Source organism: Scyliorhinus canicula, chromosome 5, assembly GCF_902713615.1.
Source record: "Scyliorhinus canicula chromosome 5, sScyCan1.1, whole genome shotgun sequence".
NCBI classification, from domain to species: domain Eukaryota; kingdom Metazoa; phylum Chordata; class Chondrichthyes; order Carcharhiniformes; family Scyliorhinidae; genus Scyliorhinus; species Scyliorhinus canicula.
The window spans coordinates 226,615,869-226,760,047 of record NC_052150.1 but is presented as its reverse complement, the minus strand read 5'-3'; the positions used below and the strand labels follow the sequence as shown (position 1 = coordinate 226,760,047).

Sequence of the window (144,179 nt, the reverse complement as noted above, 5' to 3'; positions counted from 1 at the left end):
TAATATTAAGAGCAGTACCAATGTAATTCAGTGTTTGCTTATGTGTGTCTGACAGGTGATCCCACCACGACTATTAAACGAACCAGAGCACGGATCTTACTTTAACAGCATTCCATGATATTGTTGACTGGACAGGAAAATATCTAATTCATCACTTATAACGCTGTGCTGATGATAACACTGATTCCGGTGACTGCCTCAGCCCTCATTGGTCAGCACAGTAGCGCAGTGGTTAGCACTATGGCTTCACAGCGCCATGGTCCCAGGTTCAATTCCCCGCTGGGTCACTGTCTGTGTGGAGTCTGCACGTTCTCCCCGTGTCTGCGTGGGTTTCCTCCGGGTGCTCCGGTTTCTTCCCACAAGTCCTGAAAGGCGTGCTGTTAGGTAATTTGGACATTCTGAATTCTCCCTCTGTGTACCCGAACAGGCGCCGGGGTGTGGCGACTAGGGGATTTTCACAGTAACTTCATTGCAGTGTTAATGTCAGCCCACTTGTGACAATAAAGATTATTATTATTAACACGTTGTGCACATTACACCGCATTAACATAGACAGTAAATTCCTATTTGGGGGAAAGATTCAACACCTGCAACCCAGATAAACTGCAGAAGATCTTTTCTAATCTATATAAGAAATTGATATTCTCCTACCTGGATGGATGGGATTGTTCAATATAATTATTTCATAAAAAGGGTGTCATTGGATTCTATTTTATCAGTAACCTCACAGGGTAGAAAGATCAAATGACTCCTGAGAAACAACATAGAATGATTGAGCAACATAGGACCTCACTGTCTGTGAGAAGCGTTGGAGTCCTCAGGTGTCTTTGTTAGGTATGATTTTTAAGAGGCCAGAGGACAAAGACTGAATAGTTCACAATTGCTTCTGTGTTTTTGTGATCAGAAAGCCTGAGACTCTGCTGATTGCTGATTCTCACTACGATCTATTTACAAATGTATCACAATATTTCATTCCTCGAAAAGCTCATAAAAGGATAACAGCTAAGTGGACAAAAGTATAAGATTGAAAGTAATGGAAAAGAGTCTTGAGAATCATGTGCATTGCCACCCAGTTCTGGGCCGAAATTCTCCGACCCCCAGCAGGATCGGAGAATCGCCTGGGGGCGCCTAAAATCCCGCCCCCGCCGTGGCAGAGATTCTCCGCCACCCGGGAAGTGGCGGCGGCGGGAATCTCGCCTCTCCGATCGGAGAGGCCCCTGTGGTGATTCTCCGGCCCGGATGGGCCGAAGTCCCGCCGCTGGGAGGCCTCTCCCACCGCCGAGGTTTGAACCACCTCTGGAACGGCGGGATCAGCGGCGCGAGCGGGCCCCGGGGTCCTGGGGGGGGGGGGGGGGGCGGGGGGTGATCGAACCCCGGTGGGTGCCCCCACGGTGGCCTGGCCCGCGATCGGGGCCCCCCCCGCTCAGACTTCGGGCCAGTGCCCTGGGCGCACTATTTCTCCTCTGTGGCTGCCACGGCCTCCGCCATGGCGGAAGCGGAAGAGAACCCCACATCGCGCATGCACCGGCAGTGACGTCAGCGGCCAGCTGCCGCTGACGTCACTGCCGGCGCATGCGCCAACCGGCGAAAGCCTTTCGGACAGCCCCCCTTCTGGGGGCGCCGGTTTTTTGCGCTAGTCTTCTGGTGCCAACCGCTCCGGCGCGGGGCTGGCCCCCAAAGGTGGGGAGAATTCCCCACCTTTGGAGAGGCCCGACCCCTGAGTGGTTGGCGCCACTCCCCTACGCCGGGACCCTCCGTCACACCGGGTAGGGGAGAATCCCGCCCTGATTCATTGTCTATCTGACATCTGAGCTCTTGCCTCAACGAGAGTTTCAATTAAAACACAGTCCATGGCACCAGGAGTGACTCAGCTGTACAGGGGGAAACAAAGAAACTTGGAAGACCATTAGTTTCCAATTGGTTTTTAATTTTACTACTAATCTTTATTTTTCTCTCTGTATTTTTTCCTACCTAGCCTTCATAACTTATGAATTTATCAATGTCAAAACAAGTCAGAAAGAGAAATACTCACCTACAAATCACTTACCTGAGATATCACAGGGGTGTGTTCACTCGATGTTGCAGGAGTGCTGAGGTTTATCTCCTAGCTCTCCAGCCTTACTAGATAGTGACCAACAGCACACCTCCTTGCCAATGAAATTATAATTCTCAGGTGATGTTAAGCTCTAGGTGTTGCTGGCTATCTGTCCTGGTGTCCTCCTCTCTCACTCTCCTCTTGGTGCTGACTGCCTGACCCAGTGTCCTCCTCTCTCACTCTCCTCTGGGTGTTGCTGTCTGTCCCAGTGCCCTCCTCTCACACTCTCCTCTCGGTGCTGACTGTCTGTCCCAGTGCCCTCCTCTCACACTCTCCTCTAGATGCTGCTGACTGTCTGACCCAGTGCCCTCCTCTCACACTCTCCTCTAGGGGCTGACTGCCTGCCCCAGTGTCTCCCTCTCACACTCTCCTCTAGGTGCTGACTGTCTGTCCCAGTGTCCTCCTCTCGCTCTCTCCTCTCGGTGCTGACTGTCTGTCCCAGTGTCCTCCTCTCTCACTCTCCTCTGGGTGCTGCTGACTATCTGTCCCAGCGTCCTCCTCTCTCACTCTCCTCTGGGTGCTGCTGACTATCTGTCCCAGCGTCCTCCTCTCTCACTCTCCTCTGGGTGCTGCTGACTGTCTGTCCCAGTGCCCTCCTCTCTCACTCTCCTCTAGGTGCTGACTGCCTGTCTGTCTCAGTGTCCTCCTCTCACACTCTCCTCTAGGTGCTGACTGTCTGTCCCAGTGTCCCCCTCTCACACTCTCCTCTAGGTGCTGACTGTCCCAGTGTCCCCCTCTCACACTCTCCTCTAGGTGCTGACTGTCCCTGGGTCCTCCTCTCACACTCTCCTCTAGGTGCTGACTGTCTGTCCCAGTGCCCTCCTCTCACACTCTCCTCTAGGTGCTACTCACTGTCTGTCCCAGCGTCCTCCTCTCGCTCTCTCCTCTAGGGGCTGCTGACTGTCTGTCCCAGCATCCTCCTCTCGCTCTCTCCTCTAGGTGCTGACTGTCTGTCCCAGTGCCCTCCTCTCGCTCTCTCCTCTAGGTGCTGACTGTCTGTCCCAGTGTCCTCCTCTCTCACTCTCCTCTGGGTGCTGACTGTCCCAGTGTCCTCCTCTCTCACTCTCCTCTAGGTGCTGACTGTCTGTCCCGGTGCCCTCCTCTCGCTCTCTCCTCTCGGTGCTGACTGTCTGTCCCAGTGTCCTCCTCTCTCACTCTCCTCTGGGTGCTGACTGTCCCAGTGTCCTCCTCTCTCACTCTCCTCTAGGTGCTGACTGTCTGTCCCAGTGTCCTCCTCTCTCACTCTCCTCTGGGTGCTGACTGTCCCAGTGTCCTCCTCTCTCACTCTCCTCTAGGTGCTGACTGTCTGTCCCGGTGCCCTCCTCTCGCTCTCTCCTCTCGGTGCTGACTGTCTGTCCCAGTGTCCTCCTCTCGCTCTCTCCTCTGGGTGCTGCTCACTGTCTGTCCCAGCGTCCTCCTCTCACACTCTCCTCTAGGGGCTGACTGCCTGCCCCAGTGTCTCCCTCTCACACTCTCTTCTGGGTGCTGCTGACTATCTGTCCCAGTGTCTCCCTCTCTCACTCTCCTCTGGGTGCTGCTGACTGTCTGTCCCAGCGTCCTCCTCTCTCACTCTCCTCTAGGTGCTGCTGACTATCTGTCCCAGTGTCCTTCTCTCTCATTCTCCTCTCGGTGCTGACTGTCTGTCCCAGCGTCCTCCTCTCGCACTCCCTAGTGTCAGGCAATGACCATCCCAACAAGAGAGAATCTTACCATCACCCCTTGACATTCAATGGCATTACCACCCCTGAGTCGCCCACTACCAACATCCTGGTGCTTAGCACTGATGAGAAACTGAACTCGGATAGCCATATGTGGCGACAAGGGCAGGTAAAAGGCTGGGAATTCTGTGGCGAGTAACTCACTTCCTGATTCTCCATAGCTTGTCCACAGACATGTGTTAATCTTTTATCTGTCTGGAAAACACAAAAGGTCACCTAACCCTGAGTGCCCAGCTTGGGCATCATTTATAGCTATTTTTAAAATTACTTTCAAACAGTCCATATCTTGAAGATTATGAATATGATGTGTTTACTGCCCATAACAAATTAGAGCTCATTGAATAAAAGGAAAGCAGCAACGTGGATAAGAACGTGGCTGAGTGACAGGAAACAGGCAGCAATGGGACACTTGTTTTTGGAATGTAGTAAGGTTCATAATGTACAGAGGTTCTGGGTTCCAATGACTGGAGACCACAGATTTAGAACAATGACAGTTTATTGTGCCCTCTGAGTGGCTCTTACATGCTGTGTGTCTGCTTGTACTCCGGAGAGAACTCCCACGCTCCCAACACGTGCCCCTGTGTGCCTGCGTCATGCCAGCACTCATGTGACCACCAGGTCTACATCTACCCCCTTTTAAATTGGGACAGCCGGTAATAATGAGGTGTGACAGCGTACAAGAACCCTCGCTGAATACAAACTCTTTATAATGTACAGGCTAACGGCGCGTAACTATTAATGTTGTGCCAAACACGGATTGGGCAGCTGCAGCTGATACATAGCCCATCCCATCTCCTTCCCCGGCCCCCTTTTTAAAAAGTTGTAGACTAGTCCATACTGGAGTTTTGCATTTGGTTTAGTCATATGCCCAACTCGTGCCAGTTGGCTGGAGATGCTCTCGAGTTGATGTCCTCAGGTGCCCTTGCGGTGTACCCAGTGGCTGTAGGGCTTGCTGTGTGGACCTCTGGTGAAGCCTCCATTTCCACTGGCATTGGGGGCTGGATTGTTGGCTGGGTGCTGGGATGCTGTGAGGGTTGATGGTGCTGGTTCAGTAGGTGCTGTAGGTTTTGTACGTCATGGCCAATTTCTCCAGGCTACCACGTAGTTTTTTGGTTGTGAGGCCAAGCTATGAACCACCGCCAATTTGTGTGGTCTGGATATTGACCATTTGACCAGGTGCTAAAGGGCAGTGTCTGTGAGCATTTCAATCACTGTACCTCTTTCCCCATAGTCAGCGCTCCACGAGGACGCCAGTCACATTGGTATTGACATTCGCTGCAAAAGGGCCTTCGCAATGGGGATTGTAGTCCAGGTGTGTTTGGAGAATAGTCACTGTGCTGATAAAGTCAGACCCATCTCAGCACATTTCACAGGATGAAGAGGGCAACATATTAATCTGTGTGGTGCCGGACACACTTCTCAACTAGGTGTTTGGCTGAGTATACTGCCCATTCCTCCAGGCCGTTAGATTGTGGGTATACAGGTGACTACTCATGATGCGTTCAAAGTCCCCTGTGTGGCAAAGTGACTCTTCAGTTTGATCATGGCTGTGTTGCTCTTCACGTCTGGCAGGTGGTCAAGTTCGAACCACCTGGAGGACAGTCGACTTTACCATCCCATTTGAAGATGCCAGATGCCATGAGTGACCATGGGAGGTCTGGGACCTCGTGTAGGTGCCGTGGTTCTTTGGCTTGATGTGATGCGAGTGTGTTGCACTGTGCACACGTGGATACTTCCCTCTCCATGCCTGTATACATGAGAAATCAGTAATGGCCTTTGCCCTGTATCTGATTGCTTCCAGCCCTGGGTGGAGTCGCTGGGTATAGCACCTCTACAAAGAGGTGAGGACGAGAAAGCACTGACCAAGCAGCTTGCTGATCTGCCTGGTGAGCAGTGGGCAGGAAGACTCCAGAATGGGCATCAGCCAGGTACAGCTCCTTGCTGGTTGTAGCGTTGTAGCTCAACCATCATGTGCTGTGTAGTCGCAGTGTGGGGAGAGGATTTTTAAGAATAGATGACCAGTTTCAACACTTGCAGGACGACCATATATGAAGTGTCATGTGAGAGTACCTTTAAGAAATGGATGTTTAAACAATGTACCTATAAGAAATGGAGCAGCTCATATTACTGAAGTGATGTCAGAGGGTGGGGGGAGCTGAGCTGAGCTCACTTCTGCTTTTTGGGAGTTTTGGTTTCAGTTTTGAGAAAAAGAGCGTGGGTGTGTCTGTGTTTGCAGTGAGCTGGATCTGCTGTGATCTCTGCCAGGAAAGACTATCTCTGAATCATTTGGGTGATTTAAACTCATAATAGTAATGTCTTTAACCTGATGTGTTTCTGTTGTTAAAAGTGAAGTCCTTTGGAGGTTTGAAGGAACATTTTGAGGGATTATTTAGTGTATTATTTTTGGGGTTATCTTTGAAGTAAGGGGTGTTAAGGGATCCAATGTTTATTTAAAAAGGTTAAGTTGAATTCATGGAATAAACATTGTTTTGTGTTTAAAAATTCCTGTGTCCATAACTGTAATACCACACCTGGAGACCAAGCCGTGTGCTTCAAAAGCAACAATACATTAAAGGGAGAGGTTGGTTGAACTCCATGATACATTTTGAGGTTCTGAAAACGTCGTTCCCATAACAGAAGTCATAGAATTTTTGGGGGGAGAAGGCCAGGGCCATTGGTCTGCCATTCAGGATGCAGACAGCCAAGTCATTGCTGGGAAGCACATGCTGATAGGAGTAGAGGTGCTTGAACATTGAAATATTGTAGCATCGGAGGGGCTGGAAGTGCCTGCTTGAGTTTGTCGAACACTGCAGTATGATGCTCTTGCCAACACCATTCAACACCTAGATGGAGGAGCTGAAAAATCTGCCTTGCATTTACTCACTGTAGCAAGAAATGACCTTGTAAAGATAATTTGTTATACCTAGTGCTGGAACGTGTGTTTGACTAGTTAGTGGATATCTGTCGTCCAGCAGTTGTCCTATATGGGTCTGGCTTCACACCATCACCTGTGAGTAAGTGACCAATGTAGGGAATCTGGTTGAGCTGCCAAGGACTAAACAAAGACATGGGTCGTGTTCTTGCATTGTATGACCCCAGACTGGGGTGTCATCGATGATGATTTTGCAGAGTAGGCCAGCTAAGCGTTGCCCCATTGCAACGTTGGAAAACCTTGCTGCCAGTGGAGATCCCATAGGGGCATGCAGAGAAAGTGATATCTGCCTACCAGCGACATGAACATAGTGAGTTTCGACGATTCTTCATCCAGCGGGATTTGCCCGAACCCACATTTCACATCCAAAATGGTGAAAAGCTGAGCATTGGGCGTGTCAGCTATCACCTGTCAAACTATCCTCATTGGGGGATGAGTAGTGAGCAGTGCTGTGTTTAGGTGGACTGGGTTCATGCAAATCCTGACCATGCTAGCTGTCTTTAAGCAGCTGGAATTTTTTTTAAATTAATTTTTACGGGATGTGCGTGTAACTGGCTAGGCTCACATTTGTTGCCCATCCCTAACTGCCCTTAAACTGCTACAGTCCACATACGGAAACAGGCATACAAAACAGAAGCAGGAGGAGGCCATTCGGCCCTTCGAACCTGCTCTGCCATTCACTATGATCATGGCTGATCATCAAGTTCAATACCCTGGTCCCACCTTCCTCCCAATATCCCTTGATCCCTTTAACCACAAGAGCTAGATCTAATTGCTTCTTGAAATTACACAATGTTTTCACCTCACTACTTTCTCTTGTAGCGAATGCCACCAATTCCCAACTCTCTGGGTGAAGAACTTTCTTCTCACCTCAGTCAAAGAACAAAGAACAAAGAACCCCTTATCCTCAAACTATGACCTCTAGTTCTGGACTCCCCCACCATCGGGAACATTCTTTCTGAATCTTCCCTGTCTAATCCTGTTTGAATTTTGTGAGTTTCTATGAGATCCCCTCTCACTCTTCTAAACTCCAATTAATATAATCCTTACCGACTTGGTCTCTCCTCATATGACAATCCCGCCATCCCAGGAATCAGCCTGGTAAACCCTCGCAGCACTCCCTCCATAGCAAGATCACCCTTCCTCAGATAAGGACACCAAACCTGCCCACAATACTCCAGGTGTGGCCTAACCAATGCCCTTTACAATTTCAGTAAAACATCTCTATTCCGATACTCAAATCCTCTCGCTATGAAGGTCAACATATCATTTGCCTTCTTTACTGCCTGCTGTACCTGTGCGCTTACTTTCAGTGACTGATGCACGAGGACACCAAGAACTCACTGAATATCCACTCTCTCAATCTAATAATAATGATAATCTTTTATTGTCACAAGTATGAAGTTACTGTGAAAAGCCCTTAGTTGCCACATTCTGCCGCCTGTCCAGGTAAGCTGGGATGGGAATTAAACCCGCGCTGCTGGCCTTGTTCTGTTTTACAAACCAGCTTTCTAGCCCATTGAGCTAAACCAGCTCGACGCCCATTTAAATAATAATCGGTCTTCCTCCTTTTGCTACCATTATACTGTATCTGCCATGCATGTACGCACTCACTCAGCCTGTCTAAATCCCGTTGAAGCATCTCTGCATCCTCCTCACAGCTCACCCTCCCACCCAACTTGGTGTCATTTGCAAATTTGGAGACAATTTTAGTGCCCTCGTCCAAATCATTAATATATAATATGAACAGTTGGGGTCCGAGCACATATCCCTGCGGCATCTCACTAGTCACTGCCTGCCAATCAGAAAAAGATAAATGTATTCCAACAAATGTTGAAGGTGCCGTTGGGGAGGGCGTTCCAGGATTTTGCCCCAGTGAGAGTAAAGGAATGGCTGATAGATTTTCAAGTCAGGATGGTGAGTGACCTGAAGTCAACTATGAGGATATGAGGTGTGAGTTGGCCTTGATAGATTGGGGAGAGTTACTTAAAGGGATGACAGTGGATAGACAATGGCAAACATTCAGGAACGCATGGAGGAACTACAGCAACTGTTCATTCCTGTCTGGCACAAAAGCAAAGGGGGTAAGTGGGCCAATGCATGGCTTACAAAGGAAATTAGAAATAGTATCCAATACAAGGAAGAACTAAAACTAGAACTAGAACAGTACAGCACAGAACAGGCCCTTCAGCCCTCGATGTTGTGCCGAGCCATGATCACCCTACTCAAACCCACGTTTCCACCCTATACCCGTAACCCAACAACCCCCCCCCTTAACCTTACTTTTTAGGACACTACGGGCAATTTATCATGGCCAATCCACCTAACCCGCACATCTTTGGACTGTGGGAGGAAACCGGAGCACCCGGAGGAAACCCACGCACACACAGGGAGGACGTGCAGACTCCGCACAGACAGTGACCCAGCCGGGAATCGAACCTGGGACCCTGGAGCTGTGAAGCATTTATGCTAACCACCATGCTCCCGTGCTGCCCATCAGGCTGCCCGTGAAGCATACAGATTGGCCAAGAAATATAATAGGTCTGAGATTGGGAGCAGTTTAGAATTCAGCAAAGAAGGATGAAGGGATTGATTAAGAAGGGGGAAGTAGAGTACGAAAGGAAGCTTGCAAGGAACATAAAGACTGACACTAAGAGTTTCTACAGATATGAAGAGAAAGAGATTGGTAATGAGAAATGTAGGCCCCCTACAGACAGAAATAGGGCAATGCATAATAAGGGACAAAGAAATGGCTGAGCAATTGAATACATACTTTGGTTCTGTCTTCACAGATGAGGACACAAATCAGATCTAAGAAATGTTGGAGAATGAAAGGTTTTGTGAGAGGGAAGAACTGAGGGATATCAACATTAGTACAGAAATGGTGCTGGGAAAATTAATGGGATTGAAGGTGGATAAATCCCCAGGGCCTGAGAATCTGCATCCCAGAATGCTTAAGGAGGTGGCTCTGGAAATAGTGGATGCATTAGTGGTCATCTTCTGGGATTCTATAGACTCTGGAGCTGTCCCTACAGATTGGAGTGTAGCTCACATCACTCCGATATTCAGAAAGGGAGGTAGAGAGAAAGCAGGGAATTATAGACCAGTAAGCCTAACATCGGTGATTGGAAAAACGCTTGAATCCATTATCAAGGACTTTATAGCGGAACATTTAGAAAGCAGTGGCAGGATCAGTCAGAGTCAGCATGGATATATGAAGGGAAAATCATGCTTGACAAATCTGTTGGAATTCTTTGAAGATGTAACCAGTACAGTCGACAAGGGGGAGCCAGTCGATCTATATTTGGACTTTCAGAAGGCATTTGACAAAGTCCCTCATAAGAGATTATTGTACAAAATTAAAGCACATGGGATTGGGGGAAATGTATTGAGGTGGATAGAAAACTGGTTGGCAGAGAGGAAACAAAGAGTAGGGATTAATGGGTCCTTTTGAAATTGGCAGGCAGTAACCAGTGGGGTACCACAAGGATCTGTGCTCGTTCTGGGTGAGTGTGCTTAACACTCGATTTGGCTCTGTTTCATTACTTAGCTCTGGAGTCGCCAGGTATCGTTAAGATACCGCCACAAGTTTCAAGGTCAAGTTCAAAGCAATAAACCATACACCAATTAGTAAGTTCAAACAACTGAGTTTATTATAATACAATTATAATACTACCCATGCACACGCTAAGATGATTAAACTATTCCTACCACTAAATAAACCAATACTTATCTCGAAGGGAACTGCCGGATCAGGGGACAAGGCCTCTTGCTCTGCTCTGGTCTGCAGACTTCAGGTTGGTACGGGTTAAAAAGGGGTCAGGAGTGTCTATCTCTGGTAACGATCGTTGTGAGACATTTACTTGCTGGGGGCTGCTGTCCCAAACCTCTCCTCTCTCTCGTTCAAGGTCTTCTTTGGCAAAAGCTGGTCGAGATGCTGGTCCAGAGAGGAGGGCTGGTTAAGAAGAACAAACTAATTGTGGGACCTGTCTTTTATAGGTCCTAGGGCTTCACGCCTTTTTGGGCGGTCCATCTACGTGCTGGGAATCGATTGGGTCTCTTCCCAATCGATTTGTTTGAATCCCCCCAATACTGAGGCTGTTCCTCGGCTACTGGGCGGGCCTTCAGGTGCTTTGTTTTCGGACCCCGCTGGTGCCGGGGTGTCTGGTTTCCCATACGCTGTTGCAATCACTTCCCTATTTGTGTCCATTGTCCCTGGGATCGTTCCATTACTATGTTAACTATCCCGGAGATTGCCTCATTAGTATGCGGAATGTTCGTTTCGGTGCTGTCTGCTCTCTTAGCAGACAGAATACACATTGGCTTGGTGCAGCCTGCATGTGCTGCAAACATTGTCCATTTTAACCTGCAAGCTTTGCGTTCCTCCATTTTGTATTTAGGGAATGGCCAACTTCGGTGGCTACAGATCGGAGCTGGGACCCCAGCTATTCACAATATATATTAATGATTTGGATGAGGGAACAAAGGGTAACATCTCAAAGTTTGCAGATGATACCAAATTAGGTGGGAGGGTGAATTGTGACGAGGATGCAGGGATCCTACAGCATGATCTGGACAGGTTGGGCGAGTGGACAAATCAATGGCAGATGCAGTATAATCTGGATAAGTGTGAGGTTATTCACTTTGGAAGCAAAAACAGGAAGGCAGATTACTACCTGAATGGATGTAAATTGGGAGAGGAGAGTGTGCAGCGGGACCTAGGTGTCCTTGTGCACCAGTCGCTGAAGGTAAGCATGCAGGTGCAGCAGGCGGTAAAGAAGGCTAATGGTATGTTGGCCTTCACTGCGACAGGTTGAGTATAGAAGCAGGGATGTGTTGCTGCAATTATACAGGGCCTTGGTGAGGCCACACCTGGAGTATTGTGCGCAGTTTTGGTCTCCTTTTCTGAGGAAGGATGTTCTTGCTCTCGAGGGAGTGCAGCGAAGGTTTACCAGACTGATTCCAGGGATGACGGGACTGTCATATGAGGAGAGATTGACTAGGTTGGGATTGTTCTAGCTAGAGTTCAGAAGAATGAGGGGGGATCTCATAGAGACTTATAAAGTTCTAACAGGACTAGACAGGGTAGATGCAGGGAAGATGTTACCAATGATGGGTGTGTCCAGAACCAGGGGTCACAGTCTGAGGATTCAGGGTAAACCATTTCGGACAGAGATAAGGAGACATTTCGTCACACAAAGAGTGGTGAGCCTTTGGAATTCACTACCACAGGAAGTAGTTGATGCAAAAACTGAATATATTTAAGAGGCGGCTGGATATAGCACTTGGGGAGAATGGGATCAAAGTCTATGGGGAGAAAGCAGGATTAGGCTATTCGGCTATTTTTATACTCAACTCTAAGACATCAAAACTAATGTCCAGTTTAGTCTGTCTACCTAACCAATTCAGTTGCCCAATTAAACTTCGCAGTTGCTCTTTTTCCATCTTTGAAACCACTGCATCATTTTGTGAAACCCGACCATGACTAATTGCTCTGGGCTGATACTCTCCAAATAAGATTGCTGACATAAAGTTGCCCCTAACTTAGTCTGTCCGATTTCAAGTCCAATATATTTAAATGCACCGGAAGCCTGACTTCCAACCCTGAATTCTTTCCTCAAACCAGAGATTACAATAGCTTCAAAATCACTAGTCCCAACCCCAAAAAAAATCATCGACATGCATCATGAAGATGCCAGCAAGATTTCCTTTATAGAGCCAGTAAAACATTGCCGGCTCTGCTTTCAACTGGCAACAGCCTAACTTTAACAAGACTGACCTGACAGTAAAGTACCAGACTCTAGACGCATTATTTAATCCATATACACATTTATTCAACTTCCACAGTACCCCTTCTGTGTTAGCTGCTTCTTTAGGAGGACGGAGAAAAATGTCTCTCTGGAGCTATGCCCCTGCAAAAAGGCAGTTTTTATATCTATAGATTTGCATTCCCATGCCTTTGTGGCTAATGGAGCCAAGAAGATCTATAAAAGGGGCAGCACGGTAGCATGGTGGTTAGCATAAATGCTTCACAGCTCCAGGGTCCCAGGTTCAGTTCCCGGCTGGGTCACTGTCTGTGCGGAGTCTGCACGTCCTCCCCGTGTGTGCGTGGGTTTCCTCCGGGTGCTCCGGTTTCCTCCCACAGTCCAAAGATGTGCGGGTTAGGTGGATTGGCCATGCTAAATTGCCCGTAGTGTCCTAAAATGTAAAGTTATGGGGGGGTTGTTGGGTTACGGGTATAGGGTGGATACGTGAGTTTGAGTAGGGTGATCATTGCTCGGCACAACATCGAGGGCCGAAGGGCCTGTTCTGTGCTGTACTGTTCTATGTTCTATGTTCTAAAATAACCTTTTCTGCCGCAGGTGAATCTACCCGTAAATCCTGATCTTCTAAGTTTTCTTCAAATCCCCTTGCCACAAGCCTGGCCTTTTCCTTATAAGCTCCATCCGGAAGAACCTTTTCCGTGCAAATCCATCTGTGGGATAGAGCTCTTTATCCCCTATCTGATACTTCCGTATATAGCCTAATTTCACTCCAACTATGCAGTTCTTGCTGTTTGGCATCTTTGATAACTTTTTCATCTAATTTATTGGAAGCCACCAAAATATCACTTGCATGTTGGCTTCTACTCCTAGTAGCATTCCTAGTCCTACCCATGTTCTGAGATCTTGATAAGCTACGTCCCCTATCTCGCCTGGTATCTTGTTCTGTGCTGCTACTGCTTGATCTTTCCCTTCTGCTGTGGGATGTCCGTTCAATAGTTCTCGACCTTTTCCCGCAGACCTGTTCACTATCCAATGAACTATCTGAACTGGCACTGCGTTTGTGTGCCCTCCATTTTTGAACTTTGTGTTCCCAATCCATTATCTTGACACCCTCCCCTGAATGCTGTGTATTCAACCAGTGTTTGCATTTTCCAGTGGCCTTCCCTGCTCTACTAATAACAGTTGCATTCTTCCAATGACTAGACCCTTCAGGCAAGTATGTCACTTTTGTACCAATTTTTGGCAGTTGTCCTTTTGGAAAAATGGCCTGTTCTAATTCATCAGAAGTGTTGTGTTCCTCTACAAAAACGGTATTTGATGGCCGTACGTTATGCCTTAAAGCTCTGTGAATTCTTTCAGAGACTTCTGCTTCCAAAAAGGCTTTTCTACTGCTATGTAACACGTTTAAATGTTCAGCAAAACCTGAGCTAATTGCAGTCCCTTCCCAAGCTGGAGGCTGGTCATCCAAAATGGATGGAATTTTAGGATTTTTACCAAACACTAATTGATAGGCACTATAGCCCCCAACCATCTGCAATGAATTCTTTGCATGTACCGCCCATGCTAAAGTTGAATTTAACTTGCAATTTGGTCTTTTTGCCAAAATTTTCCGGAGCATGTCATCTATTACAGCATAGTTTCTTTCACAGACACCATTACTAAGTTTGTGTTCCGCAGCCATATTCATAACTGTGATATTCACATTTTCACACATATCCCTAAAATCATCATTAGTGAATTCTCCCCCATTGTCTGGAAGGAATTTTGCTGGTGGGCCCATTCCTGACCCTATCCATTTTTCCACGATTTGATCCAGAATTACTCTCTTTTCTTTGCTTAATACAATATTTGATTGACTAAATCTGGTTGCTAAATCTACAAAAGGCAAAATAAATATATTGTTAGATTTATCCCAGATCTTAAGGTCCATGGCCATAATGGCGTTAAAATCCCTGGCCAAAGGTAGGGTTACTATCGGTCGTGTTGGTGTCCTTCTGTACTTCCTACAAACATCACAGCGATCACTAACCTGTTCTATCAGTTTAGTATCATCTTCATCCCTTACAATTCTCCGCTCCTCGGAGAATCCGTGCCGGCGCGGGGCGGCGTGGGGCGGTTGCGGCGATTCTCCGGCCCGGCGCGGGGCTCGTAGAATCCCGCTCAAGATTTCTGCTCCTTTTCACAAACACCTTTATTTTCCTTTAACACACTCTGTACAAAACTCTATCACTACATCACATACTCCAAAGGCCACCTGAAGCCTCTTTACATATCAATGTCAATTATTGGATACTTACGATAAATGAGACATCTAATTAGAATGTCTCTTAACCCATTCCTTAACAGTCTGTAATGCCATACTCAGTCAAAGACAGTCTTTCTGTCGGGGGCAGTCACGCTCATCTCACCTTGAGTTGAGATAGTTTATTCATGTTTGGACCAAGGCGGTAATGAGGTCAGGAGCTCAACTGGCAGAACTCAAACTGAGCAACAGTGTTCCCATGCCAGGCTCCTGTTGCTCGTTCTGGTGAGTGTGCTTTACACTCAATTGGCTCTGTTTTATTCCTTAGCTCTAGAGTCGCCAGGTATCCTTATGATACCACCAGGAGGTTCAAGTTCAAGTTCAGATCAATGACTCAATACACCAATTAGTAAGGTCCAATCAAACACGTTTATTAATACACAGTTATTTACTACTCATGCATATAATACTAAGACTCAACTATTCCTACCACTACTAGGCCAGTACTTATCTGGAATAATGGAACTGCTGGATCAGGGAACAATGGCCTCTTGCTCTGTCCTGGATCCGCAGGCTTCCAGTTGTTGTGGACTAAAGCGGTCAGGAGTGTCTATTCTCGTAGCGAGCGTTGGTTGGACACTTACTTGTCGGTGTAGCTGTTGGCCAGGCCCCTTCTTCTCACGTTCAAGTTCTTAGAGAACTCCTGCAAAGGTGTTCTGCTGGGAGGGCCGGCTAAGAGAGCGAGCTGGACTTGGGACCTGACTTTTATAGGTCCCAGGGGCTTTGCGCCCTTTTGGGCAGACCCAGATCCTACTGTCAATCGATTGGGTCTCATCCCAATCGATTGGTACGAATCCCCCAATACTGAGGCTGTCCCTCGATCGCAGGGCGGTTCTTCCTAACTGGTTTGTTTCCTTTTGTTTTAGACCCCGTTGCCGCCGGGAAGTCTGACCTGCCATAGAATGTCCCAATTGTAGCTAATCGTTGTATCCATTGTTCCCGGGGATCGCTTCATTAATATGCAAACTGCTGGTTTCGGTGCTGTCTGCTTTCTTTGCAGCCAGAATACACATGAACTTCTGCAAACTCCTTGTCCCTTTATAATTGTCCAGTTTTCCCTGCAACCTTTGCGTTCTTCCATTTTGTGTGGGGAAGTGGCCAACCCAGGTGGCTACACTCACTCCTTGTGATCCTAATGCGAAAGCGTGAAGGATCACACAACTACGGTGTCTTCGTTCCCTGACCTCAGCGAGTTCCATGGCCTCTGCACTTTCCTCAAATATGCAGAAAAACTTTACCTTACAATCTCTATTTGGCGCTATGTCATAAGGGGACATGCACTACAAAACAACAAACTGGAACCTCTAACTATCTGAAATAAACTACACTCACTGAAAGCATACAAGCATATAAACTTCCTAACAGTATAAATAATGGTAACATTCACATTTCACCTTCTCTGACTTGGCAGTCGAGCTCAGAGTTGAAAACAAAAACACATATCTTTATTGACAAATGACACGGAAAATTCTTTATTGCATTTCGAGGGGTTCGGGAGACTGGTGGAAACGGAAGATAGGGGATCTCATCCTATATACTGTCGAGGTACAAGAGCGGTAGGCTCTCCTTCGCCATTTCCTCATTCGACAGGTCTGCACTATGATGCAGATTATTTCTATTGCCAAAAGTGATTCCACTACGTATGACAAGGAGTACCAAGCCATACATTTAGTACACCAGGTCGGGTTACTGCTGCTTGTTACTGGGCTTTGAGTGGTCCGTGGAAGTGAAACATTAACGGCCGGTGGAGTGGGGGTAAGGGGGTTCGCGTCCGCGCGCAAATATACAAAAGTGATGAAGAAAAATACAGTCGCGGCTGTCATTTTCCTTCTCTCTTCTCTGCCTTCTGTTCTCTTTTCTTGCTGTGATCTTGCTCTGATCCTGCTTTGGTCCCTCCTCGGAGCGTCCGAAAGCTATGGGATCAAGCATAGTGTCTGTTAGTGTTCCGCTTAATATCTTGAATTTTAGTATATTTGTCCTCTTGTGCCAAGTTTCCCTTTATGATTGGTCACTCTCTGTGACTCACTCATTTTTTTTTTGTTGAAAAACGAATTTAGGAAGAGACATATACTTAAATACTGTACCACTGCGAGCCGTCTCGCAGGCTTTGCAATTTACCATCCCAATGTTCCTGGATGTAAATAGCATGTGGAATTGGCAACCAAAGGGCTACCGAAAATAAAACAAATGAAACAAAACTTTTAGAAACAAGACTTTTGAAATGAGTTGAGTATGGGCCGCGACGGGTAAGATTTGGGTGGAATCCCCGGGTAGGGCGTGCTGTGCCGTACCCGAGCTTAGCTGACCAGAGGGGGGTCCTCAGACAGGGCGGGTCCTCAATGCCGTTACTCCACTGCCTGGGTGACCTGAAACGAACGGGCAAGAATGTAGTCATCATGGGGGTTGCCTCTTCTATCCTCCAAACAGAAGAGCAGTTACGAAACTGGAGCTAGCAAGCTCTCAGAGGTTTCGGCCGATATGCCTGTTGGTTGGGCTTCAGACATTTCAGCTGATAAGGCGACTGGCAAATTCTCCTAGGTTTCTGCGGACAAACTTGGTGTCTGGCCGCAGAGCTGCTGTTCCTGAAAAACACAAACAAACAAACATGCAACACAAAACGTACAGGTTCCATCAGAAAAGGACACCGTTTATCTCTCAAGCGGTTCCTCTTTTTACATCATCTGGACACCTCAAGCATCATCTTCTGCGAACAGGGTCGCAAAGGGGTTGCCATGTCGGGAGTCAGACGTAATTTCATCCTCTTCTCCCGGATCCCATACCCTTGTATGGATCAGGCTCGATAAGGCTGCATGGTGTGATCGGGGGTCCATCTCATCATTCCCGACGAGCCTGAATGAATTATCGCAGTGCCAATGAGTCGTGTCCAAATTCGAGTGAGTGAAAGCGGGGTCGGCATTGTGGGACGGGTGTTCTGGGTCTGGGGCCTTTATGTATTTGATCTCAAAGGGATCACTGGAGTTGGGGCCGTAGTCATTGTGTGTGTGGTCTGTGGTTTCGGGGCAGTAGAGAGGCGTGCTGTGGCTGTCGTCGGAGTCACAGTCGCTGTCTCTGCTGTGGCAGCTTGTGGGCGTTTCGGGGCGGAGTCTAAAGACAATGGGCGGGGTCGAGGTCGAGTCCGTGGAGGTGCTGGTCTGTGAGTGGGAGGGTGGAAATGCATCTCTTGGGGGCGTGGCGTGGAGGTCTGCTGCGTCAAGCATAACGTGATGAGAGTGGTTGGACTGTGAACCATATGCCTTTAGCTGGTTAATGTGGAACCAGGCAGTCTTTCCGTTGGGGTATTTTAATTTGTAGACCGAGGGGCTGACTTTATCTGCAATGGAATACGGACCTGAATACTTTGGGGACAGAAATGTGCTGGGATTGTAGACAGACAGCATCACCTGCTGTCCGACCTGAAACTCAGTCGCATGTACTGTCCGGTCAAAACAAGCCTTGCTCTGTTTCTTTTTCATTCCCAATTTAACGGCGGCTGCTAACTGAGCCGATCTTACGTTTTCTACTAATTGTTTGACCGCTGCCTCGTGGGTGAGGGCTGTCATTTCGGGGCTGGTCAAGTGAAGTCCTAAAAGGAATTCAGAACCTTTCATGGGGCGTCCGGTCATGAGTGTGTGTGGGGTGAAACCTGTTGAAGTTGAAACAGTGTTTCTCAGAAACATCAACGCGAATGGGAGCACCGAATCCCAGGTCGTGTTATTTTGCTGGACCATCTTTCTAAGGGTTGATTTTAGAGTCCGATTCATGCGCTCCACGATACCACTCGACTGAGGGTGGTATGCGATGTGGGATTTTTGTGGAATGCCGAATATGGTTAGCATGTTCTTCATGACCCGTCCTGTGAAATGAGATCCTTGGTCCAACTCAATACTTCTGGGGAGTCCCCATCTAGTAAAGATGTGGTGTGTCAGGATCTTTGCTGTCGTTTTAGCTGTATTAGTTTGAGATGGGAATGCCTCTACCCATTTTGTGAATGTATCAATTACAACCAAAACGTATTTATAGCCATTCCTGCATGGGGGCAATGGACCTATAAAATCGATCTGGAGGTTAGTCCAGGGGCCATTAACGGGGCGAGTCTGGCTGAGCTGTGCCTTCTTCGAATACCTCTCCGGGTTATTCTGTGCACAAATTAGACAATTTGCAATGTAATGCATTACATCTTCTTTTAAATTTGGCCACCAACAGAGCTGTCTCAGGTGGGCTGTGATGGGGTCAATACCTTGGTGTCCATGGCTGTCATGGAATAAGCAAATCATTTGATTCCTGTCCTTCTCAGGAACCACATAAAGGTTATCTTTAAGAACCACACCATCATGCGTGGTCAGGGCGTGTTTAAACTTGTCGTATGGGGCCGCAAACTTTCCTTTCAAAATCTCCCTGAGATTGTTGTCCTGTTTTTGGGCCTATACTAAATCCTCAATGTTGGTCTGTGAGACCTGAACTGAACTCACAGGGGCGCTAGCGGGGGGTGTCCAAAAATGTCCGTGCCTGGAACCTGCTTTTGCCAGTGCGTCAGCTTTCACATTTCCAGGGGGGGATGACCGATGGTGACTTCTAACTTTAATGATTCCAAAAATCCTATCCTTTGCCTGTTCTAGAATATGGCGGAGCAATGGGGCTGATGGAAGGGGCTTCCCATCTGCGGAAACAAAACCTATTGTCTTCCACAGGGGTAGAAAATCTGTCAAACTGTTGCAGACGTAAAGGCTATCGGAATAGATGTCTGCCGGGCTGGGGAAGGAATCTGGGTGCTCTACAATGTACACTATGGCCGCGAGCTCTGCTGCCTGCGCGCCTAAGTGTCCTGGTAATTTTAAAGCTATCTCCTCTAGTGCGCGTCCCTGCGCGTCCTCTACATAGATACCGCATCCTGTAATGCGCTCACCATTTAAAACAGTGGATGAACCATCCACATAAATCGTCAGGGGTGCGCACGTGTCTGTGTGCGGGGAGCTTTGGGATGAATTTCCTATCTTCCTGGGGGGCGTCTTTGCAATGAAGGGTCCTGTATTGTGAAGTGGGGATATGATCTCACATTCATGGGGTTTTCCTGGGTATTGGAGGTTATCTGCTAAAAAGTTGTGTGTCTTTGTCCGTTTCACTGTGATGTCCCGTCCCTGTAAAAGAAGGGTCCATCTAGATGCTCTGATGTGACTAACTGAACCGTCCTTCAGTCGTCCGTCTAATAGAAGCTGTGTGTGGGTGTGTTCGGTCAGAATCGTTATGGGGTTGAGTCCAGTAATATACGAAAAGTACTGTACTGCCCAGAATACTGCGAGTAGGTGCCTTTCGCAGGCTGAAAATCCTTGCTCAACTGGGTCTAAACGTCTGGAGGCATAAGCCACTGGTCGTAGCTGCTCGTGCCGTTCATAGAACATAGAACAGTACAGTACAGAACAGGCCCTTCGGCCCTCGATGTTGTGCAGAGCAATGATCACCCTATTCAAACCCACGTATCCACCCTATACCCGTAACCCAACAACCCCCCCCCCCTCTCCTTAACCTTACTTTTAGGACACTATGGGCAATTTAGCATGGCCAATCCACCTAACCCGCACATCTTTGGACTGTGGGAGGAAACCGGAGCACCCGGAGGAAACCCACGCACACACGGGGAGGACGTGCAGACTCCGCACAGATAGTGACCCAGCCGGGAACTGAACCTGGGACCCTGGAGCTGTGAAGCATTTATGCTAACCACTATGCTACCGTTCCTGAAGGTGCACGGCCGAGAGGGTCAGATCTGTGCTTGCTACCTCAATTGCATAGGGGGAAAGCGGGTCTGGAACTTGGAGTGCAGGGGCTGCGCTAAGGGCTCTCTTTAAATCGTTCACAGCATCTGTATGCTGCGGAAGCCATTTCCAAGGGGCTCCTTTCTTAAGGAGGTCTGAAAGTGGGGCTGCCTTTGTCGCAAAACCATCAATATGGTTCCGACAGTACCCAACCAGTCCTAAAAATGACCGGAGGGCTGAAACATTTTGGGGAAGGGGCAATTTGATGATCGAGTCAATTCTTTTGTACTCGATCTCACATTTGCCGTGCATGATGATCGTACCTAAATACATCACTTTACTCTCCAACATTTGGGCCTTTCTGGGTTCACTTTACATCCAATTGTTTGCAGTAGTTCCAGGAGTTCAGACAGAAGCGTGATGTGCTCTGCCTTGGTGTCTGTCTGCAGTAATAGGTCGTCCACATACTGGACCAGACATTCGGGTCGGGAAAATTTTGACAATCCATTTGCCTGCTGTCGGTGGAAAATGGAGGGGGAATTGTGGAATCCTTGTGGGAGGCATGTCCACGTGTACTGCTGACCTTTAAAAGTGAATGCAAATTTGTACTGGCACGCCTTCGCCAATGGGGTGGACCAGAAACCGTTGCTAATGTCCAAAACCGTAAAGTACTTGGAGTTGAGTCCCTGCTTGAGCATGGTCTCGGGACTTGTTGCTACCATGGGGGCTACTGCGGGGGTGACTTTATTGAGTTCCCGATAATCACTGGTCAGGCGCCATGATCCGTCGGGCTTCCTCACTGGCCAAATAGGGGCATTATTAGTTGAGGCTACTGATCGCAGGACGCCCTGCTCTAATAAGCTCTCTATTACTTTCTCAATTTCTACCTCTGCTTCCTGGGGAAATCTGTATTGTCGTTGTGGTCTAGGGTCAGGTCCTGTAATTTGAACCGATCCAGTCATTCTGCTGCAGTCATGCCTGTGACTGGCAAATGCTGATCTGTTGCTCTTTAAAACTGCTCTAACCTGTTTGTCTGTGGAGAGCGTGGTCGGATCAAAGCAATATTCTCCTACTGCGCTAATCCTGTTTTCATACTCACCTACTGTGAGCGTTGCGGGTGCTCTGTCTGATCTTGCCATTCGCCAGACACACTGATTGACTGGGTCAAACGACAGGCTGTGTGCATTCATAAAATCAATGCCGAGTATGTGTTCTGCTGTGTGGGGCAAATCCACTTAAACAATGGGGTGTCTGGTGGTAATGGTCCCTAGCTGAATGGGTACAGGGGCTGTAATGTGTCCCTGCTGTGAGTGGCCTGTAAAGCCGCCGAGTGTGATTGTGGCTGTAGTGGGCCACGTGTCCTTTTGGTACATAGTGGTCGTGCGGGACCCTCCTGTGTCCCAGAGTAATTCTATGAAATGAAATGAAAATCACTTATTGTCACGAGTTGGCTTCAATGAAGTTACTGTGAAAAGCCCCCAGTCGCCACATTCCGGCGCCTGTCCGGGGTGGCTGGTACGGGAATCGAACCGTGCTACTGGCCTGCTTGGTCTGCTTTCAAAGCCAGCGATTTAGCCCTGTGCTAAACAGCCCCAGTATGGGCTGTCCCCGTATCTTTGCTGTGACTACCGGTCGTCCGGACCTGTCCCAAAGGGTGTCACAGACCCAAGTGGTGGAGCCCGAACACTGTCAGTCCGTTGCGTCCACATTTATCTGTCCCGAATGAGTCCCTATACTGTGAATGGGCTTCGCTCTGTTCCTGTTCAGAGTGCCTGTCTGTTGGCCTCTCTGAGATTTCTGCGGGGCGTTGCATTCTCTTGCAAAATGTCCTAACTGTCCACAGTTAAAACGTTCCTGTGGCTTCTGGGGGGGAGGGGGGGGGGGGGGGGGGGGGGGGGGGGGGGGGGGGGGGATTGTTCTTTCCTTCATTCACCCAGGCGGCGTTTTGGTGCGCTCTCACTGCCTGAATAACTACATCAGCTTGAGCCTCCTCGGGCTTCTTAAATGTTGCTTTGCCATGAACAGATTGCTCCCAAGCGCGGGACAATCTCTTAAGTACCCACTTTTCATTATGGGCCTTTTCTGTGGGGTCATAATGAGAGCAGGCTTTCTGTCCTGCCTCTGTGGCGTGGGAGATAAGGTGCGGGTCCATTTGGCCATGTTATCTGGGGCCAAACGAACGTGTTCTAAGTCTCCGAAAACTTCAGTAAAGTGAATCCACAGCCGTTCTGCAAACGCTGTGGGGTGCTCGGTCTTTTTCTGCCTACATCGGTTCAGGCCTTCTACAGGGTCTCCTCTATTATACCCGATTGCATCCAGTATCGCTGTATGCATTTGCTCTAGGGTTCCTCCTCCAACGTTCTGTGGGTCGGGAAGGGCTGCTACCACGGACGTGTCTAAACACAAAACCGTGAGCTTAACATGCTCTCTTTCGTCCAGGCCGTACATGGTCGCCCGCTGTTTTACCTTCGCAAAGAAATGGTGGGGCTCTGAAGTAGCGAGGAACGGTGTGACTTTCTCACACGCGTCCCGTAATTGGGTCACGGTTAAGGGGGTGGTATAAGTGATCTCGGGTGGGCCGTCTACGGTTGCTTTCCTTTGGGTGGTGACTGGGTTCATTGGTGCTGGTGCTTTCTGTTCTGTGGGGGGTTGGGGAGCTTTCCTTTTCTGTGGCTTGTCCTGCGCACATGTTCCCTGAACATATCGCTGGGCTGTTGATGGAACCATCAATTCACCAGACACGTGTTTCCGATATGAATATAGGCTTTAATCGACTTACTTCAGAGCCAGCCTGTTACCCGTTGATGAACTCTCAGTGAACTGCAGGCTGACTCTGGACAAGGGTATTTATACAGCAGCACTAGGGGGAGGAGTCATGGGCGGAGCCAAGGGTGGAGCCCTGTACAAGCTACTGAGCATTCCCAGAGCTACTCCCCCTAATGGTCGGATAACGCTACTGCGCTTACAAAGACATAGTGTGAATTATCATGTTACATTCACCACTTTCACCTCCTGCAAAAAAAATCAAGTCCAGCGGGGGTGGTGGTCTAAAACGTCAGTCTGTCCGGTGGTCGAATTGTCCGCTGTGACCTGCGGAGCACCGGGGTTGCAGCCTCTTGCGGTGGCTGGATGAGTGTTGTGTGCTGGTGTACGATGGCGGACTCCAGGGAGGGTTGTATCCGAGCTTCATACTCTTCTGGTTCGACCGGGGACTGGGGGTGCTGGGGGCTGGCTGGCGCGGGTGCGCGGAACTGGTAGAGCGCGCGAGGGGGTGGCAGCATGGGGTGTAGGGTGAGGGGTCCTTCTGTGGGGGTAGAGGGGGCGCTGGATCCGGCGGGTGCCAGATCCCAGAGGGATACAGTGTCCTGACGGCCGTCAGGGAACTCGACGAATGCGTACTGGGGGTTGGAGTGGAGCAGGCGCACCTTTTCAACAAGGGGGTCGGTTTTGTGCGCCCTGACGTGTTTCCTCAGAAGTACGGGGCCCGGTGTCCTCAGCCATGCCGGAAGTTAGACCCCCGTGGTAGTGCCCCTGGAAAAAATGAAGAGCCTCTCGTGAGGGGTCTGATTGGTCGCTGTGCACAGAAGGGACCTAATAACGTGAAGCGCGTCTGGGAGGACTTCCTGCCACTGGGAGACTTGGAGCTTTCTAGACCGGAGGGTCAGTAGGACGGTCTTCCAGACCGTCGCGTTCTCCCTCTCCACCTGCCCTTTCCCCTGGGGTTGTAGCTGGTAGTCCTGCTCGAGGCAATGCCCTTTTCGAGCAGGTACTGACGCAGCTCGTCGCTCATGAAGGACGAACCCCGGTCGCTGTGTACGTAGCTGGGTGAAGATGCTATGTGGGGCACTAATGACTGTGTGGGAGGTCATGTCGGGGCACGGGATAGTGAATGGGTAACGGGAGAACTCGTCTACGACGTTTAAAAAGTAAACGTTCTTGTTAGTTGAGGAGAGTGGCCCTTTAAAATCAATTGTGAGACGTTCAAAGGGCCTAGAAGCCTTGACCAGGTGGGCCCTGTCTGGTCTATAGAAGTGCGGTTTGCACTCCGCACAGATCGGGCAGTCTCTGGTGACGGCTTTTACCTCCTCATTGGAGAAAGGCAGGTTTCGGGCTCTGATGTAGTGGGCGAGCCAGGTGACCCCCGGGTGGCAGAGGTCATTGTGGATGACTTTCAATCGGTCAACCTGCACGCAGGCGCATGTCCCGCGGGATAGGGCATCCGGAGGCTCGTTGAGCTTCCCGGGTCGATACTTAATATCGTAGCTATAGGTGGAGAGTTCGATCCTCCACCGAAGAATTTTGTCGTTTTTAATTTTGCCCCTTTGCGAGTTGTCGAACATAAAGGCGACCGATCTTTGGTCGGTGATGAGGGTGAACCTCCTACCTGCGAGGTAGTGCCTCCAGTAACGGATAGCCTCCACAATGGCTTGTGCTTCTTTCTCGACTGAGGAGTGTCGGAGTTCTGAAGCGGAGAGGGTACGGGAGAAAAATGCGACTGGTCTCCCTGCCTGATTTAGTGTGGCTGCTAGAGCTACCTCTGAGGCGTCGCTCTCAACCTGGAATGGGGTGGATTCATCCACCACCCGCATGGCCGCTTTGGCGATGTCCTCCTTGAAGGCCTGGCGTGCCTCAGCTGACAGGGGAAATCGTGTGGCCTTAAAGAGTGGGCGGGCTTTGTCCGCATATTGAGGGACCCACTGGGCGTAGTAGAAGAACCCCAAGCACCGTTTGAGGGCCTTGGGGCAATGGTGGAGGGGGAGTTCTAAGGGGCGCATACGGTCCGGGTCTGGGCCCAGGACTCCGTTTTCCACGACATAGCCGAGGATGGCTAGTCTGGTTGTGCGGAAAACGCATTTCTCCTTGTTATACTTGAGATTCAGTTTCTGTGCCGTCTGGAGAAAACGGTGGAGGTTGGCGTCGTGGTCCTGCTGGTCATAGCCACAGATGGTGACATTGCCCAAGTACGTGGCCCGCAGCCCGTACTCGTCCACCATTCGGTCCATTGCTCGTTGGAACACCGAGACCCCATTAGTGACGCCGAAAGGGACCCGGAGGAAATGGAAGAGGCGGCCATCGGCCTCGAATGCCGTGTAGTGGCGGTCCTCCGGGCGGATTGGGAGCTGGTGGTATGCAGACTTCAGATCCACCGTGGAGAAGAGCCGGTACTGGGCGATCTGGTTTACCATGTCTGCAATCCTGGGGAGGGGATACGCGTCGAGCGTAAATCTATTTTTGGTCTGACTATATTCGACAACCATGCAAAATTTTTCCCCGGTCTTAACGACCACCACCTGAGCTCTCCAGGGACTATTGCTGCCCTCTGAGAAGCCTTCGGACCTCTGCTCTGATAAATACCCTATCCTGCAGGCTATACCGCCTGCTACGAGTGGCTATGGGTTTACAGTCCTTTGTGAGATTGACGAAGAGAGGAGGGGGGGGGGATTCGCAGCGTAGCGAGGCTGCAGATAGTGAGTGGTGGCAGGGGCCCTCCGAAGCTGAGGGTGAGGCTCTTGAGGTTACATTGAAAATCTAGGCCTAATAAGAGTGGCGCGCAGAGGTCGGGGCAAAACGTGGAGTTTGAATTTCGAGTAGCTAGCGCCTCGGATTGTGAGTGTCGCAGAGGTGCGTCCCTGGATCTGGACAGAGTGGGAGCCTGAAGCGAGCGAGATAGTTTGCTGCACGGGGAAAATGGGGAGCGAACATTGTCTTACCAGGTCTGGGTGTATGAAGCTCTCAGTGCTCCGGGAGTCGAAGAGGCATGGCGTTTTGTGCCCGTTGATTTGGACCTCTGCCATCGAATTTCGCAGATGCTTCGAGCGTGATTGGTCCAGAGTGACTGCGCTGAGTTGCGGGTAGTCGGCGGCTCGATCAGCTGTGCTGGAGTGGCCCCATGATGACTGCCCTCTGAGTTCGTAGTCGTATTCTTCCGAAGAGTTGTCTGAGCGTGGAGATGCAGGTCGGGCCCGTGGATCGCACGTGGCGGGCGGCGAGGAAGATAGCGTCCAAGGTGGCAGCCCCCATGGATCGCACGTGGCTGGAGGGGGCGGAGTCGGGGCATAGGCCACCGCGTTTCGGGCCCCGCGGGCCTGCGGGTGACGGGAGCGATTACCTAGTGCCACTGGGGAGTTGGAAGCTGGGGCCCTTTTAGCGAGGCACACTCTTGCGTAATGGCCTTTCCGCCCGCAGCTGCTGCAGGTCGCGTTGCGGGCCGGGCAGTGCTGCCGCGGGTGCTGGTTCTGGCCGCAGAAATGGCAGGCTGGAGCAGCATAGTGGCTGGGGCAGCATAGTGGCTGGCTGGGGCAGCATAGTGGCTGGCTGGAGCAGCATAGTGGCTGGAGCAGCATAGTGGCTGGCTGGGGCAGCATAGTGGCTGGCTGGGGCAGCATAGTGGCTGGCTGGAGCAGCATAGTGGCTGGAGCAGCATAGTGGCTGGCTGGGGCAGCATAGTGGCTGGCTGGGGCAGCATAGTGGCTGGCTGGAGCAGCATAGTGGCTGGCTGGGGCAGCATAGTGGCTGGCTGGGGCAGCATAGTGGCTGGCTGGGGCAACATAGTGGCTGGCTGGAGCAGCATAGTGGCTGGCTGGAGCAGCATAGTGGCTGGCTGGAGCAGCATAGTGGCTGGCTGGGGCAGCATAGTGGCTGGCTGGGGCAGCATAGTGGCTGGCTGGAGCAGCATAGTGGCTGGCTGGAGCAGCATAGTGGCTGGCTGGAGCAGCATAGTGGCAGGCTGGAGCAGCATGGTGGCTGGCTGGAGCAGCATAGTGGCTGGCTGGGGCAGCATAGTGGCTGGCTGGGGCAGCATAGTGGCTGGCTGGAGCAGCATAGTGGCTGGCTGGGGCAGCATAGTGGCTGGCTGGGGCAGCATAGTGGCTGGCTGGGCAGCATGGTGGCTGGCTGGAGCAGCATAGTGGCTGGTTGGAGCAGCATAGTGGCTGGCTGGGGCAGCATAGTGGCTGGAGCAGCATAGTGGCTGGCTGGAGCAGCATTGTGGCTGGCTGGGGCAGCATAGTGGCTGGAGCAGCATAGTGGCTGGCTGGAGCAGCATTGTGGCTGGCTGGGGCAGCATAGTGGCTGGCTGGGGCAGCATAGTGGCTGGCTGGAGCAGCATGGTGGCTGGCTGGAGCAGCATAGTGGCTGGCTGGAGCAGCATGGTGGCTGGAGCAGCATAGTGGCTGGCTGGGGCAGCATAGTGGCTGGCTGGAGCAGCATGGTGGCTGGCTGGGGCAGCATAGTGGCTGGCTGGGGCAGCATGGTGGCTGGCTGGAGCAGCATACTGGCTGGCTGGAGCAGCATAGTGGCTGGCTGGGGCAGCATGGTGGCTGGCTGGGGCAGCATAGTGGCTGGCTGGGGCAGCATAGTGGCTGGCTGGGGCAGCATGGTGGCTGGCTGGGGCAGCATGGTGGCTGGCTGGAGCAGCATGGTGGCTGGCTGCAGCAGCATAGTGGCTGGAGCAGCATAGTGGCTGGCTGGAGCAGCATAGTGGCTGGCTGGAGCAGCATAGTGGCTGGAGCAGCATGGTGGCTGGCTGGAGCAGCATAGTGGCTGGCTGGGGCAGCATAGTGGCTGGCTGGAGCAGCATGGTGGCTGGCTGGAGCAGCATGGTGGCTGGCTGGAGCAGCATAGTGGCTGGAGCAGCATAGTGGCTGGCTGGAGCAGCATAGTGGCTGGAGCAGCATAGTGGCTGGCTGGAGCAGCATGGTGGCTGGCTGGAGCAGCATGGTGGCTGGCTGGAGCAGCATAGTGGCTGGCTGGAGCAGCATAGTGGCTGGCTGGGGCAGCATGGTGGCTGGCTGGAGCAGCATAGTGGCTGGCTGGAGCAGCATAGTGGCTGGCTGGGGCAGCATGGTGGCTGGCTGGGGCAGCATACTGGCTGGCTGGAGCAGCATAGTGGCTGGCTGGGGCAGCATAGTGGCTGGCTGGGGCAGCATGGTGGCTGGCTGGGGCAGCATGGTGGCTGGCTGGGGCAGCATGGTGGCAGGCTGGGGCAGCATAGTGTGTGGCTGAAGCAGCATAGTGGCTGGCTGGGGCAGCATAGTGGCTGGCTGGAACAGCATAGTGGCTGGCTGGGGCAGCATAGTGGCTGGCTGGAGCAGCATAGTGGCAGGCTGGAGCAGCATACTGGCTGGCTGGAGCAGCATAGTGTGTGGCTGGGGCAGCATAGTGGCTGGCTGGGGCAGCATAGTGGCTGGCTGGGGCAGCATGGTGGCTGGCTGGAGCAGCATGGTGGCTGGCTGGGGCAGCATAGTGGCTGGCTGGAGCAGCATAGTGGCTGGCTGGGGCAGCATGGTGGCTGGCTGGGGCAGCATAGTGGCTGGCTGGGGCAGCATGGTGGCTGGCTGGGGCAGCATAGTGTGTGGCTGGGGCAGCATGGTGGCTGGAGCAGCATAGTGGCTGGCTGAGGCAGCATAGTGGCTGGGCGGCCGCGTAGCACAGGCCTGGGGGAGTCGCTGGTCGGGGGCCCATGATTGGGTCGCGGGGTCCGCGGGGAACGAGTTAAGGCTACGGAAGGAGACCTCCATCGTGGTTGCAGCTTCCACAGTTGTTTCTAAGTCTTGGGCCCCCTTTTCCAGCAGTCGATGGCGCGCATAATTAGACCTGAGGCCCGCTACAAAAACATCGCGTACAGCAAGTTCTCTATGTTCAGCCGCGGTAACCGCTTGATAGTTACAGTCATTAGATAGATTATTGAGCTCTCTTAAAAATTCGGCGTGTGATTCAGTAGGCCGCTGGCGGAGAGTCGTGAACACATGGTGTGCGTAAACTTCATTAATAGGCCTTGCATACATCTTATCGAGTATCGCTAGCGCTGCAGTATAAGAACCGGCCGAGTTTAGTTGCGTAGAGATTCTGTGGCTCACCCTCACGTGCAGTAGACTTAACTTCTGTTCCTCTGTTGTTTTGGCTGTGCTCGCTTCTGCCAGGTAGGCCTTAAAGCACCGCAGCCAGTGGGAGAAGATTTCTTTAGCCTCTGCATCCTGCGGGTCAAGTTCCAGGCATCCAGGCTTGAGGGCTGATTCCATGATCGATCTTGACTGTTCTTAAGTCGATTAAATTGATGGAACCATCAATTCACCAGACACGTGTTTCCGATATGAATCTAGGCTTTAATCGACTTACTACAGAGCCAGCCTGTTACCCGTTGATGAACTCTCAGTGAACTGTAGGCTGACTCTGGACAAGGGTATTTATACAGCAGCACTAGGGGGAGGAGTCGTGGGCGGAGCCAAGGGTGGAGCCCTGTACAAGCTCCTGAGCATTCCCAGAGCTACTCCCCCTAGTGGTCAGATAACGCTACTGCGCTTGCAAAGATATAGTGTGAATTATCATGTTACATTCACCACAGCTGTCTCCTGCAATTCCTGCCAATCGGGGCCTTCTTCCTCATCTAGTTGCTTCCCAAAAGTATCTTGGAAGCCATTCTGCACTGAAAGCAGAGATTGCAGTTCCGCAATCTGCTTTCTACACATTGCATGGTCTACCGAGCTTTGTCTTTGCTCAGTGGTGGCAGCATGGAGTGCTCGTAAAGCTGCCTTCAGGTCGCTGCATTGCTTCTGCAATGCCTCTACCTGCTTCTTGGTTTCCTCTCTTATCAGGACTGCGCGCTGCATATCCTGATAGGCCTTTTCATACTGGGTTTGGGAGCTTCTTAAGTGCGCCAGACAAGACTGGTGTGCCCTCTTGGCATCATCCACCTCTACATCATTTGCTGCAAGCCTCCTTCTTAACTCTATATTCTCTCTTTCTATGTCACTGACATCCACTTTACTCATTCTGTTTCTCTCCTCTAAATCTGCGCGGAGCGTCCTGACGACTTCCTCTGTGCCTCGCAATTGTGCCAAGCAGGACACAATTGCCATCGGCTTACGTGCTTTACTCAAACTCTTTTTGTGAATCTCACACAGGTTCTCCCACCAAGTCCTATACTCCGGGGACCTGTTTCCTCATTCGAACAGAATTCGCTCCAAAGGGGCCATCCTTTCCCTTTGAGGTATTTTCTGATCTCCAGTCCCCAAACGGGACACTGTCCTACTCTGCTGCTGGTCACTGCGATCACGAATTCCTGGGGGTGCATGAGGCGTTCCATTGCCTGCATGGCCATCTCTCCTATCTTAATGCTCTCCCCTAAATTTAGAACAAGGGATGCTAAGGCGGTGTTATAAATACGGGTACGTCTTTCGCTAATTTCCGAAGTTTAAACTCTCGACAGTTTTTTCGCAACAAATCTCTCGGTTATACCTTATAACCCTGTTAGTTACGCATGCAAAAACACACTTCCGAATTGTGAGGATTCATGTGAACTACTTGAACACTTGTGGTTTTTCCTTTTCCCAATTGGATTTCTGATTCAAATTGCTGGGTTCTCGGAGTGGGGGGGCCACTTCTAGTCGAGTCCCGTCAGAGTTCGCCACTAAATGTTGTTCGTTCTGGGTGAGTGTTGTTGCACGTTTTGGTATGTGGGCAAAACGCGTTTATTGGGGTGTATTAACTTCCAAGTGCTTAACACCACTAGGCTCTGTTCTATGTATTTATTCAGCTTAGGAGTCGCCAGGTGCCGTATAGACACCGTCACGAGTATTCCAAGGTCAAGTTCAAAGTAATAAAGACGATACACCGATTAGTAAGGTCCAAACGATCAATATTTATTATACAATTATAATAAATACTCATGCACACACTAAGAGACTAAGCTATGACTAAACTAAAGTAATCAGAATACTTATCTAACAGGAACAGGCAAGGTCAGGGAGCGAGGCCTTCGTCCCGGTCTTGGGCTGCAACCTTCAGCAAGCGTTCTGGTCACTGGGGGGTTTAGCGGGCTTAGTTCGCGTAGCGAGCGTCGTACTGGCACTTACGGTTCGGCGGCTGGTGCTCAACGGCTGGAGTCAGGATACAGCTTCAAGGTCTTGGTCAGGGCCGGAGCACGGAACAACAGACCGGACAACACGAGGTCCCTGTCTTTTATAGGGATCCCATTGTCCTTCCCTCTTCTTGGGCGGGCTCTACCTATTGGGTCAATTCCTCATCGATACTGTTTTAATTCCCCAATGCGAGGGGGTCTCCGTGATGGGGGGGGGCGTTTCTTATGCCCTTTTGTTTGGAGGTTTCTGGTGCCTCGATGTCTGGGCCTTGATTCAAATGTGTCCATTCAGAATCAAATGTTTCTATTGTGTGGGTGTTCAGGTCTGATTGCCTCATTAGCATGCAAAGCGTTTTGCCATTTGCACCTAGCTAAGGTCTTCTCACCTGAGCCCAAACTGGTTTCTGCTACTTGCAGAATGCAAAATGCTCTCTTTGCAGACTGCTGTTTTGGCTAAACTGCCTGTTTCCCTGCAGTCTTAGCGCTTGGCTTACTTTGTAGCTCAGCGTCCATTTTAGGTGGCTACATTCCCTCCTTGTGATCCTCACAATCAAAATATTGTGAAGGATCACCTATGTACGTCGCCTTGAGTGCATCTGGGTTGCCTTCTTTGTGTCCCCTGACCTCTTGCCAGTTCCTGGGCTACTCTATCTTAAACTATGGGAGGAAAAAAATTTTTAACTGACATCTCTACTTGGCTCTATGTCAAAGGGGACATGCATTACCATAAACTGGGAACCTCTACCTATCACAATTATCCTTAACTTTACTTAAACATTTCCTCACACTCTAAAACCTTAACCATTCACACCACAACATCACACTTCCTAACTCGGCAGTCGAGTATAGGACAATACAATACAGGGTCGAATTTTTTTTATTCTTTACACAGTGCTTTATTCATCATGGGGCAAAGGGGATTGATGAAATCGGAAAATAGGAGATCGAACTCCATAGACGGAAGGGCAGGAACGGGAGGCTCTCCTCTTCCACTTCCTCAACCTGAGGGTCTGTACAAGTATAACGAGGATCGCAATCACCAGTAGTGATTCGATTACGTATGACATGGAGTACCATGTCATAAATTTTGTGCACCAGGTCTGAACCTCACTGATCAGAGCTGAGCACTGGGGAGTGGCTGTACGGGAAACATTTACGGTGGGGGTTGTGGGGGAAACGTGTCTTGCTTCCACACAAACAGATATAACAGTTAACAACAATAGGTGAGCTTCCATCATCTTCAACTTGGTTTTCCTTCTTTCTTCCTCCTGTATGGACAATCCTTGCTTCGATCCCTGTCTTGTCCTTCGAAAGCTATGGGATCAAGCACAGTATCTGTCAATACACAGTTTAAGATCTTTACCTGTTAGTGCATCTGTCTTTTAAATTCCAAATGACCCTTTAAAAATGACTGGCCAAGTCACACCCTGTGACTCCCCTCATTTTTTTTTTCAAAAGCGAATTTGAAGACCAGAATATACCTAACAATCCTTCTCCTGCGAGCCGTCTCGCAGGCTTTGCTAGTTTACCATCCGAATGTTCCTGGATGTAAATAGCATGTGGGATGGCGGCCTAAGGGCTGCCTAACGAAAAATGAAAACAACTTGGAAATGAAAGGTCGAATGGGTTGCGTATGGGCCGCTACGGGTACGAGTTGGATGGGATCCCCGGGTAGGGCGTGCTGTGCCATACCCGAGCTTGGCTGACCAAGGTTGGTTCTCAGACAGGGCGGGTCATCAGTGCCGTTTGTCCACTGCCTGAGTAACCTGGATTAAAACGGGTACGAATGTGTTAACCGTGACTTGCAGCCTCTATTCACCGAATAGAGGGGCACCTAAAAACAAGGGAGCCAAGATGCTCCCACTGAGGACTGAACTGAAGTTCTCAGAGATATCTGCGGACAAACTATTGGGTGTGTAAGGCGGTCACAAGCCTTACAACTTGAAAAGATCTCCAATCAAACTGGTTTTTTGGAACCGAAGTTCTCAAAGGTATCGGCGGACAAGCTAACGTGTGTGTGAGGTGGTCACAATCTTTTCAGCTGAAAAGAAGATGTCCATCCTCCAACTGAACCATTTACATTCCTGAAAGACAAACAAACATAAAACGATAGACAAACATACGTGCAGGTTCCATCAGAAAGGACATCGCTTCCCTCAAACGATTCCTATTTTACATCATCTGGACACCTCACTTTTCCTCTGTCTCTGTGAACAGGGTCACAAAGGGGTTGCCGTGTCGGGATTCAGACACCATGTCGTCCTGCTCTCCCGGATCCCACACCCTTGTGTGGATCAGGCATGATATTTTCGAATTGTGTGACCGGGGGTCACTTTCATCATTGCGGACAAGTCTGTAGGAATTGTCCCTGTGCCATAGTGTTGTGTCAAGTGTGTTGTCGGGGTAGTCGGGGTCGGGTGGTGGGTCTGGGTTTTTAAGGTAAGTGACTTCCATGGGGTCACTGGAGTCGGGGTCGTAGTTGGTGCAGTGTGGGCTGTATGGCTGTGTGCTGTCGCTGTCCTCAGAGTCAGTGTCTGTCCTGCTGTCTCTGCTGTGGCAGCTTGTGGGCGTTTCGGGGCGTGGTCTGTTGTGGTCTGTGGGCGGAGTCGTGGGCGAGTCCGATGATGAACTGGTCTGTGAGGGGGATGGTGGAAAGGTGTCTCTGGTGGGTGGGGTGAAGTGTTCTGCTGCGTCTAGCAGTACATGATGAGCATGGTTAGACTGTGTTCCATATGCCTTTAACTGGTTGATATGGAACCACGCGGTCTTCCCATTAGGATATTTTATCCTGTAAACTGAGGGGCTAATTTTATCCGAAATTGAGTATGGGCCGGAATATTTTGGAGCCAAAAAACTGCTGGGGTTGTAAACAGATAACATTACCTGTTGCCCAACCTGGAATTCTGTGGGGTGTACGGTCTTATTAAAACAAGCTGTGCGTTGTTGACGGCGTTTGCCTAGCTGAACTGCGGCTGCCATCTGTGCAGACCTCACAGTCTCAACCAAGTCTTTAACCGTCTTTTCGTGTGTGAGGGCTGTCACTTCGGGGCTAGTCATGTCCAGTCCTAAAAGGAATTCTGTCCCTTTCATAGGGCGTCCGGTCATGAGTGTGTGTGGTGTGTAGCCTGTGGAAGTGGAAACAGTGTTCCTTATGAACATGAGTGCAAATGGGAGCACTGAATCCCATGTGGAGTTGTTCTCCTGAACCATTTTCCTAAGGGTAGTTTTTAGAGTCCGATTCATGCGCTCCACAATCCCGCTGGACTGTAGATGATACGCAATATGAAAATTTTGTTTTATTCCAAATATTGTCAGGACGTTCCTCATGACCCGTCCTGTGAAGTGAGATCCCTGGTCCGAATCAATACTTCGGGGTAAACCCCATCTCGTGAAGATGTGGTGGGTCAGGATCTTTGCAGCTGTCTTAGCTGTATTTGTTCTAGAGGGGAATGCCTCTACCCATTTGGTAAAGGTGTCGATGACCACCAGAACGTATTTATAGCCATTCCTACAAGGGGGCAATGGTCCTATAAAATCGACCTGGAGGTTTGTCCAGGGGCCGTTAACTGGGCGAGTATGCCGAAGTTGTGCCTTCTTAGAATACCTCTCCGGGTTATTCTGAGCACAAATAAGGCAATTCTCAATATAATGCGTTACATCAGTCCTGAGATTAGGCCACCAACAGAGTTGCCTGAGGTGCCTCGTTGTTGCATCAATTCCCTGATGCCCGTGGTTATCATGGAATAAAGCAATCATTGCATTCCTGTCCTGCTGCGGGACCACATAAAGTTGTTCCTTTATGATCACACCCTCATGTGTGGTCAGTGTGTGTTTAAATCTCTCGTACTCTGGCACAAAGTTGCCTTTGAAAACCTCCCTGAGGTCCTTATCCTGCTTCTGTGCTGCTACAAGATCTTTAATATCTGTCTGTGAGATTTGGACTGCGCTCACAGGGGCGCTAGCTGGTGCGCTAGCTGGGGGGGTCCATAAGTGTCCTCGCCTGGAACCTGCCTTAGCCAGTGCGTCGGCTTTTACATTCCCAGGGGGGGATGACCTATGGTGGCTTCTTACTTTTATTATTCCGAAGGTCCTGTCCTTCGCTTTTTCTAAAATATGCTGGAGTAGAGGGGCTGATGGAAGGGGTTTCCCGTCTGCGGAGACAAAACCTCGTGTCCTCCACCAGGGGCAGAAAATCTGTTAAGCTATTACAGACATATAAGCTGTCTGAATATATGTCTGCTGGGCTGGGGAAAGAAGCGGGGTGGTCCACTATATACGCTATGGCCGCGAGCTCTGCTGCCTGCGCGCCTAAGTGGCCTGGTAACTTTAAAGCTATCTCTTCGAGAGCGCGCCCCTGCGCGTCCTCTACATAGATGCCGCATTCTGTGATACGCTCACCATTTAAAACTGTGGAGGAACCGTCCACGTAAATCCTCAGGGGTCCACACGTGTCTGTGGGTTGGGGACTTTGTTTTGGGTTCCCTATCTTCCTGGGGGGTGTTTTTGCGATAAAGGGTCCTGTGTTATGCAGGGGAGCTACAATTTCACAGTCATGGGGCTGTCCGGGGTATTGGAGGTTGTCTGCTAAATATGTGTGTGTGCGGATCCGTTTTACTGTAATGTCCCGTCCTTGTAAAAGTAGTGTCCATCTAGCTGCCCTAATCTGGCTAACTGAACCGTCCTTCAGTCGACCGTCTAGGAGTAGCTGTGTGGGTGTGTGTTCGGTCAGAATAGTAATGGGGTTGAGTCCGGTAATGTATGAGAAGTATTGTACTGCCCAGAAGACAGCAAGGAGGTGCCTCTCACAGGCAGAGAATCCTTGTTCTACCGGGTCTAACAGTCGGGAGGCATAAGCCACTGGTCTTAGCTGCTCGTGCCGTTCCTGAAGCAACACGGCCGAGAGGGTCAGATCGGTGCTCGCTACCTCTATTGCATAGGGGGAAAGTTGGTCTGGGACTAGCAGCGCGGGTGCTGCGCTAAGGGCTCGTTTTAACTCTTCCACAGCCTCTGTATGCTGCGGAAGCCATTCCCAGGGGGCTCCTTTCTTAAGGAGGTCTGAGAGTGGGGCGGCTTTTGTCGCGAATCCGTCGATGTGGTTCCGACAATAGCCAACCAGTCCTAAAAACGACCGGAGGGCCGAAACATTTTGGGGAAGGGGCAATTTGACAATCGAATCAATTCTTTTGAATTCGATCTCGCGTTTGCCGTGTGTGATGACTGTTCCCAAATACATCACTTTAGTTTCCAAAATCTGAGCCTTTCTTGGGTTAACTTTACATCCAATTGAAGTCAACAGTTCCAGGAGTTCGGCCAGAAGCGTAATGTGCTCTGCCTTTGTGTCTGTCTGCAGTAGTAGGTCGTCTACATACTGTACCAGACATTCGGGGCGGGAGAATTTCTCTAAACCACTTGCCAGCTGTCGGTGGAAAATGGAGGGGGAATTGTGGAATCCTTGTGGAAGGCATGTCCACGTATACTGCTGCGATTTGAAGGTGAAGGCAAATTTGTACTGGCACGCTTTTGCCAATGGTATTGACCAGAATCCGTTACTGATGTCCAATACCGTGAAGTATTTGGAGTTGAGACCCTGCTTGAGCATGGTCTCGGGACTAGTAGCTACCGTTGGGGCTACTGCGGGGGTTACTTTGTTGAGTTCCCGATAATCGATGGTCAGACGCCATGATCCGTCGGGCTTCCTCACTGGCCAAATAGGGGCATTATTGGTCGAGGCTACCGTTCTGAGCACACCTTGCTCCGATAAGCTTCCTATCAACTTTTCTATTTCCACCTCTGCTTCCAGGGGAAATCTATACTGTTTCTGTGGTCGGGGGTCCTGTCCGGTAACGTGAACTGGTCCAGTCATTCTGCCACAGTCATGACGGTGACTGGCAAATGCTGTCCTGTGTTTGTTCAGTAGGGCTTTTATTTGTCTGTCGGTGTGGAGTGTAGTCAGGTCAAATGAGTACTCTCCCACTGCGCTAATCCGATTAGCGTAGTCTCCTACTGTGAGGGTGGCGGGTGCTCTGTCTGATCTAGCCATTCGCCAGACACACTGGTTCACTGGGTCGAACGACAGGCTATGAGCGTTCATAAAATCTATCCCCAGGATGTGTTCTGCTGTCTGGGGAAGATTTACTAAAACTACGGGGTGTCTTGTGGAAATGTTCCCTAGCTGGATTGCTACGGGTGCTGTAATGTGTCCCTGCTGCGAGTGTCCGGTGAACCCGCTAAGTGTAATGGTGGATGTGGTCGGCCACGTGTCTGCGTGTGCCGTGGTCGTAGAGTTAATGGTGGTGCGGGAGCCTCCTGTGTCCCAGAGTAACTCTATGGGCTTCCCTTTTACTCTCGCTGTGACTACGGGTCTCCCTGATGGATCCCATAGTGTGTCACAGACCCAAGTGGGGGAGCCCAAACACCGTCAGTTCGTCTCGTCCACATTGGTGGGTCCTGACTGTACTGCTATATTGTGGATGGGTTTTGCCTTACTGCGGTTCAGAGTGCCTGTCTGCTGGCCTCTCTGAGATCGCTGGGGTGCATTGCATTCTTTTGCCCAATGCCCTAACTGTCCACAGTTATAGCATTCCTGGCCTTTCTGTTGTGGGCTGCTCTTCCCTTCATTTACCCATGCGGGTTTCTGGTGCTCTCTCACTGCCTGAATATCTGCTGCAGCCTGAGCCTCTTCTGGGGATTGAACCTTACTCTTTCCCTGAATTGATTGCTCCCATGCGCGGGACAACCTTTTCAGGACCCATTTCTCATTGTGGGCCTCTTCTGAGGGGTCATAACTGTTGCAAGCGCTCTGTCCTGCCTCTGTCGCGTGTGAGATTATAGTGCGCGTCCATTTAACCATATTTTCCCGGTTCAAATGCGCTCTATTTAACTCGCCGAAAACTGCGTTGAAATGAATCCACAGCCTTCCTGCGAATGCTGTGGGGTGTTCGGATCTTTTCTGCCGGCACTTATTAAGTCCTTCCACGGGGTCACCTCGATTATACCCTATGGCATCTAAAATGGAGGTGTGCATCTCCTCTAGGGGTCCGGCAACGTTCTGTGGGTCGGGGAGGGCTGCTACTACTGACTGGTCTAAGCTCAGCACGGTGAGCTTAACCTGCTCTCTCTCATCCAGGCCGTACATGGTAGCCTGCTGTTTTACTTTAGCAAAGAACTGGTGGGGGTCTGCGGTGGGGAGGAACGGAGTGATCTTCTCACATGCGTCCCTGAGCTGGGTTACAGTTAAGGGGGTGGTGTAGGTTATATCTGGTGCGCCTTCTGTTATAGCTTTTCTCTGCGTGGTTACGGGATTCATGGGTGCGGTTATGATCTGATCTGTGGGGGGTGGGGGTGCTTGCCTTTTCTGTTGCGCTGCTGGCGCACATGTTCCCTGAACATATCGCTGCGCTATTTCACTTAATTCTTGCCAATCTGGGGCATTTTCTCCATCTAACTGGGTTCCAAAGGTGCTTTGGAACCCATTTTGCACCGAAAGCAGCGATTGCAGCTCTGCAATCTGTTTCCTGCATTTCGCGTGGTCTACTGTACTTTGCCTTTGCTCTGTGGTTGCAGCATGGAGTGCTCTCAAAGCTGCTTTGAGATCAGAGCATTGCCTCTGCAAAGCCTCCACCTGCTTCTCTGATTCTTCTCTTATCAGAACGGCACGTTGCACGTCCTGATAAGCCTTTTCGTACTGGGTCTGGGAACTGCTGAGATGGGCTAGACAAGACTGATGTGCCCTCTTGGCATCATCCACCTCTCTACCTTTCTCTGCCAACTTCCATCTTAGATCCAGATTTTCCTTCTCAATGTCCCTGACATCGACCTTACTCATTCGGTTCCTTTCTTCTAAATCTGCCCGGAGCGTCCTGACGACCTCCTCTGTGCCTCGCAACTGTGCCAAACAGGACACAATCGCCATTGGCTTACGTGCTTTACTAAGGTTCTTTTTGTGAATTTGAGAGAGGTTCTCCCACCAAGTATGTCCTATACTTCCGGGACCTGTCTCCTCATTCAAACAAAACTCTTTCCAAAGGGGCCATCCCTTTCCCTGCAGATATTTGCGGAGTTCCAGCTCCCACGTGGGACACTGACCTACCCTGCTACTGCTGCTGGTCGCTGCGACCACAAACCTTTCTGGATCCATCAGACGTTCCATTGCCTGCATGGCCATTTTCTCTGACTCTCTTTTAGTTAATTTGGAACAGGGGGTTGCTGGGGTTGTGTTTCAAGAAACGGGTACGGCTTACACTATATTCCGTTCACAAAACTGCCGAAAGTTTGTCGCAACAAAAATGCTTTCAGTTTTACCTTACAGCCCTGTTAGTACGCATGCACTAAACACACTTCCGAATTACGCTTATTAGTTTGAACACCTTGAATACTCGTGATTTTCTTTACTTTCTTACTTTCTCTGTAATTTGGAGGTCTAATTCAAATTTCAGGGTCCTGGACGGTGTGGGGTTTCCACTTACAACCGTGTCCCGTCAGGAAGTCGCCACTAAATGTTGCACGTTTTGCTATGAGTGTAAAACGTGTTTATTGAGGTGTATTAACTTCCAAGTGCTTAACACCACTAGGCTCTGTTCTATGTATTTATTCAGCTTAGGAGTCGCCAGGTGCCGTATAGACACCGTCACGAGTATTCCAAGGTCAAGTTCAAAGTAATAAAGACGATACACCGATTAGTAAGGTCCAAACGATCAATATTTATTATACAATTATAATAAATACTCATGCACACACTAAGAGACTAAGCTATGACTAAACTAAAGTAATCAGAATACTTATCTAACAGGAACAGACAAGGTCAGGGAGCGAGGCCTTCGTCCCGGTCTTGGGCTGCAACCTTCAGCAAGCGTTCTGGTCACTGGGGGGTTTAGCGGGCTTAGTTCGCGTAGCGAGCGTCGTACTGGCACTTACGGTTCGGCGGCTGGTGCTCAACGGCTGGAGTCAGGATACAGCTTCAAGGTCTTGGTCAGGGCCGGAGCACGGAACAACAGACCGGACAACACGAGGTCCCTGTCTTTTATAGGGATCCCATTGTCCTTCCCTCTTCTTGGGCGGGCTTTAACCTTTGGATATCTATTGGGTCAATTCCTCATCGATACTGTTTTAATTCCCCAATGCGAGGGGGTCTCCGTGATGGGGGGGGCGTTTCTTATGCCCTTTTGTTTGGAGGTTTCTGGTGCCTCGATGTCTGGGCCTTGATTCAAATGTGTCCATTCAGAATCAAATGTTTCTATTGTGTGGGTGTTCAGGTCTGATTGCCTCATTAGCATGCAAAGCGTTTTGCCATTTGCACCTAGCTAAGGTCTTCTCACCTGAGCCCAAACTGGTTTCTGCTACTTGCAGAATGCAAAATGCTCTCTTTGCAGACTGCTGTTCTGGCTAAACTGCCTGTTTCCCTGCAGTCTTAGCGCTTGGCTTACTTTGTCGCTCAGCGTCCATTTTAGGTGGCTACAGTGTGCTTTACACTCAATTGGCTGTTTTATTCCTTAGCTCTAGAGTCGCCAGGTATCCTTATGATACCGCCACGAGGTTCAAGTTCAGACCAATGACTCAATACACCAGTTAGTAAGTTCAAAACAAGACACGTTTATTATTACACAGTTATTTACTACTCATGCATATAAGACTAAGACTAAACTATTCCTACCACTACTAGGCCAATATGTATCTGGAATAAGGGAACTGCCGGATCAGGGGACAATGGCCTCTTGCTCTGTACTGGATCCGCAGGCTTCCAGTTGGTGTGGACTAAAGGGGTCAGGAGTGTCTATTCTCGTAGCGTGCATTGTATGACACTTACTTGTCGGTGTAGCTGTTGGCCAGGCCTCTCCTTCTCACATTCAAGTTCTTAGAGAGCTGCTGCAAAGGTGTTCTGCTGGGAGGGCCAGCTAAGAGATTGAACTAGTCTTGGGACCTGACTTTTATAGGTCCCAGGGGCTTTGCGCCCTTTTGGGCGGACCCTGATCCTACTGTCAATCGATTGGGTCTCATCCCAATTGATTGGTACGAATCCCCCAATACTGAGGCTGTCCCTCGATCGCGGGACGGTTCTTCCTAACTGGTTTGTTTCCTTTTGTTTCAGACCCCGTTGGCGCCGGGAAGTCTGACCTTTCATAGAATGTCCCAATTGTAGCTAATCGTTGTATCCATTGTTCCCGGGGATCGCTTCATTAATATGCAAACTGCTGGTTTCGGTGCTGTCTGCTTTCTTTGCAGCCAGAATACATAGGGAGATTCTGCAAACTGCTTGTCTCTTTATAATTGTCCATTTTTCCCTATAACCTTTGCGTTCTTCCATTTTGTGTGGGGAAGTGGCCAACCCAGGTGGCTATACTCCCCGGACAGGCGCCGGAATGTGGCGACTGGGGGCTTTTCACAGTAACTTCATTTGAAGCCTACTTGTGACAATAAGCGATTTTCATTTCATTTCATTTTCAGTGAGCCAGTTATTGCGAAGCTACTGTCAACCACACCTTCCATCACTTTACTGATGATCGGGATGGGTTTTTCCTGCTTTGTGTGGCCAGGACTTCAGCGAGCAGTTTTCCACAGTCTGGATTTTACCGCCCCACCACAGCATGTCTCCAACCCCCCGTCAGGAGCAGTGGGCCATTTAAATTGCCAATGACTTTGGCTGGATTGTGGGAAGGGCCATAAAATCCTGGGTAGATGCCAACGTCTAATTGGCAAAAGAAGCAGCGATGACAGGAGAGAAGCTTTCTCATGCAGTGACTAGATAGATCTAGCATGCACTGCTTGGCAGTGTGGTGAGGGCAGGGTCAAATCAGGCTTTCAAAAGCTAATTGGGTCATTGACTGAAAAGGAAAAACATTGCAGGGCTGCATGTAAAGTTTGGAGGGGTGACACGAGACAAATTGCTCCTTTAGAGAGCTGGTACAGACTGTCAAGTGCTGGTTTAGCTCACTTGGTTAGACAGCTAGTTCACCATGTAGAGTAAGGTCAGAAGTGTGGGTTCAATTCCTGTACCAGCTGAGGTTATTGATGAAGGCCTTGCCTTCTTAACCATACCTGATATGTGGTGACCCTTACGTTAAATCGCTACCTGTCAGCTCTTCCCCTCAAAGGGGAAATCAGCCAATGATCATCTGGGCTGTTTACCTTACCTTACAGACTAGACAGGCTAACTGGCCTTTCCCTGAGTTGCAGCCATCCTATTTTCTGAATTAGCAATGGGAAATAAATGCTTACATCTCATGAATGAGCAAAAATATAGGATGTGGAGGCTTTACCAGAAGGATGTGGAGGCTTTAGAGAGGGTGCAGAAGAGATTTACCAGGATGCTGCCTGGTATGGAGGGCATTAGCTATGAGGAGAGGTTGAATAAACTCGGTTTGTTCTCACTGGAACGAAGGAGGTTGAGGGGCGACCTGATAGAGGTCTACAAAATTATGAGGGGCATAGAGAGAGTGGATAGTCAGAGACTTTTTCCCAGGGGTCAATTACTAGGGGGCATAGGTTTAAGGTACGAGGGGCAAGGTTTAGAGTAGATGTACGAGGCAAGTTTATTACACAGAGGGTAGTGGGTGCCTGGAGTGCGCTGCCGGAGGAGGTGGTGGAAGCAGGGACGATAGTGACGTTTAAGGGGCAAATACATGAATAGGATGGAAATAGAGGGATACGGACCCAGGAAGTGCAGAAGATTTTAGTTTAGACGGGCAGCATGGACGGCACGGGCTTGGAGGGCCGAAGGGCCTGTTCCTGTGCTGTACTTTTCTTTGTTCTTTGTTCTGTGTGATGCTACTTCTGAAATGTCTCATCAAGCTACATACTCAGATTGTGTCCTGTTAAGCACTTCCTGAAAGATCAAGTTCAATAGTAACTTGTTGAAAGGGAATTGGATTTTTATTCCAAAACATTGGTGGGCTGTGGAAAAAGAACTGTAGACAGGGCTTATTGAAGGAGTCCTTCTTAAAGAGTCATTGCAGCAACAATGGGCCAATTGTCACCTTCTGTGCTGTAAAAGTCCACAATAACTGCAGATGTAGTTGGGTAGGGTAAAGTCGGCATAGTCCCAGATGACCATGCACCACACCTTGATGTTACCTCAGAATGTTACCATTCTCACTCAGTACATGTGGCCTGATTATTGAAAGTCATGATTATTGAGTCATTTACAGGATTGTGCCAGGTGCTCTCTGAGGGAGGAGATCGCCTTCCAGTCGGTCTGGACGGGATTCGACCCACGCTGTGCCCTGTGGTCCCACCCATTCTCTGTCAGGATCTTGAGTGCAGCTATGTGCAGTAAAACATGTTGGCAGTGACCGAAGGCTGTCATTGTTCTATCAGACGTGGGAAAGACGATCACAGTTCAGTCACAGGCCTTGGGGCATCGGCTTGTAATCAGAACCATCGGTCAGGTTGGGCAATCCTTTTGGTGCAGCGAGTAACAGAAGATGCAGTTTAACACGTAGGATCTCTGAACATAGTCCCAACGGGGGAATTAAAAGGAAAGATGCCTTAATAACCAACAGAGTCGCAGGGAAACAATTAAAATACAGTTTAATTCTGGGACAGAGGACGGCAAAAGGTGCTAAGTTCTCACATCCTATTACAGTCTATAAACCCAGTTAACGCTGATAAACACGGCATTTTGAAGCTAACTGGTCTGCTAAAAACTCAATCCACCCAACATTCTGCATGGTTTGATTCTTAAAACAGGGAGAGCTGGGAGACAGATCACTAAGAAGGGAATTCAATCTCTTGTGATGAACACCCCTCTTATCTGCTGTCTGTCACCTGATCTGTAACCTCTGGGAGAAATGAAATGAAATGAAAATGGCTTATTGTCACAAGTAGGCTTCAAATGAAGTTACTGTGAAAAGCCCCTAGTCGCCACATTCCGGCGCCTGTTCGGGGAGGCTGTTACGGGAATCGAACCGTGCTGCTGGCCTGCTTGGTCTGCTTTCAAAGCCAGCGATTTAGCCCTGTGCTAAACAGCCCCACAAAGAGCCCTGGAAGCTTGGCTTGCGCAGCATTCTATCTACATCAGATACCATGTGCATCTTGTGCAGAAAGTGTGAGATGGTGAATCTATCACATATCCTTGACAACCCCAACCATGAACATCTGTCCCTTTTTACTCACTGCCTTCATTGTCCCTCTGCTCAACCCGATCCCTCTTCCCTATCCCTCTCTCCCACCCTTAACTCACTCTTTATTCCTTTACCCATTCACTCCTTGCGTTCCTCTCCTGTCAGAGGACTCACTCTGCCACAGGGGGCAAAATATTTTCACATTGATGCTGTAATATCAGCAATCAGATGTTAGAATTGGAGGCATCGGCTGCCAAAGGAGATTGAGCTCTTCATGATTGTGGGGTGATAGATCTAAAGGTCATAAGAAATTCTGATGGGGGTGTCATAAAGGAGAGCATGGGCGCAATTGTACTCGGTGATGCGGCAAAGCCATTAAACCGAGAGAGAAGCCTCTCGCGAGGTTAGTGACACATGAGATGCCTCGCGATATCTAACGCGATCTCCCGAGACGTCGCAATCTGGATCTCGCCCGCACTGGGTGGGATCCAGATTAGCAGATGTACGTAGGCCGTTAGCCTCACTTAAACGTGTCTGCGTCGGAGTCTCCCTGGGCCCAGGATTGACACCTCGGCCTGGGAGGCAACACCATGGTGCCGTTTAGCACTGGCCCACACAAAAGTGGACCAGGCATAATACACCTGGGGTTCTCTCCCAGGCCATCGGAGGCACCTAGGTGATCGGACTCTGGGCGGGGTGGTGTCCTGGCACTCCCACTGCCACCCGAGAAGCTTGACACTGGCACGCTGGCAGAGGTAGGGTGGCCATGCCAAGGTGCCCTGGTGTTAGGTTGCCCATGCCGGGGACCGGGCAACGGGTTGCCCTGCCCTTTTGAGGTGTGGTGAGGGTGGGCTGGCGGACCCCCCAACAAGTAAGTTGGGGCATTGAGAAGGGGTCTGCAGGCCATGGTGGAGGGTTGAGAGATCGGGGCGGCATCTAAAATTGGCAGTGCAGGAAATGAAGGTGAGTACAGTCTCGGGGCTGGGGGGCCAAGGCCAGAAAGAAAAGAGTCCCGGTTGATAGCGGGTCTTTCTCGGCACTACAGGCGTCAAGAAACAAGCCGCTACATTTGCCCAAAATGTTAAATCACGTCCGTCCTCTAGCTTTATTTGTAAAGGGAATATATTTGTAATTGAAGAGGAGAGCAATTCAGTCCGAGGAGGAAAATCTATTTCAGTGCAGCAATAGCACACAGCCTGTGTTGAGATGGGGTAAATTCAAAGCTAATTGGCCAAACTTATATTTCAGTGAGGGAGCGATCAATCAATGGAACAGGACAATGGTGAAAACAGGGAGCCATTGGTCAATTCAAATGCAAATTAGGTAGATCCTTTTCAGAAAACAACAATGTGGGATTCAGTGAATGAGTAATTTGAGACATAAAACCTGGCATCTTGCTTGGGAGGAACAGGCAGGTTTGGGCCAGTGTCTAGCAAAGCTCTCCAGCATTATTCCTCACTTTCAAATCTCTCCCTAACTCAGTAAGAAACATCCATAGAAAATACGAACATAAGAACTAGGAGCAGGAGTAGGCCATCTGGCCCCTCGAGCCTGCTCCGCCATTCAGTGAGATCATGGCTGATCTTTTGTGGACTCAGCTCCACTTTCCGGCCCGAACACCATAACCCTTAATCCCTTATTCTTCAAAAAACTATCTATCTATACCTTAAAAACATTTAATGAAGGAGCTTCAACTGCTTCGTCAGGCAACGAAGATTCACAACCCTTTGGATGAAGAAGTTCCTCCTAAACTCAGTCCTAACTCTACTTCCCCTTATTTTGAGGCTATGCCCCCTAGTTCTGCTTTCACCCGCCAGTGGAAACAACCTGCCCGCATCTATCCTATCTATTCCCTTCATAATTTTATATGTTTCTATAAGATCCCCCCCCCCCCCCCCCCCCCCCCCCCCCCCCCCCCCGGGCATCCTTCTAAATTCCAATGAGTACAGACCCAGTCTACTCAACCTCTCCTCGTAATCCAACCCCTTCAGCTCTGGGATTAACCTAGTGAATCTTCTCTGCACACCCTCCAGTGCCAGTACGTCCTTTCTCAAGTAAGGAGACCAAAACTGAACACAATACTCCAGGTGTGGCCGCACTAACACCTTATACAATTGCAACATAACCTCCCTAGTCTTAAACTCCATCCCTCTTGCAATGGAGGACAACATTCCATTTGCCTTCTTAATCACCTGTTGCACCTGGAAACCAACTTTTTGCGACTCATGCACTAGCACACCCAAGTCTCCCTGCACAGCAGCATGCTTTAATATTTTATCGTTTAAATAATAATCCCGTTTGCTGTTATTCCTACCAAAATGGATAACCTCACATTTGTCAACATTGTATTCCATCTGCCATACCCTAGCCCATTCACGTAACCTATCCAAATCCCTCTGCAGACTTCCAGTATCCTCTGCACTTTTTGCTTTACCACTCATCTTAGTGTCGTCTGCAAACTTGGACACATTGCCCTTGGTCCCCAACTCCAAATCATCTATGTAAATTGTGAACAATTGTGGGCCCATCACTGATCCCTGAGGGACATCACTAGCTACTGATTGCCAACCAGAGAAACACCCATTAATCCCCACTCTTTGCTTTCTATTAATTAACCAATCCTCTATCCATGCTGTCATAATATACACCAGTATATCATGGTGCAGACACACACTGATGGACACACACAGGGACCAATCAACATGTACAAACACCGCAGCCAATCACCAGTTAGAATACACACACTATAAAGGCAGAGGGCACCATGGTTCCCGCTCATTCTGGGTGCTGCCTCTGAGTATAACAGGAACTCATCCAGCCCAGCACAGACTCACAACACGTGCTGAGAGAATCAACTGGTTCGGACAAGGCTTAGGTCTCTAGTTTAAGTTAGCATCATTTAGACCCACAGTCATCGTGTGTTAGTTAGTTAGAAGTAGTTAATAAAATTGAGTTGAATTGAGTCAGTGTTGGTAGTGTCTGTTCATCTCTCAAGTCTACACTAGCCAACACTTCATGGTACCAGGCGTTGAGGGATTCTCGCACTTCTGAGACCTACCTTTCAGTGATCTGCCTTCCACCAGTCTCCAGCCATCCTACAGAAGGGACTCCGTTCGCCCGCCGCCGCCTCTCCGCATTGCTGGGAATCTGGGCTCCAACTGGAAACTTTTCAAACAGCGCTTCCAGCTGTACCTCGAAGCCAGGGACCTGGAAGCTGCCTCGGACACACGGAAGATTGCTCTCTTCCTCTTCACAGCCGGGGACCACACTCTGCACATTTTCAACTCGCTCACCTTCGATGAGGGGGAGGACAAATCGAAGTTCAAGACCATAATTCTGAAGTTCGACAGCCACTGCGTGGTCGAGGTCAACGAGAGCTTTGAGAGATACATGTTTCAGCAGCGAACTCAGGGTAAGGACGAGCCTTTCCAGTCCTTTATTGCCCACCTCAGCGTCCTTGCGCAGTCCTGCAACTACGGTTCCACCTCTGACTCCATGCTCCGTGACCAGATTGTTTTTGGTGTTCAATCTGAGCCCCTGGGCCAGCAGCTACTAAACGTCAAGAGGCTCACTCTCTCCACGGCCATAGAGACCTGTGTACTTCATTAGCATACCTCCATGCGCTACTCCTGAATCCAGGCTGCTGAAACGGCGCAGCAAGCCCCTTATGAGGCAGAACGGGTCCAAATTATGAAATCTTTTCAGGCTCTGGATCTGAACGATGGCGGCCATTTCGCGCGCTTTTCATGGAGTCCCGCGCTTACACGCAGCGAGCGTGGTGAAGTCACGGACCACTTCGCTCAGGTGCGCGCTACGTTGGATCACCCTGCGCATGCGCGGTGGCGCGACGAACGCCCCGACGCTCCGGCGTGCGGCAACTGCGGCTCCGCCCACTTAAAGCAGCAAAGTCCCGCGAAGTCCCGGCGCTGCCTGCAGTGTGGCAAACGAGGCCACTACGCTGCAATGTGCTGATCTTCCCTGCCTGCTGCTTTTCGAAGGTCCACCCAGCCCCACAGAGACGTCAGGGCTACCCAGCCTGCCATCAATGAAACTACTCTAGACCTTGATTCCGACTGTGCCTGCGATGACCCACAGGTCCCGTTCCAAATCGGCGTCGTTACCACGCACAGGATGACCCCCAAGCGTGGCACTGAACCCGTCCACGTCCACAGCGTCGGCCAGGATGATGAGTGGTGTGCCACCCTTACGGTCAACTGGTCCCCTGTCAGGTTCCGCCTGGACACTTGGCTTCTGCCAATCTCACTGCGTCGTCTGGTTTCCACAAGCTCTGCGAACAGCCTGCTGTCCTGCCATCCGCGTGTAAATTGCTGGACTACAATGGCAATGCCGTTGCTGCCAGCGGCTCCTGCTGCCTTGAGATGACACATCGTGCTCACACAGTCATTCTCCCGTTTGAGATTGTTGCTGCCTCAAAAGCCTCCTTGCTTGGTGCGCAGGCATGCAAGCTGCTCCACTTAGTGCAGAGAGTACATTCTCTCTCTTCAAGCAATGTGTCTGCATCCTCTGACACAGACTTCAGGGCGCAACTCGACTCCATCATCCAGCAATACCATGATGTTTTCAAAGGCATGGGCACGCTCCCGTACCCGTACAAAATCTTACTCAAGCCCAACGCCACGCCTGTCGTTCACGCACCTCGCAGAGTCCCAGCGCCCCTCAAGGACCGCCTCAAGCAACAGCTCCAGGACCAAGGAGTCATCTCTAGGTTCACGGAACCCACAGACTGGGTAAGCTCCATGGTCTGTGACAAGAAGCTGTCCGGCGAGCTGCGGATCTGTATTGATCCTAAAGATCTGAATCAGAATATCTTGCAGGAGCACTACCCGATTCTGAAACGTGAGGAGCTCACGTCCGCGATGGCCCACGCCAAACTATTCTCAAAACTGGATGCCTCGAAGGGTTTCTGGCAGATCCAACTAGATGAGTCAAGCAGGAAGCTGTGTACGTTCAACACACCCTTTGGCAGGTTCTGCTATAACCGGATGCCATTCGGCATCATTTCTGCGTCCGAGGTTTTCCATCGGATCATGGAACAGATGATGGAGGGGATCGACGGGGTCCGGGTATATGTCAACGACATTATTATCTGGTCAACCACCCCGCAGGAAGACATTGCCCGCCTTCGGCGTGTTTTCAGGCGCATCCACGAACACGGCCTCCACCTCAATAGGGCCAAATGCTCCTTCGGACAGTCAAGTATCAGGTTTCTGGGGAATCACATCTCCCACCAGGGGGTGCGTCCGGACGAGGACAAGATTGCTGCAATCACGTCCATGAAGATGCCCAAGGACAAGAAAGCGGTCCTCCGGTTCCTGGGTATGGTGAATTTCCTCGGGAAGTTCATCCCGAATCTCGCCTCACACACCACGGCCCTCAGAGATTCGCAAAACCACAGATTTCCGATGGCTCCCTGCTCACGAGCGTGAATGGCAGGAGCTGAAGGCCAAGCTTTCCACGGCCCCAGTGTTGGCCTTTTTCGACCCGACTAAAGACACCAAAATCTCTACTGATGCCAGTCAGTCGGGGATTGGTGCCATGCTCCAGCAACGAGACGAGGCCTCGTCATGGGCCCCCGTTGCGTATGCGTCGCGGGCGATGACCCCCACAGAGCAGCGCTATGCGCAAATTGAGAAAGAGTGTCTCGGCCTTCTGACTAGAGTCGTGAAGTTCCACGACTACGTCTATGGGCTTCCGCAGTTCACGGTTGAAACCGACCACCGCTCGCTTGTAAATATTATCAAAAAGGACCTGAATGACATGATATCCCGCCTCCAGTGTATCCTACTCAAACTGCGCAGGTACGACTTTCAACTGATCTATACCCCTGGCAAGGACCTTGCCGTTGCCAATGCCCTCTCAAGGTCAATCACATCTCCATGTGATCATGACGGCTTCATTTGCCAAATAGACGCTCATGTCCAGCTTGCAGCCTCCCATTTGCCAGCTACGGATGCACGACTGATGCAAATTCGCCGCGAGACAGCTGCTGATCCACTTCTGCAGCGGGTGATGCGTCTAATGTCAGACAGGTGGCTCAAGGGCCAATGCTCACAATTTTACAACGTCCGCGATGACCTGCCGGTTGTCGATGGGGTGCTCCTGAAATTGGATCACATCGTCGTCCCACAAAGCATGCGGCAGCTAGTGTTGGAGCAACTCCATGAAGGGCACTTAGGGATCGAGAAATGCCACCGCAGGGCCAGAGAAGCCATCTACTGGCCGGGCATCAATGATAACATTGCCAATGTGGTGCTCAACTGCTCTACCTGCCAGCGTTTCCAGCCTGCCCAACCACGGGAGACCCTGATGCCCCATGAGCTCGTCACATCGCCTTGGACCAAAGTGGGCATCGACTTGTTCTATGCACTGGGCAGGGACTACGTAATCATCATCGACTACTTCTCCAGTTACCCAGAGGTCATCAGGCTGCACGATCTCACATCCTCGGCTGAGATCAGGGCTGTAAGGAGACATTTGTCCAACATGGCATTCTGCTGACGGACATGTCAGACAATGGCCCCTGTTTTGCGAGCCAGGAATGGGCCGGCTTCGCCCGACACTACAACTTCGAGCACGTTACGTCCAGTCCCCTATACCCCCAATCCAATGGGAAGGCGGAAAAGGGGGTCCACATCGTAAAGCGGCTCCTCAGCAAGGCCGCCGACGCCGGCTCAGATTTCCATCTTGCTCTGCTGGCCTATCGCTCCGCCCCGCTCTCCACCAGCCTGTCGCCTGCTCAGCTGCTAATGAACCGCACCCTCAGAACGACGGTGCCATCAATTCTCGCTTCCAACCTCGACCATGTCCCCGTGCCCCACCGCATGCACATCTCTCCACTGCAGCAGTCCAACTACTCACGGGCTGCTGACCTTCCCGACATCCATCCACGCGACAAGGTTTGCATCCACCTCCCGGATGGTGGCTGGTCTGCACCTGCTGTCATTCTAAAGCAGGTGGCCCCCCCGCTCCTTCCTGGTCCGCTTACCGGATGGATCCGTTCGGCGCCGCAACAGGCGTGCTCTTCGCCTGGTCCCAGGGTCGTCACGGGATCCTCCGACCAGCTCTCCTGCTGATCCCGCCGTGGACTGTGTGGCCCTTCTGGTCATTCTGCCTGCCCCTGACAGTGCTGCAGCCCTCCCGGCTCCTGAGGCGCCAGCCATTGCCCCACCCTTACGGCCGTCAACCAGAGTTCGTGGCCCACCTCAGAGACTGAACTTATGAACTCTGCACATGTGGACTTTCTGAAATGTTCTTTTTTCCCATATTCTGTGTTGTTGCATTCGTTATCCAGTGATTTGTAAATAGATTTGTTGGTTGTTCCAGTTCATGGTAGTCATCTGCACCAGGCACCTTCCTCTGTAAATAGTCTTGTTCCCTGTATATAGCTTTGTACATATGTCTTTGCACCTCACATGTAGCTAGGTATATTCTCCACACACCCACACTATTTATTAGCACATGCCTATGTCAACATTTTTTAATAAAAGGGGGATGTCATAATATACACCAGTATATCATGGTGCAGACACACACTGATGGACACACACAGGGACCAATCAACATGTACAAACACCGCAGCCAATCACCAGTTAGAATACACACACTATAAAGGCAGAGGGCACCACGGTTCCCACTCATTCTGGGTGCTGCCTCTGAGTGTAACAGGAACTCATCCAGCCCAGCACAGACTTACACCACGTGCTGAGAGAATCAACTGGTTCGGACAAGGCTTAGGTCTCTAGTTTAAGTTAGCATCATTTAGACCGTCGTGTGTTAGTTAGTTAGAAGTAGTTAATAAAATTGAGTTGAACCTTCATCAGTGTTGGAAGTGTCTGTTCATCACTCAAGTCTACACTAGCCAACACTTCACATGCTACTGCTTTACCCTTAATGCCATGCATCTTTATCTTATGCAGCAACCTTTTGTGTGGCACCTTGTCAAAAGCTTTCTGTAAATCCAGATATACCACATCCATCGGCTCCCGTTATCTACTGCACTGGCAATGTCCTCAAAAAAATTCCACTAAATTAGTTAGGCATGACCTGCCCTTTTGAACCCATGCTGCGTCTGCCCAATGGGACAATTTCTATCCAGATGCCTCGCTATTTCTTCCTTGGTGATAGATTACAGCATCTTCCCCACAACCGAAGTTAAGCTCACTGGCCGATAATTACCCGCTTTCTGCCTACCTCCTTTTATAAACAGTAGTGTCACATTTGCTAATTTCCAATCCACCGGGAATTTCGGTAAATTATCACTAGTGCATTTGCAATTTCCCTAGCCATCTCTTTTAGCACTCTGGAATGCATTCCTTCGGGGCCAGGAGACCTGTCTACCTTTAGCCCCATTAGCTTGCCCATCACTACCTCCTTAGTGATAACAATCCTCTCAAGGTCCTCACCTGTCATAGCCTCATTTCTATCAGTCACTGGCATGTTATTTGTGTCTCCCACTGTGAAGACTGACCCAAAAAACCTGTTCAGTTCCTCAGCCATTTCCTCATCTCCCATTATTAAATCTCCCTTCACATCCTCTAAAGGACCAATATTTACCTTAGCCACTCTTTTTTGTTTTATATATTTGTAGAAAATTTTACTATCTGTTTTATATTCTGAGCAAGTTTACTCTCTGATGTGACCATCAATTCACTAGACACACGATTGGAAGTAAACTGTGGTTTTAATAGTCTTACAACTGAGCCAGCCTGCGACCAGAGGAACTGAGAGCAGGCTTACGGCTGCAGCACTTTATACTTCCGGTTAGTGGGAGGAGTCATGGGCGGAGCCAAGGGTGAAGCCCAGTACAAGCTCCTCATCTCCCCCTATGGGCAGAGCCGTGCAACGGCTCACATACAGAGCCCACAGGGACATAATACAACGCAATGCAATACAGTGTGAATTACAATGCAGTATAATTCACCACATTCACCCCCTGTAAAAAAATCAAGTCCGTCGGGCGTGACGGGTCTACAAATTGAGTCAGTCCGGTGGCCGAGTCATCCTTTGGGATCGGCGGAGAACCGGTGTTTCAGCCTCTTCGGGTGGCTGGGTGGCGACGATCGGTGTGGGTATGATGGTGGACTCCGGGGGTGTTTCGGCCCGAGCTTCATTCCTGACCGGTGCAACGGGCGACGGGGGACGCAGGAAACCTATAGGCGCAGGGCGTGGGGGGTTGGGTGGGGTATAGTGAGAGGGGTACCTCGGGGGTGGTGGTGGTGTTGGATCCTGCAGGCGCCAGGTCCCAGAGGGATGCTGTGTCCTGACGGCCGTCGGGGTATTCAATGAAGGCGTATTGGGGGTTCGAATGAAGTAGTGGCACTCTCTCTACTAGCGGGTCTGTTTTGTGTGCCCGGACGTGCTTCCGGAGGAGAACCGGGCCCGGTGTCCTCAACCAGGATGGGAGCGAAGCCCCCGTGGTAGTGCCCCAAGAGAAAACAAATAGTCGTTCGTGAGGGGTCTGGTTGGTGGCGGTGCACAGGAGGGGCCTAATTGCATGGAGCGCGTCGTGGAGGACCTCCTGCCAATGGGAGGCCGGGAGATTCCTGGACCAGAGGGTCAGTAGGACGGTCTTCCAGACCGTCACGTTCTCCCTCTCCACCTGCCCTTTTCCCCTGGGGTTGTAGCTGGTAGTCCTGCTCAAGGCGATGCCCTTTTCGAGCAGGTACTGACGCAGCTCGTCGCTCATAAAGGACGAACCCCTGTTGCTGTGTACGTAGCTGGGGAAACCGAACAGGGTGAAGACACTGTGCAGGGCTCTGATGACTGTATGGGAGGTCATATCGGGGCACGGGATAGCAAATGGGAAGCGGGAGAATTCGTCGATGACGTTCAGAAAGTACACATTTCGATTGGTCGAGGGGAGTGGCCCTTTGAAATCGATGCTCAAGCGTTCAAAGGGCCGGGAGGCCTTTACCAGGTGGGCCCTGTCTGGTCTATAGAAGTGAGGTTTGCTCTCCGCGCAGATCGGGCAGTCTCTGGTGACGGCTTTTACCTCCTCGGTGGAGAATATGCAGTGCTGGGCGATCTGATTCACCATGTCTGCAATCCTGGGAGGGGGTACGCATCGAGGAGCGTGAACCGGTTAATGGTTTGGCTATAATCCACTACCATTCGGAACTTTTCCCCGGTCTTGACGACCACTACCTGAGCTCTCCAGGGGCTGTTACTGGCCTCTATGATCCCCTCATGTAGGAGCCGCTGGACCTCGGCTCTAATAAATACCCTGTCCTGCAGGCTATACTGCCTGCTGCGAGTGGCTACGGGTTTGCAGTTCGGAGTGAGGTCACCAAAGAGTGGAGGGGGGTCGATTTTTAGCATCGCTAGACTGCAGATAGTGAGTGGCGGTTGGGGTCCGCCGAAGCTGAGTGTGAGGCTCTTGAGATTACATTGGAAGTCGAGTCCCAGTAAGAGTGGGGCGCAGAGGTCGGGGAGTACGTACAGCTGGAAATTAGCGTAGCTGCCGCCCTGAATCGTTAGGGTTGCGACGGTGTGCCCTTGTATGTGGACAGAGTGTGAGCCCGAGGCGAGGGAGATAGTTTGCCGTGCAGGGAAGACAGGGAGTGAACAGCGTCTTACCAGGTCAGGATGTATGAAGCTCTCGGTGCTCCCGGAGACAAAGAGGCACGGTGTCCTGTACCCGTTGATTTTAAAGGACATCATCGAGCTCTGGAGGTGTTTCTGACGCGACTGGTCCAACGTGACTGCGTTGAGCTGCGGGTAGTCGGCGGCTCGATCAGCTGTGCTGGAGTGGCCCCGTGATGACTGTCCGCTGAGGTCGTAGTTGTCGAGATGAGATTCGGAGTCTGGAGAAGATGGCGTCCAAGATGGCCGCCCCGTGGATCGCACGTGGCGGGCGGTGAGGAAGATGGCGGCCCCCATGAGTCGCACGTGGCCAGCCACGTGGGGGAGGGTTGCCAAGATGGCGGCCCCCATGAGTCGCACGTGGCCAGCCACGTGGAGGAGGGTTGCCAAGATGGCGGCCCCCATGAGTCGCACAGGTCGGGTGGGGACGGAATCGGCAGACACGCTGCAGTATTACGGGGCCTGCGGGCCTGTGAGTTTGGGAGACGAGTGCTCTGGACTGCGGGGGAGTTTGGAGTTTTCGACTTTGCCAGGCATACTCGGGCATAGTGTCCTTTGCGACCGCAGCTGCTGCAGGTCACGTTGCGGGCCGGGCAGTGCTGCCGTGGGTGTTGGGGCTGTCCACAAAAATGGCACGCTGGCGCTGCATAGTGGGTGGGTGGCCGCGCGGCACAGGCCTGGGGCTGTCGCTGGTCGGGGGCCCATGATGGGGTCGCATGGTCCGCGGGGAATGAGTTCAAACTGTGGAACGCGACCTCCATAGTTGTAGCTAACTCTACAATGTCCTCCAAGTTCTGGGCCCTTTTTCAAGCAATCGCTGGCGCACATAGTTGGACCTGAGCCCTGCCACGTATACATCACGGACAGCGAGTTCCATATGCTGGGCGGCTGATACAGCCTGAAAATTGCAGTCCCGAGCAAGTGCTTTTAAATCGCGCAGAAAGTCTTCCAGCGACTCCGCGGGGCGCTGTTGGCGGGTCATGAAACTGTGCCGCGCGTAGACGTGATTAATTGGCCTCACGTACAGTCGGTCGAGCATGGCCAGGGCTGGCTCACCCGTGTACGATGGCTCACCCGTGTGTGCAGTAGGCTGAGTTTCTCCTCCTCTGTAGTCTCGGAAGTGCTTGATTCAGCCAGGTAGGCCTTGAAACATCGTAGCCAGTGTAGGAAGATTTCCTTCGCCTCTGCAGCCTGTGGGTCGAGTTCTAGTCGATCAGGTTTGTGGGCTGATTCCACAGTAGTTTTCTTCAAGTTTTCTAAGACTATTAAATTGATGTGACCATCAATTCACTAGACACACGATTGGAAGTAAACTGTGGTTTTAATAGTCTTACAACTGAGCCAGCCTGCGACCAGAGGAACTGAAAGCAGGCTTACGGCTGCAGCACTTTATACTTCCGGTTAGTGGGAGGAGCCATGGGCGGAGCCATGGGCAGAGCCAAGGGTGAAGACCAGTACAAGCTCCTCATCTCCCCCTATGGGCAGAGCCGCGCAACGGCTCACATACAGAGCCCACAAGGACATGATACAACGCAATGCAATACAGTGTGAATTACAATGCAGTATAATTCACCACACTCTCATAATCTATCTTACTCTTCTTTATAGCTTTTTTAGTAGCTTTCTGTTGCCCCCGAAAGATTTCGCAGTCCTCTCATCTCCCATTAATCTTTGCCCCTTTGTATGCTTTTTCCTTTAATTTGATACTCTCCCTTATTTCCTTAGATATCCACGGTCGAGTTTCCCTCTTTCTACCGAGCTTCCTTTTTGTTGGCATAAACCTTTGCTGAGCACTGTGAAAAATCGCTTGGAAGGTTCTCCACTGTTCCTCAACTGTTCCACCATAAAGTCTTAGCTCCCAGTCTACCTTAGCTAGCTCTTCTCTCATCCCATTGCAATCTCCCTTGTTTAAGCACAAAACACTAGTGCTTGATTTTACCTTCTCACCCTCCATCTGTATTTTAAATTCCACAAAATAGAAGTGGTATGAGGCCATTCTGCCCTTCGAGTTTGCTCTGCCATTCATTATGATCATGGCTGAGAAGGGGCTGGTTTAGCACACTGGGCTAAATAGCTGGCTTTTAAAGCAGACCAAGGCAGACCAGCAGCACGGTTCAATTCCCAAACAGGCGCCGGAATGTGGCGACTAGGGGCTTTTCACAGTCACTTCATTCGAAGCCTACTTGTGACAATAAGCCATTTTCATTTCATTTCATTTCAAGTTCAATACCCTGATCCCGCCTTCCCTCCATATCCCTCGATCCCTTTAGTCCCAAGAGCTCGATCTAATTCCTTTTTGAAATCACACAACGTTTTCGCCTCAACTACTTTCTGTGGCAGCGAATTCCACAGATTCACCGCTCTCTGGGTGAAGACATTTCTCCTCACCTCAGTCCTAAAAGGTGGATCTCGAGTCACATGTACACCGTGGGCCATCGGCGGACTCCCCCTCTGGGACCCTCCCTGGCCTGATGGGTGGCCGGGTCTTCAGGATGTGAGGCAGGGGCCTGCACATGGCAGCCGCCTTAGCCTCTGTTGGTGCTGCCACTGCCTTCTCCAGCGCCTGGCCTGCCCGGCCTACCTGTAGCACCGCGATAGCAGCCTCCGTGGGGTCCATAGTATCATCCATAATGTGGTATCTGTAAGGGTTTGGAGAGGGTGAGGGACAGATAAACAGCTTCCACCTCGGACCCACAGGTCCCCCAGTCCTCCCCCACTCTTACCTGCCTATCCGGTATAGTGTCACCCAACCCAACCTGCACATACACCCCCGGCCGCAGCAGGGGCCCCTGGGCAGTGGACCTAAGATCCCAGACCCTGGACCCCAGACCCCGTTACCTGGACCCGCTCCACACACCCATCCTCTGGTCGGGGGGATGTGCCCAGTGCTGCAGCCCAGCTCCTGGGTGTTAGAATGCTGGCTGCTGCCTCTGTGGTGTTGCTGCCTTCGGGATTCGGACAGTGTGTCCAGGCCTCACGGACTGATTGGGGTGCTAGGCTCGAACAACAACCTGGCTTCATGGCACGTGTACCCACGGGAATCCACCTGGGAGCTGTGAAGTACTCACATTGTTAGAATCACCATTTCCCATTAGCAATAGCCTACAGCCACAGGGCCAGCGGCCACCACGGTCCATGGGAGTTAACGTGACCATCGTCGTCGGGGCTCTGTCACAGGGTGGGATAGACAGGCAGCGGCTGGAGCAGACCCTGCGGCCGCAGCCCCCCTAGTCAGGGAGCAGACCCCCCCCCCCCCCCCCCCAATGGTGGCGTCCCGCACCCCCGACCGACCCCACCCCACCAGGATAACAACCCCACTCCTCCCCATGCATTGGGACAGCGCCCCCGATGCCCCTGGGCTGACTGCCCCATTCTGGCTGTTCACCTCCTCGGATCCCCACAGCAGCTACTCTGCCAGCTTCACATAGGTGGACTAAACAGCACCCGTGTAGCTGCTCGCTGGGGAGGCGGTTAGATATGGGGTCCTTCCCGCTAATGGGGTGGAGATTGGTCTTAATTGGTGAATGTTTGTTTCGTGCCATGCCACAGCGGGATCCTCAGTTTGCCAACGGGAGTGGGCCGGTTAGATCGGAAACCGAATGTGGTTCCTGATTATGGCCTCCCCCGCTGTCTAACCGGCTTGCCCGCTCTCTTGACTGGTGCAAGGTGGCTGGCAGATCGCGCCCTTTGAGTGCCATTTTAGGCAGATTTGGCTGGCTGTTTCCGCTGGCTTTGTCAGTGACATCCACACCGCCATTTAACCACACTTGGTCATTTTTTGGGGCCTTGAGGAGGTTTCCCCCGGCCTAGCCCACACTTGCCTGTCTCCTCAGCGATTGGATTGCCATTTCATAGAATCATAGAATCATAGAATCACTACAGTGCAGAAGGAGGTCATTCAGCCCATTGAGTCTGCACTGACCTTCTGAAAGAGCACCCTACCTAAAGGTGACCTCACCTAACCTTTTGGACACGAAGGGTCAATTTAGCATGGCCAATCCACCTAATCTGTTGGACTGTGGGAGGAAACCGGAGCACGCGGACAAAACCCACTCAGATCGGGGGAGAACGTGCAAACGCCACACAGACAGTGACCCGAGGCTGGAATTGAATCCGGGTCCCTGGCGCAGAGAGGCAGCAGTGCTAATCACTGTGCCAACGGGCCGACCATTTTGAAATGGTGCCCTGATCTCTAAGTGACGCCTCAGAGTCTGCCATAACCCCACCCCCACCCATGGGCAATGTCACCCCCCCCTCTACAGTTACATACGCATTACCCCACATTCCCCCCCCCCCCCCCCCCCAAGTGAGGATACCCCACTATGGGGTCTCTGAGGCCACCCACTTTTCAAGCCTCCCCATGCCCCCTTTCTGCCCCCCTTTCCAGGATCTCCACCCTTCACCCCGCCAACCTTCCGGAGGCCCCTTCAAACTCACCCTTCACCCCACCCCACCCTTTATATCCTCCCTCATCCCCTCCTTTCATTAGCATGGCCCCTTCAGGCCCTGTCCCCTGGCAGTGCCGCCCCAGCACCCTGACACTGCCACCTGGGCCCCTGCCAGCCTGGCAGTGCCACCCAGACCCCTGCCAGCCTGACACTGCCACCTGGGCCCCTGCCAGCCTGGCAGTGCCACCTGGGCCCCTGCCAGCCTGGCAGTGCCACCTGGGCCCCTGCCAGCCTGGCAGTGCCACCCAGACCCCGTCCCCTGGCAGTGCCACCTGGGCCCCTGCCAGCCTGGCAGTGCCACCTGGGCCCCTGCCAGCCTGGCAGTGCCACCCAGACCCCGTCCCCTGGCAGTGCCGCCCCAGCACCCTGGTACCCTGACACTGCCACCTGGGCCCCTGCCAGCCTGGCAGTGCCACCTGGGCCCCTTGCCAGTGCCATGGTGATAGTTGATGTTGACCCAAACGCACAACCAAAATATTTTCGGGCTCACCCGGTTCTCTACGCTCTACTACCAAAGGTTCAGGCAGAACCCGGACTACAAGAAACCTCAGGATCATCAGGCCAGTTCAAATCTCAGACGGGGCAGTTGGATGGTCCACGTCCTGAAGCTGGATCAAACTGTTCACCTTTGTGGCCATTGTAAACGAACTGTGAATGAAGCTTCCAGATTGAACCAATGCCACGAATCGAGGCAAAATTGGTTGGAGGTCAGTCATTGATGAAGCTCGATATGAGCCATACATATCTACAATTGGGATTGGTCCCGGAGACAGGGTGGCATGTTAGGATAAATGACCACAGAGGGTTGTAGGGGCACACTCTCCTGCCTTTTGGCGGATCACTGGATTACGCCATTTTTCAGAGAGTTATGGAAAATATTCTGTGGGGTTTGCTCCATGTGACGGTCTGTCTGGGTGATATTTTGGTCACAGGCACAACGGACCTGAGCAATCTGGATGAGGTACTCCGCCTCGGAGATGGGCATGTGCCTCAGGAGAGACAAGTCTGTTTCTCATGCCAAAGCGTTCGCCTATCTGGGGTATTGGGTGGACCGGGAACATCTACACCTAACGGAGGAAAAGGTACATACCATCAAACAAGCCCCCACACCGCAAAATACAAGTGAACTGTGGTAATTTCTGGGACTAGCAAACTACTACGGCAAGTTCACCCTGAGCCTCGTAACCATCCTAGCCCCCCCCCCCCCCCCCAACTAAAAACAATCAGGGGTGGGCACAGAGACCGCCGCAGGAAGAAGCGTTTGCTAACCCAGCTGCCTTCGTCGGGCCTGCTGACTCATTACAATCCTGCCCAACCTCTCCTGGTCACATGCGATGCTTCACCATACGGCACCGTCCTCTCACATTGGATGGCGATGGTAGGGAGCGGCCGATTGCATTCGCCTCGAGCACGCTGGCCGCGGCCAAGCTCAATGGTGCCCAAATCGAGAAAGAAGGCCTGGCCGCAGTCTTTGCTGGAAAGAAGCGCTATCAGTATGCGCACGGGCAGCGTTTCACAAAGAGTTGAGGAGAAACTAGGGTTGTGAATCTGTGGAATTCGCTACCCCAGAGTGCGGTGGATGCTGGGACAGTGAGTAAAATGGAGAAGTTAGACAGATTTGTAATTGGGAATGGGTTGAAGGGTTATGGAGAACGGGCAGGACGGTGGAGTTAAGGCCTGCGTCAGATCAGCCATGATCGAATGACGGAGCAGACTCAATGGGCCAAATGGCCTAATTCTACCCCTATATCTCATGTGCCACAGTATCAAATGCCTTTTGGAAGTCTGTGTCCACCACATTACCAGCAATGTCCTCATCAACCTTCTCCAACAGCTCATCAAAAAACTCCAGCAAGTTAGTTAAACATGATTTGCCCTTTACAAGTCTCTGCTGGCCTTTCTTAATGATCCCACATACGTCCAAGTGACAATTAGTTTTATCTGGAGTTGTTGTTTCTAGAAGCTTCCCCACCTCAGACTTTAGACTGACTGACCTGCAGTTGTTGGACTTATCTCCCCACCCTGTTTTGGGAAAGGGTTTGCATTTCTCCAGTCCTCTGGCACCACCCCTGAGTCGAGAAAGATTGGAAAATTATGGCCAATGCCTCTACAATTTCCCTCAGTATCCTTGAACTGGTCTGGTCCTGGTGCCTTATCAACTTTAAGTATAGACGGCCTATCCAATCAATTTGAAACTTTTCAAGTGTCTGAATTACCTCCACTTCCACCATGACCGCAGTATCTTCTTTCTTGGTAAAAACAGTGCAAAGTATTCATGGGCAGCATGGCCACACAGTGGTTAGCACTGTTGCTTCACAGCGCCAGGGACCCGGGTTCAATTCCCGGCTTGGGTCACTGTCTGTGCGGAGTCTGCACGTTCTCCCCGTGTCTGCGTGGGTTTCCTCCGGGCGCTCCGGTTTCCTCCCACAAGTCCCGAAAGACGTGCTTGTTAGGTGAATTGGACATTCTGAATTTTCCCTCCGTGTACCTCAACAGGTGCCGGAATGGGGCGATTCGGGTCTTTTCACAGTAACTTCATTGCAGTGTTAATGTAAGCCTACTTGTGACAATAAAGATTATTAAATGATTATTAATGCCTCAATCATGTTCCCTGCCTCCATGTGTAAATCTCCTTCTTGTCACAAATTGCCACCACTCCTCCCTGCCAGTATTTCTATATTTATAGATTCAGTGTTATGTTGGCTGGCAATCCTTTCTCTTTGGTTCCCTCATTTGCATTTTCACTTCCCATCTGACTTTCCATATTCAGCTTGGTTCTTGGCCATATTGTCCACCTAACATCTGGCAGGGGCAAGTCTTTTCCTTTTCATCTTAATCTCAATCTCTTCATCCAACAAGCTGTGATTTATTTCCCCCGCCTTTCTACCTCATGTCTGTGCTGAGCTCCTCTCCAAAAGCTGCCCATTGTTCAGGACCAGCTTTCCTGCCAGGCTTTGATTCCAATTGGTGTGGGGCAGATCCACTCTCACCCGATTGAAACCAAAGAGAAAATGCTGGAAAATCTCAGTAGGTCTGGCAGCATCTGCAGGGAGAGAAAAGAGCTAACGTTTCGCGTCATAGAATCATCGAATTTTCAGTGCAGAAGGAGGCCATTCGGCCCATCGAGTCTGCACTGGCCCTTGGAAAGAGCACCTTACCCAAGCCCACGCCTCCATCCTATCCCGTAACCCAATAACCCCATCTAACCTTTTTGGTCACTAAGGGGCAATTTATCATGGCCAATCCACCTAACCTGCACATCTTTGGACTGTGGGAGGAATCCGGAGCACCCGGAGGAAACCCACGCACACACGGGGAGAACGTTAAGGCTCCGCACAGACAGTGACTCAAGCCGGGAATCGAACCTGGCACCCTGGAGCTGCGAAACAACTGTGCTAACCATTGTGCTACCGGGAATCGAAACTTGAGCTCTTTTCTCTCCCTACAGATGCTGCCAGACCTGCTGAGATTTTCAAGAATTTTCTCTTTGGTTTCAGATTCCAGCATCCGCAGTAATTTGCTTTTGTGCTTTCGCCCGAATGAAATTGGCCTTCCCCAGTTAATTCTTTTAACTCTGCAATTTTCCTTGTAGTTTTCCTAAACCCTTATGATACAACAATCACTCAACGATCTCAAAATGTTCCCCAATGACACCTGATCCACTTGGGCCCACTTCATTCCCAAGATCCAAGTCCGGCTGTGCTTTCGTCCTCTCTACAATCAAAGCAAAATGCTGCGGATGCTGGAAAATCTCAGCAGGTCTGGCAGCATCTGTGGAGAGCGAAACAGAGTTAATGTTTCGCGTCTGTACCACTCTTCTTCAATCGTACGGACTGGAAAGCGTTGGCCAGGATTCTCTGGCAGTTCACTGGCAGCGGGATTACAAAGAATAAAGAAAAGTTCAGCACAGGAACAGGCCCTTCGGCCCTCCAAGCCAGTACCGACCATGCTGCCCGACTAAACTAAAATCTTCTACACTTCCTGGATCCGTATCCCTCTATTCCGATCCTATTCATGTATTTATCAAGATGCCTCTTAAATGTCACTATCGTCCCTGCTTCCACCACCTCCTCCGGCAGTGGGTTCCAGGCATCCACTCCCCTCTGTGTAAAAAAACTTGCCTTGTCCATCTACTCTCAACCTTGCACCTTAAACCTATCCCCCCTAGTAATTGACCCCTCTACCCTGGGGAAAAGCCTCTGATGATCCACTCTGTCTATGCACCTCATAATTTTGTAGACCTCGATCAGGTCGCCCCTCAACCTCCGTCGTTCCAGTGAGAACAAACCGAGTTTATTCAACCGCTCCTCATAGCTAATACCCTCCAGACCAGGCAACATCCTGGTAAATCTCTTCTGCACCCTCTCTAAATCCTCCACATGCTTCTGGTACTGTGGCGACCAGAATTGAACATTATACTCCAAGTGTGGCCTAACTAAGGCTCTACACAGCTGCAACATGACTTGCCAATTCTTATACTCAATGCCCCGGCTCATGAAGGCAAGCATGCCGTATGCCTTCTTGACTACCTTCTCTGAAGTGTTGGCTAATGTAGGCTTGAGAGATAAACAGACACTTCCAACACTGATGAAGGTTCAACTCAATTTTATTAACTACTTCTAGCTAACTAACACACGATGACTGTGGGTCTAAATGATGCTAACTTAAACTAGAGACCTAAGCCTTGTCCGAACCAGTTGATTCTCTCAGCATGTGTTGTGAGTCTGTGCTGGGCTGGATGAGTTCCTGTTACACTCAGAGGCAGCACCCAGAATGAGCAGGAACCGTGGTGCCCTCTGCCTTTATAGTGTGTGTATTCTAACTAGTGATTGGCTGCGGTGTTTGTACATGTTGATTGGTCCCTGTGTGTGTCCATCAGTGTGTGTTTGCACCATGATATACTGGTGTATATTATGACATTCTCTATCTATGTTGCCCCTTTCAGTGACCTTTGGACCTGTAGATTCTCCGGAAGTTGGTCTCAGCCCTTTTGAGGTGCAACCTGTCCCTTTCAAATTGGTGTTTTCTGTCCAAGAACAGGTCCGAATGTCACAATAACCTGAAGCCCCTTCCAACTCCAACTTATATTCATATCGCGCATTTAAAGTAATGAGCTGCCCTGAGCTGCTTTGCAGGAGCACTTTAAATCTATATTTCACCCCAAGTTGTTGTGTTATGCTGCTTCGGATAACACAGGCTGCTACTTGATGCAGTCTTAACTAAAGGATGCTCCAGACTCTGAAATGAGTTCACCGTGTTTATTGAACTATTAGCACAGTTCTCAAATGAGTTCGACTCTCTGCTAATCTAACTGTAGTAACTCGGTCTAACTATGCCAGCTTGCTCTAAGCCACGTGCTGGGGTGTGATGCTGCTGATCAACCCTGTCTAACTCTCTAGATGTCTGTCTGTGGAAAGAGGCTGGGTGTGAGTGCCTCATCCCTTTTATAGTGTTTACGTCATGCCCCCTTGTGGTGATGCCATCTCTGAGTGTCCTGACTGCCCATTGGTTGTGTCCTATTCTGAGTGTTCATTGGTTGCATGTTTGCATATCATGACGCAAGTCACATAAGATATCAGCCAGTTGTCCAACGTTTTGGTCAAGAAAATAGGTTTTTAAGGAGGGCCTTAAAGATAAAATTAAAGATAGCGAGTCCGATAGATTTAGGAAGGGAATTTGAGAAGCTATGGGGATCCACAGCTTTAGGCCTGGCCACCAACAGTGGGACGATTAAAATCTGGGAGGTCAAAATTAGATGAGCATGGATGTCTGAGGGTCGTGAGGCTCGAAGAGAGGGATACGAAGGGACTATGTCATGGAGCGATTTGAGAACAAGGATGGGAAGTTTTATATCAGGTGTTACATGATGGGGAGCCAGTGTAGATCAGCACACACCCGAGTGACGAGGTGAAAAGGACTTTGTGCTCAAGCAGCAGAGCTTTGAATGATCTCCAGTTCAAGGGTGCAAAATGCGAGGGACCTGCCTGGAGTTCTTTGGAAATAGTCACGGTCTTGAGGTAACAAAATCATGGATGAGGATTCACTGCGAGATGAGTTGAGGCAGGGGTGAAGCCAGATGATGTGAAAATGGACAGTCTGCGATCCGCAGATACGTGGTCACCTCAGCTGGGCTGAAACACGTCAGAAGTGTGAACGGTGTGGTTTGGTTTCGGACAATTGCCAGGAAGAGAGCTGGCATCAGTAGTTACGGAATGAGGTTTGGAGTGTGGATCAAGACAATGGCTCCAGTCTTCCAATATTTAATTAATGCAACGAAATGTCCCCAAGGCATTCAGAGGAGTGTCATCGAGCAAAATTTGACACTTAGCCACATAAGATGATATTGCGGCAGATAGCCAATTCTTTGGTCAAAGAGATAGATGTAAGGAATGTTTGAAAGCAGGAGAGAGAGGGAAAGAGGCAGAGAGCTTTAGGCAAGGAACGCTAGAGTTTAAGACTGAGGCAAATGAAGACATGGCCACCAACAATGGAGCAATTAAAATCGGGGATGCTCAGGAAGACAGAGAAAGATGAGCAGATATCATAGAGGAGTTTGAAAACAAGGATGGGAATTTTAACATTGAGATGTTGCTTAACTGGGAACCAACAGATGCACCATAGAAAGCATCCTATCGGGCTGCATCACAACCTGGTATGGCAACTGCTCGGCCCAGGACCGCAAGAAACTTCAGAGAATCGTGAACACCGCCCAGTCCATCACACGAACCTGCCTCCCATCCATTGATTCCATCTACACCTCCCGCTGCCGGGGGAGAGCGGGCAGCGTAATCAAAGACCCCTCCCACCCGGCTTACTCACTCTTCCAACTTCTTCCATCGGGCAGGAGATACAAAAGTCTGAGAACACGCACTAACAGATTCAAAAACAGCTTCTTCCCCACTGTTACCAGACTCATAAACGACCCTCTTATGGACTGGTCTGATCTCTTCACACATTTTCTCTCCTGAGTAGTACTACACTCCGTATGCTTCCCTAATGTCTGTGTCTATGTAGTTCATCGAATTTCATAGAATTTACAGTGCAGAAGGAGGCCATTCGGCCCATCGAGTCTGCACTGGCTCTTGGAAAGAGCATCCTACCAAAGCCTACACCTCCACCTTGTCCCCATTAGCCAGTAACCCCACCCAACACTAAGGGCAATTTGGACACTAGGGACAATTTAGCATGGCCAATCCACCTAACCCGCACATCTTTGGACTGTGGGAGGAAACCGGAGCACCCGGAAGAAACCCACGCACACACGGGGAGAACGTGCAGACTCCACACAGACAGTGACCCAAGCCGGAATCGAACCTGGGACCCTGGAGCTGTGAAGCAAATGTGCTAACCACAATGCTACCGTGCTAGTTACATTGGGCGGGATTTTCCCGTACCCGGCGGGGCGGGGGGGTCCTGGCAGGCGTGAACCACTCCGGCGTCGGCCTGCCCCAAAGGTGCAGAACCCTCCGCACCTTCAGGGGCTAGGCCGGCGCTGGAGTGGTTTGCACACCCCCCCCCCCCCCCCCCCGGCCGGCGTGGAAGGCCTTTGGCGCCGTGCCAGCCGGGGCCGAAGGGACTCAGCCGGCCAGCACGGGTCCACGCATGCGCGGGAGCGTCTGTGGCTGCTGACATCATCCCCGCGCACGCGCAGGGGGGGTTTACCTACGCGTCGGTCATCGCGGAGGCTGACACGGCCGGCGTGTAGGAAAAGAGTGCCGACACGGCACAGGCCCGCCCGCGGATCGGTGGGCCTCGATCGCGGGCCAGACCACCGTGGGGGCACCCCTCGGGGCCAGATCGCCCTGTGCCCCCCAGAGGACCCTGGAGCCCGGCCACGCTGCCAGGTCCCGCCGGTAAGGGACCTAGTCCAATTTACGCCGGCGGGACCTGCATAGAACTGGCGGGACTTCAGCCCATCACAGGTCGAATAATACTTTTCACTGTACCTCGGTACACGTGACAATAAACAAATCCAAATTCAAGGCTCGTTGAAGGAAAAGATGTGACAGAAGTAACTGATCAGGTGGTCGTAATCTTAGATGCAAAGGAGTCCACCAGTTCCTTGCACTTATTACTGGAGATGATGGTGGTGGAAATGGAGAGGTGTTTCAGATGGTTTACGGTAAAGAAACTAAGCTGAGGGATTTCTTTGCATTCCAGGATAAACCTGTGATAATGAGGAGTTTCAGCAAATGGGTGATAATCCTTTATCTGGTCTCTCCAGGGCAGGTGGTGCCATATCTTCAAGCGATTTCAGGGAGTGCAGGGTCAAATCAGAGGGGAAAAGTAGGGTAAACCAGAGTAATCCAGGCAGTCTGTGTTCATTTCCCAGCATCCAGTGTCGTAAGTGTCAGCTGTGGGGAGCCCTTCTCTGTGATGACAAAAATAATCGATGAGGGAAGGGCTGTGGATGTTGTCTACATGGACTTTCATAAAGCATTTGATATGGTCCCTCCTGGCAGGCTGGTGCAAAAGATTAAATCACATGGGGTCAGGGGTGAACTAGCTGGATGGATCCAGAACTGGCTTGGCCATAGAAGGCAGAGGGGAGCAGTGGAAGGATGTTTTTCCGAATGGAGGTCTGTAATTCATGGTGTTCCGCAGGGATCAGTTCTGGGACCTCTGCTCTTTGTAATACATATAAATGATTTGGAGGAAAACGTAGCGGGTCTGATTAGCAAGTTTGCGGATGATTCTAAGATTGCAGGAGTTGTGGATAGTGATGAAGATTGTTAGAGAATACAGCAGGATATAGATAGGCTGCAAAATTGGGGCAGAGAAATGGCAGATGGAATTTAACCCGGAAAAATGCGAGGTGATGCATTGTGAAATGAAATGAAAAAATGAAAATGAAAATCGCTTATTGTCACGAGTAGGCTTCAATGAAGTTACTGTGAAAAGCCCCTAGTGGTAGATTCAATTCAGTTGGGAGCTAGAAAATAAATGGCAGAACCATCAAGGGCATAGAGACACAGAGATCTGGGCGTGCAGGTCCTTAAAAGTGGCAGCAGAGGTGGAAATGGTGGTGAAGAAAGCATATGTCATGCTTGCCTTCATCGGATGGGGCATCGAGTATAAAAGGTCAAAAATTATGTTGCAGTTATATAAAATGTTGGTTCGGCCACATTTGGAATACTGTGTCCAATTCTGGTCACCGCACTACAAGAAGGACGTGGGGGCTTTGGAGAAAGTACAGAAAAGGTTTACCGGGGTGTTGCCTGGTATGGAGGGTATTAGCAATGAGGAGAGATTGAATAAACTGGGATTGTTCTCCTGAGAGAGATGGAGGCTGAGGGGCGGCCTGATAGAAGTTTATAAAATTATTAGGGGTATAGATAGGGTGAACAGTTGGAGGCTTTTTCCCAGGGCGGAAATGACAATTACAAGGGGGCACAAGTTCCAGGTGAGGGGGGAAAGGTTCAGTGGAGATGTGCGGGGGAAGTTTTACACAGAGGGTGGTGATGGCCTGGAATGCACTGCCAAGTGAGATACATTAGCGAACTTTAAGACTTAACTGGATAGGCACATGAACATAAGAACATAAGAACTAGGAGCAGGATTAGGCCATCTGGCCCCTCGAGCCTGCTCCGCCATTCAATTAGATCATGGCTGATCTTTTGTGGACTCAGCTCCACTTCCCGGCCCGAACACCATAACCCTTAATCCCTTTATTCTTCAAAAAACTATCTATCTTTACCTTAAAAACATTTAATGAAGGAGTCTCAACTGCTTCACTGGGCAAGGAATTCCATAGATTCACAACCCTTTGGGTGAAGAAGTTCCTCCTAAATTCAGTCCTAAATCTACTTCCCCTTATTTTGAGGCTATGTCCCCTACTTCTGCTTTCACCCGCCAGTGGAAACAACCTGCCCGCATCTATCCTATCTATTCCCTTCATAATTTTAATGTTTCTATAAGATCCCCCCTCATCCTTCTAAATTCCAATGAGTACAGTCCCAGTCGACTCAACCTCTCCTCATACTCCAACCTCTTCAGCTCTGGGATTAACCTAGTGAATCTCCTCTGCACACCCTCCAGTGCCAGTACGTCCTTTCTCAAGTAAGGAGACCAAAACTGAACACAATACTCCAGGTGTGGCCTCACTCACCTTATACAATTGCAACATAACCTCCCTAGTCTTAAACTCCATCCCTCTAGCAATGAAGGACACAATTCCATTTGCCTTCTCAATCACCTGTTGCACCTTGTAAACCAACCTTCTGTGACTCATGCACTAGCACACCCAGGTCTCTCTGCACAGCAGCATGCTTTAATATTTTATCGTTTAAATAATAATCCCGTTTGCTGTTATTCCTACCAAAATGGATAGCCTCACATTTGTCAACATTGTATTCCATCTGCCAGACCCTAGCCCATTCACTTAACCTATCCAAATCCCTCTGCAGACTTCCAGTATCCTCTGCACTTTTCGCTTTACCACTCATCTTAGTGTCATCTGCAAACTTGGACACATTGCCCTTGGTCCCCAACTCCAAATCATCTATGCAAATTGTGAACAATTGTGGGCCCAACACGGATCCCTGAGGGACACCACTAGCTACTGATTGCCAACTAGAGAAACACCCATTAACCCCCACTCTTTGCTTTCTATTAATTAACCAATCCTCTATCCATGCTACTACTTTACCCTTAATGCCATGTATCTTTATCTTATGGAGCAACCTTTTGTGTGGCACCTTGTCAAAGGCTTTCTGGAAATCCAGATATACCACATCCATTGGCTCCCCGTTATCTACCGCACTGGTAATGTCCTCAAAAAATTCCACTAAATTAGTTAGGGACGACCTGCCCTTTATGAATCCATGCTGCATCTGCCCAATGGGACCATTTCTATCCAGATGCCTCGCTATTTCTTCCTTGATGATAGATTCCAGCATCTTCCCTACTACCGAAGTTAAGCTCACTGGCCTATAATTTCCTGCTCTCTGCCTACCTCCTTTTTTAAACAGTGGTGTCACGTTTGCTCATTTCCAATCCACCGGGACCACCCCAGAGTCTAGTGAATTTTGGTAAATCATCACTAGTGCATCTGCAATTTCCCTAGCCATCTCTTTTAGCACTCTGGGATGCATTCCATCAGGGCCAGGAGACTTGTCTACCTTTAGCCCCATTAGCTTGCCCATCACTACCTCCTTAGTGATAACAATCCTCTCAAGGTCCTCACCTGTCATAGCCTCATTTCTATCAGTCACTAGCATGTTATTTGTGTCTTCCACTGTGAAGACCGACCCAAAAAACCTGTTCAGTTCCTCAGCCCTTTCTTCATTTCCCATTATTAAATCTCCCTTCTCATCCTCTAAAGGACCAATATTTACCTTAGCCACTCTTTTTTGTTTTATATATTTGTAAAACCTTTTACTGTCTGTTTTTATATTCTCAGCAAGTTTACTCTCATAATCTATCTTACTCTTCTTTATAGCTTTTTTAGTAGCTTTCTGTTGCCCCCTAAAGATTTCCCAGTCCTCTAGTCTCCCAGCAATCTTTGCCACTTTGTGTGCTTTTTGCTTCAATTTGATACTCTCCCTTATTTCCTTAGATATCCACGGTCGATTTTCCCTCTTTCTACCGTCCTTCCTTTTTGTTGGTAACAGACGGGGTATAGAAGGATACAGGCGATTGGTCAAGATAGGACACGTGATCGGCACAGGCTTGGAGGGCCGAAGGGCCTGTTGCTGTGCTGTATTGTTTGTTCTTTGATGTGGGTTCAAGTAAACTCCAGACAGCACAGACGGAGAGCTGCAATGTCCGAGGTGCCTCATTTCAGATGAAATATTGAACCAAATTGGTAAGAGTCAACCCACCTGACCTGATGGACAGAAAATAATCCACAGGACAATACCAAAGAAAAGCAGAGGGTTTTCTGACCAATATTTATCCTTCAGCCAGCTTCACTAAAACAGAAAATCTGGTCATTTCCTTATTGTTGATTCAGGAAGCTGGCTGCCTCGTCTTCTACGAGTCAATAGTGAAAACACTTCAAATCATAGAATCAGAGTCCCTACAGTGTAGAAGGGGGCCATTCGGCCCATCAAGTCTGTACCTATCTACTCTGCCTTGTACCTGTATCCCCGTATGCTCACCTGCACATTTTGGACACGAAGGGGCAATTTATCATGGCCAATCCACCTAACCTGCACATCATTGGACACAAAGGGGCAATTTATCACGGCCAATCCACCTAACCTGCACATCATTGGACACGAAGGGGCAATTTATCATGGCCAATCCAGCTAACCTGCACATCATTGAACTCGAAGGGACTATTTATCATGGCCAATCCACCTAACCTGCATATCATTGAACTCGAAGGGACTATTTATCATGGCCAATCCACCTAACCTGCACATCATTGGACAAGAAGAGGCAATTTATCATGGCCAATCCACCTAACCTGCACATCATTGGACAAGAAGGGGCAATTTATCATGGCCATTCCATCTAACCTGCACATCATTGGACACGAATGGGAATTAATCATGGCCAATCCACCTAACCTGCACATCATTGGACAAGAAGGGGCAATTTATCATGGACAATCCACCTAACCTGCACATCATTGGACAAGAAGGGGCAATTTATCATGGTTATTCCACCTAACCTGCACATCATTGGACACGAATGGGAATTAATCATGGCCAATCCACCTAACCTGCACATCATTGGACACGAATGGGAATTAATCATGGCCAATCCACCTAACCTGCCTATCATTGGACACGAAGGGGCAATTTATCACGGCCAATCCACCTAACCTGCACATATTTGGACTGTATTAATTAAATGTATTTAACTGTATTTAATTGGCTGGATTGTGTGCTCTGATACATCCTGAGATACGAAAGGTGCTGCGGAAATGCTTCAGACATGCAAATCTTTCTTCTTTTGCTTGCTTGCATATGTGCATGTACACAAACATGTCCAAATAGGACTGTTCCATTTGGCCCCTCGAGCCTGCTCTGCCATTCAATAAGATCATGGTTGATTTGTTTTCAATGAGTTCCACTTTCTAATCTACCCCAGAGAACCTTTGATTCCCTTACCCAATGAGAATCTATCTATCTTCGCCTTAGAAATATTCAGTGACCCCACTTCTGAGGCAAAGAGTTGAATTCCAAAGTCAATCCCTTGGGAGAAATAAGTCTGCCCTATAGGGCGTACCTTAATTTTAGCAGAGTGCCCCTTAGTTCTGGACTCAGCCACGTGAGGGAATATCATTTCTGTGTCTACTTTACCAACACAGTTTGGGATCTTGTACAGCAGTATATGCTCAGAGATAAATGTTCATCGTTTATCATCAATGACTTCTCTCTTTTTTTTCATCTCCTGTGGCAGATCGAGAGGTAGAATGGTAGATTATTGGTGCGCGTGGTTGCACCATGTTGGAATAGGGTGGCCTTGGCTGTACAGTGCAGAAGGAGGTGTTGCTCGTTCTGGGTGAGTGTGCTTAACACTCAATTGGCTGTTTTATTCCTTAGCTCTAGAGTCGCCAGGTATCCTTATGATACCGCCACGAGGTTCAAGTTCAAGTTCAGATCAATGACTCAATACACCAGTTAGTAAGTTTAAACAAGACACGTTTATTATTACAGTTATTTACTACTCATGCATATAATACTAAGACTAAACTATTCCTACCACTACTTCTTAGAGAGCTGCTGCAAAGGTGTTCTGCTGGGAGGGGCCGGCTAAGAGATCAAATTCGTCTTGGGACCTTACTTTTATAGGTCCCAGGGGCTTTGCGCCCTTTTGGGCGGACCCCTAACTCACTGGCAATCGATTGGGTCGCATCCCAATCGTTTGATACGAATCCCCCAATACTGAGGTTGTTCCTCGATCGCGGGCGGTTCTTTCTAACTTGTTTGTGTCCTTTTGTTTCAGTCTCCGTTGGCGCCGATAAGTCTCACCTGCTATGGAATGTTTCGATTGCAGCTAATTGTTGTGTCCATTGTGCCCGGGAATCACCGGGAATCGCTCAATTCATATGCAAACTTGTTAGTTTCTATGCTGTCTGGTTTCTTCACAGACAGAATCCACAGAGAGATTCTGCAGCCTGCTTGTCTTTCTGACATTGTCCAATTTTCCCTGCATGCGTTTCAATTCTCCATTTTATGTCGGGAAGTGGCCAGCTTCGGTGGCTACAGAGGTAATTCGGCCCATCGAACAAGCACCGACACTCTGAAAGAGCACCCGACCTAGGCCCACTCCCCTGACCTATCTCTGTAACCCCATAGCAGCACCACACCTGCACATCCCTGGACACAAAGGGAAAATTTAGCATGGCCAAGCCACCTAACTTGCGCATCTTTGGACTGTGGAAGGAAACCGGAGCACCCGGAGGAAACCCACACAGACACGGGGAGAACGTGCAAACTCGACACAGTCACCCAAGGCCGGAATTGAACCCGGGTTGCATCTAAACTGGAGGGGCACCAATATACTGGCTGGGAAATTTGCTAGAGTAACACGGGAGGATTTAAACTAGTATGGCAGGGGTGTGCGAACCAGAATGTGAGCTTAGAAGGTGTAATAACTGAAGTGGAAATAGAGAACAAAAATAAGAGACCATCACCCTCAGGCAGAGCAAAAAAGGTGACAAGTGTGGGAAGGAAGCTGGCCAATGCAGGATTGAGGGTGTTGCACCTAAATGCGTACAGTATATGGAACAAGGTCAATGAGCTTGTTGCGCACATTGAAATTGGCCGGTACGATGTTGTGGGTATTAGAGAGACGTGGCTGCAAGGAGATCAGGGCTGGGATCTAAATATCCAAGGATATGTGTCCTATTGAAAGGACAGGCAGATGGGCAAAGGGGGCGGGGTTGCATTGTTAGTAAGGAATGAAGTTAAATCGATAGCAAGGAGCGATATAGACTCAGAACGCATAGAATCTCTGTGGGTAGAGTTGAGGAATCTCAAAGGTAAAAAGACCCTAATGGGAGTTATGTACAGGCCCCCCTAGCAGTAGTCAGGATGTGAGGCAGAAAATAAATCAGGAGATAGAAAAGGCATGCAAAAAAGGCAATATTACAATAATCATGGGGGACTTCAATATGCAGGTCGACTGGGAAAATCAGGTTGGTAGTGGATCCCAAGAAAAGGAATTTGTGGAATGTCTAAGATTTTTTTTGGAGCAACTTGTGACAAAGCCTACTAGGGAACAGGCAATTCTGGATTTAGTGATGTGTAATGAGGCAGACTTGATTAGGGAACTTAAGGTGAAGGAACCCTTAGGGAGGAGTGACCACAACATGGTAAAATTTACCCTGCAGTTTGAGAGGGAGAAGCTGGAGTCAGATGTAACGGTATTGCAATTAAATAAGGGTAACTATAAAGACATGAGGGAGGAGCTGGCCAGAGTTGATTGGAAAAGGAGCCTAGCAGGGAAGACAGTGGAACAGCAATGGCAGGGGTTTTTGGGGGTTATTATGGAGGCACAACAGAAATTCATCCCAAGGAGGAGGAAACATGCTAAGGGAGGACAAGGCATCCATGGCTGACGAGGGATGTCAAGGACAGCACAAAAGCTAAAGAAAAAACAGATATAGTGGTGAGGATTAGAGGATTGGAAAGCCTTTAAAAGCGAGCAGAGGACAACTAAAAAGGCAATAAGGGGGGAGAAGATGAAGTACGAGTGCTAGCTGGCTAGTAATATAAAGGAAGATAGGAAGAGATTCTTTCAATATATAAAAGGTAAGAGAGAGACAAAAATAGACATTGGACCACCAGAAAATATGTCAAGAGGAGTAATAATAGGAAACAAAGAAATGGCAGAGGAACTGAATAGTTATTTTGCATCAGTCTTCACAGTGGAAGACAACAGTGGGATGCCAGAGCTCCAGGAGAATCTGGGGCAGAGATAGCTGAGGAGATTGTGGAGGCATTGGTGGTGATCTTTCAGGAATCACTGGAAGGCAGGAAGGGTCTCAGAGGACTGGAAAGTGGCTAATGTAACACCGCTGTTTAAGAAGGGAGGGAGGTAGAAGACAGGAAATTATAGGCCGGTTAGCCTGACTTCGGACATTGGTAAGATTTTAGAGTCTGTTATTAAAGATGAGATCATGGAGTACTTGGAAGTGCATGATAAAATAGGACTGAGTCAGCACAGCTTCGTCAAGAGTTCTTTGAGGAAGTAACAAGGAGGTGAGACAAAGGGGAGCCAGTGGACGTGATTTATTTAGATTTCCAGAAGGCCTTTGACAAGGTGCCGCATGGGAGACTGTTAAATAAGTTAAGAGCCCGTGGACTTTGTAGTCTTTCTTCACGTTTCTCTTAAGGTTAACGTGCAGGTCCAGTCGGCAGTTAGGAAGGCAAATGCAATGTTAGCATTCATGTCGAGAGGGCTAGAATACAAGAACAGGGATGAACTTCTTAGGTTACATACTTCTGAGGCTGTATCAGGCTCTGGACAGACCCCATTTGGAGTATTGTGAGCAGTTTTGGGCCCCGTATCTAAGGAAGGATGTGCTGGCCTTAGAAAGGGTCCAGAGGAGGATCACAAGAATCATCCCTGGAATGAAGAACTTGTCGTATGAGGAACAGTTGAAGACTCTGGGTCTGTACTCGTTGGAGTTTAGAAGGATGAGGGGGGACCTTATTGAAACTTGCAGGATACTGTGAGGCCTGGATAGAGTGGACGTGGAGAGGATGTTTCCACTTGTAGGAGAAACTAGAACCAGAGGACACAGACAAAAGGGACAATCCTTTAAAACAGAGATGTGGAGGAATTTCTTCAGCCAGAGGGTGGTGAATCTGTGGAACTCTTTGCCGCAGAAGGCTGTGGAGGCCAAATCACTGAGTGTCTTTAAGACAGAGATAGATAGGTTCTTGATCAATAAGGGGATCAGGCATTATGGGGAGAAGGCAGGAGAATGGGGGTGAGAAAATATCAGGCATGATTGAATGGCGGAGCAGACTCGATGGACCGAGTGGCCTAATTCTGCTCCAATATCTTATGGTCTTATGGGTCCCCGCCACTGTGAGGCAGCAGTGCTAACCACTGTGCTGTAGTCTTTTTCTGTCACCTTCACACATTTGTCTTTGGCCTTTCAAGGGGCTGTTTAGCTAAGGGGCTGTTTAGCTCACAGGGCTAATTGCTGGCTTTGAAAGCAAACCAAAGCAGGCCAGCAGCACGGTTCGATTCCCGTAACAGCCTCCCGAACAGGTGCCAGAATGTGGCGACTAGGGGCTTTTCACAGTAACTTCATTGAAGCCTACTTGTGACAATAAGCGATTTTCTTTTTCATTCAAAAGACTGGATTCTATGGGGTTCAGTGGAGAGGAGTAAAACATTTTGTACCACCACAGAAGGGGAAGTGTTTTATAAATCAAACACAAGACATCAATTCAAATGGCACAGTAAACATTCCAAATACATAGAGTGTTATTTACTCTCCACAGATACTTTATTGTATCGTATTTTTATATGCCAGCCAGTTTGAAATAAAATCTGTCAAGTATTTAATTAAAATGTTCAGACGCCGCTAACAACTGGATCTGAGAGAATGAGTCATGAACTAGTTTGTAGTATATATATATTTTTTTCTCTAATTAAGGGGCAATTTAGCATGGCCAATCCACCGACCCTGCACATCTTTGGGTTGTAGGGGCGAAACCCACGCAGACACGGGGAGAATGTGCAAACTCCACACGGACAGTGACCCAGAGCTGGGATCGAACCCGGGACCTCGGAGCCGTGAGGCAGCAGTGCTAACCACTGTGCTGCCCCTTTGTAGTATTAATAAATGGCAGGGGAAAGATAAAGGCACCATGATAGAAGGGAAGAATTCAGAATCCAAGGCAAAGGTGCAGTTTACCTAAATTTAGTCTCAGATTTTAAAATTGTGCAGCTCGGTAATATGAGCTGAATATTTTCCAAGTTTCGTCTTGATTGAAAGGTGCAGTCCCACCAAGATCCTTCTGCTGGTTCCCTCACTCCCCGGCCGTGCAGTTGGCCATTTCCTTCACTTCCCTCCAATAGGGCGGGATTCTCCCATCCCGCGGCAGAGTGTTCACGCCGTCGCAAACGGCGTCGCGTTTTACGACGGTGTGAACGGGCCGCTCCCAGGACTAATTCTGGTCCCGACAGGGGGAGAGCAGGGCGCTGGAGCTGTTCACACCGCTCCAGCAGCCAATCCCGACGCAACATGGAGCAGGGCTCCAGGGGCCGGTCTGGGGGCCTGGTCTGGGGGCCCGGTCTGGGGGCCCGGTCTGGGGGCCCGGTCTGGGGGCCCGGTCTGGGGGCCCGGTCTGGGGGCCCGGCCTCGGGGCCCGGTCTGGGGGCCGGTCTGGGGGCCCGGTCTGGGGGCCCGGTCTGGGGGCCCGGTCTGGGGGCCCGGTCTGGGGGCCCGGTCTCAGGGCCCGGTCTGGGGGGCCCGGTCTGGGGGCCCGGTCTGGGGGCCCGGTCTGGGGGCCCGGTCTGGGGGCCCGGCCTCGGGGCCCGGTCTGGGGCCCGGCCTCGGGGCCCGGTCTGGGGGCCCGGTCTGGGGGCCCGGTCTGGGGGCCCGGTCTCGGGGCCCGGTCTGGGGGCCCGGTCTGGGGGCCCGGTCTGGGGGGCCAGTCTGGGGGCCCGGTCTGGGGGGCCCGGTGGGCCCGGTCTGGGGGCCCGGTCTCGGGGCCCGGTCTGGGGGTCCGGTCTGGGGGCCCGGTCTGGGGGCCCGGCCTCGGGGCCCGGTCTGGGGGCCCGGTCTGGGGGCCCGGTCTGGGGGCCCGGTCTGGGGGCCCGGTCTGGGGGCCCGGTCTGGGGGCCCGGTCTGGGGGCCGGTCTGGGGGGCCCGGTCTGGGGGCCCGGCCTCGGGGCCTGGTCTCGGGGCCCGGTCTGGGGGCTCGGTCTGGGGGCCCGGTCTGGGGGCCCGGTCTGGGGGCCCGGTCTGGGGGGCCCGGTCTGGGGGCCCGGTCTGGGGGCCCGGTCTGGGGGCCCGGTCTGGGGGCCCGGTCTGGGGGCCCGGTCTGGGGGCCCGGTCTGGGGGCCCGGTCTGGGGGCCCGGTCTGGGGGCCCGGTCTGGGGGCCCGGTCTGGGGGCCCGGTCTGGGGGCCGGTCTGGGGGCCCGGTCTGGGGGCCCGGTCTGGGGGGCCCGGTCTGGGGGGCCCGGTCTGGGGGCCCGGTCTGGGGGCCCGGTCTCAGGGCCCGGTCTGGGGGGCCCGGTCTGGGGGCCCGGTCTGGGGGCCCGGTCTGGGGGCCCGGCCTCGGGGCCCGGTCTGGGGCCCGGCCTCGGGGCCCGGTCTGGGGGCCCGGTCTGGGGGCCCGGTCTGGGGGCCCGGTCTCGGGGCCCGGTCTGGGGGTCCGGTCTGGGGGCCCGGTCTGGGGGCCCGGCCTCGGGGCCCGGTCTGGGGGCCCGGTCTGGGGGCCCGGTCTGGGGGCCCGGTCTGGGGGCCCGGTCTGGGGGCCGGTCTGGGGGGCCCGGTCTGGGGGCCCGGCCTCGGGGCCTGGTCTCGGGGCCCGGTCTGGGGGCTCGGTCTGGGGGCCCGGTCTGGGGGCCCGGTCTGGGGGCCCGGTCTGGGGGGCCCGGTCTGGGGGCCCGGTCTGGGGGCCCGGTCTGGGGGCCCGGTCTGGGGGCCCGGCCTCGGGGCCCGGCCTCGGGGCCCGGTCTGGGGGCCCGGTCTGGGGGCCCGGTCTGGGGGCCCGGTCTGGGGGCCCGGTCTGGGGGCCCGGTCTGGGGGCCCGGTCTGGGGGCCGGTCTGGGGGGCCCGGTCTGGTGGCCCGGTCTCGGGGCCCGGTCTGGGGGTCCGGTCTGGGGGCCCGGTCTGGGGGCCCGGTCTGGGGGCCCGGTCTGGGGGGCCCGGTCTGGGGGGCCCGGTCTGGGGGCCCGGTCTGGGGGCCCGGTCTGGGGGCCCGGTCTGGGGGCCCGGGCTGGGGGCCCGGGCTGGGGGGCCCGGGCTGGGGGGCCCGGTCTGGGGGCCCGGCCTCGGGGCCTGGTCTCGGGGCCCGGTCTGGGGGCCCGGTCTGGGGGCCCGGACTCAGGGCCCGGTCTGGGGGCCCGGTCTGGGGATCGGTCTGGGGGCCCGGTCTCAGGGCCCGGTCTGGGGGCCCGGTCTCAGGGCCCGGTCTGGGGGCCCGGTCTGGGGGCCCGGTCTGGGGGCCTGGTCTCGGGGCCTGGTCTCGGGGATTCTCCGGCCCTGCCCAGGGCTGAGAGAATCCCGCCCACAATGCGTTTGGAGCATTTTACGAATTGAACAACACAAATTGAGTTTTTGCAGTATTTTCTTTTTTATTTCAGATCTCCATCCTCCGCAGTATTTTACTTTTACTATAACAAATTGGAACCTTTTCTAGAAACTAAGAACCCTAAGGACACTTTGGTTACCATCCTTTGCAGAGTCTCCAGACATGAAGGGAGGAAATTGCCCCCCCCCCCCCATCCCCGGCCACCCCCCATCCCCGCCCCCCCCATCCCCCGGCCACCCCCCCATCCCCGCCACAATGCACCCCTGAAATTATGGATCAACACGGGAAGAAATCCCTCCACCCCAGGGAAATTCTTCTGCTCCCCAGGGACTTGCAAGTACAGTCTGAAGGAAGAAGGCCAGACACAGTTACTTGAGACAGGAGCTTCGGCAGACATCTGCACTATTACCTCCCATGACACTAGCAATGGTTTGTAGGGTTTTTCTAATCTGCAGGCTATCGCTATCCCTGTGCTTTATTCTACCCTCCTTCTGCCTACGGGTTGCCCGTCACAGGGAGCACTTCGTGTTGCATGGGTCACTAGAGTGGAACAGGCCGTAGATGCTGACCAGGGGAAACATGGTGAGAGCACCCAACATGGAGCCCAGCTGCACCACCGCTCCACACCAGACGAGGGCACTGTGACCTTCATCGCGCAGAATGATACCGATCATCACTTTCACATATGATAGTGTGCCAACAAAGAGGATCCACGACAGGACCTGACAGAGGGAGAGAAAGTAACATGAGTTAGACCTTCCGCATGGTTTGGTGTTAGTTAAGACCATAAGACCATAAGACATAGGAGCAGAATTAGGCCACTCGGCCCATCATGTCTGTTCCACCATTCAATCATCGCTGATATTTTCTCATCCTCATTCTCCTGCTTTCTCCCCATAACCTCTGATCCCCTTATTAATCAAGAACCTATCTATCTCTATCTTAAAGACACTCAGTGATTTGGCCTCCACAGCCTTCTGCGGCAAAGAGTTCCACAGATTCACCACCCTCTGGCTGAAGAAATTCCTCCTCATCTTTGTTTTAAAGGATCGTCCCTTTAGTCTGAGGCTGTGTCCTCTGGTTCCAGTTTTTCCTGTAAGTGGAAACATCCTCTCCACATCCACTCTATCCAGGCCTCACAGTATCCTGCAAGTTTCAATAAGGTCCCCCCTCATCCTTCTAAACTCCAACGAGTACAGCCCCAGAGTCCTCAACCGTTCCTCATACGACTAACTCTTCATTCCCGGGATCATTCCTGTGAACCTCCTCTGGGCCCTTTCCAAGGCCAGCACATACTGCAAATGGGGTCTGACCAGATCCTTATACAACCTCCGAAGAACATCCCTGGTCTTGTACTCTAGCCCTCTTGACATGAATGCCAACATTGCATTTGCTGACTGAACCTGCACGTTACGTTGCGGATCAATGTGTAGCACTATTACCTCGGAATTGTACATTCATGACTCACACCAGAGCCTTGAGCACATGCGGCCCGCCAAAGATCTTTATGCGGCCCACCAAGTCATTAAAAAAAAATAATAATATTTTTTAAAAATATTTTTAAAATTTTTAATTTTTAATTTTTTTTTAAGGTTAATGGGGGGGGGCTGTGGGTTACTTACTGGAATAGGGTGGATACGTTGACTTGAGTAGGGTGATCATTGCTTGGCACAATGTCGAGGGCCGAAGGGCCTGTTCTGTGCTGTACTGCTCTATGTTCTGTATGAGGCGCCCAGAATCATAACCGGGTGAAGTAATTATTTTACTTAATATACTATGCGGCCCTTTAAAATTGTGAATTTCTGAATGTGGCCCTTGCACGGAAAAGTTTGCCCACCCCTGGGTTAGGCAATACACTGAGGAGCCCGCTTCCATCTCAGATGGATGGGCATGCTCTCAGGATGAAGCTGCTTGTATTTCTATAGCCCCTTTAATGTAGTAACACATCTCGGGACACTTCACAGAAGCATTGAAAGAATCACGCAATATTTTAGGAGGCCATTCAGCCCTGTATAGTGATCTCTGTATGTGTTAATATATGATTAGTTAATGAGCAGGCAGTACAGTCAGATGATCACTAGATTGCAACACTAACAGGAACTATATAAGGAGTTTCCCGCTCTTTCCTGGTGTTAGTGTGTGTGTAGTGCAGCTAGAGGTAGAGATGACCAGCTCAGAGTGTAGTGTATTATATTAATTGTTAATTTAATCTAATCTTAGTTAATTCTATTACTAGTCAAAGTATTAAAGTAAAAGAACTCACAAGTATATTATTTTGTTTCACAATAAATAATTTGTCATCAATAACTGATAACAAAATAACACTAATATTAAAACTAGGAAAAAGTGGGAAACTCCTTATATATTTCCTGTTAGTGCTGCCATCTAGTGATCATTTGAACTGGAAATCTATGACTGTTTATCATCAAATTAAATACAATTCGGCAAGATAAATGAGTAATATACATATTACATCTCTGTAATCTAACACCAGGCTCCGCCTGTCTCTGATGCTTCTGGGAATGAGCAATTCACCCAATGCCACTCCCTCTACTTCTCCCCACGCCTTTGCACATTCCTCATTTTCAGACAATAATCCAACTCCCTCTTAAATACCTCGATTGAACCTGCCTCCACCACACTCACAGACAGTGCATTCCAGACCCTAACCACTCACTGTGTGACCCTGCCTCCACCACACTCTCAGATAGTGTGTTCCAGATCCCAACCACTCGCTGTGTGACCCTGCCTCCACCACACTCTCAGACAGTGTGTTCCAGACCCTAACCGCTCGCTGTGTGACCCTGCCTCCACCACACTGTCAGACAGTGCATTCCAGGCCCTAACCACTCGCTGTGTGACCCTGCCTCCACCACACTCTCAGACAGTGTGTTCCAGATCCTAACCACTCGCTGTGTGAATCTGCCTCCACCACACTGTCAGACAGTGTGTTCCAGACCCTAACCGCTCGCTGTGTGACCCTGCCTCCACCACACTGTCAGACAGTGCATTCCAGACCCTAACCACTCGCTGTGTGACCCTGCCTCCACCACACTCTCAGACAGTGTGTTCCAGATCCTAACCACTCGCTGTGTAAAAAAGGTTTGTTCTCATGTGGCCCTTACCCCTTTAGTCAATTACCTTAAATCTGTGCTCTCTGGTCCTCTTCCACCAATGGGGAACAGTTTGGGTCCAATTGGCCCAAATACCTCATGATTATGAATACTTCTTGACAAATCATCTTCAACCTTCTCTTCTGCCAAGAAAACATCCCAACGTCTCCAATCTGTCTGCATAATTGAATTTCCTCATCTCTGGAACCATTCTCGGGAGTATTTTCTGCTCTCTCTCTCTCTCTCTCTCTCTCTCTCTCTCTCTCTCTCTCAAATGTCAGAAACATAGAAAATAGCAGCAGCAGAAGGCCATTTGGCCCTTTCTTCCTGCTCCGCCATTCATTATGATCATGGCTGATCATCCAACTCAACGCCTAATCGCTCATTCCCCCCATATCTTTTGATACAATTTGCCCCAAGTGCTGTATTCAACTGCTGCCTGAAAACATACGGGGCTGGATTCTCCGACAGCCAACACCGAAATCGGAAAAGGCGACTGGGAGGGGAATCGCTCCGATCCCGGAATCGCGGCAGGCATCAAATTGCAATGCTCCAGCACCTCGACAGCGGCATCATTGCGTTCCGGAATGCACATACATAGACACCATTTGTATGTCATTAGCAGGCCCGATCTGGTATGCTGCGGGGCCTCCGCCATTCTCTGCCTCCGATGGGCCCAACGGCGCGGTTCACTTGTGCTTTTAAAAACCATGGGCGCGATTCTCCGCCGCCCACGCCGGGTGGGAGAATAGCGGCAGGGCCTCCCGACATTTTTCATGCCCTCCCGCTATTCTCCCCCCCCCCTCCCCACACACCCGACCCATGCCACGAATCGCCGTTCGCCGTTTTTTACGGCGAGTGGCGATTCTCCGAGGCCGATGGACCGAGCGGCTGGGCCTTCACGCCCGTTTCAACACGGCAGCAAACACACCTGCTCGCTGCCGTCGTTAAACGGGCGTCAGATCCCCGTTTGGGGCATCTGGGGGCCCGATTGGCACGGCAGTACCACGGCGGGCATGCGCGGGTTGGCGTTGTCTAACCTGCGCATGCGTGGCCACGTCATCGGCCGCGTCAGCCGGCGTGACGCTTGACGTGCGGCCTTGACGACCGTCGTCAAGGCCGCGCCGCCGTGACGCACGGGGCCGTGCTCCTAGCCCCGCCCAGGGGGGAGAATCGGCCCCGAATGTGGCGTGAAGGTTGCCGTGGGTCACGGCCTGTCCCACGGCAGCCTTTACGATTCTCCGCATTTGCGGAGAATCTCGCCCCATGAAACTGGCGTGGCGGCTGCTGAGGGAGAGTGAGGGGGTACGGAAGGTGTCAAACATCGGCATAGTTTGCTGACCGTTGTGCCACTGGCCAAGGGGGCTTCTGTCAGGGGCCGGGGGAGAATATTGAGGGTGGCCAGGAGGTGGGCTGTGGAGTCGGGGTGGACGGGCATGGAACACCATTGCCGCAGACGGCAAGGCAGCCATGCAACTGCGCCCGCCGCTAACAGCCCGCTTTGAACCTAGTGCCACTCTGGGTGGGTATAGGGGTCCCCTCTGGTACCTGCTGACCCATCAGCTGTGTGGGCGCACTCCAGCACAACCAGTGCCGGCTGGGATGAGTGTGTGTGGGGAGTGTAATGTGTGTGTGCGGCTGGGATGAGTGTGTGTGGGGAGTGTAATGTGTGTGTGCGGCTGGGATGAGTGTGTGTGGGGAGTGTAATGTGTGTGTGCGGCTGGGATGAGTGTGTGTGGGGAGGGTAATGTGTGTGTGCGGCTGGGATGAGTGTGTGTGGGGAGTGTAATGTGTGTGCGGCTGGGATGAGTGTGTGTGGGGTAATGTGTATGTCCGGCTGGGATGAGTGTGTGTGGGGTGTAATGTGTGTGTGCGGCTGGGATGAGTGTGTGTGGGGTGTAATGTGTGTGTGCGGCTGGGATGAGTGTGTGTGGGGAGTGTAATGTGTGTGTGTGGCTGGGATGAGTGTGTGTGGGGAGTGTAATGTGTGTGTGTGGCTGGGCTGAGTGTGTGTGGGGTGGGTAATGTGTGTGTGTGGCTGGGATGAGTGTGTGTGGGGAGTGTAATGTGTGTGTGTGGCTGGGATGAGTGTGTGTGGGGAGTGTAATGTGTGTGTGTGGCTGGGATGAGTGTGTGTGGGGAGTGTAATGTGTGTGTGGCTGGGATGAGTGTGTGTGGGGAGTGTAATGTGTGTGTGCGGCTGGGATGAGTGTGTGTGGGGAGTGTAATGTGTGTGTGCGGCTGGGATGAGTGTGTGTGGGGAGTGTAATGTGTGTGTGCGGCTGGGATGAGTGTGTGTGGGGAGTGTAATGTGTGTGTGCGGCTGGGATGAGTGTGTGTGGGGAGGGTAATGTGTGTGTGCGGCTGGGATGAGTGTGTGTGGGGAGTGTAATGTGTGTGCGGCTGGGATGAGTGTGTGTGGGGTAATGTGTATGTCCGGCTGGGATGAGTGTGTGTGGGGTGTAATGTGTGTGTGCGGCTGGGATGAGTGTGTGTGGGGTGTAATGTGTGTGTGCGGCTGGGATGAGTGTGTGTGGGAGTGTAATGTGTGTGTGTGGCTGGGATGAGTGTGTGTGGGGAGTGTAATGTGTGTGTGTGGCTGGGCTGAGTGTGTGTGGGGTGGGTAATGTGTGTGTGTGGCTGGGATGAGTGTGTGTGGGGAGTGTAATGTGTGTGTGTGGCTGGGATGAGTGTGTGTGGGGAGTGTAATGTGTGTGTGTGGCTGGGATGAGTGTGTGTGGGGAGTGTAATGTGTGTGTGGCTGGGATGAGTGTGTGTGGGGAGTGTAATGTGTGTGGGGCTGGGATGAGTGTGTGTGGGGAGTGTAATGTGTGTGTGCGGCTGGGATGAGTGTGTGTGGGGTAATGTGTATGTGCGGCTGGGATGAGTGTGTGTGGGGAGTGTAATGTGTGTGTGCGGCTGGGATGAGTGTGTGTGGGGAGTGTAATGTGTGTGTGGGGTTGGGATGAGTGTGTGTGGGGAGTGTAATGTGTATGTGCGGCTGGGATGAGTGTGTGTGGGGTGTAATGTGTGTGTGCGGCTGGGATGAGTGTGTGTGGAGAGTGTAATGTGTGTGTGCGGCTGGGATGAGTGTGTGTGGGGTGTGTAATGTGTGTGTGTGGCTGGGATGAGTGTGTGTGGGGAGTGTAATGTGTGTGTGTGGCTGGGATGAGTGTGTGTGGGGAGTGTAATGTGTGTGTGCGGCTGGGATGAGTGTGTGTGGGGAGTGTAATGTGTGTGCGGCTGGGATGAGTGTGTGTGGGGAGTGTAATGTGTGTGTGTGGCTGGGCTGAGTGTGTGTGGGGTGGGTAATGTGTGTGTGTGGCTGGGATGAGTGTGTGTGGGGTGTAATGTGTGTGTGCGGCTGGGATGAGTGTGTGTGGGGAGTGTAATGTGTGTGTGAGGCTGGGATGAGTGTGTGTGGGGAATGTAATGTGTGTGTGTGGCTGGGATGAGTGTGTGTGGTGAGTGTAATGTGTGTGTGTGGCTGGGATGTGTGTGTGTGGGGAGTGTAATGTGTGTGTGTGGCTGGGATGAGTGTGTGTGGGGAGTGTAATGTGTGTGCGGCTGGGATGAGTGTGTGTGGGGTAATGTGTATGTCCGGCTGGGATGAGTGTGTGTGGGGAGTGTAATGTGTGTGTGCGGCTGGGATGAGTGTGTGTGGAGAGTGTAATGTGTGTGTGCGGCTGGGATGAGTGTGTGTGGGGAGTGTAATGTGTGTGTGTGGCTGGGATGAGTGTGTGTGGGGAGTGTAATGTGTGTGTGTGGCTGGGATGAGTGTGTGTGGGGAGTGTAATGTGTGTGTGTGGCTGGGATGAGTGTGTGTGGGGTGGGTAATGTGTGTGTGCGGCTGGGATGAGTGTGTGTGGGGAGTGTAATGTGTGTGTGCGGCTGGGATGAGTGTGTGTGGGGAGTGTAATGTGTATGTGCGGCTGGGATGAGTGTGTGTGGGGAGTGTAATGTGTGTGTGTGGCTGGGATGAGTGTGTGTGGGGAGTGTAATGTGTGTGTGCGGCTGGGATGAGTGTGTGTGGAGAGTGTAATGTGTGTGTGTGGCTGGGATGAGTGTGTGTGGGGAGTGTAATGTGTGTGTGTGGCTGGGATGAGTGTGTGTGGGGAGTGTAATGTGTGTGTGTGGCTGGGATGAGTGTGTGTGGGGAGTGTAATGTGTGTGTGGGGCTGGGATGAGTGTGTGTGGGGAGTGTAATGTGTGTATGTGGCTGGGATGAGTGTGTGTGGGGAGTGTAATGTGTGTGTGTGGCTGGGATGAGTGTGTGTGGGGAGTGTAATGTGTGTGTGTGGCTGGGATGAGTGTGTGTGGGGAGTGTAATGTGTGTGTGTGGCTGGGATGAGTGTGTGTGGGGAGTGTAATGTGTGTGCGGCTGGGATGAGTGTGTGTGGGGTAATGTGTATGTCCGGCTGGGATGAGTGTGTGTGGGGAGTGTAATGTGTGTGTGCGGCTGGGATGAGTGTGTGTGGAGAGTGTAATGTGTGTGTGCGGCTGGGATGAGTGTGTGTGGGGAGTGTAATGTGTGTGTGTGGCTGGGATGAGTGTGTGTGGGGAGTGTAATGTGTGTGTGTGGCTGGGATGAGTGTGTGTGGGGAGTGTAATGTGTGTGTGTGGCTGGGATGAGTGTGTGTGGGGTGGGTAATGTGTGTGTGCGGCTGGGATGAGTGTGTGTGGGGAGTGTAATGTGTGTGTGCGGCTGGGATGAGTGTGTGTGGGGAGTGTAATGTGTATGTGCGCCTGCAGCTTGTCAGCCTCCTGAGAGTCAATCACGGACCCAGCGAATACCTCACCGTTTTCCACTGGAACCGATTGTGTCCCACGTGGCGCCGGTGCCAACCCCTTAACGGTAGCGGAATCGCTCCAGGTGCAGCGCCAGTTTTCCTGTTGTAAAAGTCCACAGAATCTGCATTGGCGTCAACACTGTGGGGGTGATACTCCGAGGCCCCGTGCCGGGCCGGAGAATTGCCGCAACCACGCCACGACGCCGGCGAACGATTCTCCGAGGTGCGGAGAATCGCCGCCATTTGCGCCGGCGCGTTTGGTGCGGCGCCGGCCACTGGAATCGGCGGGGCCGCCAATTCTCCAGCCCGGATGGGCTGTGCGGATACTACAGAGTCCTGTCGGTGTCGTTCACCCCTGGTCGCTGCCGGCGGGAACTCTGCGGGAACAGTCGGGGGTGTGGGGGGGGGGGTGGCCTGTGAGTGGGGGGGAGGGGGCCTCCGATGGGGTCTGGCCCACGATTGGGGCCGGTCTCTCCCCCCACGGGCCTACTTTCTGGCGCGGCCGGCCCCTGAACACCGCCTCCATCTTCAGTCGGAGCCGACACGCCAAAGAAGTCCCCCGCGCAAGCGCAGGATAGTGCAGCGCCCATTTGTGAACCGCTCCAGAACCGTGCTGGCCACCCATGGGGACCCTAACGTAACCGGTCCCGGTTCACGCCATCGTGAAACGCGACGGTGTTCACAAGGGCGCAAACTCTTCGGCCCAATATTGGAGAATCGGCCCCTTAGTCTCAGTTTTGGCCTCAACTAATAATAATAATCTTTATTATTGTCACAAGTAGGCTTACATTAACACTGCAATGAAGTTACTGTGTTAATGTAAGTGGACTAGGACAGTCAGTCCTGGTCCAATCACGTTAATGCAACAGCCAAGAAAGCCCAACAACGTCTCTACTTCCTACGGAAGCTAAAGAAATTCAGCATGTCTGCATTGACTCTCACAAACTTCTACAGATGTGCCATAGAGATCATCCTATCCGGCTGCATCACAGCCTGGGTACGGCAACTGCTCGGTCCAAGATCGCAAGAAACTGCAGAGTGTGGTGAACTCAGCCCAACGCCTCACACAAGCTGCCACCCCCACATTGATTCTGTCTACACCTCCCGCTGCCTCAGGAAGGCAGGCAGCATTATCAGAGACCCCTCCCACCCAGGCATTGCCTTGTTCCAGACCTTTCCATCAGGTAGAAGATACAGAAGTCTGAAGACTCGCACATCCAGACATAGGAACAGCTTCTTCCCCACAGCTACAAGACTCCTCAACGTCACCCCCTCAGACTGATCTGTTCCCTGTTAAAAACACTATTCACGACGCCCTATGCTGCTCTTGCTCATGTATTTGCTTTGTTTGGCCCCTTGTTCCGCACTGTAACCAATCACTGTTGTCGATGTACTCTGTTGATTAGTCTACTATGTACGTACTGTGTACATTCCCTCGTCTGCAGAAAAATACTTTTCACTAAACTTCGTACATGTGACAATAAATCAAATCAGTTGCTGTGAAAATCCCCTAGTCTCCACATTCCGGCGCCTGTTCGGGTACACTGAGGGAGATTTCAGAATGTCCAATTCACCTAATTTCGGGACTTGTGGGAGGAAACCAGAGCACCCGGGGGAAACCCACGCAGACACAGAGTGAACGTGCAGTCTCCACACAGACAGTGACCCAAGCTGGGAATTGGACCTGAGACCCTGGTGCTGTGAAGCAACAATGTTAACCACCGGGCTATCGTGCTGCCCCTCCTGTGGTAACGGATACCACAGACCGACCACGCTCTGGGTGAGAAAATGTCTCCATCTCTGTCCGAAACGGTTTACCTCGTAACCTCAGACTGTGACCCCTGGTTCTGGACACCTCCACTATCGGCATCATCCTTCTTGCATCTACCCATAAGATCATAAGGCTGTAAGACATAGGAGCAGAATTAGGTCATTCGGCCCATCGGATCTGCTCCGCCATTCAATCATGGCCGATATGTTTCTCATCCCCATTCTCCTGCCTTCTCCCCATAATTCCTGATTCCTCTGTTTATCAAGAAAATAATCTTTGGACTGTGGGAGGAAACCGGAGCACCCAAATTATACTATATCTGCCATACATTTGCCCACTCACTCAGCCTGCCAAAATTCCGCTAAAGTATCTCTGCATCCTCCTCACCTCCCACCCAACTTTGTGTCATCTGCAAATTTGGAGATATTACATTTTGTTCCCTCATCTAAATCATGAACCTACATTGTGAATAGCTGGGGTCCCAGCACCGATTCCTACAGTACCCCACTAGTCGCTGCCTGCCATTTGAAAAAGACCCCTTTGTTCCTACTCTTTGTTCTTACTCTTTGCTCCCTGTCTGCCAACCAGTTTTCTATCCCTCTCAATACACCGTCCCTAATCCCACGTGCTTTCATTATTTTAAATTTGTTCATGCAGCAGAGGCGGAAGAAGAGGATTCTGGGAGAAATCAACTCAGTCACTTCAACGGTACTGTGGGTAATTGAAGACCTGGTGGCAAGGAGCGGTTAAGCCCAAAACACGATATTAGTGTTTCCCTCCCTCCCTTTTCCTCTAACCAAAAAAAAGGCACTGTGAGGAGGACAAGCAAGGTAAGATTCTTATTCTTATATCTTTCTTAAGTGTAAAAGGGCAGAGCTGGCAGTTATACCAGTGGTATGCTCCTCCTGCCAGATGTGGGAGATCAGGCAGCTTTCTAGTGTCCCTGACGACTATGTTTACGGGAAGTGTGACCAGCTGCATCTCCTCTCAGATTGTGTAGTTCAGTTGGAGCAGCAACTGGACTCATTGCAGAGTATACAGGGGGCAGAGGGGGTGATAGACACCAACTTCATGGAGGTGGTCACACCAGAGGTTCAGACAGATGGGTGACCGCCAGGAGAGGCAGGCAGGCCAGGCAGGAGCCTCCTATGGCTATTCCCCTCTCAAACAGGTATACCGTTTTGGATACTGTTGGGGGGGGGGATAGCCTCTCAGGGGAAGATACTAGCAGCAGCCAGGCCTGTGGGCAGGGTCAGGCTAAGTCCAAGCGAGTGATAGTAGCAGAAGACTCGATAGTCAGGGGCACAGACAGGCGTTTATGTTGCTGCAACCGGGACTCCAGGATGGTGCGTTGCCTCCCTGATACCAGGGTGCTGGCTATCTCTGAATGGCTACAGGGCATCCTGAAACAGGAGGGCAAACAGGCCGATGTCATTGTCCACATTGTTACTAATGACATAGGCAGGACGAGGGAAGAGGTCCTGCAAAGACAATTCAGGGAGTTAGGTCGGGAGCTAAACAGCAGGACCTCGAAGGTAGTAATCTCAGGATTAATCCCCGTGCCCCGTGCTGGTGAGGCTTGGAATAGGGAGATAGTAAGTTGAACACCTGGCTAAAGAGCTGGTGTAGGCTGAAGGGCTTTAGATACATGGATCACTGGGATATCTTCTGGGGAAGGTGGGACCTGTACAAGAAGGATGGGTTGCACCTGAACTGGAGGGGCAGTGATATCCTGGGTGGGAGGTTTGTTCGTGCTGTTCGGGAGGGTTGAAACTAGTGTGCCGGGGGGGTGGGAACCGTAACAGCAGGCCAGTAAGTGAAGAGACTGGGGGAAAAAGTGAGACTGAGATAAACATAGCGCAGAGTAAGATCAGCCACAGGGCTCAGCAAGACTGTAGGTCTGGAGTGCGTTAGCTTCAATGCAAGAAATATAACAGGTATTGGGGGCCTCACGGTAGCATGGTGGTTAGCATCAATGCTTCACAGCTCCAGGGTCCCAGGTTCGATTCCCGGCTGGGTCACTGTCTGTGTGGAGTCTGCACGTCCTCCCCGTGTGTGCGTGGGTTTCCTCCGGGTGCTCCGGTTTCCTCCCACAGTCCAAAGATGTGCGGGTTAGGTGGATTGGCCATGCTAAATTGCCCGTAGTGTAAGGTTAAGGGGGGGTTGTTGGGTTACGGGTATACGGGATTACGTGGGTTTAAGTGGGGTGATCATTGTTCGGCACAACACCGAGGGCCGAAGGGCCTGTTCTGTGCTGTACTGTTCTATGTTGTATGTTCTAAAACAGATGAGCTGAGAGTCTGGATTACTGCATGGATCTATGATGTAATTGCAATTACGGAGACATGGTTAAAGGAGAGACAGGACTGCCAGCTTGACATTCCGGAATATCGTTGTTTTAGTCAGGACAGAAGGGGAAACAGCAGGAGTTGCAATGCTGATTCGGGAGCAGAGCAGAGCTGTGTTGAGGGAGGACACATTGGAGGGACCTTGCAGTGAGGCATTGTGGGTGGAGCTCAGGAATAAGAAGGGTGAAATCACAATGCTGGGAGGGTACTATAGACCTCCCAACAGCCCGCAGAGGAGCAATTGTGCAGTCAGATGCTGGAAAGGTGCGAAATAAAAGCAGGTTAGTTGTGATGGACGATTTTAACGTATAATAATAATAATCTTTATTGTCACAAGTAGGCTTTCATTAACACATTCCGGCGCCTGTTCGGGTACACAGAGGGAGAATTCAGAATGTCCAATTCACCGAACAAGCTTCGGGGACTGTGGGAGGAAACCGGAGCGCCCGGAGGAAACCCACGCAGGCACGGGGAGAACGTGCAGACTCCGCGCAGACAGTGACCCAAGTCGGGAATCGAACCCGGGTCCCTGGCGCAGTGAATCAACAGTGCTAACCACTGTGCTACCGTGCCGCCCCTTATATTGACTGGGAATCACTGACAGCCAGGGACCCAGATGTACAGGAGGGATTTTTCACACAGTACGTTGACAATCCAACCAGGGAGGGGGCCACTCTCGACTTGGTATTGGGGAATGAGCCAGGCCCGAGGTGATTGATGTTTCAGTGGGGGAGCATTTTAGCTCAGCAACCATAATTCCATAAGGTTTTGGGTAGTCATGGATAAGGACAAGAGTGGCCCGGGGTTGAGGGTGCTTAATTGGGCCAATTACATCTAAATTAGCCAGGAACTGGGGAATGTGGATTGGGAGCAGCTATTTGAGGGGAAATCCATGTCTGATATGTGGGAGGCTTTTAAAGGCCACTTGATTGAAATGCAGGACAGGCATGTCCCCGCAAAAATGAAGAATAGAAATGGCAGGATTCAGGAACCATGGGGAATTGTGGGAGGAACCTGGAGCATCCGGAGGAAACCACTGGTCGCACTGAGGGAACACGGCACTGTCAGAGAGTCAGTACTGAGGGAGTGCCGCACTGTCAGAGGGTCAGTACTGAGGGAGTGCTGCACTGTCAGAGGGTCAGTACTGAGGGTGCGCCGCACTGTCAGAGGGACAGTACTGAGGGAGTGCCGCACTGTCAGAGGGTCAGTACTGAGGGAGTGCCGCACTGTCAGAGGGTCAGTACTGAGGGTGCGCCGCACTGTCAGAGGGTCTGTACTGAGGGAGAGCTGCACTGTCAGAGGGTCAGTACTGAGGGAGTGCTGCACTGTCAGAGGGTCAGTACTGAGGGAGTGCCGCACTGTCAGAGGGACAGTACTGAGGGAGTGCTGCACTGTCAGAGGGTCAGTACTGAGGGAGTGCTGCACTGTCAGAGGGTCAGTACTGAGGGAGTGCTGCACTGTCAGAGGGTCAGTACTGAGGGAGTGCCGCGCTGTCAGAGGGTCAGTACTGAGGGTGCGCCGCACTGTCAGAGGGACAGTACTGAGGGAGTGCCGCACTGTCAGAGGGTCAGTACTGAGGGAGTGCCGCACTGTCAGAGGGTCAGTACTGAGGGTGCGCCGCACTGTCAGAGGGTCAGTACTGAGGGAGAGCTGCACTGTCAGAGGGTTAGTACTGAGGGAGTGCTCCACTGAGAGGGTCAGTACTGAGGGAGTGCTGCACTGTCAGAGGGTTAGTACTGAGGGAGTGCCGCACTGTCAGAGGGTCAGTACTGAGGGAGCGCTGCACTGTCAGAGGGTCAGTACTGAGGGAGCGCTGCACTGTCAGAGGGTCAGTACTGAGGGAATGCTGCCCTGTCAGAGGGTCAGTACTGAGGGAGTGCCGCACTGTCAGAGGGTCAGTACTGAGGGAGTGCTGCACTGTCAGAGGGTCAGCACTGAGGGAGTGCTGCACTGTCAGAGGGTCAGTACTGAGGGTGTGCCGCACTGTCAGAGGGTCAGTACTGAGGGAGTGCCGCACTGTCAGAGGGTCAGTACTGAGGGAGAGCTGCACTGTCAGAGGGTCAGTACTGAGGGAGTGCTGCACTGTCAGAGGGTCAGTACTGAGGGAGTGTCGCACTGTCAGAGGGTCAGTACTGAGGGAGTGCTGCACTGTCAGAGGGTCAGTACTGAGGGAGTGCCGCACTGTCAGAGGGTCACTACTGAGGGAGTGCTGCACTGTCAGAGGGTCAGTACTGAGGGAGTGCTGCACTGTCAGAGGATCAGTACTGAGGGAGTGCCGCACTGTCAGAGGGTCAGTACTGAGGGAGTGTCGCACTGTCAGAGGGTCAGTACAGAGGGAGTGCCGCACTGTCAGAGGGTCAGTACTGAGGGAGCGCTGCACTGTCAGAGGGTCAGTACTGAGGGAGTCCCGCACTGTCAGAGGGTCAGTACTGAGGGAGTGCCGCACTGTCAGAGGGTCAGTACTGAGGGAGCGCTGCACTGTCAGAGGGTCAGTACTGAGGGAGTGCCGCACTGTCAGAGGGTCAGTACTGAGGGAGTGCAGCACTGTCAGAGGGTCAGTACTGAGGGAGTGCAGCACTGTCAGAGGGTCAGTACTGAGGGAGTGCTGCACTGTCAGAGGGTCAGTACTGAGGGAGTGCAGCACTGTCAGAGGGTCAGTACTGAGGGAGCGCCGCACTGTCAGAGGGTCAGTACTGAGGGAGTGCAGCACTGTCAGAGGGTCAGTACTGAGGGAGTGCCACACTGTCAGAGGGTCAGTACTGAGGGAGTGGCGCACTGTCAGAGGGTCAGTACTGAGGGAGTGCCGCACTGCCAGAGGGTCAGTACTGAGGGAATGCTGCACTGTCAGAGGGTCAGTACTGAGGGTGTGCCGCCCTGTCAGAGGGTCAGTACAGAGGGAGTGCTGCACTGTCAGAGGGTCAGTACTGAGGGAGTGCTGCACTGTCAGAGGGTCAGTACTGAGGGAGTGCAGCACTGTCAGAGGGTCAGTACAGAGGGAGTGCTGCATTGTCAGAGGGTCAGTACTGAGGGAGTGCTGCACTGTCAAAGGATCAGTACTGAGGGAGTGCCACACTGTCAGAGGGTCAGTACTGAGGGAGTGCCGCACTATCAGAGTGTCAGTACTGAGGGAGCACCGCACTGTCAGAGGGTCAGTTCTGAGGGAGTGCTGCACTGTCAGAGGGTCAGTACTGAGGGAGTGCTGCACTGTCAGAGGTTCAGTACTGAGGGAGTGCTGCACTGTCAGAGGGTCAGTACTGAGGGAGTGCTGCACTGTCAGAGGGTCAGTACTAAGGGAGTGCTGCACTGTCAGAGGGTCAGTACTGAGGGAGTGCTGCACTGTCAGAGGGTCAGTACTGAGGGAGTGCCGCACTGTCAGAGGGTCAGTACTGAGGGAGTGCTGCACTGTCAGAGGGTCAGTACTGAGGGAGTGCTGCACTGTCAGAGGGTCAGTACTGAGGGAGGGCCGCACTGTCAGAGGGTCAGTACTGAGGGAGTGCTGCACTGTGAGAGGGTCACTACTGAGGGAGTGCTGCACTGTCAGAGGGTCAGTACAGAGGGAGTGCTGCACTGTCAGAGGGTCAGTACTGAGGGAGTGCTGCACTGTAAGAGGGTCAGTACTGAGGGAGTGCCGCACTGTCAGAGGGTCAGTACTGAAGGAGTGCCGCACTGTCAGAGGGTCAGTACTGAGGGAGTGCCGCACTGTCAGAGGGTCAGTACTGAGGGAGTGCTGCACTGTCAGAGGGTCAGTACTGAGGGAGTGCTGCACTGTCAGAGGGTCAGTACTGAGGGAGCGATGCACTGTCAGAGGGTCAGTACTGAGGAAGTGCCACAGTGTCAGAGGGTCAGTACTGAGGGAGTGCCGCACTGTCAGAGGGTCAGTACTGAGGGAGTGCTGCACTGTCAGAGGGTCAGTACTGAGGGAGTGCTGCACTGTCAGAGGGTCAGTACTGAGGGAGTGCCGCACTGTCAGAGGGTCAGTACGGAGGGAGCACTGCACTGTCAGAGGGTCAGTACTGAGGGAGTGCTGCACTGTCAGAGGGTCAGTACTGAGGGAATGCTGCACTGTCAGAGGGTCAGTACTGAGGGAGTGCTGCACTGTCAGAGGGTCAGTACTGAGGGAGTGCCGCACTGTCAGAGGGTCAGTACTGAGGGAGCGCCGCACTGTCAGAGGGTCGGGACTGAGGGAACGCTGCACTGTCAGAGGGTCAGTACTGAGGGAGTGCCGCACTGTCAGAGGGTCAGTACTGAGGGAGCTGCTCTGTCAGAGGGTCAGTACTGAGGGAATGCTGAACTGTCAGAGGGTCAGTACTGAGGGAGTGCTGCACTGTCAGAGGGTCAGTACTGAGGGAGTGCCGCACTGTCAGAGGGTCAGTACTGAGGGAGCCGCACTGTCAGAGGGTCAGTACTGAGGGAGCCGCACTGTCAGAGGGTCAGTACTGAGGGAGTGCCGCACTGTCAGAGGGTCAGTACTGAGGGAGTGCCGCAATGTCAGAGGGTCAGTACTGAGGGAGTGCTGCACTGTCAGAGGGTCAGTACTGAGGGAGTGCCGCCCTGTCAGAGGGTCAGTACTGAGGGAGTGCCGCACTGTCAGAGGGTCAGTACTGAGGGAGTGCCGCACTGTCAGAGGGTCAGTACTGAGGGAATGCTGCACTGTCAGAGGGTCAGTACTGAGGGAGAGCTGCACTGTCAGAGGGTCAGTACTGAGGGAGTGCAGCACTGTCAGAGGGTAAGTACTGAGGGAGTGCCGCACTGTCAGAGGGTCAGTACTGAGGGAGTGCCGCACTGTCAGAGGGTTGGTACTGAGGGAGAGCTGCACTGTCAGAGGGTCAGTACTGAGGGAGTGCCGCACTGTCAGAGGGTCAGTACTGAGGGAATGCTGCACTGTCAGAGGCTCAGTACTGAGGGAGTGCCGCACTGTCAGAGGGTCAGTACTGAGGGAGTGCTGCACTGTCAGAGGGTCAGTACTGAGGGAGTGCCGCACTGTCGGAGGGTCAGTACTGAGGGAGTGCTGCACTGTCAGAGGGTCAGTACTGAGGGAGTGCTGCACTGTCAGAGGGTCAGTACTGAGGGAGTGCCGCACTGTCAGAGGGTCAGTACTGAGGGAGTGCCACACAGTCAGAGGTGCAGCACTGTGGGTGCACCACAGATACCACAACCTGAAAGTTCCTCTGCAAGCCATTCGCCACCCTGATTTGGAAATATATCAGCCGTTCCTTCACTGTCGCTGGGTCAAAATCCTGCAACTCCCTTCCTAACAGCACTGTGGGTGTACCTACACCTCAGGGACTGCAACGGGTTGTCTGAAGGTGAATAAAGGCATGACAGAACAGATCTTACTTTTGAAGCCGATTTCAGGAGGTTCGGAATATAAAATTTGGGTGAAAGAACACTCACAATGAGGGTGGTTCCAGAGTTGGTCTGAGCCAGCCAGGGGCATGGACTCAGAACGGCCATGGCCATGATATAGGAGGCCAGGGCACTGCCACTTAGCACCAGGAACCCCATCAGCTTCAGTGACCTGGAAGGGAAACAAAGAACATTAACACAAACCAGCATTCTAAACAAGGACAGAAAGCTCGGAGGACTGAACGCCACCAATGGCGGCTCCCAATCTCCACCGAGATTCATCTGTCCTTTCTGTCTTGAACGCCCCAGTCAGACAGGAAGCACATCCTTTGGGTTTCTGTGGAGATCACCTTTCTGGAGACAATCTATTTTCAATCGCCCTGGAGTCAGCCGCAGTCGGAACTCTTCTCCAGCTCACCTGGGCACTGGGTTGGAGACAGCAGGTAATGCAGAGGGAGGTTCTGCTCAGTTGCCCAGAGTATTGGCCAGACCCCAGCTGGAGTAACTGCATTCAGCTCAGGCACTCCCAACTCAGGAAGGGTAGGTACCTCTCGCTTTGCTGCAGCGAGAGGTGCAATTATTCTGCCGTCGGCCACTAGGGAGCCACCCTCCACCACTTCAGAACACGCCCAAAGACTAGGCTCATATTCACGTTTGAGAGGTGATCCAATCAAGGTGTCTGAAATATTAACGATTCAATAGGGTCGATAGGGGGAAACTATTTTCCTTTGGCCAGGGACTCCAGAGCAAGGGGGTACATAGAACATAGAGTGCAGAAGGAGGCCATTCGGCCCATCGAGTCTGCACCGACCCACTTAAGCCCTCACTTCCACCCTATCCCCGTAACCCAATAACCTCTCCCAACCTTTTTGGTCACTTAGGGCAATTTATCACGGCTAATCCACCTAACCTGCACGTCTTTGGACTGAGGGTGGAAACCGGAGCACCCGGAGGAAACCCACGCAGACACGGGGAGAACGTGCAGACTCCGCACAGACAGTGACCCAGCGGGGAAATCGAACCTGGGACCCTGGCGCTGTGAAGCCACAGTGCTAGCCACTTGTGCTACCGTGCTGCCCGGGGTATGATAGAGGCACGCTGAAATCTGCCCGTCTGATTCAGTTGCAGGGTATTTGTTTCCATATCTGGGCACAGGTATTAGTTTGCATGGCTATCGTCTTAATCACAGCACGATTCAAAGCAACACCTTGTCAAGTGAGTAAAGGTGGCACTGGACCCTCCTGCTGTTCCACACTCCTGCCACAGGGTGGGGGACATGAGCTTCAGTTACTTACAGCGTGCGTCTCTGCCTCCCTATTGGAGGGTGTGTGCTACTGTCATAAAGAACATGATGGAAACGACCCTGTATCATTGTAACAGCTTATGTGAAGAGAGTTTAAATACAACAACCCCCCCCCCCCCCCCCACCTCCCCTCAGCGTGATGGGGAGTACGGGTGCGGGTTCCACTTAAAAATTTTGTCCGGCTGCCGTCGGGGGCCTATGGACAGGCTTCCCAAGATCCCTCTGGTCCTCTGAGCATCCTGACGTTCACCGTATATTTCCTTGCCTTGTTAGTCTTCCACATTGCAGCACCTCACACTTTTCAAGGTTACATTCCATTTGTCACTGTTCTGCCATCTGACCAGGGCCAGTCTATATCATCCTGTCATCGAAGGCTTTCCCCCTCTCCACTTAACACACACCAATTTTCATGTCATCTGCAAACTTATTGATCAAACGTCCCGCTTCACGTCTAGATCATTAATGTACACTACAAGCAGCAGGGGACCCAGCACCGAACCCTGCGGTACACCGCTGGACACAGCCTGCCAGTCACAAACACAACCTTCCACCATCTCCCTCTGCCTCCTACCACTGAGCCAATCTTGGATCCAATTTGCCAAATTTCCCAGGGCTTTCACTCTGGCTTCCTGTTGACCGTCCGGAGGGCTGATCATGGGTCGCTGTTCTGCCACCTCCATCTTGCTCAAATCTGTCCCTCCATTGGCAGCTTCTGTCTGTTTAACATAGTTACCGGTTGCTCGTTGGTGATGGGACTCCGGGAGATAGTTGAGGAGAATGAATGCCACCAAGCATAGTGACATCATACCACTGAGGAAAAAGAAGAAGACCTTTGGGGGAAAATTGGCCGGCTGGTAGTGGGCGACAATACTGTAGCTGTTGCCTCCAGTTGAGTTCGACGGCACGCTGCTGGTTGTGTTTATGGTCATATTGATGCACCTAACGACCCGAACACCTTGTCCTAATGCGACGAGGCCTGGGACCAGCCCACTGAGGCCCTCTCCGATGAAAAAACTGGTCAGGAACTTGGGCTGCAGGCGGGTCATGAAGGGCAGGAAGGTCACAGGGGAAGTGCAGTCCACCAGCGAGACAAAAAATGCCAAGACCAGGAGCGCTATGCTGTGCAGAGCCCCGCCAAACATGGTAGTCACTTTCCAGAAGAAAGGCAGAAGGAAGCAGGCCACAATGCCTAAACATACAATGGCATAGATGACGGCCGTCTCGTCCAGTTTCCTGGGGCAGAACTTGTGCATCAGTGTGACAAACAAAGGTCCGACGTTGGCTAACTGGATGATGATGGTGAGGTATGAAGGGAGGTACCATCCTTCTGGGATCTCTGGCTCAATAAGAGGTAGTTCTACCCAGAGGCCGTTGATAGCTATCCATGACCCCATTCCAAAAACAGCAGCTAGCACGTGGACCATCAGTGCCATGGTAATTGCCTGCATTCACTCGCTACACAATAGTTTGCAATAGTGTTCACCCAGTTACAGAATGCAAAGCCTAGGTCCTCCTTTAAAAACAAAAGGCTCAGTAAAGCAGTGTGTTTCCTAAGCAGCCCTGCAGTAAAATGAAGAAAGAAGATTTGGTTATCACGATTGTCAACTCCATGAATAGGTCACTTCTCTATTTGGGGTGCGCCAAGCATTCCCCAGGTCAGGTGGAACTTGATCAAATGCGGAGTAAGGCACCTTTTATTCTGCTTAACTACCACCTCCCCTCTCCCTGCACCCCCCCCCCCCCCCCATAGTTTCACAGTAACTTCATTGCAGTGTTAATGTAAGCCTACTTGTGACGATAAAGATTATTGAAAAGAAAAATAACACCATCCCAAAAGGCTCCCCCATGTTTTATGAAGCGATGGCTAGAAATTGCTGGACAAGTAACAAGAAGTTAACAGTTTCACCATTAATAGTGCCTCTAAAAAAACGTACTTTGTGATATGGAAGATATATTCTTCTCCACAAATTTCTAGACGATTATCCACTGCTCGCTTCACCAATACGGACACATGTTATGGCTGAGGGACATAAGGGCCCCATTCATGATGCAATTTACAATCCTGAGGCCCAAAGGAGGGAACAATAACACGTTGCATTCTCCCTCCAGCAGACAGTGACTTGCTCCTGAGTGTGCCGCACTGACACACAAAAGGCTGATCGGTCACTCCAGTCGTGGGTCACTCAATAGCAAACAGCTTTGGAAGCTGATTCTCTTTGTCAAGGCCCTGAGGTCAACGGCAGTCTGAACTCCTGCCAACTCCACAGTGGCCAGACACTGACCTCATCTCCAGTCGATGGGAGTGACGTACTCACAACAACTGAGTCCAAGTACATCAGAAATACAAAATACCAGTCGTACAGAGAGCTCTTCAAACCTACTCTGTCGCTCATCAAGGCCGATCCACCTCGAATCGACACTTTCCTGTCAGATTCCCATATCCCTTCATTTTTATTAGTGTTGCCAGTAAGCTTACATTAACACGGCAGTGAGGTTACTGTGAAAATCCCCTCGTCGCCACATTCCGCCGCCCGTTCGGGTACACAGAGGGAGAATTCAGAATGTCCAATGCACCCATCAAGCACGTCTTTCGGGACTTGTGGGAGGAAACCGGAGCACCCGGAAGAAACCCACACAGACTCCGCGCGGACAGTGACCCGACCAGGAATCGAACCTGGGACCGTGAAGCAACAGTGCTAACCACTGAGCTACCCTTCCTGACCACCAGCCTTCTATGAGTTTCATGCATTTCAATATGATCAATTCTCACGCTCAAATTCCCGGAATATAGACCCATTCAACCCAATCTCCCATCAAAAGGCATCTCGCATCTAAGAACGGATCTGGTGAACCTTCATCTGCATCACCCCCCCCCCCCCCCCCCCCCCCCCCCTTAGGTAATAGAGAGCAGCCATTCCCTCCTCCAGATCCAATCTCTGACGTAAAATCCCTCAAATAAACAAAATGCTAAATCCCAAATCTATGCAAGGAGTCCATTGAAATGGCAAACTGGGACAAGTTGCACTGTGGAAGCTGCATTTGTTTATAACCTACAGTACATGCACGCAAACTCTGGTTTACATGTGCAGACATGCACTGACGCACATGCACAGACACTCGCAGCCACTGACGCAGCTGAAGTTGCAATTTATTAACAGCATGTACAGGGATTCCACTAACCTTTCATTCCCTTCCCACCCAACAGCCTTCAATCCCCGCATTGTTTTAACCTTCTGACCGTTCCAAAGTGTTGTCTGTTTTCAGCTCCCCCACTTTGGCACAGAAAAATATTATTACAATTTCGCCAAAAAGAAATCTACTTCTATATTTTGACTAAATGTAAAACAATCTTGCAAGGAAATAAAACAGTTCACTTTACATAGTTGTACCGTTTCATGCCTCTTACTTCCTCTCTATTTAAACTTTAAGTAGGTTATATATCTTGTAATGTTCTCGCACATTCTAATATTTCCCCTTCAATTTTTGAAGCTACCTATCTTTCACTTGTCGATAACCTGCCTGTGGAAGAATCATAGACTTTTACACAAGAGCAGGAGGCCATTTGACCCATTGTGCTGTGCTAGCTCTTTGAAAGAGTAATTGATTAAATACATGGCCTCTGCTCTTTCCCCATAGCTCTGCAAGTCCGTCCTTTTTAATTTCCTTTTGAATTTTAGGATTGAACCTGCTTCCACTGCTCATTCAGACAGCCTAATCCAGATTAGAACTCCCACGTACAATTTAGAAATCTCCTCACCTTGCCCCTGTTTCTTTTGCGAATTATCTTAAGTCATTAAAAGAGCAAGTTGTTACATTTTACAAAGGTTAGTTACAAACCATCTTCCCGCCTCTTTAATGCCCAAATTCTGACGGTCGAGAGCTTTGTATCACCGGCAGATGGAAATCCACCTGGAATACGGCAACTCTGCTCCTTGGATGATAGGCCAACCATCAGGATCGATCGCCATCAGCTGAACGCAGCTTAATCGCTCCTGGATTGATAAACTAACCTGTGCCAGTAGACAGAATCTGTCACACCCTCAATAAAACCCTCTGTTAATTACGGTCTTTCGCCAAACCAGAACTGCTGGAGTCAAATATCAAATGGTCAAAAGTCAGAGACATCCCCACAGCACAGCGGTGTGACCCTGAATCACGGGAGGTGCGAGGCCTCACCCAGCCTTCACCCGACAGTCGAGACCCAAAACAGACGCACTTACTGTACCAGCAACAAGGATAAGCAATCATTCCAAGGATACGTATCATGAGTAACACTTTCACATAGGACAATGTGTCGATACAAGTGTAGCTCAATTCATATCACACTGATTTTTAAAAACCTTCAAAACTGCACCCTGTGCAGTTCGAGGGGACTAGGTGAAAGGAACATCCCCTTCACTGCCTCTGTCTGTAAAACTAACACGTTTCTGGTACAACTGTACATACAGCTCTTGTACAATTGGGCGTCTGCTGCAGACGAAGTGCAGTGCAATTGAATCTGCTGGCCTTGTCATGATCACAGCATCAAACTGAAATGAAAATGAAATGAAAATCGCTTATTGTCACGAGTAGGCTTCAATGAAGTTACTGTGAAAAGCCCCTAGTCACCACATTCCGGCGCCTGTTCGGGGAGGCTGTTACGGGAATCGAACCGTGCTGCTGGCCTGCCTTGGTCTGCTTTCAAAGCCAGCGATTTAGCCCAGTGTGCTAAACAGCCCCAAACTGCCCTCAGGAGCAGTAGCAGCGAGCCCGGGTTAGCTCTGCTACCCTCCTGTTACAGATTCACAACATAAATCATCACCTTAATGAGGGTCCATGCCTGTTTCCTCCTGAAAGTCTCCCTCAGCCAGACCCAAGGTTCACCTGTGCCCAAACTAAACTCCCCCTCGCAGCTGCTGCGCTCTCTGTGTCCTTTTATTTTTAGGAGCACAGGATGTCGGTTAATATTTGCGTGATTCATTTACGATTTTTGGGAACGTGAAGTTAATAAAATGGAATTATTCCTTCCTGCCACTCATTATAGGTTTTCTATTATTAACACCACAGGAACAGAAATATGCCACCCGGTCCGCCAGAACTGTTCCATTATTCTATTATGGCTGATCTATATAATAATAATCTTTATTGTCACAAGTAGGCTTACATTAACACTGCAATGAAGTTACTGTGAAAAGCCCCTAGTCGCCACATTCCGGCACCTGTTTGGGTACACCGAGGGAGAAGTCAGAATGTCCAATTCACCTAACAAGCACGTCTTTCGGGACGTGTGGGAGGAAGCCGGAGCACCCGGAGGCAAACCCAACGCCGACACGGGAAGAACGTGCAGACTATGCCAGACAGCGACCCAACCCGGCAATCGAACCTGGGACCCCAGCGCTGTGAAACAACAGTGCTAACCACTGTGCTACCGTGCCGACCGACACCTACCTTGTTTACTTAACCCTTAAAATCCTGGTAAAACTCCACTGGGGAGGGCTGGTTTAGCTCACTAGGGGCTGGTTTAGCTCACTGGGCTAAACCGCTGGCTTTTAAAGCAGGCCAGCAGCACGGTTTGATTCCCATACCAGCCTCCCCGGACAGGCGCCGGAATGTGGTGACTAGGGGCTTTTCACAGTAACTCCATTGAAGCCTACTCGTGACAATAAGCGATTTTCACTTCACCGAGGATGAAGGACCTGCAGTTATGAGGAGAGGTTGGCTGAGGAGAGATTCCCCTTGGAGCAGGGAGGTGACTTAAGAGATGTTCAAGGTGATGAGAGGTTGGATTGAGTAAATAGAGAAGCAAATATTCTATTTGGTGAGTGGCTTTAGGATGTCACTGCTTCAAGAGATCTGGAACGTTTCACCTGAAAATGCAGAGAAGCTGAATCTATAAATAATTTTAAACGGGAGTTAGGGGTTTGAGGATGAGGAGGTACAGGGTTTCAATCAAAGCACGAAGGTGGGACTAACCGTCACTGCTCTTTCAAAGAGGGGCTGGTTTAGCACAGTGGGCTAAACAGCTGGCTTGTAATACAGAACAAGGCCAGCAGCACGGGTTCAATTCCCGTACCGGCCTCCCCGAACAGGCGCCGGAATGTGGCGACTAGGGGATTTTCACAGTAACTTAATTGAAGCTGACTTGTGACAATGAGCAATTATTATTATTATTATTATTATTATTAAGAGGCAACACAGGCTCAGTGGGCTGAATGGCCACATTCTGAGCTGCAAGTTTCAGCGTTTCAAGATCCCTTAACTGTCAATCTCCATTTTGGAATTTCTAATACTCAGAAACTCAACAGCGTTTTGGGGAGGCTACAGTCCCACATTTCTTATGTGTGACAAAGTGCTCCTGACATCACACTTGGGCAGCATATCAGGTTCTTCCTGTTTGTTCTGGATTCCCAGCAACAAGAGGAAATAGTTTATCACTTAATTGTGCTGTCTTGCTTACACTGGGGAAATTGAGAAAGGGGGAACAATTCATTCCTTTGTAGTGTTATACTGGGGAATATATATAATAATCTTGTGGGCAGCATGGTGGTGCAGTGGTTAGCATTGCTGCCGCACAGCGCTGAGGTCCCAGGTTCAATCCCGGCCCTGGGTCACTGTCCGTGTGGAGTTTGCACATTCTCCCCGTGCTTGCGTGGGTCTCACCCCCACAACCCAAAGATGTGCAGGGTAAGTGAATTGGCCACGCTAAATTGCCCTTTAATGGGACAAAATGAATTGAGACTAGACTAGGACATTCAGTGCAGAAGGAGGCCATTCGGCCCATCGAGTCTGTGCCGACCCACTTAAGCCCTCACTTCCACCCTATCCTTAGGTAACCAAATAACCCCTCCTAACTTTTTTGGGCACTAAAGGCAATTTATCATGGCTAATCCACCTAACCTGCAGGTCTTTGGACTGTGGGAGGAAGCCGGAGCACCCGGAGGAAACCCACGCAGACACGGGGAGAACGTGCAGACTCCGCACAGACAGTGACCCAGCAGGGAATCGAACCTGGGCCCCCGGCGCTGTGAAGCCACAGTGCTATCCACTTGTGCTACCGTGCTGCCCGTGGGTACTATAAAATTATTTTTTTAAATAATAATCTTTATTCGTGTCACAAGTAGGCTGACATTAACACTGCAATGAGGTTACTGTGAAGATCCCCTCGTCGCCGCACTGAGGATGGCCTACGAGCTCCAGGGATCTCTCCACCACCACCCTGGCCTATCCCCTGTGACCCTCATCCCTCCCCCCCCCCCCCCCCCCCGTGACGATCCATGCGCTCCGAACTCTCCCAACCCTTGGACTCCTGTCACTTACCCGTCCTTCAGGCCCTGGGACTTAGTGCCAGGCCGTTCCCTGCAGTGCCTCATCCGGCCACTGCAGCGCTGTGCCTGGAGGGAATACAGAGTTGGCCAGTCACTGTGAAGAATCCTCAGGCCACAGTCGAGAAAGACAAGCTATAACCACCTGTGTAAACAAAGCATTATTATAGGGTGTGTTGGTGAACCATCCCAACATCAGTTACGTCTTCCTATTGCCTGCTTCAGCAGCATCTCCCATCTTCCAAATTCCATGGGGTGCACACCACCAAAAATCTGTCCTGGTCCACTCACGTTGATGCTATCACCAAGAAAGCACAACAGCGCCTATACTTCCTCAGGAAACTAAGGAAATTCGGCACCTCCACATTAACCCTTACCAACTTTTACAGATGCACTATAGAAAGCATCCTATCGGGCTGCATCACAGCCTGGTATGGCAACTGCTCGGCCCAGGACCGCAAGGAACTTCAGAGAGTCGTGAATACCGCCCAGTCCATCACACAAACCTGCCTCCCATCCATGGACTCCATCTACACCTCCCGCTGCCGGGGGAAAGCGGGCAGCATAATCAAGGATCCCTCCCACCCGGCTTAATCACTTTTCCAACTCCTTCCATCGGGCAGGAGATACAGAAATCTGAGAACACGGACGAACAGACTCAAAAACAGCTTCTTCCCCACTGTCACCAGATTCCTAAATGACCCTCTTATTGACTGACCTCATTAACACTACACCCTGTCTGCTTCATCCGATGCCATTGCTTATGTAGTACATTGTATATCTTGTGTTGCCCTATTATGTATTCTCATGTATTTTCGTGAATTTTGTTTAATTCCCTTTTCTTCCCATGTACTGAATGATCTGTTGAGCTGCTCGCAGAAAAAAACTTTTCACTGTACCTCGGTACACGTGACAATAAACAAATCCAATCCACTCAACACTTCAATTTTAATTTTGTTCCTGCCATATAGATCATAGAATTTACAGTATAGAAGGAGGCCATTCGGCCCATCAAGTCTGCACCGGCTCTTGGAAAGAGCACCCTACCCAAGGTCAACACCTCCACCCTATCCCCATAACCCAGTAACCCCACCCAACACTAAGGGCAATTTTGGACCCTAAGGGCAATTTAGCATGGCCAATCCACCTAACCTGCACATCTTTGGACTGTGGGAGGAAACCGGAGCACCTGGAGGAAACCCACGCACACACGGGGAGGATGTGCAGACTCCACACAGACAGTGACCCAAGCCAGAATCGAACCTGGGACCCTGGAGCTGTGAAGCAATTGTGCGATCCACAATGCTACCGTGCTGCATTCTCTGGTTCAATCGCTCCTTCCAGCCACTGCCCTACGATGCTGACTCTATCTTTACTAATGTTACTGTGAGGATAGTGATTATTACATGCGGCCAGCAATCTGTTTTAATTCCCATCCTAATCTCCTGCGCCATGGAATTCAGTGACTGCTCAGAATGGTGGCTAACTATATCTGTGATCACATCCAGCCAGTCCTATCAGTAATCTTTCTCAGCCATTAACAACTGTATCTTTACTGAAGTTAATCCATCTCTCAGATTCTATCATGCTTCCCAGCTATTACTGACGATCTCTATTCATGTTTATCAAACTGTCAGATTCAGTCACTCCCTTCAACTCCCTTCCTAAATTACTGGCTGGATCTGCATTGAAGTTCATCTACGTTGAAATTTGTTCTGACACAAGGTGACGCATTTGTTAGGTGATGTGTGCTAGTGACAAAAATTAATGTCCCAAAAGCGAGGAGTTGATAATACCAAATGCCATCAGGCGGCATGGTGGCACAGCGGTTAGCACTGCTGCCTCACAGCGCCAGGGATGCTGGTTCAATCCCAGCCTCGGGTCACTGTCTGTGCGGAGTCTGCACGTTCTCCCTGTGTCTGCGTGGGTTTCCTCCGGGTGCTCCGGTTTCCTCCCACTGTCCAAGGATGTGCAGGTTAGGTGGCTTAGCCATGATCAATGCGCAGTGTTACGGGGATTGAGAGGGGGAGTGGGCCGAGTGGTGCTCTTTTGGAGGGTCAGTGCAGGCTGAATGGTCTCCTTCTGCACCGTAGGGAATCTATGGATTAATACTCATCTTCCAGAACACAGGATGGAATAATCTTGTCCACAACTTGTGATGTGTAGTCACTGCTGTAATATTAGAAAATGCTAATGGCTACGTTCATTCAGTGTGAACTCTGATGAATACAGTACCGCTTCTTCAGCAGTCCTGAATGGGTTAGTCCCATTTAATAATAATAATCGCTTATTGTCACAAGTAGGCTTCCATGAAGTTACTGTGAAAAGCCCCCAGTCGCCATATTCCGGCGCCTATTCGGGGAGGCCGGTACGGGAATTGAACCCACGCTGCTGGCCTTGTTCGGCATTACAAGCCAGCTGTTTAGCCCACTGTGCTAAACCAGCCCCTGACGTTTAGTAAAGTCAACTTCAAAGATACTGGATTTTTAATCAATGAAATCAAAACATGGATGAACATTGATCATAATGTGAATTGCGCTTTCACGTATCTGATCGTCAGTCCAGAAGTAAAACACTCGAACACGTCAGTAACGAATATTCGTTTATTTACGGCCGGGACAAATCTCTAAGCAGTCGGGTAACCACCTTCGAGAAGTGCCAAAATCCCAGAATAAGGACGGTATCTTTATACATCTTACAGCTTAGGGGTGGTCCCCTTAAATTCCTAGATACACCTATGATTTGGCAAGGATCCAGAACATGTACATATATGGAATTATTCTTCGAGGTCGGGAGGTTATTTTTGACATAATCATTAGCACAAGTCACTATCAATATTAATACAAAGGTTTTTGTATCCCATGGCCATCTGGCTTATCTCATTCCAAGGCCCTTCCTTTTACATTTCAATGTTTATTTGTTCCAACTGGTCAAACGAGCTTAATTACGTTATCTCTGCAATAAAGTAACGGTTCCCATTCATTCCATTCTTTGCCTTTTTGACCTCTCTGCTTTTACAGATACGGTCAGAACATTAATTAGTACCAATGCCACACTCCCTATATTCCATCCCATAACCTTCTGACATCTTTGCTTTTACAGATACGGTCAGAACACACTCCCTTTATTTCATCCCTTGACCTGTTGACATCTCTTTCACAGAGCTTTTCAGAACTGTTATATTAACCCTATCAGCGAAGTTCCAAATGAAATCCACTTCTACATTCCCCCCTTTGATCATTCCTTGATCACATAACACTCAGGATACTTTAGATGGAAATGAGAGCGAGGCGGAGGTACTCCTCCTCTACTAGGCTCCGGCAGGATGCCACTTCCTCATATAGGTCAGGGGTAGGTGGAACCAGTTTTTCTTTTTCGTCTAGGGCGGATCTCTGAAGCATCTGTGGTAATGCAGTGGCACCCAAACGGTTGCATAGGCATTTCACACCAGTAGCTATGATACAGAGCAACAAACAGATGGTAACGAAGATAATGAGCCCATGGAATAGGTAAGTGGCCCAAGAATTGGACCACATCCAGCTCCACCAGTCAGCCTGACCGGCGAGTCGCAAGCGCTGTACTCCATCTCTGATATGGGTTACCAGACGCGTGATATTCTCTGAACTGTCTGGAATATAACCCATGCAGCCGTCTGTTCGATCGAGAAAGGAACAGATATCAAGGGAATGCCTCCATGGGCATGGGTCGGGACCTGTGTACATACCCAGCAAGAGGAGACACCCACTTTCTTAGCATAGACATAGGACATAAACAGAAATGAATTCGCCGTTACATGGTGCGTTGCCCGCTTCCTTCTGGAAGGCGAGTAGGGGTGAGTAGTCCTTGGTGTTAAAATTTGTACCCTGTCCTTATCAATGCACCGGTGGTTCCACCTGCATGTGCGGCGATCGTACATTAGAACCATGTACGTAATCAGGAATCGGCGCTTCTGGTCGTCGGGAGGAACGGTGGTCGGGCAGGTTTTGATAGCGGTGGTGATCCATCGGAGATCTGTCGTTGTTCCACATCGTGGGGTCCCTTCCCGGCACATGGGTGGGTGTCGGCTTCCGTACAGGCATCTCCTTCCTTCGGATGCAGCGAGAGAGAGCAGGGTGGCGAGTATTGTGACGGCGAAGAGGGGCCTCATCCTGGTACTCATGTTCCTAGGACTTAAAGGAAAAGTTTAGAACATCATGGATACTTAATTAACTTACAATGGTGCATATGTACCCATGCGTTCCGGCCCTCCACTTTTACTGCAGTGGGGGTAGTGAGTAGAACCTGTAGGGGACCCTCCCATCGAGGTTCCAAACCTTTACGTGTCCAATTTCGAATTAGGACATAATCCCCAGGGTTGATGGAGACGTCATGAGTAATGGATGGGACTTCTTCCTGGGTGGCACGAACTCGGGAGTGTAATCCTTTCAAAATTCTAGTTAGTGTTAATATATAATTAGCCATCTCGGTAGTCATGTAATGGAATTGAACATTCCGTGGAACACTGCTGTCCCAAGGCGTTCGAAAGGGTCTGCCATATAGTATTTCCGCTGGGCTTAGGCGAGTTTTTCCTGCGGGGGTGGCACGTAGCTGGAAGAGTGCTAAAGGCAGGAGTTTGAGCCAAGTGGCCCCAGTGTCTGCTTGTAGTTTAGCGAGTTTAGTCTTTAGAGTCTGATTAGCCCTTTCCACCACTCCAGCGGCTTGTGGTCTGTAGGCACAATGAAACTGTTGCTTTATTCCAAGCAGAGCACAGAATTCCTTATTGATTTGACCTATGAAGTGGGGACCATTGTCAGAGCTCAGCCGGGCTGGAATTCCAAATCGCGGAACAATTTCTCGCATTAACACCTTAACTACTGTCGAGGCCTTGTTATCCGTAGTCGGGTAGGCCTCGGTCCATTTGCTAAAAGTGTCCACAATGACTAACACATATTTATAGCATTGACATCTTTCCAACTCAATGTAATCCATTTGTAGGGTCTCAAATGGACCCTCAGGTAAGGGGGTTGTGCCAGGATCACAGGGGACGGCCTTACCGGGGTTGTGCTGTTGACAGATTAGGCACCGACTGCTAATTTGTTGGGCCATTTCTTGCAGTCGTGGGTGCCACCAGCTTTTTAACAATATGTCCCCTGTGGCACGAGCTCCACAATGAGTTGCAAAGTGTACACATTCGGTCACCCAGGCTGCTAATGCATCGGTCATACATGTTTGTCCTACCGGGGTGACCCACAGCTTATTTTCGATATCATATATACATCCTAAGTTTTTCCACATATTTACAGCAGTTGCAGGAGCGTCCTCCTGCATTTGGATTATGTCAGCAATGGTTGGCATAGGTTTTTCAGAGGGGGACTTTCCCGAGGGGGTTTTAGTCTGCCTCATCATTCTAGGCACCATTAGTTTGCCAGATTTAGAAATTTCTTTTGCCTTCTCGTCCGCTCTCCTGTTGCCCGTTTCCACCAGTCCTGTGCCTTTTGTATGCGCTGCGCATTTTATCACCGCTATCTTGTCTGGGAGCATAAGGGCCTGCAATAACTGGGTTACTAACTGCTGGTGTGAGATGGGTGTACCAGCGGAGGTTAGAAATCCTCTGTTTTTCCATCACCGTCTTGATCGATGATTGCATAGCCAGATTGTCTATCCCCCCTTTCGCCGACGGTAGAACTTCCATCGGTGAAAAAGGAACAATCTGCACTTGGGAGGGGTATATCGGAGAGGTCGTCTCGAACCGAGGAGACTTCCTGCAACAGTTGCAGACAGTCATGAGTTGGGTCGAGCATGTCTGTGGGAGGATGCGTCAAAAAGTCAGCAGGGTTGATAGTGGTGCAGTGGGCAAACTGGACCTTTGGGTTATTAAGGAGAGCAATCTCATATTTGTTCTGACGAGCCATCGTGAGATGCTGAGTCTGTAGCTGTCCCAAAAGGGCCGTAACAGAATGGGAACTATAGACAGTGATATCTTGTTGGAGGGTAATATTAGCAGCCGATAGCAGGCTGTTGTAGATAGCTGCAAGAGTTTGGGTACAGATAGGATAGCCAAGGGCCACCGGATCGAGTTTAGAGGAGTAGTATGCAACCGGGCGACAGCGGTCGCCGTGGCGTTGGGTCAGGACAGCTGTGGCGCAGTCGGCAAGGACTGTGCAATAGAGCTGAAAAGGGCGATCAAATAAGGGTCGACCAAGGGCAGGGGCCTGGAGGAGTGCCTCCTTGAGGCGGTTCTGCTAGTGACTGTTTGTGATCAGCGGGCACTAGGACCCTGCGGAGCCATGCAGTGTCAATTTCAACGCAGCAGTTTCGAAACTGCCCAGCACAAATTCTTTATCTGTTTATTCTGAGACCAATGTAGTTCTGAACATACTGAGTTACTCATAATACTGATCACATTCCAGGGGCGGTGGCGGAGGTGGCTGTGGAGGCTGTGGGGGCTGTGGAGGCTGTGGGGGCTGTGGGGGCTGTGGAGGCTGTGGGGGCTGTGGAGGCTGTGGGGGCTGTGGGGGCTTCTGACGTCCCCCGCAATTGAACAGATGTTCCTCATCCCCATCGTCCCCCTCCTCCCAACCTTGCTTCGCATTGCTGACCGGCGCCAGGGTAGGATTAGCATTCTTACGTTTCTTATATTCTTTACATTCCCTTTTTAAGACCTCTACTGTTTTAACAATTCCCCCTTTGGTGAGGCCAATACCCAATTTTGAGGCATTTGCCTGCCAGCTAGCCAGTATAGATGCATCTTTCATTAACTGACAGTATTCCCTCCACAAGGCAATCAATTTCTTTGCGGTGGGTTCTTGATAATACAGAAAAATGTGTCATTTGAAACATGAAAGTCTGGCAATATCTGGTTTGAGGGGTACAGGGAAAGATCCCACAAAAGGTTAATAGCAGCTGCAAAGAGCAGGGTTATAAAATGCAGATCCTTGCTCACAAGCAGGTTTCAGCAGAAACAATGGCTCACACCTTCATGGAATGTAACTATCTCAGAAAGCATCTGAAAAAGCATGGATGAGAGTTTCAATTGCATTAAGTGACGAATATTTAAAACAGGCAAGTCTTTCAAGTCACTAGCATACAGCTAAGAGCAAAGTTTCACACCTTAATTGAAATAAACTCTCTTAGTAAACAGCTGGAAAGAATGGAAGATGCTCAGTCGAATTTAGTGTCAATTTAAGGGGTAAAATTCTACGAACATCAAGTTAATTAAAAGAAAATTGGAGATGACTTGGCTACGAGAAACATCATTTAAGTCAAAATCAAAGGCAAAGTTATGAACTGGGGACAATTGGAAAATTAAACGATTTGAAACCACAATCAAAGTGAAACAAGCCCATATACAATACAGTCGTTAAAACTTAATAACTCTTCGGAAGAGAATATAAACCCAGGGAGCAGAAGCAGCAGCACTCTGCAACAGCAACAGGAGAGAGAGAGAGAGAGAGAGAGAGAGAGACGCAGCCTGCTGGAGAAAGACAAGGAAAGCAGCCGAGTTTAAACAGCTAATACAACTCAAGAAGACCAGATTTTAAGTGGTTATTAGCTTACTTCACTTCCTTAATAACACAGGACCCAGGACACCAATGCTATTAAGGGGTAAGTAGGTAAAATTCTTCGGTGAAGGTATGGGTTATACCGGGGGATAGGCTCCGAGAACCCCGCCCGTAACTTCCAGAGAACGCTGCCTGGAATCACGGCGGCAGTCCCGTCCGGAGCCCACAGCCCGGAATCGTCCCCTAGCAGTCCTGAGACCCCCGCCCGTAACTCCAGCGAACGCTGCCTGGAATCACGGCGGCTCCTCAGGCTGCCCCTAGCAGTCCTGGCAACCCCGCCCGTAACTCCAGCAAACGCTGCCTGGAATCACGGCGGCAGTCCCAGGCTGCCCACAGCCCGTTAACCGTCCCCTAGCAGTCCTGAGAACCCCGCCCATAACTCCAGCGAACGCTGCCTGGAATCACGGCGGCTCCTCAGGCTGCCCCTAGCAGTCCTGGCAACCCCGCCCGTAACTCCAGCGAACGCTGCCTGGAATCACGGCGGCAGTCCCAGGCTGCCCCTAGAGACGATAACCACAGGGTTCACTCACTTACCCTCTTTAAAACGGGTTCGCTGGACTGACCTGGATCTCGCAGAGGCTTCTCGACAACCAACGGCAAGGCTGAGCAACGATCAAACTAATAGTAGGCGAATACCAAGGTGGAAAAGAAATTTTTACTCACGTTGGGGGCCAAATTCGTCCTCTACTTTGAACGAGCTCAGTCAATTACGCCGGTTAGTTGCGCAGACGCCTCTGGAGATCCCCGTACGGGCCACCAAATGTGAATTGCGCTTTCACGTATCTGATCGTCAGTCCAGAAGTAAAACACTCGAACACGTCAGTAACGAATATTCGTTTATTTACGGCCGGGACAAATCTCTAAGCAGTCGGGTAACCACCTTCGAGAAGTGCCAAAATCCCAGAATAAGGACGGTATCTTTATACATCTTACAGCTTAGGGGTGGTCCCCTTAAATTCCTAGATACACCTATGATTTGGCAAGGATCCAGAACATGTACATATATGGAATTATTCTTCGAGGTCGGGAGGTTATTTTTGACATAATCATTAGCACAAGTCACTATCAATATTAATACAAAGGTTTTTGTATCCCATGGCCATCTGGCTTATCTCATTCCAAGGCCCTTCCTTTTACATTTCAATGTTTATTTGTTCCAACTGGTCAAACGAGCTTAATTACGTTATCTCTGCAATAAAGTAACGGTTCCCATTCATTCCATTCTTTGACTTTTTGACCTCTCTGCTTTCACAGATGCGGGTCAGAACATTAATTAGTACCAATGCCACACTCCCTATATTCCATCCCATAACCTTCTGACATCTTTGCTTTCACAGATGCCGGTCAGACACACTCCCTTTATTTCATCCCTTGACCTGTTGACATCTCTTTCACAGAGCTTTTCAGAACTGTTATATTAACCCTATCAGCGAAGTTCCAAATGAAATCCACTTCTACAATAACATGTCTGTACGTTTGTCAAAGAAAGCTCCACGTTCTGACACAATTGTTATTTAGCAACAACTGAAAGGTCCACATCAATTTTTTTTTAAAAATCGTATAGGCTGGTTTAGCTCACTGAGCTAAATCACTGGCTTTTAAAGCAGACTAAGCAGGCCAGCAGCATGGTTCGATTCCCGTACCAGCCTCCCCGGACAGGCGCCGCAATGTGGCGACTCGGGGCTTTTCACAGTAACTTCATTGAAGCCTACTCGTGACAATAAGCGATTTTCATTTCATAATAATTATAATTGCTCATTGTCACAAGTAGACTTCAATGAAGTTACTGTGCAAAGCCCCCAGTCGCCACATTCCGGTTCCTGTTCAAGGGAGGCCGGTACAGGAATTGAACCCGCGCTGCTGGCATTACAAGCCAGCTGTTTAGCCCACTGTGCTAAACCAGCCCCTAATTAGAATTATACAAAAAATGTTACAGGTCTGTGAAACGTTAAAAGACCGGGAAGCAGGTTTAGGGCTAGGGGGAGAGATGTTCAGAAGGAAAGGTTGTGAATCTCTGCTTTTGACCCACCCTTTGTTCCTTTACCAGTACCATTATCTTTAGCCTTGTACCACTATCTATTTTGTTATTGAATCTCTCCTGTTTACCACCCTTTCACAGACCTTCCCGTTTGCTCTCTCACCCGCTCTTCCCTTCTTTCCCCCCCTTCAGGTGCTGTGCCCTAAGAGAGGGCATTGGGGACCATAGATCTCTTTGTTAAACCTGACCTGGAGGCGTGGATCATTTTCATTGGCGCTACATCCATCGGCTTTTGAGAATCTCATTCGAACAATATCATTCTTTGTCCACCTTGATCTATTTTGCCATAAATCTTTCCCAGCAGCAGACTCCCGAGGTCATGATTTCTAATTATGCGACCAAAAATTCCAACCGTCATTTCCTGATCTTGGTTAGCAAATCTTTCTGCTTCTACCAGCTTCAGCGGCAACGTGACTTGTCCAAGATATCTTCATCATTTGTCTCAAAAACACACAACTCTGCTAGCTTCACTGATCGTTCAACATGTGCTTCTATATGTCACTTCCATAACTTTCTCAAAATCTTACAGAATTACAGATTCAAGCCATTCGGCCCATCATTTCTGCACCAGCTCTCCAAATGAGCATCATGGCTTCGGGGCCTTCCCCTGCCTTTTCCACATGAGGCTGCACATTGTTCTTACACTAATTCTTTTACATCTGCAGCTTTTCCCGGTCCTGATGAAAGCTCATTGACTCGGATTTCTCTCAGCAGACAACCTGCTGACCATTTCCAGCATTTCTGTCTCAAAGAACAAACAAAAGAACAAAGAAAAGTACAGCACAGGAACAGGCCCTTCGGCCCGCCAAGCCCGTGCCGACCATGCTGCCCGACTAAACTACAATCTTCTACACTTCCTGGGTCCATATCCCTCTATTCCCATCCTATTCATGTATTTGTTAAGATGCCTCTTAAATGTCACTATCGTCTCTGTGAGGCACCCTCAATTGCGAGGCGAGAGCGAGGTCGGTAATCAAAAGGCTTTAATCTACAGAGAACTGAACAGCATCCGAGAGAAGTGTGCTCACCACATGGAGCCTTATCCTATACACCGTTTCCTGGGGCGTAGCCAGAGGCGGAGTCCCCCAGGGTTCCAAGCCTCTTAAAGGGGCAAGGTATTAAAGGTCAGGTACAGTTTACGGCAGTTATTAATACCGTTCATCGCACCCTGCTTCCACCACCTCCTCCGGCAGCGAGTTCCAGGCACCCACTACCCTCTGTGTAAAAAATCTTGCCTCGTACATTTACTCTAACCCTTGCACCTCGCACCTTAAACCTATGCCCCGTAGTAATTGGCACGGTAGCACAGCGGTTAGCACTGTTGCTTCACTGTTCGATTCCCGGCTTGGGTCACTGTCTGTGTGGAGTCTGCACGTTCTCCCCGTGTCTGCGTGGGTTTCCTCCGGGTGCTCCGGTTTCCTCCCACAAGTCCCAAAAGACGTGCTGTTAGGTAATTTGGACATTCTGAATTCACCCTCTGTGTACCCGAAAAGGCGCCGGAGTGTGGCAACTAGGGGCTTTTCACAGCAACTTCATTGCAGCATTAATGTGATCCTACTTGTGACAATAAAGATTATTATTATAAGTAGGCAGTAAAATGCTGGTTCTATCAATGCTGCCCACGATCCTGGGAGTGCATTGTAAAGTGTTGCATTTCCCATTTTATGCATTTCCCTGACTCCTTCCCACACACAATCTTATAAAATACAACACTAACTTTTGACAACGTTTTTGTTTTGTTACAGTGCGTTTTGACTGCAAATGGAGCAATGCTTTAATTTTAAAAAGAAAACATGTCAGAAAGATGACAAAGAAAGTTTTAAGAAAGTTTTACCTTGTGTTGCGTTTTGTTAGAAAGCAACCCGCATTGGTGACAAATCCTCCTGTTTGTTAGAATGTCACTGCCTCCCTGTGCAGGAGAGGCAGTGCGGGAGTGGTTTGGTTACTGGGATAGTAATCCCGAGACCTGGGTAATAATGCTCTGGGAAACCCAGGGTTCCAATCGCAGGGCTATGGTAATAATTGAATTCTGTAAAAATCTGGAATTTAAAAATCTAATAACAATAATCTTTATTGCAACAAGTAGGCTTACATTAACCCTGCAATGAAGTTACTGTGAAAATCCCCTAGTCGCCACACTCCAGCGCCTGTTCGGGTACACCGAGGGAGAATTCAGAATGTCCGATTCACCTGACAGCACATCTTATGGATTTGTGGGAGGAAACCGGAGCACCCGGAGGAAACCCACGCGCACACGGGGAGGACATGCAGACTCCGCGCAGACAGTGACCCAGCGGGGAATCGAACCTGGGACCCTGGAGCTGTGAATCATCAGTGCTGAGCATTGTGCTGCCGTGACGACCATGAAACGAGTGTCATACGGCATGGTGGCACAGTGGTTTGCAACTCCTGCCTCGCAGCTCCAGGGACCCAGGTTCAATTCCGGCCTCGGGCGACTGTGTGGAGTTTGCAACAATCTCCCCCTGTCCGCGTGGGTATCCTCCGGGTGCAGGTTAGGTGGATTGGCCGTCATAAAATTGCCCCTTAGTGTCCAGGGATGTACAGGTTAGGTGGGGTAAGAGGGATAGGTTGGGCAAGCGGGCCTGGGTAGGGAGCTCTTTCAGAGGCTGGATGCAGACTCGAAGCTCCAATCTGACATCCTTACCTGGTCGGTGGCCGACACGTGATCCCGATCCACAGCAATGTGGTGGATCGTCCGTGTCCTCAGGCACAACCAGTAATGCCCACATCCCAGAAACAACACAAAGAGGCAGAGGTTTCTGACAGCTTCTAATACCCCCTTCCGATTGGCTCTTAGTCAGCAGGTGCAGCACCATCCCGATCACTAATTGGGCAATGGAAATGCCAGTCAACAGCCAGCCCCGCCCCCCCCCCCCCCCCCCCCTTTCCTGATGAATGGGAAGCGGCTGCCAGTGACTGGGATGAAATGGACATGATGGATACAAACCCAGACAGATACAAAGTCATCCTTTCACACCGAATTCAAACAGCGCCTGCCCCATCAGGAAGGAACGTGGGGAATTCACAAAACCCAACAAATTAACATTCATATCCTCCATTCAGTTCAGTTACAGAAGCCCAGAAAGGAATTTGATACAAGGATGTCTGAATCATTGAACGTCCAGTTTATCGATTGCGTTTCTGCCGCTTGTGACAGCTGAAGGTAAAAATACTTCGGGTCATTGCGGCAGTAAAAGAGACTGCTTCACTGGGGAGGGCAGGAGGGTGAATAACTGGCATTGTAACCAAGGGCACCGTGCTTTAAACACCCCATCCCCAATACACACAGGAAGAGCCCAGTTACACAGGCTCAGACACACACACCCTCCCCAATACACACAGGAAGAGCCCAGATACACAGGCTCAGACACACGCCCTCCCCAATACACACAGGAAGAGCCCAGTTACACAGGCTCAGACACACACCCTCCCCAATACACACAGGAAGAGCCCAGTTACACAGGCTCAGAAACACACACCCTCCTCAATACACACAGGAAGAGCCCAGATACACAGGCTCAGACACACACACCCTCCCCAATACACACAGGAAGAGCCCAGTTACACAGGCTCAGACACACGCCCTCCCCAATACACACAGGAAGAGCCCAGATACACAGGATCAAACAGACACCTTCCCCAATACACACAGGAAGAGCCCAGATACACAGGATCAAACACACACCTTCCCCAAATACACACAGGAAGAACCCAATTACACAGGATCAAACACACACCCTCCCCAATACACACAGGAAGAGCCCAGATACACAGGATCAAACACTCACCCTCCCCAATACACACAGGAAGAGCCCAGTTACACAGGCTCAGACACACACCCCTCCCCAATACACACAGGAAGAGCCCAGTTACACAGAATGATTTCAGCCACAATGGTGCCAGACTTTGAGCAGAGTGGAACACAGCAGGCTGGGGGATGAAAGACTGAAGCACTCACCCCGAGCACTCGGCTTCAGTCACATGGAGGTGGCGGAGTAACAGGAAGGTTTCAGTTGAATGGACGATTGTCTCTGTCGCCCCCGGAATAGGAACGATGATGACACAGCATTTGTGAGGGAACGTTGAATCACAAAGTGCCTCAGTGATGGTTTAAAGTGAGAGGCAGCGGTCGGTGTGGGGCAGGGGCCAGCTCTGCTTTAACAACAGGGGGTGGCACAGCAGCCAGGGAGGAGCAGGAGGCTGGAGAAGCAGCTGGGCTCCCACTGCCAACAGTTCCTCTCTGTCCCTGCATTGGCAAGGGTGCCAACATCTACTGCCCCCACACACAGCCCTGGCAGAGCCTCACCCCCATCAAGCTCAGGCATCAATCAGGGGGGCAAAGATATTGGAACAGAACTGACAGGCCAGGCAGTAAGTGTGACTCAGATCCCAAAGTGACCTCTAAATCTCTCTGTACAGATGCTGCCAGTCCCTGCTGTGTTTGTCCAGCATTTCCACATTTACAGCATCCGCAGTCTTTTGCTTTTATTGAAGATATTGGGACTCTTCGCTTTCCAATTTGAACATTTTCAGGAGGCAAGGCTGAACCCCACTCCGCTCACACCCAACCCCACTCCACTCACACCCAACCCCACTCCGCTCACACCCAACCACACTGAGCTCACACCCAACCCCACTCCGCTCACACCCAACCCCACTCCGCATACACACAACCCCACTCCGCTCACACCCAACCCCACTCCGCATACACCCAACCCCACTCCGCTCACACCCAACCCCACTCCGCTCACACCCAACCCCACTCCGCTCACTCCCAACCCCACTCCGCTCACTCCCAACCCCACTCCGCTCACTCCCAACCCCACTCCGCTCACACCCAACCCCACTCCGCATACACACAACCCCACTCCGCTCACACCCAACCCCACTCCGCTCACACCCAACCCCACTCCACTCACACCCAACCCCACTCCGCTCACTCCCAACCCCACTCCGCTCACTCCCAACCCCACTCCGCTCACTCCCAACCCCACTCCGCTCACACCCAACCCCACTCCGCATACACACAACCCCACTCCGCTCACACCCAACCCCACTCCGCATACACCCAACCCCACTCCGCTCACACCCAACCCCACTCCGCTCACACCCAACCCCACTCCGCTCAAACCCAACCCCACTCCGCTCACTCCCAACCCCACTCCGCTCACTCCCAACCCCACTCCGCTCACTCTCAACCCCACTCCGCTCAAACCCAACCCCACTCCGCTCACACCCAACCCCACTCCGCATACACCCAACCCCACTCCGCTCACACCCAACCCCACTGAGCTCACACCCAACCCCACTCCGCTCACACCCAACCCCACTGAGCTCACACCCAACCCCACTCCACTCACACCCAACCCCACTCCGCTCACACCCAACCCCACTGAGCTCACACCCAACCCCACTCCGCTCACACCCAACCCCACTGAGCTCACACCCAACCCCACTCCGCTCACACCCACCCCACTGAGCTCACACCCAACCCACTCCACTCACACCCAGCCCCACTGAGCTTACACCCAACCACACTGAGCTCACACCCAACCCCACTCCGCTCACACCCAAACCCCACTCCGCTCACTCCCAACCAGACTCCACTCACACCCAACCCCACTCCGCTCACACCCAACCCCACTGAGCTCACACCCAACCCCACTCCGCTCACACCCAACCCCACTCCGCTCACACCCAACCCCACTCCGCTCACACCCAACCCCACTCCGCTCACACCCAACCCCACTCCGCTCACACCCAACCCCACTCCGCTCACACCCAACCCCACTGAGCTCACACCCAACCCCACTCCGCTCACACCCAACCCCACTCCGCTCACACCCAACCCCACTGAGCTCACACCCAACCCCACTCCACTCACACCCAACCCCACTCCGCTCACACCCAACCCCACTCCGCTCACACCCAACCCCACTCCACTCACACCAAACCCCACTCCGCTCACACCCAACCCCACTCTGCTCACACCCAACCCCACTCCGCTCACACCCAACCCCACTGAGCTCACACCCAACCCCACTCCACTCACACCCAACCCCACTCCGCTCACACCCAACCCAACTCCGCTCACACCCAACCCCACTCCACTCACACCCAACCCCACTGAGCTCACACCCAACCCCACTGAGCTCACACCCAACCCCACTCCACTCACACCCAACCCCACTGAGCTCACACCCAACCCCACTCCGCTCACACCCAGCCCCACTGAGCTCACACCCAACCCCACTCCACTCTCACCCAACCCCACTCCGCTCACACCCAACCCCACTGAGCTCACACGCAACCCCACTGAGCTCACACCCAACCACACTCCACTCACACCCAACCCCACTCCGCTCACACCCAACCCCACTCCACTCACACCCAACCCCACTCCGCTCACACCCAACCCCACTGAGCTCACACCCAACCCCACTGAGCTCACACCCAACCCCACTCCACTCACACCCAACCCCACTGAGCTCACACCCAACCCCACTCCGCTGACACCCAGCCCCACTGAGCTCACACCCAACCCCACTCCACTCACACCCAACCCCACTCCGCTCACACCCAACCCCACTGAGCTCACACGCAACCCCACTGAGCTCACACCCAACCACACTCCACTCACACCCAACCCCACTCCGCTCACACCCAACCCCACTCCACTCACACCCAACCCCACTCCGCTCACACCCAACCCCACTGAGCTCACACCCAACCCCACTCCACTCACACCCAACCCCACTCCGCTCACATCTAACCCCACTGAGCTCACACGCAACCCCACTGAGCTCACACCCAACCCCACTCCACTCACACCCAACCCCACTCCACTCACACCCAACCCCACTCCGCTCACACCCAGCCCCACTGAGCTCACACCCAACCTCACTCCGCTCACACCCAACCCCACTCCACTCACACCCAACCTCACTCCGCTGACACCCAACCCCACTCCACTCACACTTAACCCCACTCCGCTGACACCCAACCACACTCCACTCACACCCAACCCCACTCCGCTCACACCCAACCCCACTCCACTCACACCCAACCCCACTCCGCTCACACCCAGCCCCACTGAGCTCACACCCAACCTCACTCCGCTCACACCCAACCCCACTCCGCTCACACCCAACCCCACTCCGCTCACACCCAACCCCACTGAGCTCACACGCAACCCCACTGAGCTCACACCCAACCCCACTCCACTCACACCCAACCCCACTCCGCTCACACCCAGCCCCACTGAGCTCACACCCAACCTCACTCCGCTCACACCCAACCCCACTCCACTCACACCCAACCTCACTCCGCTGACACCCAACCCCACTCCACTCACACTCAACCCCACTCCGCTCACACCCAACCCCACTCCGCTCACACCCAACCCCACTGAGCTCACACCCAACCCCATTGAGCTCACACCCAACCCCACTCCGCTCACAGCCAACCCCACTGAGCTCACACCCTACCCCACTGAGCTCACACCCAACCCCACTGAGCTCACACACAACCCCACTCCCCTCACACCCAACCCCACTCCGCTCACACCCAACCCCACTCCGCTCACACCCAACCCCACTCCACTCACACCTACCCCACTCCGCTCACACCCAACCCCACTCCGCTCACACCCAACCCCATTGAGCTCACACCCAACCCCACTCCGCTCACACCCAACCCCACTCCGCTCACACCCAACCACACTCCGCTCACACCCAACCCCAATCCGCTCACAGCCAACCCCACTCCGCTCACACCCAACCCCACTCCGCTCACACCCAACCCCACTCCGCTCACACCCAACCCCACTCCGCTCACACCCAACCCCACTCCGCTCACACCCAACCCCACTCCGCTCACACCCAACCCCACTCCACTCACACCCAACCCCACTGAGCTCACACCCAACCCCACTGAGCTCACACCCAACCCCACTCCGCTCACACCCAACCCCACTGAGCTCACACCCAACCCCACTCCGCTCACACCCAACCCCACTCCGCTCACACCCAACCCCACTCCACTCACACCCAACCCCACTCCACTCACACCCAGCCCCACTGAGCTCACACCCAACCTCACTCCGCTCACACCCAACCCCACTCCGCTCACACCCAACCCCACTCCGCTCACACCCAGCCCCACTGAGCTCACACTCAACCCCACTCCACTCACATCCAACCCCACTCCGCTCACACCTAACCCCACTGAGCTCACACGCAACCCCACTGAGCTCACACCCAACCACACTCCACTCACACCCAACCCCACTCCGCTCACACCCAACCCCACTCCGCTCACACCCAACCCCACTGAGCTCACACCCAACCCCACTCCGCTCACACCCAACCCCACTCCGCTCACACCCAACCCCACTCCGCTCACACCCAACCCCACTCCGCTCACACCCAACCACACTCCGCTCACACCCAACCCCACTCCGCTCACACCCAACCCCACTCCACTCACACCCAACCCCACTGAGCTCACACCCAACCCCACTCCGCTCACACCCAACCCCACTCCGCTCACACCCAGCCCCACTGAGCTCACACCCAACCTCACTCCGCTCACACCCAACCCCATTGAGCTCACACCCAACCCCACTCCGCTCACACCCAACCCCACTCCGCTCACACCCAACCCCACTCCGCTCACACCCAACCACACTCCGCTCACACCCAACCCCACTCCGCTCACACCCAACCCCACTCCACTCACACCCAACCCCACTGAGCTCACACCCAACCCCACTCCGCTCACACCCAACCCCACTCCGCTCACACCCAGCCCCACTGAGCTCACACCCAACCTCACTCCGCTCACACCCTACCCCACTGAGCTCACACCCAACCCCACTTCGCTCACACCTAACCCCACTGAGCTCACACGCAACCCCACTGAGCTCACAACCAACCTCACTCCGCTCACACCCAACCCCACTCCACTCACACTCAACCCCACTCCGCTCACACCCAACCCCACTCCACTCACACTCAACCCCACTCCGCTCACACCCAACCCCATTCCGCTCACACCCAACCCCACTGAGCTCACACCCAACCCCATTGAGCTCACACCCAACCCCACTCCGCTCACAGCCAACCCCACTGAGCTCACACCCTACCCAACTGAGCTCACACCCAACCCCACTGAGCTCACACACAACCCCACTCCACTCACACCTACCCCACTCCGCTCACACCCAACCCCACTGAGCTCACACCCAACCCCATTGAGCTCACACCCAACCCCACTCCGCTCACACCCAACCCCACTCCGCTCACACCCAACCACACTCCGCTCACACCTAACCCCAATCCGCTCACAGCCAACCCCACTCCGCTCACACCCAACCCCACTCCGCTCACACCCAACCCCACTCCGCTCACTCCCAACCCCACTCCGCTCACACCCAACCCCACTCTACTCACACCCAACCCCACTCCACTCACACCCAACCCCACTCCGCTCACAGCCAACCCCACTGAGCTCACACCCAACCCCACTCCGCTCACACCCAACCCCACTCCGCTCACACCCAACCCCACTCCGCTCACACCCAACCCCACTCCACTCACACCCAACCCCACTCCGCTCACAGCCAACCCCACTGAGCTCACACCCAACCCCACTGAGCTCACACCCTACCCCAGTCCGCTCACAGCCAACCCCACTGTGCTCACAGCCAACCCCACTGAGCTCACACCCAACCCCACTCCGCTCACACCCAACCCCACTCTGCTCACACCCAACCCCACTCCGCTCACTCCCAACCCCACTCCACTCACACCCAACCCCACTGAGCTCACACCCTACCCCACTCCGCTCACAGCCAACCCCACTGAGCTCACAGCCAACCCCACTGAGCTCACACCCAACCCCACTGAGCTCACACCCAACCCCACTCCGCTCACACCGAACCCCACTGAGCTCACACCCAACCCCACTGAGCTCACACCCAACCCCACTGAGCTCACATCCAACCCCACTCCACTCACACCCAACCCCACTGAGCTCACACCCAACCCCACTCCGCTCACACCCAACCCCACTGAGCTCACACCCAACCCCACTCCCCTCACACCCAACCCCACTGAGCTCACACCCAACCCCACTGAGCTCACACCCAACCCCACTGAGCTCACACCCAACCCCACTGAGCTCACACCCAACCCCACTGAGCTCACACCCAACCCTACCCCGCTCACCCCCAACCCCACTCCCCTCACACCCAACCCCACTCCGCTCACAGCCAACACCACTCCGCTCACAACCAACCCACTGAGCTCACACCCAACCCCACTCCACTCACACCCAACCCCACTCCCCTCACACCCAAGCCCTCTACTCACACCCAACCCCACTCCGCAAAGACACAACCCCATGATGAGACCATCAATTCAAAAGACACGTGATTGGAAGTGAACAGTGGCTTTAATAATCTTACAACAGAGCCTGCCTGCGATGAGATGAACTGGCAGCTGGCTCACGACTGCAGAGCTTTATACTTCCGGTTAGTGGGAGGAGCCATGGGCGGAGCCACGGCCGGAGCCCAGTACAAACTCCTCATCTCCCCCTATGGGCAGAGCCGCGCAACGGCTCGTATACAGAGCCCACAAGGACACAATACAAATAATACAACACAGTGTGAATTACTAGGTTTATAATTCACCACATTCACCCCCTGTAAAAAAAATCAAGTCCGGCGGGGGTGATGATTTTACAAATTGAGCCGGTCCGGTGGCCGAATCGTCCTTTGGGATCGGCGAAGCACCGGGGTTGCAGCCTCTTCGGGTGGCCGGGTGGTGACGGTCGGTGAGGGTACGATGGTGGACTCCGGGGGTGATTCGGCCCGAGCTTCGTACCCGACTGGTTCGACGGGCGACGGGAAGCCCAGGAAACCTATAGGCGTGGGGGCGCGGAGCACGGGCCGTAAACCTGTCGGTGCGGGGGTGCAGGGCGAGGAGGGTTGGGTGGGGTGTAGTGAGAGGGGTACCTCGGTGGTAGTGGTGGTGGATTTGGATCCTGCAGGCGCCAGGTCCCAGAGGGAAACAGTGTCCTGACGGCCGTCAGGATATTCGATGAACGCGTATTGGGGGTTGGAGTGGAGTAGGAACACTCTCTCTACTAGCGGGTCTGTTTTGTGTGCCCGGATGTGCTTCCGGAGGAGAACCGGGCCCGGTGTCCTCAACCAGGATGGGAGCGAAACCCCTGTGGTAATGCCCCTGGAAAAACCAAATAGCCGTTTGTGAGGGGTCTGGTTGGTGGCGGTGCACAGTAGGGACCTAATAGCCTGGAGCGCGTCGGGGAGGACCTCCTGCCAATGGGAGGCCGGGAGATTCCTGGGCCGGAGGGTCAGTAGGACGGTCTTCCAGACCGTCGCGTTCTCCCTCTCCACCTGCCCGTTCCCCTGGGGTTGTAGCTGGTAGTCCTGCTCGAGGCGATGCCCTTGTCGAGCAGGTACTGACGCAGCTCGTCACTCATAAAGGACGAACCCCTGTTGCTGTGTACGTAGCTGGGGAAACCGAACAGGGTGAAGACACTGTGCAGGGCTCTGATGACTGTGTGGGAGGTCATATCGGGGCACGGGATAGCAAAGGGGAAGCGGGAGAACTCGTCGACGACGTTCAGGAAGTACACATTCCTATTGGTCGAGGGGAGTGGCCGTTTGAAATCGATGCTCAAGTGTTCAAAGGGACGGGATGCCTTTACCAGGTGGGCCCTGTCTGGTCTACAGAAGTGCGGCTTGCACCCCGCGCAGTTCGGGCAATCCCTGGTGACGGCTTTTACCTCCTCAGTGGAGAAAGGCAGGTTTCGGGCTTTGATGTAGTGGGCGAGCCGGGTGACCCCCGGGTGGCAGAGGTCATTGTGGATAGCTTTCAAGCGGTCGTGATGAGGGTGAACCTCCTACTTGCGAGGTAGTGCCTCCAGTGACGGATAGCCTCCACAATGGCTTGTGCTGCCTTTTCGACTGAGGAGTGTTCCGAGGCGGAGACGGTTGGGGAGAAAAAGGCGACTGGTCTCCCTGCCTGGTTCAGAGTGGCTGCGAGCGTGACCTGAGGCATCGCTCTCCACATGGAAAGGGACGGATTCATCCACCGCCCGCATGGCAGCTTTGGCGATGTCCTCCTTGATGCAGGTGAAGGCCTGGCGAGCCTCATCTGACAGAGGAAAGAGTGTGGCCTTAAATAGTGGGCGGGCTTTGTCCGCATACTGAGGGACTCACTGGGCATAATATGAGAAAAACCCCAGGCACCTTTTGAGGGCCCTGGGACAATGAGGGAGAGGGAGTTGCAAGAGGGGGCGCATACGGTCCGGGTCGGGGCCCAGGGCTCCGTTTTCCACGACATAGCCGAGGATGGCTAGCCTGGTCGTGCGGAAAACACATTTCTCCATGTTATACGTGAGGTTAGGTTTCTGGGCAGTCTGGAGAAATCGATGGAGGTTAGCGTCGTGGTCCTGCTGATCGTGGCCGTAGATGGTGACGTTATCCAAGTACGGAATTGTGGCCCGCAGCCCGTACTGGTCCACCATTCGGTCCATTGCTCGTTGGAACACCGAGACCCCATTTGTGATGCTGAAGGGGACCTGGAGGAAATGGAAGAGGCGGCCGTCTGCCTCGAATGCCGTGTAGTGGCGGTCCTCCGGGCGGATTGGGAGCTGGTGGTATGCAGACTTCAGATCCACCGTGGAGAATATGCGGTACTGGGTGATCTGATTTACCATGTCTGCAATCCTGGGAAGGGGGTACACATCAAGGAGCATAAACCGGTTAATGGTTTGGCTATAGTCCACTACCATTCGGAATTTTTCCCCGGTCTTGACGACCACCACCTGAGCTCTCCAGGGGCTGTTACTGGCCTCTATGACCCCCTCACATAGGAGCCTATGGACCTCGGTTCTGATAAACACCCTGTCCTGCAGGCTGTACCGCCTGCTGCGAGTGGCTACGGGTTTGCAGTCCGGAGTGAGATTAGCAAAGAATGGAGGGGGGGTCGATTGTTAGTGTCGCTAGACTGCAGATAGTGAGTGGGGGCAGGGGCCCGCCGAAGCTGAGGGTGAGGCTTTTGAGGTTGCACTGTAAGTCGAGTCCCAGTAAGAGTGGGGCGCAGAGTTCGGGGAGTACGTATAGCTGGAAGTTTGAGTAGCTGGCACCCTGAATCGTTAGGGTCGCGACGGTGCGCTCTTGGAGGTGAACAGAGTGGGAGCCCGAAGCGAGGGAGATAGTTTGCCGTGCAGGGAAAATAGGGAGCGAGCAGCGTCATTTTCAGATCTGGGTGTATGAATCTCTCGATGCTCCTGGAGTCGAAGAGGCACGTTGTACTGTACCCGTTCATTTTAACGGTCATCATCGAGTTGCGGAGGTGTTTCAGACGCGACTGGTCCAACGACACCGCGCTGAGTTGCGGATAGTCGGCGGCTCGGTCAGCTGTGCTGGAGTGGCCCCGTGATGATTTTCCGCTGAGGTCATGATCTTCGAGGTGAGTTTCAGAGTTTGAAGAGAATGGAGCCCAAGATGGCCGCCCCCGTGGATCGCACGTGGCGGGCGGCGAGGAAGATGGCGGCCAAGATGGCGCCCCCCCATGAGTCGCACGTGGCCGGCCGTGAGGAGTAGGGTTGCCAAGATGGCGGCCCCCTATGTGTCGCACGTGTCAGGTGGGGTCGGAGTCGGCATACAGGCTGCAGCATTTCAGGGCCTGCGGGCCTGCGAGTTTGGGATGTGAGTGCTCTGGGCTGCGGAAGAGTTTGGAGTAGGGGTTTTCTTTGCCAGGCAGACCCGGGCATAGTGTCCTTTGTGACCGCAGCTGCTGCAGGTCGCGTTGCGGGCCGGGCAGTGCTGCCCACAAAAGTGGTATACTGGAGTCCATCCAAAACTATCTGGAAACAAATGATATGGGGGAGGTCTCTGCAGCAACGGTCTGGGAAGCTTTGAAGGTAGTTGTCAGAGGGGAATTAATCTTGGTACGGGCCCACAGAGAAAAGGTGGAACAGGCTGAGAGAGACAGGTTAGTTGAGGAGATACTCCAGGTGGACAGGAGATACTCGGAGGCCCCGGACACGGTTCTACTGAGGGAGTGGCGGAGGGTACAGGCTGAGTTTGGGCTGTTGACTACAGGGAAAGCAGTGGAACAGCTGAGGAAGGCAAGGGGGGCGATTGATGAGTACGAGGAAAAGGCTAGGCAGAATGTTGGCGCAGGGAGAGAGGGAGAGTAAAGAGTAGAGGTGGGAATACTGTCCTGGACCCAGCGGGGGTGAATGAGGTGTTTAAGGACTTTTACAGCAAATTATATGAGTCGGAACCCCCGGCTGGGGTGGAGGGGATGAGGCAGTTTTTGGGTCAGTTGAGGTTCCAGAGGGTGGATGAGGATCTGGTGGAAGGGCTGGGAGCCCCAATTGAAATTGAGGGGGGCTGGAGGGCATGCAGTCGGGCAAGGCTCCGGGGCCGGACGGCTACCCGGTGGAATTCTTTAAGAAGTTTTCAGACATAATGAACCCACTGCTGGTGAGGACATTGAATGAAGCAAGAGAGAAGGGAGTCCTCCCCCCAACAATGTTGCAGGCCTCGATTTCATTGATCCTGAAACGGGAGAAGGATCCGGAGCAATGCGGGTCATACAGGCCGATTTCTCGACTGAATGTGGATTCCAAACAGCTGGCTAAGATACTGGCCACAAGGATAGAGGACTGTGTCCCGGGGATGATAGGGGAAGACCAGACGGGATTTTCAAAGGGCAGGCAACTCGAGGCCAATGTTCAAAGACTTTTAAATGTTATTATGATGCCCTCAGAAGGAGAGGGAGATGGAGGTGGTGGTAGCGATGGATGCGGAGAAGGCTTTTGATCGGGTCAGTGGGATTACCTGTGGGAGGTGCTGGGAAGGTTTGGGTTTGGTGAGGGCTTTATTGACTGGGTGCGGTTGCTCTATCAGGCACCAGTAGCGAGTGTGCGTACGCACCGTCTGAGGTCGGGGTATTTTAAACTACACCGAGGGACGAGGCAAGGGTGCCCCCTCTCCCCGTTACTGTTTGCTCTGGCCATAGAGCCATTGGCCATGGCATTAAGAGCCTGTAGGAACTGGAAATGGCTGGTTCGAGGGGAGGGGTGGAGCACCGGGTCTCGCTCTACGCAGATGACCTGCTCTTGTATATTTCAGACCCGTTGGAGGGGATGGGGCAAGTTATGCGGCTCCTCGGGAATTCGGTAATTTTTCGGGGTATAAATTGAACATGGGGAAAAGCGAGATGTTCGCGATCCAGGCAAGAGGGCAGAAGAGACTGGGAGAGCTGCCATTAGAATGGTAGGAAGGAGCTTTCGATATCTGGGAATCCAGGTGGCCCGGGAATGGGAGGCACTGCACAAGTTAAACCTTATCCTGCCTCGTAGAACAAATGGAAGGGGACTTTAAGAGATGGGACATGCTCCCGTTACCACTGGCGGGGAGGGTACAGACTGTGAAAATGACGGTCCTCCCCAGATTTCTGTTTGCCTTTCCGTGCCTCCCCATCTTCATCCCGAGGGCCTATTTCAAGCGGGTGAATAAGGTTATTTTGGGCGTTGTGTGGGTGGGTAAAACCCCGCGAGTGAATAAAGTGTTGCTGTAGCACAGTCGGGGAGAGGGTGGGTTAGCGCTGCCGAACCTTTGCAATTACTACTGTGCGGCTAATAGAGCCATGATTAGGAAGTGGGTCGTGGGGGAGGGGTCGGTAGGGAGTGGATGGAGGCGGCATCATGTAGACACAGGATTGGGAGCACTGATAATGGCACCTCTTCCGTTCTCGCCGGCCCGATACTCCACAAAGTGGTGGTGGCTGCTCTGAGATTCTGGGGTCAGTGGAGGAGACATAAGAGAGTGGAAGGAGCATCAGTTTGGACCCCAATTTATAATAACCATCGGTTTGTTCCGGGTCGGCTGGATCGTGGGTTCCGGAGATGGCAAAGGGCAGGAATTAGAAGGATGGGAGATCTATTTATAGACGGGAGCTTCCCCAGCTTGAAAGCCTTGGAGGATAAATTTGAATTGCCAGCAGGGAATGGGTTTAGGTATCTGCAGGTGCGAGACTTCCTTGAGAAAACAGGTGCCGGCCTTTCCGCTGCTGCCACCACGGGGGGAGAGGGGAAGGTATCAGATATTTACTAGGAGCTTTTGGAATCGGAGGAAACTCCGGTGGAGGAGCTGAAGGGCAAGTGGGAGGACGAGCTAGGAGGAGAAATAAAGGCGGGTCTGTGGGCAGATGCTCTAAGCAGGGTTAATACCTCCTCATCATGTGCCAGGCTCAGCCTGGGTAGTCCACCAGGTACACATGACAGCGGCTAGAATGAGCAAGGTATTCGGGGTAGAGGACAGGTGTGCGAGGTGCGCGGGGAGCCCAGCAAATCATGTCCACGTGTTTTGGGCATTCCCGAAGCTTAGAGGGTTTTGGCAGGATTTTGCTGAGGCAATGTCCACGGTGCTCAAAACACGGGTGGTGCTGAGTCCGGAGGTGGCGATCTTTGGAGTGTCGGAAGTGCCGGGAGTTCAGGGGGCGAAAGAGGCCGACGTCCTGGCCTTTGCCTCCCTGGTAGCCTGGAGACGGATCTGATTAATGTGGAGGGACTCGAAGCCCCCGAGTGTAGAGACCTGGGTTAGTGACATGGCTGGGTTTCTCAGTCTCGAGAAAATAAAGTTCCCCTCAAGGGGGTCAATGGTTGGGTTCACCCGGAAGTGGCAGCCGTTCGTCGACTTTCCCGGGGAAAATTAAAATGTTGGCAGATGCAGAATTCCAAAAGGGGGGGGGGGGGTGGGGGGGGGGGGGGTGGGGGGCTGGCAGACTGTTGTTGTATGATTAGGGTGTGTGAAGATTGGGATGGGGGTGGAAATGTTAATTGTACCATGTTTATGTCGCTGTTATTGTTATTATTATAAAAACAAATACCCTGATGAAAATATTTTAAAAAAATAATCTGGAATTAAAAGTCTAATGGTGACCATGAAACCATTGCTGATTGTCGTTAAAAACCCACATCTGGCTCGCTAATATCCTTTAGGGAAGGAAATCTGCCGTCCTTACCTGGTCTGGCCTACATGTGACTCCAGACCCACACGGCAATGTGGTTGACACGTAACTGCCCCACTCTGAAGTGGCCAAGCAAGCCACTCAGTTCAAGGGCAATTAGGGATGGGCAACAAATGATGGCCTAGCCAGCGACGCCCATATCCCAAGAACTAATTAAAAAATAAAGTTTTAACCGGCTTTGTCCTCTTGCCTCCCAGTCTCAATCAGCCACTGCCAGTCCTCCCCACCCAGCCAACTCTGTTTTATAATTAGAGTTAATTAAGTAAAACATTCAATGAAAGGCACCAATTCTGGAAACACCCAGGAAATTCACCTTAACTTGCTGGAGACTCCAGGGGCAATCGTGGAGAATTTGGCTCCCACATCCAGAGTCAGCAATGAGGATTTCCCGCAATGGGGTGGGGAAAGCAGTCATTCCTAAAGTCCCAGTTTCACCATCCGGAAATGAATTAGCACTAATTAATCGAGCAAGTTCCCCGAACGTACAATGAAACTACTTTGCAAAATCCTGTTGAAGTATTTTTGCAATGGGGCGGATTACAGGTCACATGAAAATGAAATGAAAATGGCTTATTGTCACGAGTAGGCTTCAATGAAGTTACTGTGAAAAGCCCCTAGTCGCCACATTCCGGCGCCTGTCCGGGGAGGCTGGTACGGTACCACATGCGGGTCGAGTCACTGGTATTTCATAATCCCAATCAGGGCAGGGAGGTGGAATGAACGTATCAGCAGACTACACAATTAGAAGGAATACATGAATGCTGCTTTGATGTTAGAGAGACAGAGGGAGCCATTCACTGCATCATGGACCCTGGCCATACACCACCGAGACCTGGGTGCGCAGGGCGCAACTTCAAAGTTTGCCATTGACACAAAACTTGGAAGCATTGTGAATTGTGAGGATACGGTAGAAATTCAAATAGACAAGTTGGTGGAATGGACAGACAAGGTAAATGAATCATACAATCTGAAAGAGCCCCCCCCCCCCCCATGCCTACTCCCCCAACCTCTCCCCATAACCCTACCTAACATAGGCACCATACTTCAGAATCATAGAATTGACAGTGCAGAAGGAGGCCATTCGGCCCATTGAATCTGCACCAGCCCTTGGAAAGAGCAGCCTACTTAAGCCCACGTCTCCACCCTAACCCCGCCTAATCTTTTGGACGCTAAGGGCAATTTATCATGGCCAATCCACCTAACCTGCACGTCTTTGGACTTGTGGGTGGAAACCGGAGCACCCGGAGGAAACCCACGCCGACACGGGGGAGAACGTGCAGACTCCGCACCGACAGTGACCCGAGCCGGGAATCTAACTTGGGACCCTGGAGCTGTGAAGCCACAGTGCCAACCACTGTGTTACCTTGCCGCTTAGGAAGGATGTGAAGGAGGAAAATTTCCGGTATTTGGGAATCCAGGTGGCACGAGACTGGGGCAGGCTGCATAAGTTAAATTTGGCCAGTGTGGTGGAGCAAATGAAGGGAGAGTTTCGGAGATGGGATGCACTCCTGCTGTCGCTGTCAGGGAGGGTGCAGACTGTAAAGATGACAATCCTCCCTCGATTTTTGTTTATTTTTCAGTGCCTCCCGATCTTTATCCCACAGTCCTTCTTCAAAAGAGTTAACGGGCTGATCATGAGCTTTGTCTGGGCGGGAAAGTCTCCGCGGGTGAAGAAGGCGATGTTGGAGAGGAACCGCAGCGAGGGAGGGCTGGCTTTGCCGAGTCTGGTCAATTATTACTGGGCGGCCAACATCGCTATGATAAGGAAGTGGATGGTGGGTATGGGGTCTATTTGGGAGCGGGTGGTGGCGGCTTCGTGCAGGGGCTCCAGTTTGGAAGCCCTGGTCACGGCTCCTCTACCGCTGCCGCCGGCCAAGTACACCACCAGCCCGGTAGTGGTGGCGACCCTGCGGATATGGGGCCAGTGGAGGAGGCATGTGGGGGAGATGGGGGCGTCTGTCTGGGCGCCAATCTGCGACAACCATCGGTTTGCCCCCGGCAGTATGGATGGGGGGTTCCGAGTATGGCGGCGAGCAGGGGCGGGAAGGGTGGGTGATATGTTCCTGGAAGGGAGCTTCGCGAGTTTGAGGAGCTTGGAGGAGAAATTTGGGTTGGTAAGGGGAAATGATTTTAGATACCTACAGCTGCGGGACTTTGTTCGTAGACAGGTCCCATCTTTCCCGCGCCTCCCGCCAATGGGGATCCTAGACAGAATAGTCTCTGGGAGGGACGAAGGGGAGGGTAGAGTCTCGGGTATTTATAAGGTGCTCACGAGGGAGGAAGGGTCCCAGACAGAGGAACTGAAACTTAAATGGGAGGAGGAGCTAGGCGGGGAAATGGAGGAAGGGCTGTGGGCAGAGGCCCTGAGTAGGGTAAACTCGACCGCGACATGTGCAAGGCTCGGGCTGATCCAATTTAAGGTCGTTCACCGGGCCCATATGACGGTGGCTCGGATGAGCAAATTTGTCGGGATAGAGGACAAATGCGCTAGGTGCGCAGGAGGACCAGCGAACCATGTTCACATGTTTTGGGCATGCCCTGAGCTGAGGGGGTACTGGGAGGGATTTGCGGGGGTCATGTCCCAGGTGCTAAAAACAAGGGTGGTGATGAGTCCAGGGGTGGCAATTTTTGGGGTTTCGGAAGACCCGGGCGTCCAGGGGGAGAAAGAGGCCGATGTGTTGGCCTTTGCTTCCCTGATAGCCCGGCGACGAATATTATTGGCGTGGAGGGACTCAAAGCCCCCGAAGACTGAGTGGTGGCTTGCGGACATGTCAAGTTTCCTGGGGATGGAAAAAATTAAGTTCGCCTTGAGGGGATCTGTGCAGGGGTTCACCCGGAGGTGGCAACCATTTATTGACTTCTTTGCGGGAGAGTGAGCGTCAGCAGGGGGGTGGGGGGAGGGGGGGGGGGGTAGAGTAGAGTAGGAGGGAAAATATGGCGGGTAGTACGGGTGGGAGGGGAGCAGGCTTGTGCAATACGGTACGATGGAAGTATTGAAAGTACGTGGAGGTTTGCACATTTTTGCCTTTTTTGCTTCCTTTCTGATGATGTCTGTAACTGTTTATAAAGCCAAAAACTACCTCAATAAAATTGTTTATTAAAAAAAAAATTCCACTAAATTAGTTAGGCATGACCTGTCCTTTATGAATCCATGCTGCATCTGCCCAATGGGACCATTTCTATCCAGATGCCTCGCTATTTCTTCCTTGATGATAGATTCCAGCATCTTCCCTACTACCGAAGTTAAGCTCACTGGCCTATAATTTCCTGCTCTCTGCCTACCTCCTTTTTTAAACAGTGGTGTCACGTTTGCTCATTTCCAATCCACTGGGACCACCCCAGAGTCTAGTGAATTTTGGTAAATCATCACTAGTGCATCTGCAATTTCCCTAGCCATCTCTTTTAGCACTCTGGGATGCATTCCATCAGGGCCAGGAGACTTGTCTACCTTTAGCCCCATTAGCTTGCCCATCACTACCTCCTTAGTGATAACAATCCTCTCAAGGTCCTCACCTGTCATAACCTCATTTCTATCAGTCACTGGCATGTTATTTGTGTCTTCCACTGTGAAGACCGACCCAAAAAACCTGTTCAGTTCCTCAGCCATTTCCTCATCTCCCATTATTAAATCTCCCTTCTCATCCTCTAAAGGACCAATATTTACCTTAGCCACTCTTTTTTGTTTTATATATTTGTAAAACCTTTTACTGTCTGTTTTTATATTCTCAGCAAGTTTACTCTCATAATCTATCTTACTCTTCTTTATAGCTTTTTTAGTAGCTTTCTGTTACCCCCTAAAGATTTCCCAGTCCTCTAGTCTCCCAGCAATCTTTGCCACTTTGTGTGCTTTTTGCTTCAATTTGATACTCTCCCTTATTTCCTTAGATATCCACGGTCGATTTTCCCTCTTTCTACCGTCCTTCCTTTTTGTTGGTAACAGACGGGGTATAGAAGGATACAGGCGATTGGTCAAGATAGGACACGTGATCGGCACAGGCTTGGAGGGCCGAAGGGCCTGTTGCTGTGCTGTATTGTTTGTTCTTTGATGTGGGTTCAAGTAAACTCCAGACAGCACAGACGGAGAGCTGCAATGTCCGAGGTGCCTCATTTCAGATGAAATATTGAACCAAATTAGTAAGAGTCAACCCACCTGACCTGATGGACAGAAAATAATCCACAGGACAATACCAAAGAAAAGCAGAGGGTTTTCTGACCAATATTTATCCTTCAGCCAGCTTCACTAAAACAGAAAATCTGGTCATTTCCTTATTGTTGATTCAGGAAGCTTGCTGCCTCGTCTTCTACGAGTCAATAGTGAAAACACTTCAAATCATAGAATCAGAGTCCCTACAGTGTAGAAGGAGGCCATTCGGCCCATCAAGTCTGTACCTATCTAATCTGCCTTGTACCCGTATCCCCGTATGCTCACCTGCACATTTTGGACACGAAGGGGCAATTTATCATGGCCAATCCAGCTAACCTGCACATATTTGGACACAAAGAGGCAATTTATCATGGACAATCCACCTAGCCTGCACATCATTGGACACAAAGGGGCAATTTATCACGGACAATCCACCTAGCCTGCACATCATTGGACACAAAGGGGCAATTTATCACGGCCAATACACCTAACCTGCACATCATTGGACACGAAGGGGCAATTTATCATGGCCAATCCACCTAACCTGCACATCATTGGACATGAAGGGGCAATTTATCATGGCCAATCCACCTAACCTGCACATATTTGGACACGAAGGGGCAATTTATCATGGACATTCCATCTAACCTGCACATCATTGGACACGAAGGGGCAATTTATCATGGACATTCCATCTAACCTGCATATCATTGGACACGAAGGGGCAATTTATCATGGCCAATCCACCTAACCTGCACATCATTGGACATGAAGGGGCAATTTATCATGGCCAATCCACCTAACCTGCACATATTTGGACACGAAGGGGCAATTTATCATGGACATTCCATCTAACCTGCACATCATTGGACACGAAGGGGCAATTTATCATGGACATTCCATCTAACCTGCATATCATTGGACACGAAGGGACAATTTATCATGGACATTCCATCTAACCTGCACATATTTGGACACAAAGGGGCAATTTATCATGGCCAATCCACCTAACCTGCACATTATTGAACACAAAGGGGCAATTTATCATGGCCAATCCACCTAACCTGCACATATTTGGACACGAAGGGGCAATTTATCATGGACATTCCATCTAACCTGCACATCATTGGACACGAAGGGGCAATTTATCATGGACATTCCATCTAACCTGCATATCATTGGACACGAAGGGGCAATTTATCATGGCCAATCCACCTAACCTGCACATCATTGGACATGAAGGGGCAATTTATCATGGCCAATCCACCTAACCTGCACATATTTGGACACGAAGGGGCAATTTATCATGGACATTCCATCTAACCTGCACATCATTGGACACGAAGGGGCAATTTATCATGGACATTCCATCTAACCTGCATATCATTGGACACAAAGGGGCAATTTATCATGGACATTCCATCTAACCTGCACATATTTGGACACAAAGGGGCAATTTATCATGGCCAATCCACCTAACCTGCACATTATTGAACACAAAGGGGCAATTTATCATGGCCAATCCACCTAACCTGCACATTATTGAACACAAAGGGGCAATTTATCATGGCCAATCCACCTAACCTGCACATTATTGAACACAAAGGGGCAATTTATCATGGCCAATCCACCTAACCTGCACATATTTGGACACAAAGGGGCAATTTATCATGGCCAATCCGCTTAACCTGCACATCATTGGACGCGAAGGGGCAATTTATCATGGCCAATCCACCTAACCTGCACATCATTGGACATGAAGGGGCAATTTATCATGGCCAATCCACCTAACCTGCACATATTTGGACACGAAGGGGCAATTTATCATGGACATTCCATCTAACCTGCACATCATTGGACACGAAGGGGCAATTTATCATGGACATTCCATCTAACCTGCATATCATTGGACACGAAGGGGCAATTTATCATGGACATTCCATCTAACCTGCACATATTTGGACACAAAGGGGCAATTTATCATGGCCAATCCACCTAACCTGCACATTATTGAACACAAAGGGGCAATTTATCATGGCCAATCCACCTAACCTGCACATTATTGAACACAAAGGGGCAATTTATCATGGCCAATCCACCTAACCTGCACATTATTGAACACAAAGGGGCAATTTATCATGGCCAATCCACCTAACCTGCACATATTTGGACACAAAGGGGCAATTTATCATGGCCAATCCGCTTAACCTGCACATCATTGGACGCGAAGGGGCAATTTATCATGGCCAATCCACCTAACCTGCACATCATTGGACACGAAGGGGCAATTTATCATGGCCAATCCACCTAACCTGCACATCATTGGCTAAGAGATCAAATTCGTCTTGGGACCTTACTTTTATAGGTCCCAGGGGCTTTGCGCCCTTTTGGGCGGACCCCTAACTCACTGGCAATCGATTGGGTCGCATCCCAATCGTTTGATACGAATCCCCCAATACTGAGGTTGTTCCTCGATCGCGGGCGGTTCTTTCTAACTTGTTTGTGTCCTTTTGTTTCAGTCTCCGTTGGCGCCGATAAGTCTCACCTGCTATGGAATGTTTCGATTGCAGCTAATTGTTGTGTCCATTGTGCCCGGGAATCACTCAATTCATATGCAAACTTGTTAGTTTCTATGCTGTCTGGTTTCTTCACAGACAGAATACACAGAGAGATTCTGCAGCCTGCTTGTCTTTCTGACATTGTCCAATTTTCCCTGCATGCGTTTCAATTCTCCATTTTATGTCGGGAAGTGGCCAGCTTCGGTGGCTACAGAGGTCATTCGGCCCATCGAACAAGCACCGACACTCTGAAAGAGCACCCGACCTAGGCCCACTCCCCTGACCTATCCCTGTAACCCCATAGCAGCACCACACCTGCACATCCCTGGACACGAAGGGAAAATTTAGCATGGCCAAGCCACCTAACTTGCGCATCTTTGGACTGTGGGAGGAAACCGGAGCACCCGGAGGAAACCCACGCACACACGGGGAGAACGTGCAAACTCCGCACAGACACCCAAGGCCGGAATTGAACCCGGGTTGCATCTAAACTGGAGGGGCACCAATATACTGGCTGGGAAATTTGCTAGAGTAACACGGGAGGATTTAAACTAGTATGGCAGGGGTGTGCGAACCAGAATGTGAGCTTAGAAGGTGTAATAACTGAAGTGGAAATAGAGAACAAAAATAAGAGACCATCACCCTCAGGCAGAGCAAAAAAGGTGACAAGTGTGGGAAGGAAGGTGGCCAATGCAGGATTGAGGGTGTTGTACCTAAATGCGTACAGTATACGGAACAAGGTCAATGAGCTTGTTGCGCACATTGAAATTGGCCGGTACGATGTTGTGGGCATCACAGAGACGTGGCTGCAAGGAGATCAGGGCTGGGATCTAAATATCCAAGGATATGTGTCCAATCGATAGGACAGGCAGATGGGCAAAGGGGGCAAGGTTGCATTGTTAGTAAGGAATGAAGTTAAATCGATAGCAAGGAGCGATATAGACTCAGAAGGCATAGAATCTCTGTGGGTAGAGTTGAGGAATCGCAAAGGTAAAAAGACCCTGATGGGAGTTATGTACAGGCCCCCTAGCAGTAGTCAGGATGTGAGGCAGAAAATAAATCAGGAGATAGAAAAGGCATGTAAAAAAGGCAATATTACAATAATCATGGGGGACTTCAATATGCAGGTGGGTTGGGAAAATCAGGTTGGTAGTGGATCCCAAGAAAAGGAATTTGTGGAATGTCTAAGATTTTCTTTGGAGCAACTTGTGACAAAGCCTACTAGGGAACAGGCAATTCTGGATTTGGTGATGTGTAATGAGGCAGACTTGATTAGGGAACTTAAGGTGAAGGAACCCTTAGGGAGGAGTGACCACAACATGGTAAAATTTACCCTGCAGTTTGAGAGGGAGAAGCTGGAGTCAGATGTAACGGTATTACAATTAAATAAGGGTAACTATAAAGACATGAGGGAGGAGCTGGCCAGAGTTGATTGGAAAAGGAGCCTAGCAGGGAAGACAGTGGAACAGCAATGGCGGGAGTTTTTGGGGGTTATTATGGAGGCACAACAGAAATTCATCCCAAGGAGGAGGAAACATGCTAAGGGAGGACAAGGCATCCATGGCTGACGAGGGATGTCAAGGACAGCACAAAAGCTAAAGAAAAAACAGATATAGTGGTGAGGATGAGAGGATTGGAAAGCCTTTAAAAGCGAGCAGAGGACAACTAAAAAGGCAATAAGGGGGGAGAAGATGAAGTACGAGTGCTAGCTGGCTAGTAATATAAAGGAAGATAGGAAGAGATTCTTTCAATATATAAAAGGTAAGAGAGAGACAAAAATAGACATTGGACCACCAGAAAATATGTCAAGAGGAGTAATAATAGGAAACAAAGAAATGGCAGAGGAACTGAATAGTTATTTTGCATCAGTCTTCACAGTGGAAGACAACAGTGGGATGCCAGAGCTCCAGGAGAATCTGGGGAAGAGATAGCTGAGGAGATTGTGGAGGCATTGGTGGTGATCTTTCAGGAATCACTGGAGGCAGGAAGGGTCTCAGAGGACTGGAAGGTGGCTAATGTAACACCGCTGTTTAAGAAGGGAGGGAGGTAGAAGACAGGAAATTATAGGCCGGTTAGCCTGACTTCGGACATTGGTAAGATTTTAGAGTCTGTTATTAAAGATGAGATCACGGAGTACTTGGAAGTGCATGATAAAATAGGACTGAGTCAGCACAGCTTCGTCAAGAGTTCTTTGAGGAAGTAACAAGGAGGTGAGACAAAGGGGAGCCAGTGGACGTGATTTATTTAGATTTCCAGAAGGCCTTTGACAAGGTGCCGCATAGGAGACTGTTAAATAAGTTAAGAGCCCGTGGACTTTGTAGTCTTTCTTCACGTTTCTCTTAAGGTTAACGTGCAGGTCCAGTCGGCAGTTAGGAAGGCAAATGCAATGTTAGCATTCATGTCGAGAGGGCTAGAATACAAGAACAGGGATGAACTTCTTAGGTTACATACTTCTGAGGCTGTATCAGGCTCTGGACAGACCCCATTTGGAGTATTGTGAGCAGTTTTGGGCACCGTATCTAAGGAAGGATGTGCTAGCCTTAGAAAGGGTCCAGAGGAGGTTCACAAGAATCATCCCTGGAATGAAGAACTTGTCGTATGAGGAACAGTTGAAGACTCTGGGTCTGTACTTCGTTGGAGTTTAGAAGGATGAGGGGGGACCTTATTGAAACTTGCAGGATACTGCGAGGTCTGGATAGAGTGGACGTGGAGAGGATGTTTCCACTTGTAGGAGAAACTAGAACCAGAGGACACAGACAAAAGGGACAATCCTTTAAAACAGAGATGTGGAGGAATTTCTTCAGCCAGAGGGTGGTGAATCTGTGGAACTCTTTGCCGCAGAAGGCTGTGGAGGCCAAATCACTGAGTGTCTTTAAGACAGAGATAGATAGGTTCTTGATCAATAAGGGGATCAGGCATTATGGGGAGAAGGCAGGAGAATGGGGGTGAGAAAATATCAGCCATGATTGAATGGCGGAGCAGACTCGATGGACCGAGTGGCCTAATTCTGCTCCAATATCTTATGGTCTTATGGGTCCCCGCCACTGTGAGGCAGCAGTGCTAACCACTGTGCTGTAGTCTTTTTCTGTCACCTTCACACATTTGTCTTTGGCCTTTCAAGGGGCTGTTTAGCTAAGGGGCTGTTTAGCTCACAGGGCTAATCGCTGGCTTTGAAAGCAAACCAAGGCAAGCCAGCAGCACGGTTCGATTCCCGTAACAGCCTCCCTGAACAGGTGCTGGAATGTGGCGACTAGGGGCTTTTCACAGTAACTTCATTGAAGCCTACTCGTGACAATAAGTGATTTTCTTTTTCATTCAAAAGACTGGATTCTATGGGGTTCAGTGGAGAGGAGTAAAACATTTTGTACCACCACAGAAGGGGAAGTGTTTTATAAATCAAACACAAGACATCAATTCAAATGGCACAGTAAACATTCCAAATACATAGAGTGTTATTTACTCTCCACAGATACTTTATTGTATCGTATTTTTATATGCCAGCCAGTTTGAAATAAAATCTGTCAAGTATTTAATTAAAATGTTCAGACGCCGCTAACAACTGGATCTGAGAGAATGAGTCATGAACTAGTTTGTAGTATATATATATTTTTTTCTCTAATTAAGGGGCAATTTAGCATGGCCAATCCACCGACCCTGCACATCTTTGGGTTGTGGGGGCGAAACCCACGCAGACACGGGGAGAATGTACAAACTCCACACGGACAGTGACCCAGAGCCGGGATCGAACCCGGGACCTCGGAGCCGTGAGGCAGCAGTGCTAACCACTGTGCTGCCCCTTTGTAGTATTAATAAATGGCAGGGGAAAGATAAAGGCACCATGATAGAAGGGAAGAATTCAGAATCCAAGGCAAAGGTGCAGTTTACCTAAATTTAGTCTCAGATTTTAAAATTGTGCAGCACGGTAATATGAGCTGAATATTTTCCAAGTTTCGTCTTGATTGAAAGGTGCAGTCCCACCAAGATCCTTCTGCTGGTTCCCTCACTCCCCGGCCGTGCACTTGGCCATTTACTTCACTTCCCTCCAATAGGGCGGGATTCTCCCATCCCGCGGCAGAGTGTTCACGCCGTCGCAAACGGCGTCGCGTTTTACGACGGTGTGAACGGGCCGCTCCCAGGACTAATTCTGGTCCCGACAGGGGGAGAGCAGGGCGCTGGAGCCGTTCACACCGCTCCAGCAGCCAATCCCGACGCGAACTGGGCGCCGCGGGATCCGCGCACGCGCAGCGGCGCCGGCGCCAACGTGCCCATGCGCATTGGCTTCCTTCAACGCGCCAGTCCCGACGCAACATGGAGCAGGGCTCCAGGGGCCGGTGCGAAGGAAATGAGTCCCCCAGCCAGAGAGGCCGGCCCGCCGATCGGTGGGCCCCGATCGTGGGCCAGGCCGCATCGGAGGCCCCCCCCCCTCCCCCCCCATAGGCCGCCGCCCGACCCTTCCACGCTAATTTCCCGCCGGCTGAGAGCACGAGTGGACGGCGCCGGCGGGACTCAGCGTTTCCACCACGGTCGCTCGGCCCATCCCAGCCTGAGATCGGCCGCGCCGCGCGTAGAATGGCCCCCGACCAGCGCCGCGCCAATCACGCCGGCGCCAATGCCGCCGATTCTCTGCTCTGTGGAGAATCGCGGGGCCCGGTCTGGGGGCCCGGTCTGGGGGCCCGGTCTGGGGGCCCGGTCTGGGGGCCCGGTCTCGGGGCCCGGTCTGGGGGCCCGGTCTGGGGGCCCGGTCTGGGGGCCCGGTGGGCCCGGTCTGGGGGCCCGGTCTGGGGGCCCGGTCTCGGGGGTCCGGTCTGGGGCCCGGTCTGGGGGCCCGGTGGGCCGTCTGGGGGCCCGGTCTGGGGCCCGGTCTCGGGGCCCGGTCTGGGGGGCCGGTCTGGGGGGCCGGTCTGGCGGCCCGGTCTGGGGGCCCGGTCTGGGGGCCCGGTCTGGGGGCCCGGTCTGGGGGCCCGGTTGGGGGCCGGTCTGGGGGCCCGGTCTGGGGGCCCGGTCTGGGGGCCCGGTCTCGGGGCCCGGTCCGGGGGCCCGGTCCGGGGGCCCGGTCTGGGGGCCCGGTCTGGGGGCCCGGTCTGGGGGCCCGGACTCGGGGCCCGGTCTGGGGGCCCGGTCTGG

General features: G+C 51.4%; 2 protein-coding genes across 2 annotated transcripts; both read right to left on the bottom strand.

The window, feature by feature from the left end:
* Positions 1-67,544: 67,544 nt before the first annotated feature.
* On the bottom strand, positions 67,545-80,122 carry LOC119965711 (basic proline-rich protein-like). Its single transcript, XM_038796472.1, has 3 exons — positions 80,116-80,122; positions 77,662-79,561; positions 67,545-67,692 (listed from the first exon to the last, which is right to left on the bottom strand). Exons 1-3 carry the CDS (start codon positions 80,120-80,122, stop codon positions 67,545-67,547), a joined length of 2,055 nt encoding a protein of 684 aa, XP_038652400.1.
* On the bottom strand, positions 79,953-119,668 carry LOC119965710 (riboflavin transporter 2-like). Its single transcript, XM_038796471.1, has 6 exons — positions 119,237-119,668; positions 105,674-105,823; positions 98,815-99,937; positions 98,282-98,331; positions 97,123-97,246; positions 79,953-80,428 (listed from the first exon to the last, which is right to left on the bottom strand). The coding sequence occupies exons 3-6, from the start codon at positions 99,823-99,825 to the stop codon at positions 80,216-80,218; spliced, it is 1,398 nt and encodes a 465-aa protein (XP_038652399.1). The 5' UTR covers positions 99,826-99,937; positions 105,674-105,823; positions 119,237-119,668; the 3' UTR covers positions 79,953-80,215.
* Positions 119,669-144,179: the final 24,511 nt, after the last annotated feature.

Excerpts from the sequence above, each read along its gene's own strand:
- LOC119965711 (XM_038796472.1), bottom strand. Across the intron at positions 67,693-77,661 it reads CGGGATTGGCTGCTGGAGCG|GTTTATCCTGGAATGCAAAG; the intron begins GTGTGAACAGCT and ends TCATTATCACAG.
- LOC119965710 (XM_038796471.1), bottom strand. The coding sequence starts at position 99,825 with ATGCAGGCAATTACCATGGCACTGATGGTCCACGTGCTAGCTGCTGTT. Across the intron at positions 97,247-98,281 it reads ACCTTTACTCACTTGACAAG|GTCACTGAAGCTGATGGGGT; the intron begins GTGTTGCTTTGA and ends TTTCCCTTCCAG. Across the intron at positions 80,429-97,122 it reads ACTCTGGAACCACCCTCATT|GTCCTGTCGTGGATCCTCTT; the intron begins GTGAGTGTTCTT and ends TCCCTCTGTCAG.